This window comes from Macaca nemestrina, chromosome 4 (genome assembly GCF_043159975.1).
Source record: "Macaca nemestrina isolate mMacNem1 chromosome 4, mMacNem.hap1, whole genome shotgun sequence".
Lineage (NCBI taxonomy): Eukaryota > Metazoa > Chordata > Mammalia > Primates > Cercopithecidae > Macaca > Macaca nemestrina.
Genome location: NC_092128.1, coordinates 15,788,771 through 15,897,776, shown reverse-complemented (window position 1 = coordinate 15,897,776; position 109,006 = coordinate 15,788,771). Strand labels below are relative to the sequence as shown.

At 43.6% G+C, this 109,006-nt stretch overlaps 3 protein-coding genes across 7 annotated transcripts; 1 reads left to right on the top strand and 2 right to left on the bottom strand.

The window, feature by feature from the left end:
- Positions 1–13,630: 13,630 nt before the first annotated feature.
- Positions 13,631–48,185, bottom strand: LOC105471195 (transient receptor potential cation channel subfamily V member 5). Of its 5 annotated transcripts, XM_011723564.3 has the most exons (18): positions 47,774–48,185; positions 46,737–47,069; positions 46,424–46,642; positions 42,340–42,393; positions 39,334–39,431; positions 39,043–39,165; positions 38,411–38,548; positions 38,006–38,104; positions 37,675–37,850; positions 37,078–37,224; positions 34,530–34,742; positions 25,341–25,427; positions 25,166–25,242; positions 24,739–24,904; positions 24,496–24,562; positions 22,361–22,629; positions 19,045–19,151; positions 13,631–18,357 (listed from the first exon to the last, which is right to left on the bottom strand). In XM_011723564.3, exons 4-18 carry the CDS (start codon positions 42,354–42,356, stop codon positions 18,063–18,065), a joined length of 2,079 nt encoding a protein of 692 aa, XP_011721866.2. In that variant the 5' UTR covers positions 42,357–42,393; positions 46,424–46,642; positions 46,737–47,069; positions 47,774–48,185; the 3' UTR covers positions 13,631–18,062. The 5 variants fall into 5 exon arrangements, with proteins under 5 accessions (XP_011721866.2, XP_070950430.1, XP_011721867.2 ...); XM_071094329.1 differs by having other exon boundaries at positions 39,043–39,661; XM_011723565.3 differs by lacking the exon at positions 46,424–46,642.
- On the top strand, positions 47,951–49,277 carry LLCFC1 (LLLL and CFNLAS motif containing 1). Its single transcript, XM_011723569.2, has 2 exons — positions 47,951–48,221; positions 48,757–49,277. The coding sequence occupies exons 1-2, from the start codon at positions 48,089–48,091 to the stop codon at positions 48,990–48,992; spliced, it is 369 nt and encodes a 122-aa protein (XP_011721871.2). The 5' UTR covers positions 47,951–48,088; the 3' UTR covers positions 48,993–49,277.
- Positions 49,278–49,521: 244 nt separating this feature from the next.
- LOC105471194 (Kell metallo-endopeptidase (Kell blood group)) lies at positions 49,522–92,481 on the bottom strand. The gene is made up of 20 exons (XM_071094121.1): positions 91,965–92,481; positions 70,718–70,954; positions 70,310–70,422; positions 69,867–70,008; positions 69,438–69,614; positions 66,821–66,945; positions 66,346–66,492; positions 62,993–63,055; positions 62,712–62,900; positions 62,336–62,484; positions 61,048–61,177; positions 54,620–54,730; positions 53,049–53,147; positions 52,717–52,794; positions 52,179–52,279; positions 51,882–51,992; positions 51,672–51,739; positions 51,288–51,457; positions 50,846–50,941; positions 49,522–49,817 (listed from the first exon to the last, which is right to left on the bottom strand). The coding sequence occupies exons 1-20, from the start codon at positions 92,479–92,481 to the stop codon at positions 49,656–49,658; spliced, it is 2,985 nt and encodes a 994-aa protein (XP_070950222.1). The 3' UTR covers positions 49,522–49,655.
- Between the last annotated feature and the right edge of the window lie 16,525 nt (positions 92,482–109,006).

Here is a 109,006-nt window from a genome sequence, read left to right as displayed (position 1 = left end):
TACTGCCTTACTGTCACTGTGCAAGAGTATCTCTGCTCCCTTGGTCTTAGTCTCTGTGGTGAGGGGTGTGTATGTGTGTGTGTAGTGTGTGCGCACATGCATTGCATGTGTGTGGTATTTTGGGGGTGTACTGGTGTATTTGTATAGTGTGTGGTATTTTGGGGGTGTACTGGTGTATTTGTATAGTGTGTGTGGTATATGGGTTGTGGTATGTCAAGTGTCAGTGTGTGGTGGGGGAGGTTGGTATGTGTGGGGTGTGAGGTGTGTGTGCACGTGTTCATTGCAAGATATGTATGTGTTGTGTGGTGTCTGTGTGTGTGACATCTGTGTAGGTGTGTTGTTTGTGATGTGTGTTGTATATGTGGTTTATGTGTTTGTGTGTTGTGTGTGGTATGTGTGTCGCATTTGTGTAGGTAATGTGTAGGTGTGTGTTGTGTGGTGTGCATGTGTGTGTACTTTATATGTAGTATGTGCATGTGTTGTGTGTGTTGTGTGGTGTGCATGTGTACTTTATATGTAGTGTGTGCATGTGTTGTGTGTGTTGTGTGGCATCAATGTCTGTGTGGTTTATGTGTAGTGTGGGGATGTCTGTGCTGTGTTGTGTGTATGGTATGTAGTGTGCACTTACGTATGTGGTTTATGTATAGTGTGGGCATGTGTGGGGTGTGGTGTGCGTGTGTGTGTATCTATAACTGAGTGGTCTCTCTGCAGAACGCTAGATTTGTTCTATCCTCTGTCTCATGAGGTCTGCCGGCTGCCCACTGCCCCTGGCCTCTTGGAGGGCGTGTCCTTGCTCTCTGCTCATGAGGGATGGAACCAGCAAGAGGCAGTGAGGTCAAAAGCGTTGCTTACTCACTCAGATTGGAGTTTGTTCCAGTCACTGGGTTCACCAGCTGTGTGCCAACTCATAAAGCCTGCAAAGGAGCCCATGACAGTGAGTGCATACACACACACACCTGCAGACACACACACATGCAGATGTATACACCACATATACACACATCAACATACACACATACACCCCATTCCACACACACACACCTCACACCACACGTCACACAGCCCACACACACCACACCCACCCACATGCAGCACAGACACAGGCAGCACAAACCACCCATACCTCACATATACACCACATACTTACCACACACACACACACACCACCACCACCACCACCACACATATGCACAGCAGACACCACACAACCCCCACAGGTACCACAAACATGCAGCACACACCTACCACATACACACCACATACCACACATGCCACACACCACATACACACCACACACACATGCATCACACACCACACACACATCGCATACACACTGCATACCACACACACCTGCACACATACACACCACACACATCGCACACACACCACATACCACACACATCATGCACACATACACACCACACACATCGCACACACACCACATACCACACACATCATGCACACATACACAGTACACACACTACACACACCCCCCCACACACCCCTACACCTCCCACCCCAGGGATGGGGGTGTGGTACGCTGCTGCAGTGCCTGACTGGAGGTGTCTGACTCTCACGCTGGCTCTGTGGTTCCCTGGGAAGAACTTTGTTCTGAAACCCTCCAATGTCCTTTTGTACTCAAACATCCAGTGCATCTGAAGAAATATGCTTCGCCCACAGTTCCAAGTGCACACGAAGTCACTTCAACTTTTATAGGTCAAGAGGCCTAATTTATTGCAGAACTGCCATGCACCTTTCCCTAGAAAGTGACTTTAGTCCCAGATCCCTTTTCTCATCCCAGTCACTCATTTTAGCTCCATCCCTGGGGCTTCAAACCCTCATTTCCTACCTCCCAGTCCTTGGCCCCATGGAGCCTCCACACCCAAGGAACTTCACACTCCATACGCTTCCTTGGCAAGATCTGAGGGCAAGATCCAAGAGGAGGGTGGTTGAAGGGCAGAGTTGGAGATGAAAATAGGGCACAGGGAGGCAGAGGCGATGAGCAGCCACACCAGGCAGCCAGCTTCACCATCTAGATATGCATGTGCACGTTATTTGACATAAATTTACGCGTGGCATATTTTGTGTCAGAATGAATCAATACATGACAGTGACGTTCAAGAGCAATTGTGTGTGTGCACGCAGGTGTCTGTTTTCCAGCATCCTCCCAGCAGTCTATAGATTTCAAGATCCACAGGCATTCAGTCCTCCTGGACCCCTACCCCTGTGTAGAATGCACCCAAAGCGCATACGTGGACATCTGGATGGCCACCCTCCTCTCTTGTCCATTTCTCCCCGCTGTCTGTCAGTTCTCACCCCTCTCTTCTCCCACTCACCTCCTCAGCGGAAGGTGGGTCCAACCTTGGGAGGGCTCATGTAGTTTATAGCCCCTCCATCACCCTCTCAATGAGTTTGAGTCCCCCAGCCAGAAGATGTCAGGGGAGGGGCTGAGTGCGGATCTGGGGAGAATGGGCACTGACCCTCTTGGGTTTGTGAGAGGAGGCCTGAAGCTTTGGAGGAAGCCCACATGCCCCACCTGTCCCATCCAGCCGCAGCTAGAGTCCCCCTGCCCCCTGCATGGGTCCCTTGACATCTGGTACCTGCGGGAGGATGCCAAGCTCCTCAGTCTTGCCCTGGGCCCAGCCTCTGGTCCTTCTGGTCATGTTTCCCCCAAGCCTCTTTTTTCTGCCCCTCATCTTTGTCTCTCTTCCTCACCAGACCCCAAGGTCCCCCCTGTGAAAACTGGACCCCAATCCTCCTCACTCTACCATACCTGGCCCCATCTGTTCTCTTGCAGGCACAAAAGACAACCAAGAAGAGAGGCTGCAGACCCTCGGGAAGCTTTACAAGTATGCTAAGTGTGCCTTGCAGCATATAGGCTTTCTGGGAGAGGTAAAATGGAGAGAGTAATCAATCTGTAATCAAGGCAGCTGCATTCTAACCCGAACTGACCAGAAATCACTCGGTGTCCTTGGCCAAGTCACTTACATTTTCATTTCCTGATCTGCAAAAATAAGGACTCCAGATGTTGAGTGCCCCTGTTCCCTTTTCCATTCTCTGCTCTCCCAGGCAGCCCCCTCTCAGCTTCCAGCTATAGGCAGGATGGAGCTCAAAGCTTCATTGTGTCAGAAAGGGCTCATCTCTCAGGTTAAGCCTGGCTGTCTTTGTCTCTGAGTTACACAGGGAGGAGAGAGCAGGCTGCAGGCAGAACATGAAGACACAAAGCCTCTGGCCCTCCTCTGACCCTCCTCTGACAGGATTCTGTGGTCCAAGTAGCTCTGGCTGAAGACAGGGTGAAGCTTCTGAACCATGGTGATTTTCAGAGCTCTGGAAAGCCACAGATGTGGAGGGGACAAGGTGCGTGGTCCCTCTGACAAGGCGGGAGTGGGCTGGCTCCCCACTCCAGGGCAGTGTCCCCAGACTCTGGACTGTAGGTCACCAACTGTTTTTACTCCATGAGAACCTGGCTGTTCCTTCTTAGCCAGAGAGTGGGGAAGGAAGGGTATGTGGGGCCACTAAACCCAGAGTAAACAGCATTATTTGGGGCTCAGAAGACAGGAACAAGCCTTTATCCCAAAGCCCATCATGGCTGTTAAAAGTTCAAACCCAAAGCAAAGTTCTTTTCCAGAAGCATGCAGTCTGCTCACCATAGCCTTTTGGGCAGCAACCCTGCAGGGGTGGCATTTGGTTGCCAATCTTCCCCTGGTTTGTCCCCACCTGCACTTCTTATTCTTCTCTCTTCAACCAACAAATCAGTGAAAGGGCAGCCAGTGATAAGAACTCTTTTGAATTCTGTTTAAGGTAAGCACTCACCCAAACACCCCACCACCTCCTTAAAAAAAAAAAAAGAGCAAAATGCCAGACTTCTTTAAGAGTGGGGGATTGTTTAACATGTACAGACATGCCCAAACCAAACCATGGGAGGGGGACCACACTGGAAGCAAGCTGCTGCTTCTGGAAGGTCTGGGTCTGAGGGGTCCAGGACAGAGAGACCCAGGATCAGGAAAGGAGCAGAACTGAGGGAGAGGAAGTCCCCTGGAGGTGGAGTAGGGACATACCCAAGAACCAAGGGGCTAGGAGGCACCAGCGAGTCAGGGTCCAGACCTTTCCCCAACTTTTCCCACAACTGGAGCTTTGCCCCTGGATAGAACTGCAGTAGGGAGAAGGTGGTGGCCCAGCCTCCCCCTGGACCACAAGGTAGTGCTAAACTGAGGCACCAGGGACCGGTGGCAGATACCTGAGCTGGGAGGCTGAGAGGAAGATGGAGTGGCAGGAGCTGAGGGGGCCAGGAGGTGGTGTCCCAGCTGGGTATAGGGAGGGATGGAAGCCAAACAGAGCACTCTCCAGATGGCTATTGGGCAATCCTGGACCTAGCTGGGCACCAGAAGTGTGAGGTCTCTAGTCAGTCACTACAGTAACAGGAACTAGAAAATTAAAAAAAAAAAAAAAAGAAAGACTTTAGCTATTCTGCAACTCCTCACCTCCCTGGCCCCCATCACAGATGATTCTTGGAGCATGTGGCATGGTTCCCTCCTGTGTGTAGTGCCCTGTGCACGTGGGAGTGTGGATGCTGGACTGTGCAACTTGGCTTTGGTTAAGCATGTGTGTGCTGGTACAAGCTTGGGGCAAGGCGGGAATGAGCCTTTGGTGGAGTATACAATGATCTTCCGATAGGAATCTGTTCACTCATCACCCCTGTCATCACAGAGCTATGTGCTGTACCCCGGGAGCAGTTCTCCTGCCCGGGGCTCCCACTTGCCCTCCTTTATCTTCTCCTCCTCCTTCTCATTGCTTTGCCGAGGTTCCTAACTACAAGAGCTGACTTTGGAGTGTCTGAGGGACCCCGAGTCTTCAAGCTGCGGGAAGTCCGGGAACTGTTTTGCAGGCAGTACTGGGCCTAAAATTCTTGCACGCAGACCAGAGTGCAGAAGGAAACTATCGGCACAGAGCTGCCTATCCGAGTCAACACTGAAGGTGCTGGTGGGTGAATCTGTGACTGCAGTTGTGTGCCCAGCATGGAGGGTGGCTGCTGCAATGTACTAAACACCTGTCAAAGGTACGCAGGTGCTTGTGAGCTGAGTGATTCAGAGGTGTCTCTTAGTTCCATTATCTGTGTTCACCCTTGCTAGAGACTTTGTGAAGAGGGTCGTGCCCCACCCACCTGGATCTGGATTTGTCCATCTGTCCATACAACGAGGGAGCCCTTGTGGAGATAGATCTCTCCAGGAGTCCAGAAATCCTGGGTCATTGTCCTGCTCCATTCTGGTGAGACCTGTGACTTCAATCAGACAATCTCTCTGAGAATCAGCTTCCTTGTCTGTAAATAGGGACGCTTAATACTGCTCTGTTTACTTTATGGGGTTGTTTTTAGGATTAAAGAAGATAAAGACTGTGAAAAGACTTTATACACCATAAAGTGTCATATGAATGCAAGTCACTTGTTTTATCGTTTTGCTTTGGGGGGAGTATTTGAAATCCAACCCATCTAGGAAACAGCTTTCTGGTAGAGACTTTAGAACTGTCTTATCTCAGGGGCTCTGAATCGTGAGGTAGAAGCACAAGGTCTTGGAGCCAGATAAATTTGGGTTCAAACTCAGACTTTACTAATTACTGGTTGAATGATATTAGGCAAATTAGCACACCCCTCTCAGTCTCGGTTTCCTTGTCTACAAAATGAGCACAGTAATAGTCACTTGACCTTAGGCAAGTAACTCACCCTCTCTGGGCCTTAGTTGCTTGTCTGTAAAATAAGGATGACAACAGCTAACTTGTAGGCTCCTGAGAATTAGATGAGAAAGAAGGGTGTGGGAGGCAGCTGGCCCGTGCCAAATATACTGTTCTTATTCGCTCAGTCTTCTCTTCTGTGGCTGTTATTCTGCCTTGGAGCCCTTTCAGTGATAGACCACATTACCCTCTGGTGAGAAAATCCACTCTCTCCCTCCAGAAGACTAGAGTAGATCCAGCCTCAGGCTGTTACCACCCACACAGGGTGGGTTTCTGTATCATCCCTTCCATAGACCTCACCCCCTGTTCCCCCAAAGAGACTGTTTACATCTAAGTTCCTTCTTCACTGTTGACTTGAGTAGTGAGGAAATAGGGGTTCTGGCATTTCCCCTACACCAGGCTCTCTAACCAGGCCAATCCTGCCCCAGTTCAGGAAGATGCCCCAGATGATCTGTTCATAAACTCCAGCTCATCCTCTGAAGCCCAACTTGAATGTCAAACTCTCTCTTTTCTTCCCTAGGCACCCAACTCTACCCAGTCAGGACCAGTCCCTGCCTCCTCTGTGCCCCCACCTCTCTTCCCTCCTGCCCTGCATGGAAAGGATCTTACTGCACTAACAGTGTGCCTTTGCTTGCCTATTTTTCCCACTTGCAGAGTCTCAAAGGAAGAGGCTAAATCACATCACATTCTTCTTTTTCCGCATTGGAGTGCCTGGCATAGAGTTTATGATGAACTACGTTTTATGAGGAATGAGCTGTGCCTGGGAAATTGCAAGCTATTTAATAGGTATATTTTCTTTCCTAGGCCCCAAGGGTAAAGGTGGCCCAGTATACAAGAGAGGGGCTCAGAAGGTGGTGAAGAACAAGGAAAGGTGGCAAGGAGGTGTGTATGTGTGCCTGGTGGGGGTGGGGAGGAGGGTTTTCAATCCCCAGCCCACACACAGAGAAATGGCCATCTGCTCTTGAAAGATTAATCGGCCTGGAGAAGGTGGGAAGGGAGCAGCAGCTAGGATGGAAGAAAGGACACGGTGTGTGTAGCAAAGACACCTGTGTCCCCAGCCATTCCCACCCTCCGGCCCTAAGCTTCCCCATCAGGGCTGGCCTGGGACCCAGAGGGAAGGAGTGATCACTGACCTGAGACCTGGGGGGTTGGCACAGAGGCCATGGAACCTGGGATTGCCTCCTTCTTGCCCCTCAGGTTCACCAAGTTCACCCATGGAGGGAGGGAGAGAGAAGGGGGAGATAGAGATTTCTGCCTGGGTAAAGAAAGAACAAGTTGCTTGGACAACATGGCTAAATCCCATCTCTGCCAAAAAACAAACAACAAACAAACAAAAAACTAGCCAGGCATGGTGGTGTACCTGTAGTCTCAGCTATTTGGGAGACTGAGGACTGAGTTGAGATTGCAGTGAGCCATGATCACACCACTGCACTCCAGCCTGAGCGACAGAGTGAGACCCTATCCCCCACAAAAAAGAACAAGTTGTTGCAACCCTCCCTTTGCAGCTGCCCTCTCTGGATGTGGTTTATTCAGGGAGAAGAGAGAGACTACGGGATGAGGGGCTGGAGTCTGAGAGTTCCTGAAGAAGGAAAGAGCCATCACTGGGGGGTTACCCTCTCTGACCCATGGGCATGACAGATGCTCTAAGGACCTGGCCAGTGTCACCTTCATGGAGCCATGGCCTTTTATTTCTACACCTCTTTCCCTTATCTCCTTATTTCTGAGTTGGAAGACAGTATCCAGAGAGGGCTGAGAAAAAGCAGAGGGAGCAAGAGCACAAGAGAAGGGATCCAGGGCAGCTCAAGGTATCGCAATCACTCCTTACAGCAGTAAAAGTTTAGGAACGTATGTGCTTTCCCATGCTTGGTGCCATTTTCTTGTCATAATCATGTCAAGTACACAAGTAGGAAATGATCATCATCACTGACTGAAGTACAGGTTTCCTCAGCTAATACCATGGCAGAGCCGGGGAGTACAACTGGGTTTTCACATGCACACGTCATCCGTCAAGGGCCCCGGTTCTCGAGGGAGCTCTGCTCATGGGGATGAGAAAAGAGGCAGCAGCTGAGGTGGCCTTGGGTTAACCCAGCACCTAAGACAGTACCGACCAAAGAAGGCCCTCCTGGTGGTGGCTGGGGCACAGAGGTAGTGATGATGTGTCTTGGAGGCATGTTGTAACCCTCAGTGGGCACCATAGTTTGGTCAGGAAGAAGAAAAAAAGCAGCTCAAGTAAAAGGGCCAAAGAGAGAAAGCTTTGTTGATAAGAGAATGGCCTTTAAGAATCATGAAGGAGGCCGGGCGCGGTGGTGGCTCACGCCTGTAATCCCAGCACTTTGAGAGGCTGAGGCAGGCGATCACAAGGTGAAGAGATAGAGACCATCCTGGCCAACATGGTGAAACCCAGTCTCTGCTAAAAAATTACAAAAATTGGGTGGCGTGGTGGCACGTGTCTGTAGTCCTAGCTACTTAGGAGGCTGAGGCAGATGAATCGCTTGAACTCGGGAGGCAGAGGTTGCAGTGAGCCGAGATCGCGCCACTGTACTCCAGCCTGGCAACACAGTGAGACTCTGTCTCAAAAAAAAAAAAAAAAAAAAAAAAGGAATCATGAAAGAGAAGCTCTTCCGCACAGGTAAGTGCAGGAAGCGCTGCACAGGTAAGTGTGGAGGCACACACTCAGGCTTGCCAGGCTGCAGCTGGCTTGCACAAGCCCTTACCCCCTCAGGCTCAATTGATCGTAATTGCCGCCTCCTCAAACCCAGGGATAACAAAGAGGCGCAAGCAAAATGAAGAAGGTGTGTCCAGTCCTTCCCCAGGTGGCTCCAACCTGGCTGCCATCGCAGGGCAGAGAAAGGGGGGCCACACTTCACCAACCTCTCCCTGTCTGCATGACATCACTCAGCATTACCCGGTTAAAGTATTTCTCACCATGCCCATTTCTCATCTTTTCCTCATTAATCTTTAAGAAACAAGTGAGCTTGGCTCAGGGAGGTAAATGATCCTTGACCCCACGTCAAGGCATTCATTCAGCTTTTCCTGGAGTGATCTCAGCTGTGCCGAGCAGCCTTCTGGATGCCATTCTTGGCCCCTCTCTCTCTCCAATGTCTCTTCTCTGCCCTGCCATGCAATGCTATCCTGCTTTTAAGGACCTGCTAAGACAGCCCTACCTTGGATACGCTCTCCCTCCTCCTTTTCTTCCCCTCCCTCAGCTCTGCCCAGACCTTATCTTGCATTTCTTCAGATGCAACACAGGGGGAGGAATGCTGACCTTTGGTCCCCCTTCCTGAGGTTGTCAGCAGAGCCATTCCTCAGGCACAACTCAGCTGTTCTCACCAGAACCCAGCACCTTGTCGATAACATACTTTGCAAATGTCTGAGGCAGGGAGGCATTTTAAAAGTCCAGTGATGCCTGTGAAAACAACATTTTCTTTTTCTTTTTTTTTTTGAAACAGAGTTTTGCTCTTGTTGTGCAGGCTGGAGTGAAATAGCACAATCTCGGCTCACTGCAACCTCTACTTCCAGGGTTCAAGCAATTCTCCTGCCTCAGCCTCCAGAGTAGCTGGGATTGCAGGCACGTGCCACTGCACCTGGCTAGTTTTTGTATTTTTAGTAGAGATGGGGTTTCTCCATGTTGGTCAGGCTGGGCTTGAACTCCCGACCTCAGGTGATCTGCCCACCTTGGCCTTCCAAAGTGCTGGGATTACAGGCATGAGCCACCGCACCCGGCTGAGAACAACATTTTCTCATTGTTTTCTAGCCTCTGGCCTATGAGACATACAGAAGCATGAATTTTTTTTTTTTTTTTTGATCTATATTCTGAAATAATCAGGGACGGGGGAGACAGGAGGGAAAAATAGTAACCATTTGTGGGTACCTGAAGAATTCCTGAGGCAGAAAGAGCAGTAGCTATTTCTTCTACTCCCTGTCCCTGTCTCTGAAGCCCTGTAAAGAAGCCTTGCAGCTGCCTGGCAGGAAGAGACATTTGCCATCTTGTTTAGCACATGGGTCCCTTCCCGGATCTGCCCTGTAGTGAGCTGATGTCTGTGTGTGTGTTCTCTTCCCTTCTCACTCGGGCTCCTGAGGGCAGATGTGGAATCTCATAGATTATCTTAATGCCTCTTTCAGAGGGTACCACATACCAGACAGTAAGCACTATTCCAGAGCTTTGCTGAAGGACTTCTTGCCCCCTTTTCCTCTTCCTCCTCTTATGCTTCATCTTTTTCCCCTTCCTCCTTCTTCTCTTCTCTGTCAGTCCCGCTCCTGCCCCTTCTCCTCCATCACCCTTTTCCTCTTCCTCCTCCTTCTTCTCTCTCTCTTTCTCTCTCTCTCTCATACACACACACACACACACGTATATTTAGACTAAAAAAAGTTCCAGTAATCACATTTGCACTGGTTTTTATTCTTTCCAAAGTGTTCCACTCATATTATGTGCTCATCTTTAATTACAAAACCTCACTGAAAAGGCAGCTATTTTTTTTTACCACCTTTGAGAGGTAGGAAAAAAATGGAAATATGTTTGGCCAGTAAGAAAAGTCAGAATAAAAATAGGTCAATCATTCATAGGTTCAGTTAATAAATATTTATTTCACAATATATTGTACTAGGAATTGTGCCAAGTACTGAGAATACAAGGGTAAATAAGATGGACATCATCTTTACCTTTGTTGTGGAGCTAATAGTTATTTAAACAAAGAAGTGCAATGAAGTCCAGTGTGTGTAATAAAAAGAAAATAAAGGTGGTCTAGCAACATAAAGCAGGTAGTCTCTAACCTAGCCTAGGAGTCAGGGAGCTCCCTCTCTTGCCACACATGTGCACATACATACACCCTACATGTACAATCTTTAAGCTGAGACCAATAGGATGAATAAAATTTACAGCAATGAAAAAGGAAATGGAGGCAGAGGGGTAGAAAGGTCCAGAAATTATGAAGGCCAGGGGGAAGGAGAATATAGCACTACCCAGGAATAAAAATAATACATCATGGTGAAACCACATGCAGAATGAGACACTTTAAAATATCGTGACAAAAGCAACAACTCCTTTTCTAATCTACTATGCTATTATATGTTTTTATATTTTAAGAGAAACATATGCATACATATACTTGGAAATGCCTAGAGTATTTTTGGAAGGATAAATAACAAACTTTCATCAGTGAATGTCCCTGAGAATAACAAGCAAGAGGCTGAGACATAGATAAGAGAGCTTACTTTCCTAGATATCTTGTGTGCTCTTTGGGTTTTGTACCGTGTGATGTGTTATCTAATCAAAATTAGTTATTTTTCAAAGGAGAAATTTAGGGACTAGACTATCCACAAGATGTGAGATTGACTGGATTTGAGAGTTGAGATAGAGGTGTGGAGGATGGGACATCTAGAATCCTGGCTTAGGCAACTTTGTTGTGCTGCCACATAGTTGGTTGGGAACACTGGTGGAGGAGCAGGTTTGGTGAGGAAGAAAAGCTGTTCAGTTTGGGACATGTTGAGTTTGAGGTGTTTGTAAAACATCCAGGTAGAGTGCTCCAATCAATAGGCGTCCAAGCTGTTCATGCCTGGAGCTCCGGAGACAGATCTAAGGTGAAGATAAGGAGCTAGGGATTCTGAGCTTGTGCATGGTAATCTATTAAATTAGGCAGGACTACCCAGGTGGTGAGGAAAACAGCCTGTGAACCATTCTTTAAGGGATCAGTGGAGGACAAGCAGCCAGAGCAGCTGCGATATGTGGCACAAGATGTGTTGAGAAGTGGCGCATAGTTAACTGTAATCTGAATGCCACAGAGTGTTCAAGCAAAACTAAGACTGTTCAGTGGATTTAACTACAGGTATCAGTATCACGGAGAAGACAGGGTCAAATCACAGTGGGCTGAGGTATCAGTAGGAGGCCAGTAGACAATGGGGTTTACTCTTAAGAAGTTTGACCCTGAACAGGGAGTAAAAAAGATAAAGCAGTAGCTGAAAGGAGAGGTGGGGTTGAGGGAGGGAGTTTGCAGTTTCTTTGAAAATGCAAAAGAATAGAGCATGCTTATTTGCTGACAGGGCTACCAGGGAAGGAGAAGTTGAAGATACATACGTGAGAGGGGTCAGAGGAGACAGTGATGGACACGGGGTGTGAAAAGACAGAGTGAGGAATGGATCTAGAATACAGATGGGAGTTTAGCTTTGCACAGGAGCGGAAGTTGTAAACTGAGAAAAAGATGTCTGAGATAAGTCTCAATCAATTTAGAGGTTTATTTTGCAAGGTTGAGGACACACTCGGGAAAAGAGACATGGGCCACAGTAAGATCTGAGGCCGGCACTTTTTCCAAAGTGCATTTTGAAGGCTTCAGTATTTAAAGGAGTAAAAGTGGGCAGGAGGGGAAGGAGGAAAGTTAAAGAAAAGTAGGGGAGAGTAGACAAATCACACAAGTGGTTACATTCTTTTGAGGCTTTGATTAGTGCTCACTGAATCCACATGTTGCATGTGAGAAGCAGGGGGCAGAGGAACAGTCATTTATGTATTTGTGTCATGCTCAATAAATCTGCACTTTACATAAGACAAAGTAAATTAGAGGAAGAAGTCAAATATGCCTTCATCCCAGGGTAGGTGGAGGGACGATTTCTATTCCTCTCTTCTCCTGTACCTGTGAAGATAAACTGTTAATTTGTAATGTCAGGGTGAGGGAGGCCATCTGGGGAAATAATGTGGCCTTCTGTCTTGAGGCTATCTGTTTAGGAACAAAAAGACCGGCAGTTTCCAAACTTTTTAGAAGAAAGGTAACTTCCAAAAGTTTGACTCAGTTTCTAAACTTAACTTTTCCTTTTCACATAGGGAGTTTGAAGTCCCAAGATATTATTTTCCTTTCACATCCCCCCAACCCTGTTCTTCCAAGTCTTTCAGGGAAAGCATTATAGAAGAAAGTGAGTCTCTGATCTCAGGTTTGGTCTGATCCCTTGTCACTAGGACAGTTTATTTCTAGATGGTTAGGTCCCTCATTTTAGAAAGGATCATTCTTAGCAGGTTGTGAAGTCTCATGTTCCACAGAGAAAAATAGGGGAAAGAAGAGAGAAAGAAAACCAGTAAAAAAGGAGGAAAGATAATGACAACAAAAGGGGAAAGTAATCCTGGAAAACTGATTTAGGCTATATTACTCTGAAGTCCATGCATGAGTAGGCAGGCACAAAAGTGGTTTATATATATAAATAATTTGCTGTTACTTTTCCCAAAGTTTAAGTTTCTAGTTTCACTTGGCAGAACTTTCAGAAAAGCACAGTTTTAATTTTAATTTAATTTTAAATTAAAATTTCTAGTTTTAATTTCTAGATTCCACATGAGAAAAAAATGGAAACAAATGAAAGAAAAAGGGAAAAAAATGAACAGTTAATTTGGAGACTTGTAGCTAGGAAAGAACTTAGGATTCAGTTCAAATACATTTTAACAAAGAATAAAACTGAGAAACAATGATAAGATGGAGTCTAAGAATAGGTGTTTTATACTTTTTTTTAAAAAAAACATAATTTTTATCTCCTTAGTCCTCCATTTTTATCAAAGACATATCATAGTAGGACTAATTTATTTGTAAAAAAGCTTTAGTTGTATTGTACTTGGCCCGATTCTTTGTATAAAGTGCAGCAAGAATAATTATTTCCTTTTTTAATTGACTTTGCTGGAAACTTTTTTATTTAAGGAATCTCAGTTTAGACTTTTTAAAGGCCCCAAGCCCAGCCAAGAATTTATTTGTGCCTGCAGATATCTGTATGAATTGGGTGAATGCCTCTCTTCATAGTCCCAAGATAATCTGGGGTTCCTGAGCCTGCCAGAAAGTAACATTCTTTACTTATCACAGGTTGGGAACCCTGTAAAAGAATTGTGTAGGCAAGGTACAAGGCCAGTTTTTTTAAGGATCTTTTATTGATTCTATAAGTCAATGGCAATTCCTTAAAACAGTTTGTTTTGTTTATATCTTAAAATATTTCATTCTAGTCAAAGCTTTAGTAAAATAATAGTCTCCAATTGTGTCCTGTTACAAAAGAAAGCAGATTCTTATTGAACTCATACAAATAACTATATTGTTATAACTTAAGAATACTCAAAGACAGTTTTCAAATTCTGGAGAAATCAAGTAGAGAGAAAGAAATATGCTTTAAATTTTGCTCACAAGAGCATATTTTACTCAATTGTTAAAAGCTGTAAACAACCCCAAAAATGAAAAGAATCAGCAATGTTTCAGACAAAAAGTTCACACAAAAATTATTTTAGTCTTCTATTAAACCAGTTCATGCAATTAACCTCTGTTCTATTTGATACTGGGTCAACAATCCTCATGAATACATCAGATCTCCATGAGTGTCCTGGAAGATTTTTTTCCTCTATTTTAATGGCACAATCTCCAAAGCTGTCAGAAAACTGCATTGAAAAGTATCCATCTGATATGGTCTGGCTTTGTGTCCCCACCCAAATCTCATCTTGAATTGTAATCCCATAATCCCCACATGTGGTGGGAGGGACCCAGTGAAAGGTAATTGAATCATGGGGGGCAGTTCCCCCCATGTTGTTCTCATGCTAGTGAGTTCTCATGGGAACTCACTCATTCAGTGAGTTGCCCACTGTACTCCAGCATGGGCAGCAGATGGTTTTATAAGGGGCTACCCACATTGCTTGGCACTTATTCTCTCTCCTGGCACCCTGTGAAGAGGCAATTCTGCAGTGATTCTAAGTTTCCTGAGGCCTCCCCAGTCATGTGGAACTGTGAGTCAATTAAACTTTTCTTTATAATTTACCCAGTCTCAAGTATCTCTTCATAGCAGCATGGGAATGAACTAATACATCATCAGAGTCCTATAGCTGATTATAAACAACTTTTTGAAAAGGAACAAAGTAAAATAATAATTGTGAATCACAAAAGATATCCACGGTCAAAGATATAATTGACAAGGAAATCTGGTTATTTCTGTGGCACATAATAATTTAACATAATTATAATTATTACTGATGACATATACCAACTTGTATTAAAATTATAAGAATATTATACAATTTTGGAAAACATAACAATAGCACATTTATATAAATATATCTCAAAGAAAGTTACACACCATTTTATATTTGGAGATGCCTCCTGTATGATTTTAACATATCAAATAAGCCAAATATATCTCTCTTGGACCTTTAAAAGTCAGTTTGAGGTTAAAAGACTGCATTTAGAATTTAATCTTGAAAGTTAGTCAAACATTAAAAGTTTAAAGCACTTGATATCACAAAATGAGATTATAGGTCATTATAAAGTAGGTCATTTAGCTAAAGTGATAACTCACCAATTAAAAAAAAAAGCAGAAATCTTTACTCCTTGACAAAGAAGAGCTCAGTTTTCTGAAAAACAGGACCTAATAGAGACAGCATGAAGCCAACTGAATCTGTCTCTCTCCTTCTTTATTTTTTTTGGCAGTTTATTCAAAGGGCAAATGAAAATCTTTTACTATCTCTTAATATTATACAAAAATCTTATTTAAAAGAGAAAACCAAATTTTATTTTTGTATTACTGTATTATTAATTCTAAAGGTTTAATATTATAAGCAAATCAATCAAATTTTAATTAGTTTGACTGTAAAGTAAGATTTCCATGAGGCTTTTATAAACTTTACAAATTTGTGTTAAAGAACAGATCAATATTCAAAGAAAATCCTGTTATCCTCACACAGTGCTCAGATTCTGACCCTGCATCAATGTGCTATTTATATTAATGTTCAATTTGTATAAAATCTAAATAATCCCCTTAAAATTTTAGCCAAACTTGACCACACACAAAATTCCTTTTACAAGATCAACCTTCCAGAAACCTTCTACAACTTGCTTAAACCTTCAGTTTTGTCCTTTCTGTTAACTTGAAACAATCCTTAAAAATCCTCTAAACTAGAAAAAAACTTTATCTTAAAAAAGAACCACAATCCCGTGACTTATTTTAACATTTGTTCTCCAAAAAAAAAAAAAAAACCACATCCTACCTCTTTAATACACATTGTATGTACCTAGTAGTTTTAATTACATTCATTAATTCATAATGTTAACTCTTAGTAATTCTTATTTTAGTGAAAAACCTAGGCAGTAAGCAATTTTAATTACATACCAGGTACACAGGCCAGGACAAAGGACAATATCTGGGGGTAGGCCAAGGGCTCAAATCAAAAGACATGTAAGTTTATAGACAAGTTAAGCAAGTATTAAAAGGATTACAGGGGTAGTGCAGTGGCTCATGCCTGTAATCCCAGCAGTTTGGGAGGTCGAGGCAGATGGATTGCTTGAGACCAGGAGTTCAAGACTAGCCATGGGCAACATGGCAAAACCCCATCTCTAAAAAAATATACAAAAATTAGATGGGTGTGGTGGTGCACACCTGTAGTGCCACCTACTTGGGAGGCTAAGGGGGGGAAGATTACTTGAGCCCAGAAGGTCAAGGCTGCAGTGAGCAGTGATCACACCACTGTACTTCAGCACGGGCAACAGAGCAAGACCCTGTCTCAATAAAAAGGACTATGAAGCAGAGTTTTAAAGCACTTCCACTATGAAAAGAATAAAGAAGAATGATGTTGACTGAGCAGTTTTACACACCCTGCCACCACTGTGTCCCAGTGTGTGCGGGCATGTGTATACACATTGTGTGATCCCTTACTGTTGGGCACTCAGTCCTGAGCTGGTGTATCTGAATTAACTGTCTGTGGTTTCACAAATACCACTTACTTCTTTGTTATCCCAGACCACAGTTCTCTGAAAAGCTGACATGGCTTTTTGCTAAGGGGGATGATAGGGGCTGGGACTAGAAGTATAGTGCTGGAGACACAAGAGAGGCTGCCCATGAGCACCTATAATGGGTGCCCTGGACACATGATTCCTAATTTCCCTCCTGGAGAGGGATGACCCTTCCTCTATTGTTGCTGTTCCTTTCACAACTCAGTGTGGGGAAAAGGGGATGGGAATGGAGGATGGCTATGTCAGGAGACCAAGCAGGAGCTTGTTGCCTCCCGGCAGGAGGATGATTAACTGCTAGGGACAGAGCAGGAGGGTCCTGGAAAAGAAATGATTAGGCTATTCAAATATAGGCCTAATTTACCATACATACACCAGGATGCAAACACTTCAGACTGTGAGCCTCAAAGAGCAAAGATAAGACAATTCAACAACAACAAAAACCTAATTCGAAAATGGACAAATAAACCGAAAAGACATTTCTCCAAAGAAGATATATAAATGTCCAATAAATAGGTGCATAAAAACATGTTCAGTATCATTAGTCATTAGGGAAAGGCAAATCAAAACTACAATGTGAAACCACTTCACACCCATTAGAAGGGAATGTAAAATGGTGAAAGCTATTATGAAAACCAGTATGGCAGTTCCTTATAAAATTAAACATAAGAATTGTCTAGCAATTCCATTTTTAGGTGTATGCCCATAGTATTTGAAAGTAGAAACTTGAACAGATTTTTGTATACCATATTCATAGCAGCATTATTCACAACAGCCAAAAGGTAGAAAAACTCAAATGTCCATTGGTAGATGAATAAATAAATAAACTGTCGCAGATTTTGGACTAAGATTGCAGAATCCCACTTACATAAGATGCCTAGAATAGTTAATTCATAGAAAGAAAGCAGAATATTGGTTATCAGGGGCCGGGGCAGAGAGATAGCTGGAGAGTTATTGTTCAATGGGGATTAGAGTTGCAGTTCGGAATGATGAAAATGTTCCATAAATGAATAATGGTGATGGTTACGCAACAATGTGAATGTACTTAATGCCACTGAGTGGCACATCTAAAAATGGATAATATGGTAAATTTTATGTGACATGTATTGTGCCTCAATAAAAAATTAAAGAAGGCAAGAATAAGGAGACTATTTTATTGCAGTTGGGGTTTGGTTGCTAAGTGGGGAGAGAGACCTACAGGAGGTTGGGGAAAAAAGAAGGGCAACAACCTCTATGCCATGCCTGGCTCTTCCCACATAAGCCCTGGGAAGCCAGAAAAGCCTCACAGCTTACTACTTTCTAGGGTCTGCGTGGGGCAGAAGAGAAATGGTCCTGACATTAATCTAGCATCCCTACCTCATATCTTTAATTGCCAACCTCCTTTTTCCTGAGATGTGGGACTTCCAAGAACCCAGAAAATATGTGAGACAATAGATGACCATTGCCCATTGCCAAAATTCTGATGTGAAATGTGAGATATGGCCTTTTCGGGATTGTTCTGTCCCACCCTCCCATGAATAACAGGCACAGAAGTTAGACACTTGCATAGGCAGAGGTCTCCGTCTCTGTCCCCGTCCCCAGGCCAACCTGGAGTAAGGTCAAGAGTGACAGCGATGCTAATCAGAAATGGTAGACCTCCTCCCCATCCCCCTCACTAAGGTTCAGTCCAAGATCCAAGTGCCCCAGGGTGTTTTGACGAAGGATCTCCCAGCCTCGGTGACTGCTGCTCTGGGAGGTGGTCCGGGATAGGGAGGAATTTGGAAGAGCCAGGGAGGCTCTGGCTAGAGTCCCACTCTCAGCTCCAGAGGGCTGTTTCTCAGATGGATGCTCCTGGTCATCCTCCTTGTCTGAGTTCTTGAACGCTTCCACATAGCGAAGCACTCGCAGAGGATTCTGATCATTGTGGTTCTCAACCCTGATGAGGGGAAAGGGGAAAGGACTCAGTCCAGATGGGGAGAGATGGGCAGGGGACAAGTAGAGGCGAACATTTAGAAAGCAGGGTCAAGAGGGAAGGAGAAAGAAGGGAGCAGAGTTGAAACAGGAAGAGTATCTCGGATCAGGTGAAGGGAGGTCATTGGAGGGCAGGCTAACCTGGGATAGAGATAATCGAGGCTGAGCAATCAGGGCTTGCAGGGTGGTAGGACGCACACAGGGGTGTGTGTGTGTGTGTGTGTGTGTGTGTGTGTGTTACTAATACATGGGAATGTGAAAGAAAACAGAGCCAACTAATAGATAAGTGTGTCACGAGGATGATGAGATGCAATTCAGGAAGTAAATTTGAGGAGAGAGGAGGATCACGCCAGGAGATGAGGGCAGAATATGAAGGAGGAAGTTAGATCCAAGCCAAAAGTACACTGAAAATGAAGGTCAGCTCAGAACAAGGTGACAGCAAGTCTGGTAACCCATGCTGACGTCTGAGCATGGACACATGCACACAACCTTTTACACGTGGCTGCCCTGAGGTACACACAGCATTCTTCCTACCCCTCCACTTCAGCTCCAGCCCCCTCCCCTAATGCAGGCTCCAGGACACCTGTCGGTCACCCTTGCTTCTGTGGCCTTATACATATCTGCAGTTTTGCATGTGCACACAGTCACTCACCGCAGGAACCAGCGGTCCCCTAGCCCGTACTCGCACCCACAGATCCCGGAGCGAGGCCACAGGCAGCGAGGCAGCTTCCGTTCCAGCATCACTGTGGTGGCCACAACCTGGAAGGAGGCAAGAGGTACAGGAAAAACTCTGAAAGAGCCATGATGTTCAAAGAGGCACGGAGGCCACTGACAAAGGGAACCAAAGGCAACCAGTGAGATAGGACACTAGAGGTCAGTGGTGAGAACAGCCACCTATTCATCCCGCAGCCTGTGCCAGGCACCGTGAAACCAGTTTCACTCATCAAGAAATGAGAGAGGATTTTTTGTGAGTGTTTTGAATAAAATAGTGACCCTTACGTTCCTATTCAGACTCATGGAAAATGAGTCACTCCAAACTAATCTCAATTTGTTTCTCATATAAAAGCCATGGACCAATTATCTTGATTTAAATAAAATGATTAAATAGAATCTCTGTGATCTTGGGGATGAATTGATACTGTTACTGTTCAGGGAATTTTCAGCAAATTAAATATCCATATCTTAAGAAGGAAACGGGTTGATTAATGACTGCAAAGTTGGCAGGGAAATTTCTGGTAGCAAGTCCACCACACGTTCTGTCCTTTGCTCAGCTCTCATTAATTACTTAGATGAAACGTGGAAAACAAGCTTATCAAATATGCCTGTGACACAAAACTGGGAGGGATATGTAATAAGTGGGGCAACAGAAGCAATATAAAATGATATCACTAGGTTGGAATGCTGGTGTAAAATCATTAACAAGAAATTTAAGTAAAGCAAATCTAAGGTCCTACATTTACATTTAGGAAGCTTAGATAAGTGAGTCATAGAACAAAGATGTGGGTGTGCCAGCTGATCACAGGCTTAATAAGGGCCATTTGTATATTTACTAAACAACCTGACTCTGCTTTACATGCCCTTAGCATTACGTCCAAGTAAGGAAAGTCAAGGTCCCGCTTTGTACCGCATTGCTCCAATCATATTGGGGACTGTTCTAGTTTCAAAGGAACCATGATCTATTAGAGCATGAACAAAAGGGTCCAATCAGAATAGATCAGAACCAGGAAGGCTTCCTAATTGAAGGAGTGGCAATCTTCAAAATAGCAAATTATTCACCTCACGTTTTTCTACTCCCTGTCTTCCTCATTACTCCACACTTCTTTCAGTTTGTTAATTGCACCAAGTTCCCTCCTAGCCCAGGACTTCCAGTCATTCTGTGCTCTTACCCTGGATAGCTGTTCTTCTTCGCCTTGAAAGGAATGTTTATTGTTCTTCCTGAGCCATCATGCAGCCCCATCCTTCCTCAGGTAACAGCACCCAGTTTTCATTTAGGGAATTGCTCCCTCATCACTTTCAGTGCATTGGTTTGAGTGGACTGGGCTTCACACAGTTCCGCTTAATTAATTTATTTTCCCCCAAACCTCCCCTCCACCACCATCACCAACACCTCCACTATCTAGTCCTTGGTCTTTCCTTAGATTCAATGATGTGCCTATGACCCAAATGTGTTCCCATGAGATGGAACATGGAAGGAATTGGCAGAGGGAAAGATGTTCTTTTAAAGCCTACAGTTTTGCCTGGCACCAGGAGCCTCACAGAACACAACATGAGTGGGGCCCTTAGAGCTGCATATTGCAATGCAGGTCCTCATTCTTTTTGGAGTTTGGAGCGTCTAGAAGTGATCTCACAAACACGATGGGAGAGCTTGCCTTAGAAGAGAGGTCAAAAGAGAGTCAAACAGAGGAATGGATGTAATGTATAAGATGTGGATCTGCATTCTGGCCAGATAATTCTTTTTTTTTTTTTTTTTTTTTTTTTTTTGAGACAGAGTCTCGCTCTGTCACCCAGGCTGGAGTGCAGTGGCCGGATCTCAGCTCACTGCAAGCTCCGCCTCCTGGGTTCACGCCATTCTCCTGCCTCAGCCTCCCGAGTAGCTGGGACTACAGGCGCCCGCCACCTCGCCCGGCTAGTTTTTTGTATTTTTTAGTAGAGACGGGGTTTCACCGTGTTAACCAGGATGGTCTCGATCTCCCGACCTCGTGATCCGCCCGTCTCGGCCTCCCAAAGTGCTGGGATTACAGGCTTGAGCCACCGCGCCTGGCCCAGATAATTCTAAAGTTAGTTTAATTCTCTAAACTTCTCATTTACGAGGACTAACACATCCTCCTCCCCCTGTTTAAAAATCTAAAAGTCTGTTTGAGTTTGATTTTCTGTCCCTGTAGCCAAGAGTCCTAATTGCTACTAACCTTGACCTGCATCCTTTTCCCTCCTTCCTTTTAACTAGCTAGTTCTTGCTCACCTTTGGGTTCTCATCTTAAATGTTGCTCCCTCAGGAAAGCACGTCTTCACCTCCCAGTTCAATTCCTCTGTTGCATCCTCTTCCTAGCACCTTACATTCTCTATGGCACTTTCGCTGCTGTAATTTTACAGCTTTTTGTGAAGTCATTCACTTCATGCCTGTCTTTCCAACTAAACCGTCAGCTCCGTGAGGGCATAGATGGTATCTGTTGTGTTAATGCTCATGTCCCTAGCTCCTAGATGTTTGCCAACACGTAGCAGGGTCTAAATGATCATCATTAAATGAATGAAAAGTCTAAGGGAAAAATGATGGCTATATTCAAGTATTTGAATGGTGCTTATATGGAAGAATGTGTTCTGTGTTATATGAGAGGGAAAGACTGGGGCCAAAGAATGAAATTTTAAGAAGATAGATTTTAGCTCAATGCAACATGAATGTCTAATAACAAAATCTTTAAAAATATGGGAAAACTCCCTTCCTCCCAAACGCTACCTGAATTTAAAAGATAATAAAGTCCTAATTAGTATTAAAGAAGATATTGAATGACCTTCTGATCAATAAATGATTATTATGTTAAGTAGGAGGTCAATTTGAGGGCCAATGAGGGTCACTTCCAATTCTAATATTTGTCGGTCTATGATGATATAAAGAAAAGTTCATAGAGAAACAGGGATTTATAGAAGCAAATAGAAGATAAGGTCCAAACTGAAAACTGGAATATACCAGAACAAGGTCACTTCTAGTTCCTACTGGACTCCAGGATCACTCCTAGGTCTACTTTTCACCTGTAAGCAACAACCCCACTTCTTGCCACTATCCTCCATTTAATCCTCCTTCTGTCCCTTCCATTTATCCACATGTACCTCAGTTTTATGCAAACCTCTGTTAAGGTGACAGCCTCATTGAGTTTTTCTGTGACTTTTTTAAGAATGATTCACCATAACATTTTCCACTTTGATTTTTCTCTCCATCCCCTGCCTCTTAGCAAGACTAACACAAATAAACTTACCTGGGCCCTCCAGAGCTCATCCCGCTCCTGGGCCACCCGCCAGTGGGTGTCACCCATCATGGCGATGAACAGGTTGAGCATGAGCAGTGTGGCAATGATGGCGAAGGCGAAGTAGACAACGCTGAACATGAAGGGCAAGTCCACATCGTAGTTGGCAGGAGCATCAATAACAGTGAGAAAAAGCTCGAAGGTGCTGAACAGTGCCATGGGGTAGTCATAGAACTGCCCCAAACTGGTTGGGTCCTCTGTCTGGAAAATGATATAGAACGCTGCTCCGCCCAGGAAGAGACATGGAGATTGGATAATGGAGTTATCACAATAAGCATGGACATGGTTAGCACTTACTCTATCTCTGATATATATGTATATCTAAATACACTTGCACACTTGCACAGATAATTACATACTAATAAACGTAGTTTCCTGTGGAACTGTCTAACCCTAAGATGTCCTATGATTAAGTTCACCACTCTGGGTAATGGTCATGGTAATAGTCATTTAACAACAACAAAATTGTATGTGTGTGCAGTGTGTGTGTTTGTATGGATAATGGATAATAGGTCACCTAACTGGTTTTTACATTTTAGAAAACCAAATACTTAAAAGGCAAGTTATTATAAGAATGCATGGAATCTTCAACAATTTTTAAACAACAGAACACATGAACAGGCTAAAAGAAGAGCCCCTTTTTATCTTGATGGCCTCTAGATAACCCTCCATCACTCTGACATTCCCTGAGTGAACCTGAACCAACATAGGAAACGGATTTCTGCTCAGGGTGGAGCCTACTGGATAGCAGTGAGCGTAATGGAACTTCAGGACAGCACTAGACTGCTTGAAAGCCTCCTCTCTGCATAAGGAGCTGAAGCACAAGGTGATTCTGAGAGCAGAAACAAGGTCTATGATAAAGCATTGCCTCCTTATTTATTTAAGAGAAAAGCAAGTGCAATGACCAAGAAGTGATCATTTAGAGAGCTCTGGATAGAGGACATCTACAGAAAGCCACTCTGCGACCATCACCTCATTTTGTAATCTGTGTTATGTACAGATGTAGATGGCCAAGGAGTGGGAGGAAAGGGTACATAAGGGCGTGGGGTGGAAAACTCCAAACAGGCAGAAAGCCATCATTTTACTCTTTCACATTTCAGATTTTGGTGGGGGTTTTGTTGTTGTTGTTGTTGTTGTTGTTGTTTTGTTGTTGGTGGTGGTGGTCTGTTGTTTTGTGGGAATCCCCATTGAACGGGAAATTCCTAAGGATAGCAATGGAGTCCTCTGCACTGAGTCATTGCTTTTTAGAGATGGGAGGGACTCTTAAAGCTCATCTAGTGACTCTTCTTGTCTAATAGATGATCAGTTGCAGACACTGAGGACTGAATTTGAGCTACTGGCCTTTTGCTTTCAGACCTGGGCCTTCCTCTTTCTGCCCCTCCCTAAGGACTCTCTTCTGTTCCTCCACCCACCCTCTCCTTCCCTCTGGCTCTCCACCTGCCTGTGTTTTCCTGCTGTGCTGTTCCTTTCTTTTGCTCCCTGGCACTTTCACTGGCTGTTCCTTGACTGGGTGCCTGTGTGTCCCTGTTCTCACAGTCTCTCTTCACAACTCTTCTTTTTTGTTTTCTCTGTCATTCTTCAAACTGTCCAACTGTTTTTCTGCATCTCCTGTTTCTAATTCTTTCATATTTTTTCTCAAGTTTAAATGACTACATATAGAAAAAAAGCAAGTTATATGTTGTTGAGTGCTTTATGTTTCCTCTTCTGAATTGTAAACATGGGAGAGTTAAGCATGGCACTATCTCTGTTTGTTCACATGGTTTTCTGAGATCCATGACTGGCCAGTCTTTCCTGTTTAATGCCCTATTCTCACCAAAAGTCTTTTTCTGTCTCTCCTTTAAAGATCTTGCAAGGCAGTTAGTGAACATGAATGTTATTGGCCCTGAACACATGACTTTACCTTCCTAGGCCAACCTGAGTGGCCCCTGGTCTATAAATATGGGTGTGCTTTTAGACTCACCTTCCAACAGGAAAAAAAAAAAAAAAAAGCAAAATGAAGTGCAAATGAGAACTGAGAGCAAGAATGAGAGTGAACTTTCTGGAGAACTGGATCTGCTGCTCTAGTAGAAGAGGGAATGGTGCCTTACCAGAGGCAAATCCCAAGATAACCACAGCCATCAGCCAGCAGAAACGCATTAGGTCTCCAAAAATCATCTGCAGGAAACAGAGAAGGGAGAAAGGGTGGGATGATTCCTTTTCCACTGCCTCTGAGGAGCTAACGCTAACAGATCAGGAGGCTCCCATAGTTCCACCAGCCCCACTCTACCTCCATCCCTCTGTCTGGGAAGGTCTTGTGCCTGAGGCAGAGGAAGCTTTGGGAAAGCACTGACCTTCTGGATCATGATGGTGAAGGGACCCAGCATCTGGAATCCTCGAGCAAAATACATGACACTGCACCAGCCCAGCACCAGGGCAAAGGACATGGGCACCACCTCCCCATTGGTGTTGGTGAGCCGCATCGCCATGGTCACCAGCACCAGGGAGGCATAGGTGATGCTGGGGGGAGCAGACAGCAGGGAGTGAGAGACAAGCTGGAGCTATTCTAGGTCCCTACAGCACAGTGGTGACTGGGGTGGTACCCACACACTCAGGCTTCGTCTTTACACCTAAAACACACATACAGTTACACCTACAAGTCCACTGGAGAGAAGTCCTTGGAGTGAGAGTGACCCGAGGCCTAGATATCAGAGAGTGAACTGGAGACAGGAAAAGATTCTGGCAAGGAAAGGCAGGGGGCTGGAATGAGGGGATACTCACATGATGACATGGAATGGCCCCCCAAGAATTGTCTGTCCAAAATAGCGAGAGGCACCGACCCTGAAGATGTCTGGGATCTGGGGAAAGGACAGCAAAACAAAAAGACAATGTGGACTGCGGTTCAGTCTGGGCCTTAGATGGGATGGGCTTAGCTTGGACCCCACCTGCACCTCACCTCTAGGAGCAGGATGATCACAGCCCCAGTGACGCTCACCAGCTCCCCCACCAGCCTGATGATATCTTCATGTGTCTCATAGGCCTCCTATGTGAGGAAATTCAGAAGAAGTGCTTTCTGATGGGCAAAGAGTCAAATCCTTTTGTGGAAATGATTGAAAGCTGCTAAAGTCCATCCACAATAAAGGAAAGCTCCCCTTCCCACCAGCATCACCCCACCCCCATTGTACTTGCCATTGTGGGTAACTCTGTGACCAGGACAGGAGTCTATGTATCCAAGGTTTAATAGATGTCACATATGCTAATGTCTTGAGCTACCATCTAGCAAAACCGCCTTTTCTATAGATGCTTGTAAGCAGAAATTTATGATGTATATACTGAGCAGCTGAGAACATATTTCAGAGCATCAAGTGAGCCAACAGGAAGAGGTATTAGTGGCTTGGGATGGTTTCAGCTATGTGGAAAGTCCACCTTTTCCAAACTCATCATGGCTCCCAGTGGGAAGAATACACTGTAAACATATCACAGAATTCAGGTTCCCTCACGGGCCCAAAATCTACTACCTCTAGTGAGACCTTGAACCATTCATGGAAAAATCTCTGAACTTGAGGTTTCTCATCTGTAAAATGGAGGCTACAGTGCTTACTTCCCAGAGTCATTGTGAAGCTTACATTAATGATATATTTGCATGAACTTTATAAATCATAAAGCACTATAGATATATTCACTGTGGTTTTATTATGATTTGACATTACAGAAAAGAGCAGAAAAGGGGCTAGAGACACTATGAGGAAGGGTCCCTTCCTATCCTGAGCAGTAGTTGTAGAAGGTACAGTCCAAGGGTCAAGGTGGAATGAAGACCACTCTACTTCAATGCCTGCTACTTCATGGTGAAACTTATGCATTATCACAGATGTAGTGCTAGGATCCTACATTAATTATCCTTATCTTTTTGAAGTTATGAGCTCACTTGAAAACATAATAAAAACTGTATACCTTCTTTCTAGAAAACTGTGTTCACATATAGAGAATTCCCACATGATATTGCACAAATAATTTCAACACATGCAAGCAGCCTTTTGACTTTTGGGAGCTCTGTTGTCCAAGGTCACATCTCCTAATAGTGCACCCAAGAAAGGAGTTGAGAATCCCCTGGGGCCAGCAGGAAAGCTGATGATTTAAGCTGGGGAGAATGTGATCCCTTGTTAGCATAAGGAACAGCAATTATCCCTGCTCTGCTAATCAGCTGGAACCTGTAAGCATCTCTCCAGACGTTACTGCAGCAGCACACTCACCTGTCCAGTGAGAGGCAGCACTTTTGACATAGGGAACCAAGAGACACTAGGACAGAAGCTTCTGTCTGTGTGTGTGGAGATCTCTGTGGTCTAACAACCTGTGACCAGACATCAGTCAACACTTTTTTTTTTTTTTGGCTTAAAAAATTGTATGCTCTGTAAGCTTTTCTGACATGTCTCTCTCTTGAGAAACTAGTAAATTTTATTTTATCATATAATAGAAAATTTCTTTTTTTACTTGCTTCCAAAGAATTTCAGAGTTTTTGTTTTATTTTGTTTGTTTTGTTTTTGTCCTCCCGCTCTAGCAACTATCTTTGAATTCCTTCTCTTCTCTCCTGAAATTCAGTTCATGGACTGTGTTCTTTTTCTTTATTTTAATGTTTCTATAGCATCTGTCTTTTAGTGTAAAACATGCCTACTCCTTCACAGAGTCAGGTAGTGAGTAGGAGGATAAATAACAAATACATTACTTTAGAAACAAAATAACATTAAATATAGAAATAACTACATCTATGCCATATATGTGTCTGTAAAAAATTATTGTTATTTTAAAAATGTTGTGTCTTGCTTCAATATGTCTGAAAAAATGCTACCAATCTTTTCTTGCCTCAAGAAGAAAAGAACTACACGTAAGTTGGCGAGGAGAACTAGGAAGATCAGGGCGCCCCTAGAAGCCAGCCAGGAGTCACAGCAGCCATTCCTTCAGGAGATGAAAATGAAACCCTCTAATGCTGGGGAGAATTTTGGCCACCAAATTCTTCTGCTGGGGCTTCCTCTCACCAGTTCAACAGATTTCTTTACAAGTACACGTTCCCCTGCACAAATTCACTAGGGCGTAATGGAGGTGTTCAGAAACCCCAATTTTTTGCCTCTGCATTACCTGGGATCTGACTGACCTAGAGAAGCTGCCTCCAGCACTCTGTCCCTGGGGTCCTTATCCTTAAACCAGGCTGCAAAGTGCCACAGACTCCTGAGAGCCCCCTTCCTTGCTGTTCTCCAAGACCAGAATACAAACCCTTCTGTAGGGTTTTGTTTGCTTTGTTTTGTAAACTACTGTCTCTGGAAAACAAAAATAATATATGTGTGTAAAAGTTGCAGTAGAAATAATGATGATAGTGGGCTTTTAAAGCACTTTGATTTTCTTTAGATTTTCTGGGCAACTCCAGTGTTTCACACTGATATATAACGTTAGCTCTTGCTTTAAGATAGATACTCTTTGCAAAGGTAAGGAAGATTTCAGTATTTCAGAGATGGAAAGGGGCATGAAATTGAAGTGAAAATAGGCTTACCTTTTAATTAACCACCTTGCACCCCTAGAATTAAATCCTAAGCCCAAACTGGTAATGGATGTTTCTTTTAATTTTTAAAATTCTATTCTTTGGAAATTGCATTCAAGACTTTTTTTTTTTTCTAGATTGAGATGCTGATTCACAACTCTCTAGATTTAGGGTCCTTATGAAAACACTGTTTCCTGGTTATGTTTGGCAAAGTAAATTATCAGAGCACCCATTCTCCAGTCCTACTCGTTCAGTTCCCAGTTCTCTCTGACATGTTCTCCTTTTCCTTGGTTAACAGAACTACTGCCTTAGGGCAAACCTATGCCATCTACCATCTAGTTTACCCTACATCTATTTCCGCTTTTTCAAAGCACCCCCCACAATGCTTCTGAATTGATCTTTCTGAAACAGAGATATCATCCTGAGACTTCTCTGTTTAACATCATTGCTAGCTCCCCAATGCCTTCAGAATAGAAATGCAGGAGAAGTGGCAGTGGAGGGTGCTCTTTAATCTTTATCATCATAGAAATTCACTAGATAAGGTCTAGATTTGATTAGCAATTAGAGATAGAAGCATTTGATTCCAGGGATGCAGAGGTGATGCAGGAAGGAAGAGCTAAAAGAAAGAAAAACTGGTTGTCCTCCGTGAGTAAGACATGGGTGAGAAGGAGGGGTTGTCCAGGACGCAGTTGCTCTCTATCAGATCTGCCACTTGATTTGTAAGTCATGAGCACGATGTACATCATTTTCTTTTAATTAGGAAAGCTCAATGTGAGATAAGAATGTAAAAAATAAAACCAGAGTACCAAACGGGATGTACAAAATCCTCGCTACTATGGCCCCTGCCCTGTGTCCTCATACCCTGTGTGAGCTCCGGCCACATTGAGCTATTGGGGTTCTGGGTTGCTAAGTCGGGACTCTGCGCAGGCTGTGCCACTTTGTCAGAATGCCTTCCTCCACCATGTTGACCTGGCTCATCCTCACCGATGCCTCAAGACTCAGGTCAGGCCAACACTCCTCCTGGGCCTCCTTTCCTGCCCCTCCATGCCCAGGTCATGTGTCTCTCCTGGGACATGTGGAGCTGCTGCGTATTGACAGCCCTCTCTCATCACTCTGAAAGTGTCTGGGTACCCCATGTCTCACCAGTAGTCTTAGAGCTTCCTGAGGGCAGGGATGCCGCCCTCCTACTTTTTATCCACAAATGCACACAATGTGGTAGGCACTCAATTGGTAAGAAAGGAAAGAAGGAAGGAGAAAAAGGAGAGAGGAGACAGCAGGTGCAAGCTGAGCACTGCCTAAGAGATGCAGAAGGGTGGTAAGGAGGACAGGAAGCGGGGATGGAGAGACCTATCTGGAGGCCTAAGAGGAAAAGAATGATAACTAATTGTGATTTTCTGAAATTTTCAGATTCCTACATCAAGGTCACCTAAGCAGGCCTGGCTAACAATGCACAGAGAAAATACTCCAATCCACCCCTGTAAAAATAAATATCATCTAACAATGACTGGAATTTTTTACTCCACAACATGGCTTGCGATTTAAGGAGCTATCAACAACCAAATCCCCTATGCAGGCTGACATTTATACATCACTGAGAATTGTCCTAATGAGATTTGCTCTCACTTCCCAGCCAGCTGAGTTCATTGCCTTGAAGGGAATGCCCAGAAGGAGTGGGCACAGCAATGCCTGGGGCACTACTGGGTCGTAAGGGCCAGGGATGTACCATGAGGAAAGGATGGGGAACATAGACCACCCCAGTGGGAAGTGGGAAGGCCCCAGAACAAGTTGTCAAGCCCAGCTCTAGACCTTTTTCCTTCCCATGATCCCAGACTTGCGAAGGAATGAAGTTCTCAGAGAAAGCTCTGCTAGCTTTTATGAAGAGCTTCTCCAATTCCCTAACTGGACATGAGTTCCTAACCAGCCCATCAGAATCAAGTGGTAAATCTTTGTCACAACACACATGTCCAGGCCGACCCTGGGTTAATTTGGAGCAAGAACCTGGCATTTTCTTGAAAAGTTCTGTAGGTGTTTTGGACGTGTACCCCAAGTTGAGAACCACTGGGCCATAAAGAGAGAGAGCGATCTGGTTCCCATGTAAGTCAAACTGCCTTCCAAGGGTTAATTTCATGTCCCAGTCTCTGCATTTTCTCAGGGGGATTGGCTTGGGAGATTACCCCTTTCTTCTGAAGAGTCTTCACCCATTCCCACAGAGTTATGACTTGCCTTATATGCCAGTAGGTTAACCCCATCAAAAAATAGTGCCAATTATCAAAACTGGAGAAGAGCCAGTATCTCAGTATGTGGGGGTGGGAATCCTTCTATATCTGATCCCCTCCCACAGCACTTCTCAAGTGCCTCTAATCTTGACAGGGAAAGATGAGATGTGTAAATACAAGTGAGTGTGGCAAGCCCTGGCTAGCCAAGAGAGAAGACTGGGACCTAGCACATCACTCTGGAGGGAGAAATGGCCTTGTCTGGTGTGTAAATGTGAGGATTCTGAAAGGAAGCAGACCTGCAGCCCAATCCCAGTGCTGCCCTTGCTAGCTCAGTGTCTTTGCCAAAGTATTTAAACTCTCTTGACCTCAGATTCACCATCTTTAAAGTGGTGATGATTGTATTTACTTGTTAGGATTTCTACGAAGATTAAATGATAGAATAATGCTTTGTCACTCAAAATATGGTCCACAGAATCACAACACTGGCCTCCCCTGGCAGTTTACTGGAAATGCCAAGTCTCAGGTCCCACTCAGCCTTACTGTCAGAATCCACATTTTAATAAGGCCACTTTAATATGTGCTGGGATTACAGGTGTGAGCCACCATTATTTTTTGCTTGCTAAACTGTAATAGCCTCCTGACTGGTCTCCCTATGTCCCTCCTACCATCCCCTACATCTGTTATTCACCATGCAAGTAAGTTCCCCTGTTTAAAATCCTTCTGACTTCCCATTACCCTGGGGATAAAGTGTAAAATCCTCAGCATGGCCTTTAAGACTCTACATAAATTGGGAAGGATCTGTCTGGACAACCTCACCTGGAGGTACCCACCCCAGCTCCCTGTGCTCTGGTGAATCTTCTTTCAGTTCCTAGACTTTGGTGAGGTTATTCCTGCCTTGAGGCCTTTGAATATGCATTCTTTCTGTCTAGAACTCTCTTTTCACGTTGAATTCATACCTAGATCTCAGCTCAGTCATCTTTCTCAGAAGCAGTCTCTGGCCTCCCAGAGGGACCAGGTCCCTGCTATAAGTTGTTTTTTCCCACTCTGTGCTTTTCTCATTATAAGAAAAAAATAACATTGATGCCAACAGTCACAGATTATAATGAAGTATCTATTTGTATGATCATTTGATTAATATAAACCAGTCTGTAGACTCCAAGAAAGCAGAGATTATGTGTGTTTTGCTCAGACTATGGTTGTTGAATTTCCATCACCTGAAACAGTTGTTTGGCCTGCATGAAGCTCTCAATAATAGTTTATTTAATTAATGAATTAGCAAAATATTTCTGGGAAAGAGAAAAACAAAGGAGTGCTGAAGAGAATCTTTTTCAAAAGTCAAAAAAGGGATGTGACAAGAAATTTGAACCACCTACTGAACAGTACTCCAGGAATCTAAATGACCAGAGTGGTGGGCCTAGGACTGGAAAGGCAGAGCTGCACTGACCTCAAAGATGGAAGCCAGGGGTTCTCAACCCTGGTAGAACATTTGGCTCACTCAAAGAGTTTCTTAAAAATACTGAGGCCAGAGCCTCAGCTTCAGACATTCTAACTTATTAGGTCTAGGGTGTAGCCTAGTTATTGTACTAGCTTCCTAGGTTTCTAGCGTGCAGCCTGGGTTAAAAATCACAGATCTAGCACGAAGTAAGATTTTCCTAAGGTCAAACAACTATTAAATTTCAGAGTTAGGGCTAAAACCTGAGCTGCTGGACTCTTGGACTTTGAACATTTTACTCACCTGGAAATCTAAGAGAACTAGTACTATAGTTCATGCTGTTCTGTCTAAACCAAGTAGAAATATATGGAGATAGAAGTTAACTCAAATTAATAGAGTTCTGGGAAATCTCTAGTAAAGCAGGACTTTAACGGCTGAGCAACGAGGCACCTTAGAGTCATTAAGATGTCCCCCAAATTGGACAGAAATAAACTAACTCCAGCTTTACAAACATCAGCTTTTGTGTAGTTTTTGTTACCTTATACAGAGGAATTTGTTTTCTCTCATCTGTTCTGACATGGTGATGTTGCACTACTCTCATAAAATCCCAGATATTAAACTAGAAAGGATCTTAGGGGTCCTGGAGCCCAGTGATTTCCACAGATCCCAAGAGATCTGCAGAGGAAGTCCTGAAGTGACTGAGATCCCTGTGACCCCAGAGTTATTAATATAATTGGACAGTAAAGCATTCATTCATCTAAGAAAAAGCTCCACCAGCTAACGAATATGTCAACAACTGCATGCGTCAAATCAAGACACTGTATTTGTGCGTTTTCATTTTTTCTAAGACTTTCAAGTAAGAAAACAGCAGGAAAAAAAGGAATTTCCTATTATTTAACAAATCTGGTTCACTGTGAAAACAGAATCTTTCAAATCATGATGATAAGCTTTTAGAAGCTTCGGATCTAATCCAAATGGGCTTACTACTGAATAAGAAGAACATAGTCATCCCATAAATCAGGTCCAGGGCTCAAAGCATAGGGACTTTTCACTAGCGTTCTTTGTTATCTAACCCGTTCCAGCAGCATTCTCAATCCTCTTACCCACCCACTTCTCCACCAAGAAAAGAATATCTGAAAGTCCAAAGTCTTCTCTTTGAGCTGAAGTGGCTTTCACTGAAGCAGAAAGCAAAAGGGTAAAAATGCCAAGGTACACGAAGAAAGGCAGAAGAGAGAAAGAAAGAAGGATGGGTCAGATGTTCAGCTATAATTATGCTTCTGAGTCCTGAAGCAAAGGAGGCGATCTTTTAAATATAGAATATCTGGATCAAAGAAATGTGTTTGTACATAACAAGCCCCGTCCCAAAGAGATAGAGACACACAGGAAGGAGATTTTTGGTCATCAGTGGCTCAGCATTGCCCACCTTTTAACCCAGAGTCCTGTCTACATTCAAAATGCAGAAAATCTCCAAGTAAGTTTGAGACAAAGGAAGGTTGGAGAAGACACATCTGAGGATATAGAGCCAGGAGCACTGGAAAAGTCCAGCAATCCCCACCTTATTTGTGTTTTCTCAATTTCTAATTATTCCTCCCTCCACTTGCCATCTCCTAACTGTCCTTATTTCCCTCATGTCTCCATGCCAGGGACAACTTTTGTGCCTAGACTGAGATGTATGGAGCACAACTGCTTCCAGCATCTCTAACACATTCAGGCTTGTCTTCCCCAGGCAGCAAGCCCTACTTGGTGAGAGGCAGTGGATCTGGACACACAACACACTGCATATATATATAGAGAGAGCCTATATATATATATAGCCTGTATATATATATATATATATATACACACACACACACATATATATAGGCAATTCTAGAAACAGGAGAGATGGAGTGTCTCTGCCTGTCATGGGGCTCACTGGGGCTCTTTGCCCTGTTCTCTGTGCATACCGCTGTCTTTGGTCTAAACCAACTCAGGGTTTTTGCTTCTTGGCTATAGAAAGTTTATATTCTCTTTCCGACCCAAACTACCCTGCTTCCTAGTCCAGGCTGAGCTATACCTATGACTGCTCTCTCCTGCATTGAGATAAATCTCCAATTACTTAGCTCTCACTTGCTTTGCAAAATCTTTTTCCTGGTCTTTTGCTTTCTGCTACATACCTACATCACCTTCTGTGTATTTTCAGCTCACCAGGACAAAAATTTTAGTAATCCACAAAGAGTCAACCCCCCAAAGGTAGCTATATTTGTTCAATATGTATATTCAGAAGTGCTCATTAGAGTCTACCCTTTGTGTTGCACTAAAAGGAGGGTTTACTTTCTTCAACAGCAGATTTCTGTATTTACTCTGTACATCTAATAAGTCCTCTTCCTCACCCTAGTTTTCCCTTGGCCACCATAACACAGAATGGCAGGCCCACACAATAAATGGAGCCTCAGAGAGTCTTTACTTCAGCCTGATACCCAATCCAGACATCTTTCTGCAGAGTGTCTGAAAGGCAGTCAGACAGCTGACACATTATTCCCATGGGCCCACACAGACAGCACACAGAAGAGGATGCAGGCCAGCAGGGCTGTTTGTGTTGCCCCAACACAACAAAAATTGACTCAGAAATGGACTTGGAGCACAATTTTCCTCCTTGGAACAATAGAGTTTACCTTGAACATCCCACTACAAAACCCTGATCCTTTTTGTAAATTACCAAAAAAATTCACAAAAGCACAGGCTTACTCATGCCAAGCACGCTTTCAAAGTTTGTGTGAGAAAATCCACAGCTCCCTGGACAAATGCACTTGTGCTCATTAAACCCCATCTCTGGCCTCTTGGTCTCATGTCTAATTTCTACCTGGGTGTTTAGGAGCCTAAACCTGCTGGAACCCAGAAGGTGGCATTGTCCCTGAGCAACACGGCTTCGTTTCCAGGACCATCACCCCATGATGCAATTCCCTTTCATTCCCTTCCAAGGAGAATCACCTGTAGTAGTTTTTGCTGGAGGATGGTGATGTCTCGAGAATGAGTGCGGTTGCCACCACGAAACTTAAGGGGGCGGTAGACGCAGCACGTGGTGAAGCAGATCATGTAGAGCAGGTACAAGGCAGCCAGGATGCAGAAGTACGGCCGGCCATACTTGTTCCACTTGAAGCTCACCAGCTCCTTCACTGGGGTCTGTTCCAGAATTTGGCGAGCCTGGCATGGAAGTAGAGTGAAACTTGGGATGACCAACACAGAAGGATGTTGTTTATCCCACTGGGTACCAGAAGAGGCAGGGCAGCAACCATCATTCATTCAGCTCATCAGTCACTTCTTTGACCAACAACTAGTATATTTCTCGCATATGGCTGGGCCTTGTGCTAGTGATACAGGTAAACGATTATAGCAGTAACCACAAGGCACCATAGCACCAAAGCGGATTTAAAGGATGAGTAGTAGTTAGTTGAGTAAAGGGAGAGTTAGGAAAGATCATACCATAAGGTAGCAGCAGTTGCCAGGTCAGGAAAGTCCGAGAAACCATTGCCCATTTGCAGTTGAGATGTGGTTGGGGAGAGGGGAGAATCTATTGGGAGTGGTAGTCAGAAAGGAAGAAAAGGGCCAGATCATCATGCATTGTAAATGCCAAAGTAGGAAGTTTGTATTTTTGTTTTTTTCTAAATATAACAGAAAGCAACAGAGGAGTTCAAGCAGGGAAGTGGTCAGATTTGCTCTAGAAGTATTGTTGGGCTAGAAAGAAGCAATGGAGGTTACAGGCAGTAGGATGTGGCAGGGTGGGATGGTGCTCTGATATAAGCAGCCAGTGAGATGTTAAAGATACACAGGAGAGGGGATGATGGATGGGAGGAGGCATCTGAGAAATTAGAAAGAGGCAGATTCAAAGCGCAGTAGAGTGATTAGCCATTAACAGCATGAATACCTTTTCTATTGAAGCTGGAGGGGAGAAGAGAGACAGTGGGCAGTTCCCAGACATGCCTGGCAGTGTAGGGCAGGAAGCTGAAGGATCCCCAGTCAGAAAGCCTCTATTTTTGTCCTAAGGCAGGAGTCTAGGTCCCAAGGCAGTAGTCTAGGTCTTCTGAACTACAGCTGAAGGTAGTGAAGGATGTGAAAGGGGGCTAGAAAGGAAGATATACGGAGGAAAAAAGCAAGTGACCCAAGACATGTATGAAAACTGCTGGAGAATATTGAGAATAGCTTAAATCAGAGACCAAGGATGTGTGGTGGCGATATCCACACAGTGGGATTGTTCTTTCAATACCTAAGAAATCCTGCTCAAGGTGTGTCTGTTTCCAGGGATATTCTCTGAGGAAGATCTCACAAACTGGCCACTCAACTTTTCTTCTATTCATTAGTATTAATAATCATTCATGTTTTCTGGCTCTGTAAAGGTTCCTGGGAAATTCTCACATGGCAGATAAAAAGCAAAAACCATATCTTGGCACTCTCATGGAGTGTCCTGGAACCTGGAAGTATTTTCTCCTCTCTACTGTAGTCTTCAACAAATTTTCCTTTCCCTCACATCACTCAACCCAGCATTGTTGAATGGTCTACATGTTGCTCCCTCTTTAAAAAGTTCCTTTTTTCCTCATCTTCTTGGTGACTCCCAATTCTTCCTTGAAGATCCAGCCCCAGCATTTCCTCTGTGACATCTTCTCTGGTCTATCCAAGCCAAATTAACTCTACCTCAATGTGGCTGTCTGCATGCATGGTACACACAACTATTATGGCATATGTCATACTCTGTTGCAATTATTCAGGGCAGGGACTGAGAATTGAGGAAGCTGATGAACAGGAACTGTGTTGTATTTATTTCTGTATTGTTTGTTTCTTGTGTAGTGCCTGACACACAGCAGGTGTTCAATATGCTTGCATGAGTCCATTCTCACATTACTATAAAGAACTACCTGGCACTGGGTAATTTATAAATAAAAAAGGTTTAATTGGCTCATGGTTCTGCAGGCTGTACAGGTTCTGGAGAGGCCTGAGGAAATGTACAATCAGGGAAAAAGGCCAAGGATAAAGCAGGCACATCCTACATGGCCGAGGCAGGAGGAAGAGAGAGCAGGTGGAGTGCCATGGGCTTTTAAACAACCAGATCTTGTGAAAACTCACTATCACGAGAGCATCAAGAGGGAAGTCTGCCCCCAAGATCCAATCACCTCCCACCAGGCCCCTTCTCCAACACTGCGGATCACAATTCGACATGAAATTTTTGCATTTGGACACAAATGCAAACCATATCAATGCTGAACCAATGAATGAATATGAGGAAACAACTCTTATTTGGAGTTTCTCATCTGAAATGTTAGAATGAGAAAGGTAGGTAGAAGGGACTAGAGCTAAGCAGAGAGACAGGGGATTCAGGAGAGGAGTGTGCATTGGACTTTTCCCCAGGTCCCAGGAGACTATTCTCATCTCCACCTATTATAAGGCTGGGAAGTGCCTTGGGCCCAGGATCTTAGTAAGTGGACAGAATCTGCACAAACACTAAATTCCCTCACATGACAGCCCTGATCCTCCTTGGCATCCATACCTCTCGTTTATCAGAGGAGACCACAAGCTCTAGGAAGGACAGTTCCTCTCCCCAGGAGTCGATCTCTGTGAGGTCGTAGAGAATGGAGGTCAGGGGTCCATATGTCCACTGGATGTGCCTCCGCTTCTGCATCAGGTGCTGGAACATCTGTGAGACCACCAGGATGAGTGAGGGGGCCAACGTGTGAGAAGGTGGTCAAGGGGAACAACTCCATTGCATGGAGCCAGTTGCCCACCCCTTGAGACAGACAGTGGGAATCAACAAACCTCTGCATCTACAAGCTTCCCCTTTTTTGTCATCTTTCCTGCTCCAAAACCCCAGAAAGCTCAGAAAGAAGAAAATAGGCAAAGGAAGCTAGAGCTTTGGGTTACCATAGCACATGCGTTAACGTGAGGTTCTCAAATCCTCTTGAGCCAAGGAACATGAGGCTGAAGATTTCAGTGATGGAATAGGAAGCAAGGGACCACCATCCCTTTGAGGAGTTTGGGGAAAAGAGATTTTAGAGAAAGGTGGATCCTTCACCTCTATTTTTCCCAGGGCCGGAGGTAGGTTGAGGGTCATTAGAAAGACACCTCAGGGATGGGGAGTGTCTCTCACCACAGTGTTACCCTCCACTGCAGCCAGCTTGAAGGGGGTGAGACCCTGGTGATTGGGCACGAGGTCCAGGGGCTGCATGTGGTCCCCATGTCCATCGTAGGACAGCAGCAGGTTGTACATCTGGCAGGCAAAGGTTTTGTTGGGCTGGAGGATGAGGATGTGTAACACTGTGTTTCCTGGGGAGGACACAGGGTATCATGTGGCCACTGGCCTAAAGTCCCTGATGTCCCCATCCCCACCCTGGGGTCTTCCTGAAGGTCCCAGTCCCTCTCTTCACCCAGCCCCTCGCTCCCTGCAGCATCTCAGCTCCCCTCCCCATCCCAGCTCTTACCCAGGGAGTCCTGGGCCCGGATGTCGGCTCCATGCTCAATGAGGAGCCGCACGATCTCCTCGTTGTTCACACAGGCAGCAAAGGACAAAGGGTGCTCCCCTGTGGACACAGAGAGATCCATGGCAGGAGAGTGCAGGATGGCAGGGTGGGGTGGGCAGTCTCCCCCAAGTAATGACCTCCTCCTCATCCCCCACATCTCAGCTCTAGGCTGAGGGACACTCCTCCAGCAGAACCAGAGGAAGGATGGTTGGGGGAATTGGCTTCTGGCTTAATTAAGCCCTAGAAGGGCTGCCCATCCCAGCTGCCCAACAGTTGGAGCTGAAGGCAGGAACCTCCTGTCCTGGCCTCCCTCTGCCTTGCCCGCCTCTCCAGCCAACCATCCTCCAAGCCCAACCCTGCTCTCACCAAAATAGATGAGGTTGCGGGGACTATGGCAGAAGGCAGTGCCTGTGGCTCTGGCAGAGACACTGGCCCTGCGGGTGAGCAGGGCTCGCACCAGGTTCACGTTCTGGTTCACAACAGCGATGTGCAGTGCAGTCTGACCTGGCCCAGAAACAGCCATCATCAGGGGTCTGCCTGTGTCCCCAGTTCTCTCAGGGACACAGCATCCCCCACCATCCCTCTCAGGACATTCCTGATAGATCTTTGCATAGACTTGTGCCCTGGGCTTGGCAGGGTGGCCTGGAACTGAGAGCAATTTGTCCTTCAGGCTGCCCTGCTCACTGACCTACCCCTCAGTTATTGGGAGCCAGTAGGGGATTGCTATGAATACAATCGTTCTCGTGTTGCTATGAGAGAAAGAAATTGAGATAGGTCCTACAGGGACTGTGGGAGGATTGAAAGGAAATGCTAAAGGAAGCCACAGATTGGTAAAAGCCAAGACCAGGACCTTTGCATTTCTCCCAACTCAACTGAGCCTGTTCTCCTGACCCTCTATCTCCCCACCCCAACCCATCCTTCAGAAGCCAATTTTAAGAGACAACAGTACACCCTCCATCTCAAAGCTTCTGCCTTGAATTACTGTGTAGCCTCCTTACCTGCAAAAGCCTCACATGTGGTGGGCTCAAAGACCAACTCTGGGGCAGCCTCCATCAGCACCAAGGCCGCCTCCAAGTTGTCATAGAGGGCTGCTATGTGCAGTGCCGTCTCCCCCAGGGCTCCTGGAGTGGAGTAAGACAGAAATGTTAGACACTTTTCAGATTCCCTTGAGGAAGGGGCCTCAGGCTCCAGAGACACCCTCCAAGGCCCCATTTCACAAAGTCGAAGTCTTGGGGAGGAGGGGTAGGTGCTTCTGCTCCCACCTCCATCCCATTAAATCCAGATCCCACCTCTTTGTCGAACGTCACAGGTGCGGTCCAGTAGAAGTTGCCTAAGAACAGACAGGTCATTTTCCTTGGCTGCTCGAAGCAGTGGAGACTCTAGAATCCTGGGGAAAGGTGAACGTGAGTTTGGAAGAGACAGTCAGAGCAGAATGAGGCCAAGGGCAAAGGGGATCTGAGACATTCTTTAAGACCAATGTGACTCACACAGTGTGCAGTGACAAATTGGAAAGAAGTGCCTACTGGACTCGAATGACCGAGGCTGGACTTGGGCAAGGGTCAGCCCCAGGGCCTTCCTTGCAATTCACTTCATGGTGATTCTCCTGTGAGGATGGCCCTTGAAGGGGAAGAATTAATAGGAAGACAACCTGTGGTCTGGAAAGAGTGGTGTGAGAGTCTCTGAGAAGAGGACCCTAGGCTTGGCTGAACTCATCTAACCAGAGAAACTGTCTCAGATCCTGGATAGTTGGAGAGCGGGACAGAGGGCACTTCCATCTGTGGTCCCCCTGCTCCTGGGCCTGCTGAGCCTACTGTCTTTAACCAAGGGGAGTCTGGGAGACCAAAACAGAGCGGGAGGAGGGACGGACCGACTGCTAGATCTTTCTTAGGCATTTTGAAATTTGTGAAATGTGTGAGGCACTAAAGTTCTGACTACTCCCTCGGGGTTTTTTTTTTTTCGTTTTTTTTGTTTTGTTTTGTTTTGTTTTGTTTTGTTTTGTTTTGTTTTTTTGAGGCAGAGTCTTGCTCTGTTGCCCAGGCTGGAGTGCAGTGGTACGATCTCAGCTCACTGCAGCCTCTGTCTCCCAGGTTCAAGCAATTCTCGTGCCTCAGTCTCTCGAGTAGCTGGGATTACAGGCACGCACCACCACGCCCAGCTAATTTGTTGTATTTTTAGTAGAGACAGGGTTTTGCCATGTTGACCAGGCTGATCTCGAACTCCCGGGCTCAGGCAATCCGCCCGTCTCGGCCTCACAAAGTGCTGAGATTACACTGCGCCCAGCCTCCTCCGGTTATTTAGATACAGATCCCTGCAGGGGGTGGAGAGTTGTGGGGTGAGTTACAGGGTATCTGTTTCTCCTGTGTGATACCCTTAGATGCAAGGGTCTAAACAGCTTGTTTATTTGGGTGTGTCTCAAGGCAAAACAGGTTGAGATATTCATTCTCCAGGACCTCTGTTAATCTTTGTTTCTACCATACCCAGATTTGAATCTAACAAGAGATAAAGCTGAAGCCTCTCCGACTAGACATATGTATATTGGCCCCAAAGGCAAGCACAGGGTGTGGGGGGAAGAACAGAAAGGACAGGCCGATGAGTGGCTCCTCTGAGGTCCCCACCTCCAAATCCTTCTGTTTCAATAGCCCCAGGAGCCAGAGAGAAAAAGTGTTTTTATTTTATTTATTTATTTATTTTTGAGACAGAGTCTCACTCTATTGCCCAGACTGGAGTGCAGTGGTGTGATCTCAACTCACTGCAACCTCCGCCTCCCAGGTTCAAGCGATTCTCCTGCCTCAGCCTCCCAAGTAGCTGGAACTACAGATTCCCACTACCATGCCTGACTAATTTTTTATTTTTGGTAGAGAGGGGGTTTCACCATGTTGGCCAGGCTAGTCTCGAACTCCTGACCTCAGGTGATCCACCCACCTCAGCCTCCCAAAGTGCTGGGATTACAGGTGTGAGCCACCACACCCAGCCAAAGTGTTTTCATTTAAAGAAGAAGCTTTTAATCTAAAGTTGGGGCCTGGGTTTACCTGTTAGAGCAGTGCTCCTAGGAAGGGCCATTGTGAGGAGTCAGTTCCCTGCCCCTTCTCACCCAGGGAATCAGTCCCAGGGAGCCCAGTGTCCCTGACCAGCCCAGAGTGGTCAGGGCTGAGCTTGCAAACTGACCCCCATCCTGAGGTCACTGCACAAAGAAAGTCCTTGCCTCCCTGGCCCTCTAGCCCCACTGCCCCTCTGCAGAGAGTCCAGATTTGGGCTGGAGTCTCACTTTCTCAGAGACCCCGGGGTCCCACTCTAAAGCAGGAAGGTGAAAATTCCACTGCAGGTATGGGATGGGGAGGTGAGGAAGCAGAGGGCTTGCCGGTATGAGGGCTCAGAGGGACTTGGGACCAGGCCCAATGTAAACCTGCAAATGCAGGACCCCTTGTTCAAAATTATTAAGAATCTGAAGACGAGGACAGCAGGGCATTGAACCAAGCACAGGAATCTTCTGGAGTACAGGGGAGACCTTTGTGACTGCTAATGTCTGCTCACCAACCTCACCCCTCAGGCAGCTCTTGGGCGGGAGGCAAGCCCCAAAACACTTGGAGGCGGAGGCTGCCCATAGGATTCGTCCCTGCCCCAGCTGCTCTTCCTGGGACTGGACCTCAGGGCTAAGCCATGAAATGATTTACCTGCAGGTGTGCTAGCCCTGCCCGAACTGAGAGCTCTCCGGGAGCAGGCACAAGTCTCATTCAATCTTTGTGTCATTGGGACCTAGCACCCCTCTGCACACAGTAGACTCAATAAAAGGCAGATGGACTGAACTCAGAACCCTCCAGTGTCACCTGGGCTGCCCTCCTCAGCTGGTCAGCACCAGTGTTACCCCAAACAAAGCTCTCCTCCCCTTTCCCACACAATCCACTTTCATTCAAACCAATGGTGTTTCCTCATCGTGCTTCCACCACCCACAGGAGTGCATCCCTTCTCCAGCAGCCTGCTTCTGCCTGCCCTCCCCATCCCACACACCCTGGCTTCTTCCCTCTGGTGCTTTTTGGTCCTCTCACTCCCCCTCGGCTGTCATTCTGCCTCTGTCCTTAGGTCTACCCTCAAGATTTCCCTGGGTGGCCCAAAGTCACGTCCTCCACCACCACTAAAAGGGGCCAGCTGGGATTCCGTCATTGGGTGGCCTGGAAGGAAAGGGTGTGTCCGAGTGGCTGGCACTGAATTCTGGGGTGCTCTATTCGGGAAGCCGGCCCAGGTGGGTCAGAAGGACTGATGACCACGGCGGTAGGGCCACGAATCCTTCTGGGACCTACCTCTTCTGCTGCAGCATATGAAGCTTGTCCAGGTGCTGGTCCCAGTCTTGTTCTCTGACAAGAAAGGAGGGCAGAAGTTTCTGGAGTTGGCTCCTAGGCCCTTCTGCCTTAGATAGAAAACCCCCCATGCTTCTCCTTGCAGGCGCTGGCAGATTATAGAAATGTGGTGAAAGAAACAGGTCAAGGATGACAGCAGCTGAGCAAGAGATGGGGTCTGTTTGAGGCTGGTATTCTGAGTTTATCTCCTGTATGACTTGTGTATGCAGCATGCAGCTTGTGGGTGTGTGTGTGCATGCAGTATGTGGGTTGTGAGGTGTGCGTGTATGCACAGTGTGTGGCTATGGTGTGTGTGTGTGTGTGTGTGTGCATGCAGTGTGTGGTTGTGAGGTGGTGTGTCTGCATGCAGTGTGTGGTTGTGAGGTGGTGTGTGTGCATGCAGGTGCGCTGAGGGGACTGAGCGCCCTGCCTGGGGAGAAGTGCTTTTCCTGGAGGGGGAGGAGCTCTTTGCAGAGCTGAGCCCCAGGGCCACAGAACCACCTTGGAAAAGAAAAGGAGGAGGGGAAAGAAGGTTCCTAACTGTGGGCTGGGATGGTTGAGACCCAGAGAAGCTGAGGGGTAGGGCAGAGGAATTCGGAAAAGAAAAGGGATGGAAGGTGGGTCCACAAACAAGGTGCAAGGTGTGTGGTTAGTTGGATGAAGGAGAGGAGGAAGTAAAGACCTCCAGCTCAAGAGTCAGGCAGAGCCTGGTACAAATCCTGCCTCTTATCCCTTACAGTTAGTGAGACTTTGCAGTCTCAGTTCCTAACCTGTGGAATTGGGGTAACAGCTATGCTGCCTCACAGGAGCATCGGTAAAGCACGTGTCACAAGTACTCAATCACTGCTGATCCTCCTTCCACAAGTGGGCTCAAGAGACCCCCCGGGCTTCTTCTCAGAGCTTCCCATTTATGTGTCTTGTCATCTCTGTCCTCAACCCTGCATCTCAAAGGAGGGTTTCTGTCCCCTACTTCCCAGGCCAACCCCTCTCTGTTAGAATTCCTCATGACCGTGACCAGTCAGCTTCCCGGAGCATCACCGAGCAGGCTCTCTTGTCCCTGGGGAGGCAGGCCAGAGGAGCCCCCAGGGGCCCTGAGTTACTATGGAGGTTGAACAGCAGAAACTGGGCAAAGGTAGATTACAAAGAAATCATGATTCCACGTTTGGGACTCTTTCCAGGAATGAAACACCAGGAGGAATGAGTAATGTTGAGTAATTTTATATATTTTATATTATATTTTATATATTAAGTAGTTTCCCTTATCCACAGTTTCACTCTCTTACAGTTCAGTTACCTAAGGTCAGCCACAGTTGGAAAATAGGTGGGTACAGTACTATAACATATTTTGAGAGAGAGAGAGAGCATTCACATAACTATATTATTATAATTTTCTATTTTGTTTTATTGTTGTTAAACTCTTTTTTTTTTTTGAGACAGAGTTTCACTTTTGTCTCCCAGGCTGGAGAGTAATGGTGTGATCTCGGCTCACTGAAACCTCCACCTTCCAGGTTCAAGCTATTCTCCTTCTGCAGTCTCCCTAGTAGCTGAGATTACAGGTGCCCACCATCACGCCCGGCTAATTTTTTTATTTTTAGTAGAGACAGGGTTTCACCATGTTGGCCAGGCTGGTCTCAAACTCCTGATCTCAGGTGATCTGCTTGCCTCAGCCTCCTGAAGTGCTGGGATTACAGGTGTGAGCCACTGTGCCTGGCCTAAACTCTTAACTGTGCCTAATTTATAAATTAAATTTCATCATATGTAGGTATGTATGTATATATATAGGATAAAAGATAGTATACACAGGGTTTGGTGCTATCTAAGGTTCCTGGCATCCACTGGGGCATCTTGGAATGTATCCCCTGAGGTTAAGAGGGGACTTCTGTATATGATAGCTTGTATTTATCTTCTCATTGTTTTCAAAGAGGTACATCAGTATTATTGAATTGCATGCACTCAATAGATGTATCAGGTAAATGAGAACAAGGAAGAATTCTCTGTGTGAGAATCCTTGGGTGTGTTGGCCCCAAGCCCCATGGCTAGTGGCGAGACTGGAACTGGCCATGAACTTGAGATCTCAGCTCCAAACCACTCTCCAGAACTTGTTCCTTCTTGGGAATCTTTTGGCTATAAAGATGTGAGAGACCAGTGTGAGGATACGCTGGGACCCTCCCTCTGGGGGTCTTGAAGAGTGGGGACTGCCCCCTTCTTTTGTTGTAAGAAAGAGAGATCTGCTCCCGAGATTGAGGGATGGACCAAATAACCTTTAGAGAAGGACAAGAATTGAAAGGAAAATAAATAGGGAAACTAAGAGGAGCTAATATTCATTGATGTTTCCAAAGGGGGAACATTTTGATCTTTTTCTTATTAAAAGCCAGAAGGAAAAGTTAAAAAAAAAAAAAAGATACAGTGGAATTATGTTCTCACTGGGAGTGGGGAGGGCTCAATTTGTGGGACATTTTTCTGCCTCGCTGGGGGTGACGCCCTTGTGGAGTGACTTCCAGTCTAAGGAGATGGAGGGAGCGATAAGGGTGAGGTGGGGGTTGTAGATGCCTTGATAAGCAAGGCAGGCCAGGAAAGGAGCACCTGCCAAGGAAACTACAACCCATAAAGCTGGTCCTGGAGCAGGGGGGTTGGGACGTGGGGGGCCGGCAGGGGAGGAGGCTGGCCCAGTCTGAGCTGCACAGAGCAGGCGTGCAGGGACTTGCCGCCAAGGGCATTGTCCAGGGGTCTGGGGAAGAGAAAGGGGAGGCCCAGTGCTCAGGCCTCCCCTTCCCACCGCCATCCCTGGGCCTTCTCCCTCTCACTTGCCCTTCTCTGCCTACCTTGTCCTCCCCAGTGGGAAGGGCATGGACAAGTAGCCTGGGTGAGAACCACGGTGTCCCCCGCAGTCCCAGCTGGTAGACCAGAGATTTGGAATCTCTCCTGTTCTCTCCTGGCCTTCTCTCCCTACTGTTTCTTCCTCTTGTGATATTCAACATTACCATTCTATTTTTCCTTTTCTCTCCTTTCTTTTCATGCCTTTCTCAGCTTTCTGCAAGTGAGGACGCCTGCAAACTCTCCCCTTCAGAGAACAGCTTCCCTGCCGCTGATGCACGGTCAGTAATGCCTCCAGGCACCCGGGAGAACTGGGTTGGGGGCATCAAACTACACTGTCAGGTCCCAGAACCCTTCACACCAAAGCAGCCTGACCTCTTATTCTAACATAGTAAGGAGGAGGAGGAAACATAATTCCTAGATTTCCATTTTTAAGAATTACACTCCCACCCCATGTGGCCACAGCCATCTAGGAAAAGGATTCAGGGCCAGGTGCGGTGGCTCATGCCTGTCATCTCAGCACTTTGGGAGGCCGAGGTGGGCACATCACGAGGTCAGGAGTTAGAGACCAGCCTGGCCAACATGGTGAAACCCCGTCTCTACTAAATTAAAAAGAAAAAAAAATTAGCTGGACAAGGTGGCAGCCACCTGTAATCCCAGCTACTCGGGAGGCTGAGACAGGAGAATCACTTGAACCCAGGAGGCGGAGGTTGTGGGTGAGCCGAGATCGTGCCATTGCACTCCAGTCTGTGCAGCAAGAGCGAGACTCCATCTCAAAAACAACAAAGTGATTATCACTGGATGGTGGAATCATTAGCCTTTTGGGGGTTTTGTATTTTTCTGTATTTTATACTTTTGTAATAAGAAAAAGTATTTAAGGGATTCCCTGTTTTCTGCAAGAATTTATCTCTTTCAACACTGGGTGCGGGGGTGGTGACAGGCTGGTGGTGGTGGTAAGGAAATGGAAGTAATGGAAACAACTCAGTTATTTCCACTCAAGCCTGCCCGGGAGGCAATTCTCACCCCAGCCACCCCACCCATTCATTCCCACAGAGCGGGAGATGGCTTCTCTTTTTGCCAGGAAACCAAGAGGCTCCTCCCCCAAAAATAGCCAGGAGGGAGGAGATTAGTGATGGTTTTTTCCATTCAAGCATCATTCTTTGGATCTCAGGTCAATGGGTTCAAGGTAGGGGTGAGCAAGGTCACCTGCCTACTTGAATCTTTCCTTACTCACCTTCAAGTGACCTCCTGTACCACGCCCCAGTCCCTCGTCATCTGGCTTGGACCATCAGGAAGTGTAAAAGATGGTGCTGCCGTACGCGAGAGAGCATCCATGTGGGCATGTCTGCTGACATAAGTAACCTCTGTGGGAAAGCATCTCCTTGTGTGTTTCTCTGTCTGCAGTTCGCTCTTGCGGAAAGGGTGCCTGTCTCCGCAGTGTCCTTGGACCTGCCTGTGGTGTTTCATTCAGGTCTGGTATGCATGGATGAGCAGGAGCAGTGTGAACTGGTTATGAGAGTTCAGGAGTGACTAAAGTCTCCTCTTACCTGTCTTAGCAGCCATCCTGCATCTCATGGCCCACGTCTCTGTTGCTGGTTTTTGAAAAAAGGTCTTCATTCTGTCTCCCTAACTCACAACCCTCCAACCATCTCTGCCCAAGAAGCAGTTGGGGGTGATTACCCACAGCCAGTTGCTGCCAACAGATCTGTGCTCGCCAGGCTCATGGGCAGGAGGCACATCCGGGTACTGAGGCACGATTCTTCCAGATCTGTTATTTGGGATCCTAGACTCCCTGCCACACTGCGGCTTCTCTGCAGACTCTAACTCCTTCCGCCAGCAATAAGGTTGGAGATGAGTCTCTAACAACCTTTTCTTTCTGTCTAAGAGTACAGAAAGGTGTAAAATGAAAGAAGAGGCTGTTTCAGCCTGGTGGTACAAGAGGGCAAAGGCTAGAAAAGGGGGAAAACCAGGGGAGGGTGAAGAGAGGGTGTGAATGGGTTCTACTGGCTGCAAGGCACCCTGCTCTGTCTCTCTCTCTCTCTCTGATCACTCTGTCTTCATCTGTCTCTCTGTCTGTACGTCTCTATCTCTCTCTGTCTCTACCCCTCAGTTTCTGCCTGTCTCTGTGTCTTTCTCTTTTTCTATGTCTCTGTCTCTTCCTGTCTATGCCTGTCTCTGTTTCCCTGTCTCTGTCTTTTATACACACACAGAGCATGTGCCCTTGCCCATCCTTGCCCTGTGCTCCTCCCATCTTTATTTTCTGGCAGACCCATGCTTCATGTAGAGCAGCATGTTCATGCCCACGACTTGAGAATCCTGGCTGGCACGCCTGTTCTGGGCCTCATCCTATGCAAACCACTCTGTTACAGAAAGGCCACACGGAATAGTGGGAAGATATCATATTTAAAAGTAAAAGTTAATCAAGAGTCCTTTTCTGCCCCTTAATATTTGGGTGATTTTGAGTGACAGAGTCATTTTTTCTTTGAGCCTCAGTTTCCTCATGCATATAATGGATATGAGAACACTATGATTTTGCAGTCCTGGTTGCTACGTGGATCTAATGGTGTAATGGATGTGAATGTACCTTGCAAACTCTTAAGTCATTTATGTTACTAAATACAGGATGACCCACTGTGTTCATCTTGGAAGCCTCTGCCATGCCTTTGGCTGTGCTCTATTCTCGTGCCTCGCCATGGAATGCTCTAGTGAGCTGGAATGAAGGTCAGGCCCATGGCTGTGATGTCACAGAACATGTGAAGTCAGAGGTCCTATGGAAGGGAAGGGGAAAAAATGCCTCTGGAAAGGGGTAAGGGCCAGGACAGGAATGGGGCAGGAGGTGCAGGGATCCTGCTGGTCACTGGGAGCAGGGGGCGGCTGAAGGCAGTGAGTGGGCAGATTCATGCCTCCCCTGGCCTCCCAGCTCTGCAGGGCAGCGTTCCTGGTTCCCATCTTGCTGCTGCTGCAGGTGAAGCCTCTGAATGGGAGCTCAGGCCCCAAAGATGGGAGCCAGACAGAGAAAACGCCCTCTGCAGGTAGGTGGAAAAAAAGATAGGAGAGTCTGGAAGCTCAGGGTCAGGTCTGTGTGAAGCCGGGCCCCAGGTCACTGATGAAGCTAGGGTGAGACCTGACATAGGTCTGGTTTATTGGGGGTAACTCCAGCTGCTGATGGTTGTCGTGTGACATAATAGTGTCAAGGAACACCATGGGCCAGCGGAGCTTGCATGCAACTTCTGTGTGAGTAAGCATGATGCATTTGCCTGGCTTCAAGGTGGCCCCTGACTCCCCTAGTGCTGAAACCCTAGAGGAGGCAGCTAGCCTTAGCAATGGTGTGTGTGTGTGTGTGTGTGTGTGTGTGTGTGTGTGTGTGTGTGTGTTTGAGTTGTGGCTGTGGTTGAACACAGAGCAGAAAAAACCTCTAGAAATAGCATCCCCTCTCTGGTCAAGGCCAAGGATATGGGCAATTGGGACTGCAGCCCTAGGCTTCAACGTGTTTTTCCTATTCTAACTTCTCCTTTCTGGTTCAGGCCAGGGTCAGGGCTCAGTTCTCATCCTTTTCCCCTGTTCCAGACCAGAATCAAGAACAGTTCGAAGAGCACTTTGTGGCCTCCTCAGTGGGTGAGATGTGGCAGGTGGTGGACATGGCCCAGCAAGAAGAAGACAAGTCGTCCAAGACGTCATCTATTCACAAGCCCTCTTTCCACCTCGGTTTCTGCTTTAGTTTGGCCAGTGTCATGATTTTCTTAGGAGGGCCATTGAGGCCGACATTCCTAAATATCCATCTCTACTTCATGCTCACTTACTGACCCTCCCTCCCTTATGGGCTTCAGGTCACAACTCCCAAAGAAGATGCAGGCGTGGCTCTCTGCCTCTGATTACCATCACTGTACCTCAGGGTTCAGCATCAGAGTTACCAATTGCCATCAGTGCTGACTGACTGCCTCTCCGGGTTCGGAGTTTCATCTCCCAGGGCCAGAGACAGCAGACTCACATCCTTCTCTCCCACACCTCTCCTGGTTTTGTTCAGGACAGCAGATTAGAGGCAGGAGGCAATGACAATAAAATAACAATAAAATTCTGAGAACAATTGGGAGCAGCTTTCCGATACTTAATCCAAGCCCTTCTCGTCTTTAGCTAGACTGCTTTATTGTCCAATCTTTGGTCCACTGGGTGGTCTTCAAACCCACCAGGTCACCAATTGTTGATTTTTTCCTTTTCTTGTGTCCATGAAATATTTTTGGCATTTCTCCCTCTTATCTTTTCTGACTTCAGGTATTTTTCTCCCCTATAGTTAATGACTTCTAGGCATAGAACATAGCAGGAACAAATCATTAAGAGACAAGCAGAAGCCAAGTGCCGGCTTTTATTTTTGGAACAGAAGTGGAAAGGAAATCTTGCTCTGATTCCATGGATGTGACCAGGGAGGTGTTGGTCGATATTTCTGTGCTGTGGCATCTTCGGTAACCAAGTTACCAGAGCTGGCAGCGGCTGGAGGGGCTCAAGAGGGTACCACGTGCACAGCGGAAGTATCTGGCAAAGGCTGGGGTGCTGCTGAGGGGCCCGTGGACTCGGAGGTGTGGAGGGCTGTGAGTGTCGTAAGATTCCTGGGGGCTGGGCTCCCTACACATCACCTGAGCAGGAAGAGAGGTCATTGAAGGAGGAGGGTCCACAAGACAAGGCTGACCTAGTGACAAGGGGTGATCAGGGACAGCAGACAAAGAGGGGAACAGGGGATCAAGTGCTCCAAGGGCCACATGGAGCATTTGAAATGTATAGTTCACTTAATCTGGTGATAGTAGTCCAGGAGGAGGGCCTGGGCTGTATAATGATACCATTTATCAGTGACCGAGAGGTGGGGTCTAGCACAGGAGCTCTGGGGTGAAGTCTAATCTAAGTGTGTTGAAGACCTGACACCTGAGTCTGTTGAGGGAACAGAGGGTGCTTAAGGAGGTGATGTCAAGTGGCCGCCATACCTAAGGTCAGGCGTCTGAAGAGGAATGTGGCATACAGTCAGCCTGTCACAGGCTTTTTATTTTTATTTATTTTTTTTTTTTTGAGACTGAGTCTTGCTCTATCGCCCCGCCTGGAGTGCAGTGGCAGGATCTTGGCTCACTGCAACCTCCGCCTCCCAGGTTCAAGCGATTCTCGTACTTCAGTCTCCCGAGTAGCTGGGATTACAGGTGCCCGCCACCACGCCCAGCTAAGTTTTGTATTTTTTGTAGAGACGGGGTTTCACCATGTTGGCCAGGCTGGTCTTGAAATGCTGATCTCAAGTGATCCACCCGCCTCGGCCTCCCAAAGTGCCAGGATTACAGGCATGAGCCACTGCGCCCAGCCACAGGCTTATTTTTAAGGCATCTGCATTTTGGGGGTATGAGAGGAGAAAAAAGTTGGTCTCCTCTCCTGGAGGAACCTGGGAGTAGAGTTTTTTCTACCTTTGGAGTTGTAGGGGTGCTGAATTAGGTAGAAGAAACGGTAGTCATCTGAGGGGTGATTCCAAGGGGTAGGGAGGGATGAGAAAAGATGACAGTGAGGACATCTGCAGCAGAGGGTTTGGGGTATTTGGCGGAGTGTCCAAGGAGGGGAGTTCCATGAGCTTCAGTAATAAGGCGTTCAAACTGACATAAAGCAAGCTGTGGCAGGAGGTGGCTGTACCTACCTGGGCATAGCTTCGAAAGAAGATCTGCTGGGGGCTGAAGTCCAGGCGGGGCAGGACGGTCTCCCCACGGTGCCATAACAGCCTCTTGCTGTATGCCTGGGTAGGGGTGGGTGGAGAAGGGCCCTCAGGCTCTAGACCTGTGGCCATTTGTAAGTCCCTCCACACAGTACCCAAAACCCATGGCCCTTGCTCACTGGCTCTGCACTGACAAGTTGATCTGAGCCAGAAGAAAGAGTAATTCCCAGAAGACCTATAGATGTCCTAAAAACAGAAGATCTCTGGGGTAGGAGGGGGATCCCCAGGTTGCCGTCTGTTCAGGGGGGATGTGAAGGGCAGAAATCCATGCAACTGTACCTGCGTCAGGAAGGGTGGCAGGAAAACTTGAGCACATGTTTTCTAGTCTGCCAGTGCACATAAATTGTGGCCCTTGACACTTGCATACCTGCAGCGCAATGGCTAGCCCCCCCACGTCTGCAGCGTTCTCCAAGAATGTGAGGGAGTCATTGAAGGAGGTTCCGCTGGGTAATGGAAAGGCAGCATAATGGCGTTTCAGGCACAGGAGAGCTTCCTGGAGGGCATGGGTGTCACAGGCTGGGCACCCGCCAGGCAGCACTATTGAAAACAGGGCAAGAGAACATAGGGTTGGTGCTGCCGAGGTGAAGATGTGGGTGGTACCACAAACTGACCCAGCTCCCAGGAGCATGGCAAAGTTCCCAGGACTGCCCCACCTCAAACCTTAAATAACCTCCCTTTCCCCTCTAGGCCCCCCTGTGGCCTTCCCTCAGGTTCCCTATAATCCCACCTCCCAGTGGCCCCTGTTACCCACAGAGCTGGTAGAAGATGTGCAACAGCTCGTGGGCCATGATGCTGCCAGCAGCGCCAAAGTTCACAGCTCTAGGGAGACAAGGGCTTGTTTGACCCCCAGAATCTTTTGGCATTTTTGACCCCAATTCTCCAACTGTAAGTCCCATTCATTATAACACCTGTCGGCCCCTCTTGGGAAACTCCCTACCTACCCTCAGAGAGTAACCCATACCTGGGGTAGCCAGGGTGGAAGAACGGGGGTTGGAGGAGTCCAGCTGGAAAGACTACCACATGGTCAGATATTGAATAGTAAGCATTGACCTCCCAAGGGGACACCTTCCACCTGTGGGAAGAGCACAAGTGAACTCCAGCCCCCACCACATATTGCCCTGCCACCCTGAGACCTACGCAGTCCCTCCCAACTGCCGTTACTATTCAGGCTGCCTGCCCTGAGCCCTGGCTTCCTTTCCTACGAATCGTGGATGGATCTCTCCAGGATGGAGTGCCTGTGCCTCCCCTGCACTCATACCTGTGTTGGGGGCAAGGCTGCAAGAAGCTCTGGACAATTCTAGCTTGGAGGGACCGGACACAGCTCAGGACAGACTGCAGGAAGTTTGGTCCAAGTTGTATCTGGGGAAGAGGCAGGAGGTGACTCGGGCACACAGAGACTTCTACAGATGCATGCTGACATACACCAATGGGACCACTTGACCCAAAACAGGCAAGCCCTGACACACAGGCATCCAGGGATTAGGAGACAGCAACCCGGTGGCATCACCACACAACACACAGGGGCTTTACACAGATCAGCACACAGATGAACACGCCCAGACAAGTCACAGGATGCATGCATGTGTGTGGGGACATGCATTGGGACCTGAAAAGATTCTATTCTTCTGCCAGCAAGACCCAGTGTGGATATTCCCCCATCGACCCCAGCCAGCACCAGGGCAAGGACAGGGCTGAGTCACCCAGGGAAAACTGAGTGTCCAACAAAGACTCAGGATGGTCAGAGAAGTGAGGAGAAGTCAAGGACTGAGAAGGAGCTGGAAAACACAGGGACCCACATCTCTGTATTCTTGTCGGGCCAGCTCTGGCTTCAGGGCCCATTCTGAAGCCCCCATCTCCACCTGCAGTTGAGCAACCTGGAGAGAGACACAGAGGGGGTAGGAACACTCTTCGAGTCTACCAGAGGGAATTTCTCCCACTCGTTGCTCTGTCCCATTGTTGCCTCCCAAGCCTCTCACATTGTTGCCAGTGTGTGTATGCAGCCCAGTGGCTTCCCTACTTAGCTTGTGCCTAGGGGGCCTTTGGCACTTGTTTCCAGTCCCCATCTCGCTTGGTCCAATACTCCATTCCCCGCACAGGCTCCCATACCAGCCAGGATGCCTGATCTGACCTTGTCCTGGGCCATGTTCTGGGTCTCCTCATTCATCCAAGGAAGCTTTCTGAGGCGAGTGATGAGGGCATCCCGGATCGCAGTGAATAATTCCATGGCCTGTGGGAGTGAGGTCCGGGGACAGGGGGACAGGATCAGAAGAGGCCTCAGCCTGGAAAAGACCCTTGGAAAAGACCTTGGCCCCAAGGAGCTGCCTGTGCTGCAGCTGTTGCTTGAGCAGCAGCTCAACTAAAGCAACTAAAGGATCTGTGGAGAAAGGAAGCAGTGCCAAGCCCACAAAGGGAAGGTGGGGCCTGGCCATCTGTGAGGGCCATCAGGGAGATATAGTTCCTTTCCATGGGATATAGTAGCCTCATGCGGGAGAAAGACAGTGTCCTTACTCCCGGGGGCAGGAACACCTCCCAGCAAGCAGAGGGAGGAGAGGGCTGTCGTTCTCTCCTCTGGCTCCGGGCCCTTGTCTTCACACCATCTTTTTTAGTGTCCACTCCCTCTCCTCATCCTCCTGAGCTCTTCAGCTCAGTCCCCCATGTCTCCCCGGCTTCACAACCTGAGTGTGTACTCACTGCTTCCCCAGCCACCTGCCACCTCATGTAAATCCTTTCTTGGAGGGAAATGAAAGGCAATATCAAGAGGCTGGGCTCTGGCATCAGAATGCCTGAGTTCAAACCCTGTCTCTGCTTTTCGGTAACTGTGTGACCTTGGGCAAGTCACTTAACCTCTCTTTGCTTCAGTTCCCTCTTGCATAAAATCAGGATAATAACAGGAACTAAATGACGTAGTTCATGCAAAGCACTTGAAGGAGTCCCAGGCATGTGGTAGGTACTCAGAAAGTACTCAGTGTTGATTTATTTGACTTATTTGCCCTCTGCAAGATTATGTCATCCGTTCTGACGTCACGTCATGTGTTGTTAAAAAAATCTTAGATAACAGGGAGGAGCCTTAGAGATGATAGTGTTCAATTTTCCTTTTTTTAGTTGTTGTTGTTGTTTTGTCTTTGTTTTTGTTTTTGAGATGAAGTTTCACTCTTGTCGCCCAGGCTGGAGTACAATGGCATGATCTCTGCTCACCGCAACCTCCGCCTCCCGGGTTCAAGCAATTGTCCTGCCTCAGCCTCCCGAGTAGCTGGGATTACAGGCATGCACCACCACACCCAGCTAATTTTGTATTTTTAGTAGAGATGGGGTTCTCCATGTTGGTCAGGCTGGTCTCAAACTCCTGACCTCAGGTGGTCCGCCCGCTTCGGCCTCCCAAAGTGCTCGGATTATAGGCATGAGCCACCGTGCCTGGCTCGATTTTCTCATTTGATGGTTGAAGAAACACAAGACCAGGAAAGTTGGGTGATTTGTCCAAGTGAGAGCATGTCATGGAGACTCTGTGGCCTAAAGCTGAACTGTTTCCACCCCAGGGATGGAGAAGGCCTTTGGGTTCCATCTCTCAGTGGCCCTTCTCTCTGACTGCCTGATTCCCCAATCACACATACCACTGAGAAAGTCAAAGTTAATAGAATGAGGGAAGGCTGGGTTGGGTGGGAAGGGGTGGAGGGATGTGGGCTGGGAAGAGCTCTCACATACAGCACTTCGGGTGCTCGGGTCAAAGGCCTCACGAACAAACAAAGCCGCCAGCGTGGGCTCGAAGAACGTGCCTGTCTTCTCCACGCACTTCATCCATCGCGGGCGGGCGGGCTATGGAGACAAAGCTGGAATGAGTGGCTCCTGTTCAGGGCTCTTTCCTCATCTGTCTCCCCAGTCTTCACTAGATCTTCATTCCCAGAGGGTGCTCTTTTGACGGGACTTTCTGGGATTCATCTCAGTTTACTACCCCTTAGGGTGACGCACATCACCACTCAGTACAAAATAAGCACATCTTCCTCAGAGCTGGTCTCATGAGCCTGGCTGAGCAAATCCTTCATGTTATTGCCTATTGAATTTGACAGCAAGGCCTCTAGGAGGCATCATTCTGGGGGACCAAGAGGCTCCTGGGAAGAAGATGAGAACCCAAACCTCATACCTCGGCAATCTGATGTTCCCCCTGTTCCCCCCCACCCCTCCCAACCACTCTACTCCAGGGTCCCAGCAATGATTCCCATCCTCCATGCTTCTTTGCTCAAAACGGAGATTGCAGATGGAAAGTCTGTTCTACCACCATCACCCTTATCCTCTCTCCAGGTGGGCATGGTGTATTATACTGTAGCATCTTATAAAGAAGAAAATTATCAGAGTAGAACTGGGTTTTAGATGCCATATTGTTTGCTAGGAAAAGAGGACACAAGACAAGACTCATTGTATAAATTCATAGAGCTGGAAGACTTCCAGCCAAGTCAGAGAGGAGAGAATAGAACGGGAAGGTGGAGGGCTTTCACTGCAGAGGCAGGAGGCCATGGACAAACACCCAAGAGGGCAGTGCCAGCTGAGGACCTCGAGAATGAGAAACATAAGAGACAGACGCTGAGAAGGTCTTGGCGGTAGGCTTGAATGGCTTTGAAAACTTGACCAAGGTGTAAACCCAGAGATGACACAGGGTAAATGGAGACACAAACTCAAGGAACCCAGGGGCAGGAGGAGGTAGCTGGCTTGAGGGAAAGCTGAGCTGGAACTGATAAATACCAGCTAATATGCTAATTTGGGTTAGGCAGGATGAAGCCTCAAAACTTTATTCCTGTGATTTTTTTACTTCCCAAAGACCTGTCCACAGGGAAGGTAGGAAGGGTGCCACTAATACTCTCTCTGCAGGAGCTAGGCTGGTCCTGGGAACGGAGGCGGTTTATGTGCATCCCACTAGAGGAAACAGACCAAAGAGGCCAGTCTGGTAGTCACTGAAGAAGAAACTTCTGAACCCACCAGTTAAAGAGGTTATCATTTTGGAGGTTGCTGCAGGCCTGGCTGCCCACATCTGTGTTCTGTTGCACCTTGAGGTCTGCTAACCTTGTCTATTTTTATTTTTATTTTTATTTCTATTTTGTGACAGAGTCTCACTCTGTGACCCAGGCTGGAGAACAGTGGTGCGATCTCGGCTCACTGCAATCTTCACCTCCCGGGTTCAAGTGAGTCTTCTGTTCAGTCTCCCAAGTAGCTGGGATTACAGGTGGCTACCACCAGAGATGGAGTTTTGCCATGTTGGCCAGGCTGGTCTCAAACTCCTGGGCTCAAGTGATCCACCTGCCTTGGCCTCCCAAAGTGCTGGGATTACAGGCATGAGCCGCCGCACCTGGCCAACCTTGTCTCTGATAAAGAGAAGAGGCTCAGATTCTTCTCATGCTGCATGAGTTGGAGCTCTGAAACAACAGGAACTAAAAGGAAATCCGGGTCTGAAAGCAATTATAGGGCCAAGTTGAGAATCTGCCAGCCACATTCTGCTGGACAAGCTTGGCTCCAGGAATACCTCTTATCAGACAGTTGCTACACCTGGAGCAGCAACCAGCATCAAAAGAGAGCTCACTTGAGCTTGGAAGTGTGGATCTGCCTATCCTGCTCACCCTCCTGTTCTTGATTTGTTTCCTGATGCCCTTTGCTGGAGCCTGATCATTTCTCCAACATGCTTTGCCATGGGACCTGACTGCTGGAGAGTACAATCGCCACTGCAGACTACTGCTACAGCTGTCTCTCAAGATGTGGAATGGTAGTGTATACCACACTGACTGCAAAGGGAGAGTTACAGAGAGAGAGAGAAGGAGAGAAATAGAATTAGAGAAAAAAAAGTCTCCAAAATATAAACAATAGAAAAAATATTTCAAACCCAAGATAAAGAAACTCAGTGGACTAATTTTAGGGCACCAAAAAAAAAAAAAAAAAAAAAAAGTTGCACATGTAACCTCAGAACCACAAATAGTATTTGAGAAATGATAGAAATCAGGACAAATTCTACAAGTCCGGAGGGAAGCAAAAATTTGACCAATCTTCTATAGGATGAAAGGAAATTTTAGGGATTACAGGCCAACCAGGAAACTTTAACGTTAATTTCTAAGCAAAATTGTAGAACGAATCGTTAGACAGTTTTTGAACACTTGGAAAATAATGTGTAACTACTAAGGACTATGATAGGATCACTGAAGAAAAATGATGTCAAAATAATAAAAATTCCTCTGGCTAAAAGTCTTGTGTAACTAAGGCATATGAAAGACCAGAACCCCCAAACTCCAATAGGGGCCATGTGGAGGCATAACAGAGAACAGCAGGGCAACATCAGAGCCACAGGGCATGGTGGGGCTACAGAGAACGCACCCAGCCCCCAGCTGCGCCATGTAGCGACAGTCAGTTGTCGCCACAGGAGAAGGCTAGTCCAGTGTTTCCCAAGCTTCACAGACGTGCGCGCGCGCACACACACACACACACACACACACACACACACAGAGCGTGGAAACCTGGCGCGGGCGCACACACACACACACAGGGTGGAAAACTGAATGCTGGCATGCCATATCCTAATTTTTGAATATTGGTGATTAATTCAATGTTTGCAAAAGATTCTACAGGCTAACAAAACCCATCTATAGACGAAATACATCCTCAAGCACCACGACCATCCTACCACTGAATAGAGTATTAGCACTTACTAAGTTTGAGTTATTAACTTAAACCCCTGTGATTCAGTGACACCAGTTGTCAAAATGAAAACAACATCTAGTCTACCTTCCTCACAGGTTTGGGGATCAGGTGAAATAATACCTTTCAAGTACCCTAAGGCACTACCCCACTCTGTTGGCATTATCTTGATTTAGCCATTCTTGGAAAATACAGATTGAGTCCTAGTGAATTAGAGAAACTGATGTTGAATGACAGTGCAATTACAGTGGAGTCTCATCTGGCCAAATCATAAGTAAACATCAATGGTGAATGATATCAAGTTAACTTGACCTCCCCTGACATTCCTACTAAGAATCCTAACTACCACTCACTTAGCATTTCCTTTCCTCATTTCCTGTTTTGCTTTCCTTCATAACACAACCTAACATATTTTATTATTTTATTAGTTTGTTTATTGCCTTTCTTCCTTCACCAGGATATACAGCTGAAGGCAAGGTTATTTATTTGTCTGTTTTGTTCATTGCTGCATTCCAAGTGCCTGGAGAAGTACCTGAAGTACACTAGGTTCTCAACAAATGTTTGTTACAAAAACGAATGCATAAATCCATAGCTAGGTCTTCAATAACCTGACCAATGCCCTTCTCCCTTCAGGATCTTAACAGTAGTCTGGATGAAGATACACTGAATAAAACTGCAAATGATCCAAAGCTGGAAGACCTGAATAAATTGAGATGTTGGGCTGAATATAAATCATTCACATTTAATCATCACAAATGTGAAGTTCTGCTTTTACTTCTCAAAACCCACCTTCCTAAATTTCACAAAAGAAAACCTGACTTAACAGCCATTTTCATTGACTATAACTCTATTCAAAACTAATCATCCAAAGATGGTCCAATAATGAGATTTAGAAATCTTCTGTATAAGGGCACTATAGAGTATAATTCATTCAAAAGAATATGATCAGAAGTCGGTAATTAATGGCCACTGAATTGAACCAAACATTTTGATCATATCAAGGCCAAACTCTAGGTCATGTCTTTGATTCCATTCTTCCTCTCACATCACTCATCATCAGGACATCCCATTGCTAACCTTAAAATATGTTCTTTTAAAATACAAATGAGATAAATCCCTCTGCATGTCTCTATTTCATAGAGAGAGAAGCAAAAGTCCTTCAGTGACCTACCAGACCTTGTATGGTTCTCTCCTTCCTGCTCTGATTCCCTCCCCACTATTGTCCTAATCACTCTGATCCAGGTGCCCTGGCTTCCTTGCTGATTCTCAAACACCCGGAGCATGCTCCACGGGCATCAGTGGACACAGCCTGCCATGCAAGCCTAGTCTTCCCCTCTCAGCCAGAGCCACCAGGAGGATCCTTCACTCTGCACCAAGTTTTAGCCAGCCTGCCTCCTGCCCTATCCCAATGAGATGATACCCCTTTCTTCACCAGAAAACTTCTTCCTCTCTCTAAACTTTTTGTCGGTTCCACCTCCTGCACAGAGATCCCACTGATCCTTCAAATGCTCCCTGATCTCTCCCTCTCGGGAACTCCAAAAATATCTGCTGTCTAAATCAGGATCCCCATATCTGCTGTCTAAATTAGGATCCCCTGCGAACACAGCCATACCTATCCATTTACTTAGTGTATAGCTGTTTTTGCACTGCAGGGACAGAGTTGAGCAGTTGTAACACCAACCATTTATGGATCACAAAGTCAGTATTTACTATCTTGCCCTTTATAAAAAAGTTTTCTAACCTTTGTTTGTAGCACCTACTTATTTCTCAATCCTGTACAGTGTGTGGTTAAAAACATGACTTTATGAGCCAAAACATCTGTTTTGGAGTCTGTTCATTTACTTGTGAGCTGTGTGGTCTTGGGAAAGTTTCTTGACCTTTCTAAGCCTATTTTTGCATCTGAGAAACAGGGATTGTAAACCTCCAAGTGTTTCTGGAAGATTTAAACGAAATAACCTGTCCTAAGTGCTAACAGACAATGACTACTCCATGTATATCAGCTATTATCATTAAGTGTCATCTTTTATACTATTGTCGCAGAAAGGGGAAGTGGCTTCCCCAAGGTCACACAACTATTTGTTGGCAGAGATTAATTCAACTTTTAAGCCCAAGGACAATTACGTGTCCTAATAGAAAAGATAATGGCTTCAGGACATCTAAGCCTTCTGTATTCTTTAAGCCTGAGCCTCAACATTAGCACTCTTACAACCTCCAAGAAGTGCCATGAGGCTATGGTGCTGGCGTTTATAGGTAGCTGTTTGTTGCCAGGATTTTGTAGCAATCCCAATTAAGATAACTTGGGGCTCTGGTCTGCTTCACCTGAATCAAGAGAAAAGCTGGGCAGAAGCTTCTTGGCGACTCTCCAACCCAAGTGATGCTCCTCAGGAAGACTGCTTTTTAAGCACAATGAGCAAACAACACAGACCCTGGAGCCAGACTGCCAGGGTTCAAATCCTCACTTCACTAACTTACTGTCATACCTGAGCAACTTCCTTAACTTTCGTGCCTCTGTTTCCTCATCTTTAAAACAGGAACAAAATGGCACCCATGGTACCTCATGGAATTGTAAAGATTAAATCAGCTAATAGATCTAAAGGTTTTCAAAGAGTGTCTAGCGCATCATTAGCTCTTGATAAGCAATAACTACATTCCAGTCCCAGTGAATGCCTTTTCCTTCTCTGAATTCCACAGCAATTTTAGGTTGCCAAAGCAGAGAGTTTCTCCAAGGCAGGGAAATGGCCCACAAATTACTAAGAAAAAAAAATCCAGTGATTTTTAAGACTAACCTGAAGCCTTCACTGAGGTTGGGACATATCCAATGTACTAAACTCTTCTGCTCGCTTTTGGATATATCCAACTTGGGATTTCAAGATTCTCAGCAAAGGAGCATCTCTGTGTCTTATGTAATAAGTAGACTCTGGTGAGTGAAGTGCATTTTCTACCCAGGCCCCTCCTCAGCTATATCCACATCTGTGCCACAAAGCCTACATGTGGCCCAATGGATCCCACTGGATATCAGAGATAAACTCTTTGTGAAGCATGTTTGAACATAAAATCAACTAGATATTAAGGAAGGCCACTGCTTAACATCTCTCTCTCTCATCCTAATAAATTGTAAGCTCTAAGTCCAAGTTATCCTGAGCAAATAGTATAAGCGTAATGACAAAGAAAGGGCAGTCCTTGACAATTTCAGAGTTTTATATTTGAGCTCAAACACCCAGCAAGAAGCCAGAGAAGTAGTCAGGCTGGGAGATGTGTGCCTGAAGGTCTGGCACATGGTATCTTGGTTTTCAAGTTAAACTTTGTCTGTCCAACTTGCCTGCTTCTGTGGAAAGCCAAGACATGGAGGGGCATCTACCATCGTGGCCCCCTCCCTGAGAGACAGATGCCAACATTTACCCCTCAAAAGAGTAGATACTCCTTTCGAGTATCTGGGCAAATACGCCCGCTCCTCTCCTCACCATGGGTGGTTGCTCTGTCAGTTCCCGCAGTTTCTGGCTGAGCTTTCTGCGTGCCTTCTGGAATTGACTGTCTAGGGCTGGAGAAAGGGTCCCCACCAGCCCTAAGATCATGTGGCTCTGCAGAAAGTCCCTATGGAGACAAAAGAGACCCACACATATACCCCAGGAATCTGGGGATGCCTCAAAAAGAGCCTCCTCTTATATAAGTCACCTTGATCCTCCTGAAGGCAGCCCCTTCTCCTCTGTATTAATAACTGTTTTAACATTGCACCCAAGTCAAAAAGAGCTTTTCGTGGTGTAGGTTGGGTGGGATCTAGCTCCTTAGTAAAAAAACTAGATGAAGAAGCAGCCTTCAAAGTCACAGGGAAAGAAAGTTCTGGGCTAGATGGAGTCTGGACTCATGTCATGAAACAGATTCTACTTCCACAGTCAAGGTATCTCAGGTTGTCCTCAGATGTATCTCACAAGCAGAAGTAAGCTGGTCTCTGTGACTCCTCTCTGCTCCACCGGCAATGCTCCTGCCAGAACTGCATTGCACCCTTATGTAAGCCTCCTCACTCCCATGTGAACGGGCAGCTACCTCCCTCAAAAAGGATTTCTAGATGCTGCTACCACCATGAAGAAGGCCCTTAGGCCCAAGCCCTTGGAAGAAATCCACTGCTTTCAGGTGGTAGCCACCCAGGGATCAGAGGAGGCAGAGACCCTAACAAAGAGCCACTCTCTCATGTCCACAACCCCAACACCCCCTTGATTTCCTGATACTAGCAGAAATGCTCTTAGACATTGTTTCCCATAAGAGCTCCAGAATCCTCACACCACACCTGAGGAATGGGCCCTCCTCTTGTTTTCTTCCCCTAAGCACCCCCAGCCTTCACCATCTTCATCTCCTCATCTCATGTGCCTCCTCCTCCAGCCCACAGTCCTCAGCTGCTAAAAAGACATACATGCACTCAACTGTCCTCTGTGTCTGGGTCTTCCAGCATCTTCTACAGCTCAGAGGCTCTTGACTGGCTGGTGTTCTACTCTCAGCAGACCTTGTGTCTTGGCTGACCCTCCATTCTTCATGTCGTGTGTATCCTCCCTTACTCGTGCTCCCAAGACACATCCCTCCATCCTCTCTGTGCCACCCACCCTACGCTTCTCTGCCCCCACAGGTAGCAAGTTCCTCTTATCTTCCTGGGAGGCCCTTACCAGCCTGCCTTCCCCAAGGTTTCCTCTGCCCCCAAGATCTATGGTACACAGGCTCTCCTCCGTTTCCATGATCTCCCCAATCCCACCTGGGGCAAACCTCTGCTTTAGCAGCATCTCCTCCACCAGTTGTGACATGTTTTTCAAATATTCCACATCATGGACCACGAGGGACTGAGAGGGGCTCAGGGACATCGGTGTGAATGTTGCTTGCAAGCAGGACAACCAGTCGATGGCAGGGGCAATTTCCTTAGAGGAGGGACACAAAGCTGAGGGGGAGAAGGAAAAGAGAAGGAAGGGGAAAGGGCTTCCCCTTGGGTGTGAGAAAAAGAAGAAAAGAGGCTAATTGGAGGAGGAGATGGAGCCAGAGACAGAATGAAAAGGAATTAAGGGCACTAGGAGGAAGAAGGAAATGAGGTAATGTTTGGGAGGAAGGTTCCCATGCCCACAGTCTTCTGGCCCCCAGTTCCAGGCACCTTGAGCTGGTCGATAGTGACCATCTGGAAGAGCTTGCCCTGTGCCCGCCGCTGCTCCAGGGGCCTCAGAAACTGGAACAGCCGTGAAGTGATGATGAGGGACCTGAAAGCGTGTTCTTGCACCTTGTTTGGGTCTCCTCCCAGCAAGGTTCCCAGCTGATTTAAGTAAGTCAGGTATTCCCGAAAGATCTGGAGGAAGGAAATGTCAGTCACAGGTGCCAGAGGTGCCCACCTTTCTCCTGGCCTCAGAGGGCAGGGCCTTTGTCCATGTGCCATCTTACCTGGGCATAGGTCTTCTGTTCCTGATCTTGCTTGAGGGGAACATCAAATTCTGGCTGGTCTATCTGGACACAAGAGAGACTGGAGAGAAGCAGGGAGCATGGCAGATGGAGAGGGCAGGCGTGGGGAGGTGGGGAATATACCATGGGAGATGGCCTTGGGAGATGGACCTAAAGACTGGACAGAAGAGAAGCAAGAGTACAAAGAAAGGAAGGGATTAGGGGTTGAGGGGCATGAGAAGAGTCCAGATGTGAGAATGGGAAGAGATGGTGAGTATTACAACCAATGTGGGTGTGCCAAGTAAGGCAGAAGCATAATAATCAGCATCCTAAAAGGAGCTATTCTTTGTCTCAGGAACAACGCCAGGGTGAGTGAAGTGAGGAACTTGTCCCAGGTACAAAATCTAAGACACACCAAAAACTCAGTAATCAAACTGCAACCTAACTTAAGAGTATATTCTTGCAATAGGTAGCTCCGTCTCAGCCAGCCATAGCAGTTGATCTTCACGCAACCATAGGCTGTCAAGTGATCAGCCCATGTCCATTAAAGACAATTGCTAAGCTGTAACCAATCAAGTTGTTTCTGGGTGTCACTTCCTCTTTCTGTAAATACTGCCTGCCTACATTGTTGGGTGGAGCTCTCTGAACCTCTACTCCTTCAGGATGCTGCCCAATTCACAAATCAGTCTTTGCTCAAATAAACTCTTTTTTAAAAAAAACTCAGTAATCAAGATGAATACTTAATTAACATTTTAAAAAATCAAAATTACTACCAAAAATGTATGATAAATAAAATCTCAAAACTTTGCTTATCATGGACTTTTTTCTCCCAAAAAACATACTTTTAGTCAATTTTGAAAAGAATCATGTTGTGTTCAAGAAAAGTCCTCAGTGTATTTTTGATTCATTTTGAAAAGAAAAATCATTAGTATTTTCAAAATGATTCACATAGAATTTTTTCCATTTTGGGGAAAAAAGCATAATCTTTTGTCAAAAAATTCATAATGAAGAAAAGTTTGATATTTTGGTTCATCATGTATTGTTGCATTGATTTTGATTTTTTTAGGAATGTGTATTAAAATACTATTTATCATGATACTGAGTTTTAGGGACCTTCTTAAATTAGCACCCCAGGTAAGCACCATGTATATTTCACCTTAGTCTGGCCCTGATGAATCCTTGATTCTATTCTGAAGATCTTTGCTTCTACCCTTTCCCTTTTCTTCTCCAATTTCAATATCCCACTCTTATCTTGAGCCATATACTTTTCCTTCTGTCTTGAAAAAAACTTTCACTTGACCCTTTTGCTACATTGTATGTCCACAGTTCAAGGAACAAAAAAGCATCTATGCCCACTGTTTCCACTTTCTTACCTTCCTCCTAAGCTCTGTACAGTCTGTGTCCACTGCCATAACTGTTTGGAAAGTATCTTTAGGTATCCAAGGGTGTCTTCTCATTCCTTGTTCTCTGAGCTGACCCCTCCTTCCTGAAGCTCCTTTTCTTTCCTTTGTGGCCCACCATACTGGTCTAGCTCCCATCTCTCCAACTGTACTCACTCTTCCCTGGCTCCCTTCTGCCCTCAGTCTTTGAAGTTCTCCTTCTGTAGTCCATCTTTCCTACCTGCTTTTAACCCAAGAGACTATCTAGGCTCACACTGATGATAACCACCCTTCTCCCATTCACACTAAATCAAAACAATGGGATCATTGTGTAATCCCCCACTTTCTTTATTTATATCCAATCAGTCACCAAATCCTCTAGAAACAGCATGGACTATCATCACTTTGGTGAAGTTGCCTAAATCCTTGTGCCTGGCTCTTCCTTTCCGTTTCTACCTCTATCTCAGGGCCTCAAAAAATGCTCATTTAGTTTCCTCGACACTCCCAGACTGACATTCAAAACTGCTGACTATGCACAACCAGCAAAATATTTGCTGTATGCACAATTGTCCTAACAGTTGGATGGCCTCAGTAGCTCTTTTTTTTTTTTTTTTCTATTATGTCAAATGTTTCACCTCTGCCTGACTTCTTAGAAATAATCAGGCTCAACCTTATGTCTTCAGTCTCACTTTTATCTCCCACTGCACCCCACTCTGCCTCCCAAATCCTCAGTTAATAGACCAGCGTCCTCACTGACCCCATGGAGGAATCACATCATTCCAGGTCCTCCCCCTGGCTCAGGATTTCCAACACCCCATAGCTTCACCTCCACTTGTGTGAATTAACCATGTTTCAAGGCTTGCTTAGTTCGCTTTCTCTCATTCTCTCCTCTCTGGGCCTCTTCTTAACCAGATCTTTACTGGCCCCCAAAGACTACATCAGTTAAACTCCTGAGCACACTGTTTAGAACTGAATTTTAGAACACCTCATAATGATAATCAATTCTTTTGTACTTATCCTCTAGTAATTTTGTGGCTCTTTTGACAGTAGGGTCCAAATATGCAGATAGCATTACATTAACCACAATAGTGACAGCTCCAGTGTTTTTATTTAGTTACTCACTCAACATATACCTGACAAAAGCCTCTAGCTGCCTGGCCCTGTGCTAGGTCCTAAGGAACAAAGGCAAATAAAGCATGGTCCTTTTCTAAGGAGGCTCACAATGTTCAACACAGAGTGATAAATGCTGAGAGCATGAGGAAATGAGAAAAGCGAGAGAAAGGCTTCATCTAACTCATAACCAGGGTGTCGGTGAAGACTTCCTGGAAGAGATAATAAAGCCAACATTTGAAAAACATGTAAGTTTTCCAGGTTCAGTGTGGGGGATGGTTGCAGGCACAGGGAGCAGCATAGGCAAAGAACTAAGAAATATTCCTGGAAGTAGCAGTGAGTCAGCATGGCTTGGGGGTAAGAGAGAGAAGGAATGTACAGGAGATAAGGCTGGAGAAGTGTGTAAGGGTCAGATCACAAGGTGCTTGCAAAGCTTTACTAAAGATTAGGGACTAGATTCTGATGACCTGGCAAGCCACTGGGTCATTGACAAGCATTTAAATACAGACAGTAGTATAGTTAGCCCTTGGTTTAGAAAAGTTCCCTCTAGTAAAAATAAAGAGTAAATAAAATGAGAGCAATCCTAGAGATAGGAGGACTAGTTAAGGGGCTCTGAGATTAATCCAGATTTACAGTAAGAAAGACCAGGCCTACTTCTGTCTTCCCAGCACTGGCTCTGCTGCTCCATTTCCCACCCCCAGCTAATGTCCCTGACTTTCATATCAATAATTTTCCCTTAAGGTTGGGTTGTTTCCTATATCACACAGGTGTCCTCTCTTCCCAACCTGCAACCTTCCTCTAAGGGATGATTGACTAGAGATGGAGTCAGGCCAGGTCCAACTGTATCTTTGCCAGTGCATCCCTCACCTGGATGACTGGTGTGTGTGGCGAGGCAGGATGAGGTCCCAGGTAGGCTCTGAAGAAAGGGAAATGGCCATATTGACTCATGAGAAGTCTCAGCGTTCGGTTAAAGTTTAAGGAAGTCCAGTTACCAGAGATGCGCCAGCCTCCAAGCTTTAAAGGAGAGAGAAAGGGCTGAGCATAGGATCTGTGGAGCCCATCCCTCATTGTCTTGGTCGTCTCTTACACAGCTGCTACTGCCTGACCTCTGCCCTGGGCGCCTTGATTCCTCTAGGGCGCCACATCTGTCCTTTTTTATCTGCCTTCTCCCAAGGTCCTGATATTTCCACAGGGCATAACCATTTCCATCTCCATCTCTCTCCTAGAACTTGGGGGGCCCTAGGAAGAAGATCCACCCCCTAGGAAAAAAATGGCAGCCCTAAGCATGCATTGGTCCCATATGTTATGTGTCCAGAAAAGTTAGTATCCCAGCTTTTCTCACCTCCTCAATAACTTGTCTGAGGGGACCAGTCCCTGCAGCTTCAATGGCACGTGTATCCATGCAGGAGTTGTAGAACTGGAAGGCTTTCTCCTCCCCAGAGCCTGAGTACCAGGAATTCCGGGCCTCTAGAAAGGAAGCATGGGAGTGAGGACTAAACTCTGATTTTATTTTTATCTTGCCCAAATTCCTATCAAAGGGGTCTGGGGAGTCATGCCCTATATCATAAGTTCTCATCAGATGGGTTTTATTTAACCCCATGTAACATGATTTACTTTCCAACCTGATTCTGGCATAACATTATGAGACAAAGAAGAAAATAAAAATATTTTACCCCCAAACATGATTCTTTGCCATATTTTAAAATGACCCTACAAAGCTGTTCTTTGTGGAGGAAAATTTGCATCTATAAAGAATCTCTATTAGCTATTAACATATCTGTGTTAACATAGCTAGATCTTTTGATTAACTAAGATCTAAACAGGAAACACTTGTCACCTATTGTCTCTAAGGGCAGCCACTATAAGACTTCAAAAGAACTTTGGTCTCCACAATCTTTATCTTACCCTGAACATTTCCTTTCTATCTATCCCAGATCTTTAGACAAACTCAACCATCAACCCGGAAATGTTTAAATTCACCCATAGCCTGTAAGCCACCCCTGCCCCTTTGAGTTGTTCCACCTTTCTGGACCAAACCAATGTATTTCTTAAATGTATTTGATTGATGTCTCGTGCTAAAATGTATAAAACCAAGCTGTGCCCCGGCCACCTTGGGCACATGTTCTCAGGATCTCCTGAGGGCTGTATCACAGGCCATTTTCACTCATATTTGGCTCAAAATAAATCTTTTCAAATATTTTACAGAGTTTGACTCTTTGTGTCGGCAGGAGAATTAAAGGAGTGGCAACTGGTGTAGAGGCAAAGAGGGAGGGTGGGAGACAGAGAGCTTACAGGAAAGAAAGACTCCCACAGAAGATGGAAGGAGGGGGAGGAATAGAGAGGAAAATAAGAAGGATGAGAGCACTGCCCAATTTGGGATAGACCAACTTGATGAAATGATGAAAGCAGGGAAAGAGAATGAGGAGAAGAAGACAATATGGAAAATAAAAGAAATGTGGGAAAGAAATCAAGAAGGAAAAGACAGGGACGAAAAGAGACAGGTAGCAATAAGTGGGATATGGGCAAAGGATAAAAGAGAGAAATGAAAGACAGGAAAGAAAGAAATGACTGAAGAAATCAGACAAATTCAGGGAACTAGAAAACTTTAAGGAATTGGAGAGAAGAAAACTCATAAGTAAAGGTTTAGCAAAGAGAAGAAACAGGAGAGGACTCTCCTAGTCCAGACTTCTCATCCATTGATCCCAGGAAACAAACAAACACACTACAATAATCAAATGCAAGTCTCTCCGAATCATCCACCCTCTAATATCTAACACTCTTTCCACCCTCAGTCCCCCTGAAATCTATTCATCCCACTGTAGGCAATAGAATTTATCCTGAGCATATTTTTTCTTTTTATCTCTGAGCCTTCCCTGAAAGTATCCATCTACCCAAAGAGAGTCCACCTCCCACTCTTTCCCCATCAAAAAAGGGGGGCAGAGGGGGGCATTATTTTTCCCAGATTCTAATTGATAGTGTCAACACATTCTTTAGGTTCCCTTGCACTGGAAACGCATGCCTATCTTATATGTTCTTATTCCCAAATCCTCATCACCATCCACCAACTTCCTGGGACGCACTTCCAACCTCCTACACAGTTACAGTGTATCATTCTGGTTTTCCTCTCAGTCCTAGCAGTTTTCCTCTCCAGCCCCCATCTGCAGGAACTTTACTTCCACTGCCAATTAACTCAGCTCTCCTATTCTTCCAACACATCCTTTGTACTTACCCACTTTTTCTCTTATGCACAGTGATGAAGCCCTCTCTCACTTCCCACCCCACTCTCCTACCCCTTTCATTCCACCATCATCCATCATCTTCAGTCATCCATCTCTATCATCCCACTTGTTCCAGATCAACTTGCTTGCCATGGTCCAAGGTTTCAAAGGAGAAGCAAGAAGCAAGAGATCATTTTGAGAGAGGGGAGCTTTGGCATGGTGAGAGGGAGAGGATAACGTTGAAAAGGAGGCATTGGGAGACTAGAGGTTTTGGAGGTTAGAGAATGAGAGTGACAGACAAAAGAATTGAAATGCAGGAGGTGCTGAGGAGATGCTTGTGGAGGAAGACACCATGCATAGGATAGAAACTGAACATTTGGAGGAAGCAACAAAGATGGAGCTTGCTAAAAGGGACAAGTTGGAGAGAATGGAGTAATTATGGATACATGGAGAAGCAAAGAAGATGGAAATCAGATAAAGAAAAAAATGCAGAGAGGGACCAAGAGAAATGGAAGAAGGGTACCCAAGGTAAGGCAACAGGAAACAGTGAGAGAGGAGCAAATCCAGGCAGCTCCCGCCGTCCTACCTCTTTTACTCCCCCATCATCTCCAATCATCCATCCATATAATCCCACCTGGGATGGCACAAACCAGTTGTTCCACAACTACATAGGGTTTGGAGTAGTCATGGTCATTCTAGGCACCCACTTGCACAGAGCATCTTCTACCCTGCTTTCCTTACCCAGTATTCTCCGAAGTCGGTTTTTGTTCTTTGTGGCAAGCTCCTGAAAAGAATTATAGGTCCCTTTGACCCTTCCACAGGCAAAGCCAAAGAAGTCGGTGCAGGGGGCCACACTTGTGTTCCCAGAGGCCAGGTAATGATCCCGGAGATCCAAACACACAGATGTCTCACAGGGGCCTGTGGGGAAAAGCTCAGAGCTGGGAAAGAAGAGGCAAAAAGACCAGGGCTCTCCCAAGGGGCTAGGCAAAGAACATCAGGTGAGTAACTAAGCGGGGAGCTGATGAAAAAGAAATGGTTAGGACGCAGAGAGGAAGAACAATGGGGACCCCAAGGGTCAGGGAGCACAGAAGCCCCAGGAGCAGGGACTGGGCCCAGGTGCCAGGGCTGGGTGAGGGCTGACTGGGTTAGGGTGTCTGGGATCTTGCTTACGAGGGCCACAGTTCTGGAAGATGTAGAACAAAAGCACAGAAAAACAAAGGAGCAGGCCCAAAACCTGGATAGCTGTCAGCAGCCGCCTGGCCACTGCCCATGGCCTGCTCCCTTCCACGGGCAGCCTCTCCTCTGGAGTGCTCTGTGGGAGGAACCAAGAGGTGAAAGATAAAAGGTGGAGGGGATTGAGAGACAGGGATGGGAAGAGGAGGAGGAGAGGGGAGAGAGAATGCATCTGTTAGTGTTATAGTCACTTTATACAGAAATAATTATCCCAACTCTTCCTAAACCCAGTCCTACTTTAACTCCTGGAAGATGAGAAAACATGTCAACTGTTTTGGGTGAGGATGAAGCAGGCAGTTAGGGGATGAATGTTTGTGGGATTTTAGAGCCCAGAGTGACAACATCAGTGTATTCCAGCCCTAGGAGAGAAGGCCACTTACCTCTTGGCTCCAGAGAGTCCCCATTCCACCTGCCTGGCTGGGTTCCCTCGGCTCTTCCTCACTTTGGTCCCCACTTTCCTGAAGTGAGTGGAGGGAGAAGGAGGAGAGAGAAGCTGGTGCAGGAAACGGTGCATTGAAGAGAGTTTTCTCAGGCCATTTTGTTACCCTTGCTGCCCGCCCTGCCACCACACACATATTTTTATCTCAGGGCAGTCTTCCCAGATGGGCTTCAGAATGAACCTGTCCCCTGAATGTGCCACTTCTCACTCCCTCTCCCATTACCTCCCTCTCTCTCCCCCTTTCTACTCTGTAAGCCTCAGGTTCCCTCCCCTGCAGTGGGGGCAGGACATTTGCACACAGTCACCCTCACACCCCACCCAAGGCCTCTGACTCCAAAAGGGGACTTACCGTCTGTCTCTCCTCTGTGGCTCCAGAATCGTTCCTGGTTCCACTCTAGGTGCTGATTTGGAGGACTGGGGTCCAGGAAACGGTCCCCCTTCTGCCCCCACCCCCGTTCCTTGATCTTGGAGAAGGGACACTTCTGCTGCTCTTTCCCCCTTGTCCCCAGACACACAGGACTGGCCTCTGGGTGGAGCCTGCTTATCAGTAGGGGGCACCCAGGTTTCTCCTCCCCCTTTATCTCAGCTTCTCAGGGGAGAAGAGGGAGGGAGTCCTCACTCCCCCAGCAATCTTGCCCTTGGTCTGCTCCTCTTGTCTCGCACTGTGACTCTGCCCGTGAAGTTCCTTTATTTCTAAAATATTCTTCCTTCTCTCCTTTCTTCTCTATTAAAAAATATGAGGCACAGTAAAATTTTAAAGAGTTTATTTAAGTAAGAAGCAATTCATGAATTGGGGAGCACCAGACTGACAAAAGTTTAATGTTGCGATGACAAAGTGTCAGAGGCAAGCATTTACTGGGAAGTTACAGAAGCAAAATAAAACATTATTTGACTGGTTTGCAGTTACATAATTGCCTTTTTAAAGTAACTTTTTGGAAAGTCCCTAGTCACATAATCATATGTTAGTTGACTACTTATCATCGGCTGGGGTTAAATTGTTATTTCTGTCATAAGCATTTATCGGAAATTGACCCAAGTTAAGTTTCACTTATGTTTGTAGTTTTAGCAAGAACATGGCTATTTTTAAGGTCTTCGGCTTTGTCTGCCTGGGAATTTTTCAGGCCCAGTCTCCATTTTAGTTTTGTTTTCACACCTCTCTGATTGGCTTTTCTGGGATTCATCAATTCCCAGGTCAAATGCCACCTTTCCCAGGAGACCTCCCAGCTCCATGCCCGTTCACACTGTTCCCAAGCAGGCTTAATTGTTTCTTTCGGTGTTTCATAGCTCTGCTGGCTGCTGGCAGAGGCATGCATTCAAAAGATCACCCAGCTAGGAGACCCTAATCTGCTAATTATTAGCTCTGTGACAATAAGCAAGCCACTTAAACTCTGGGGCAGGTAAGCAAGTTTTGTCATCTGGAAAATGAAGGTAATACTTGCCCATGCCTACCTCATAGGATCTCATGCCTTCAACAAAAGAACAAGGCTTTACTGAGTCCCTCTTTCTTTCATTCTGCTTTCTGTTACACTGGTAGCTTGCCTCTTCATCTCCTTATTGATTGAAAACTATGTCATGGCAGGTACAGTGTCTGGTTTTCATTCCTGCCCATCCAAGATGCTTTCTAAATATTCAAGGAAATGAATTACATTCCAAGTTAGAAATCCTCTTTCTCACATCATATTAAGCCCTTACCTGTGGTCTCAGTGAGGCAAGCACATTTTTTGGGGAAAGTGTTTCACCCTCTGTCCCTTGTTTCCCCATTCCAGGAAAAAAAAAATGTAATTTATTAGGATAGTCTTGCAAATGATTCCCTGGCGATATTTTCAGATTCCATCAGCACTGTGCCAGGGCCATGGTGCACTTGCTGGGATGAGGGTGGGTGTGGAGAAGTGGAGTAAAGCCATTGTGCCCCCTGGAGCCAGCTGGTGGGGAATCATGAAAGTCATAAAGAAAAGTCAGAACTTCATACATTAGAAAAGAAAGCATTGGGGAAAATAAGGCTTTTGAGGAAAGGTGTGGCAAGACACAATAATATCTAAGAAACGCTGGTGTGATACTGGGGATCTGGACGGATTGGATAAAGACAAGAGACAGAGTGGTTAGTTTGGTGTTGCAGGAGTGATGAAGGCAGCGGGATGGCAGAGGGGAGGGAAGTGCGTAGAAAGAAAAACTGTATGGAATAAAGTCATGGTAATGGGTTGAATGGAGGAGGGGTTTATAATAGAGCCACAGAGGAGCTCCAAGTTCCATTTCTGCATGACTAGGGGAATAGTGATGCCAGCGAACAATGGAATTTTGGTTGAGGCAGGGAGTAGGAATCAGCATGAGGGGAAGATGCTGACTCAGGATTCTAGAGGTGTTTGGTCTGTGTGGGTACATCCTGATGGGTGCCTCGTCTTCAAACTTCCCTTCCACAGAAAGTCCAATACTCTCCCCATGGGCTTTTAGCTTCCTTCACACATATTCCCTTCCTCACTCCTTTTCTATCAATCAAATCCCCTGAGCTGATGTTTCCCTGGGAAAATGATAACGGAGACCACTTAGATTAGATAAGAGAAAGTTGAAGAAAGAGTGTGCTCTGTGACATTCCCCTATGGACAGCCACCACAGCGTAGACTTAGGTTCTCTCCCTGTCAGAGAAGCTGAGCCAGCCACAGGGATAGGGCAGCACAGCTGCCGGGTCCACCGTTCCTACTCAGCTGCCTCCTGAAAGCCAAGCAACCTCCGTCCTGGGAGCTGTCTCAGGAGCATGACTTCCTCTTATTACCCGTATCCTACTCCATGGTGAGTCATCACCAGCACAGCCATACCCAGTCATGGCCATGCAACAGCCTTCACTCAGATCTAAACACAGAGAAGAGGTGTGTTAACAACTGTGGCACATGGACCACATTTATCTTTGCAGATGCTGCCTCCTGCTTGCCTTAATTGTCCTGTCCATTTATTCTAATTCCAGGAGCTTTTGTTTGATGTCATAATAGTATCAAAATAAAATATTGGTAATAATAAAAATAACCACTTTTTATGGAGCACCTCCTTTGTGCTAGGAATGTGCTAAATGTTTTGCTTGTATGTTTTCCTTCAGTCTTCACAGCAACTTTGTGAGGGAGATAACAGCTATTATTTTCCCCATTTTATAGATGAGCAGTCAGAGTGATATGAAAGTACAGTGAACTTACTCAAAGTTACAAAATTAATAATTGTCAGAACCGAGAACTGAACCAAAACCTTAACCATTGAGCCTCTCAGTCACTAAGTTTCTGTTTTTTGGAAGTGTCTTCATAGTAAACATCTTCCTTCATCTAAACTCTTCTTTTTAAAGAGTTTATTTATTTTTCTTATCTTCTTTATTTTTCACTGCTTGGCCTTGTGAGGTGACAGTTTTGGGGGCTGGTATTCTCAGACTCTCCAACATTCAGTTTCATCATCTGAAGATCATGGCCTTTGCCACAATATTCTATCCATAATCAGCTGCCATCCACAGTGGATATGGTATCAAAATCAAGGACAGGACATTAATATATCTATTGTGACACTCTCAAGTGTGCACATGAGTGGCAATTTGCTTCTAAGATCACTTGATTGCAGTGATAGCAACTAAGAAGTTACCCCCTAAAGAACAATAAACCCAGTTCTGAGTGAACCGAAGTAAGCCTTGATGTCACAAGCAATGTTATGGACTTTGCCCAGAAGATGATGGAGAAACAGACCATGGGGGGCAGGCTTTGGGGTGTTCTGATTGCTCTTTCAAAGGAAGCAACACTTGAGAATTGGGGAGCTCCTTTGGGGAAGAGTAACTTCTAAGTTCAGTATACCACAAATTGGCTTTTGAAATAATTTAAGTGATAAGTAGATGCACCTCTTTCAATAGGTGTGTGTATATATATATAGACTGAGTCTTGCCCTGTCACCATGCTGCAGTGCAGTGCCGTGATCTTGGCTCACTGCAACCTCCGCCTCCTGGGTTCAAGCGATTCTCCTGCCTCAGCCTCCCGAGTAGCTGGGACTACAGGCCCATGCCACCACGTCCAGCTAATTTTTGTATTTTTAGTAGAGACGGGGTTTCACCATATTGGCTAGGATGGTCTCAATCTCTTGACCTTCTGATACACCCACCTCAGCCTCCCAAAGTGCTGGGATTACAGGCGTGAGCCACCGCACCCAGCCCAATATTCTAATTTTTATATACATTTTTTCTTTCATAGATATATGACTCTAAGAAGACTAAAATACATAGCCTCTGTTTAATTATTAAATCAACTAAAATATATTAAACAATCAATAGCTGTATTGGTACTCGAGTATGTCGAAAACGAAGAAAACGCTCAGAAGACTGGAGTTTTACTTATATACGGGTAGAAACAGCTCAAAAGGAGAACCTTTGTCCTTTTTTCTTTTCTTTTTGGTACTTTCTACATGCCACCACATTTTTCTTCCCAATCTAACAGGTGTTGAAGGTAGTACTCTGAACACAGAGACTCTAGTAAGTTGTGTCAATTCAACGTACGTTTCCTCAAGAAAATTTACATAATCTCTTGCTAAAACCAAGGTCTTAGTCAACTAGTACCATAATAATGCTTTGTTACAAACCACCCAAAACTCAATGGTTAGAGGAACAAGCATTTATTCTTATGTTTAAATGTCTCACTTGGAACAATGAGAAACAAAAGAGTGGGACAAGGTGTGTGGTCTCCCTCTTAGCAAAGGTACCAGTTACTTATTACTCCATAATAAACAACCCCTTATTCGGTGCCTTAAAAAAAAATTATTGGCTCTCCATTCTATGGATTGGCAAATTAGGAACAGCTGAAGTATCCTCTGAGTTCATTTGCGTGTTTGGTTTCACATAGCAGGCCAGTTCAGGGCTACCTAGTCCAGGATGGTCTCACTCACATGGTTCTTGGTTGGCTGTGGCTGTTGGCCAAGGTGCCTCAGAGCTCTTCCCATGAGGCCCCTCTAGCAGGTTAGCTTGGGCTAGTTCCTGTGGCAACTAGATTCTAAGAGAGCAAGAGTAAATGCTGCAAGGCTCTGGAGACCTAGGCTTGGAAGTTATACAGTATCACTTCTGTCATATTCTGTTTGTCAATGCAAGTCCCAAGGCCGGTTGAGATTAAAATAAACTCCACCACTTGAGGGAAGGATTTGCAAATAATTTGCAGTCATGTTTAATATGCCACAGGAGGAAGACAGTTTTCCTGTGAAGCAACCTATCATGAAGAGATCACTGGACCAGGAGTTGGAAAACCCGGTTTTCAGTCCCTACATCAGTTTTAAAGTAGCTGGGTAATTTTTACCTAATTTTTTTCACCTCAATAAAATCTAGCACTGAAAACCTATGTTTCTAGGTTTCAAGTTTGGTCTCTATTTCTTTTGAGGGGGCTTTAAGGACCCAAATCTTCTAAAGTCTCTTAAGTTTAAGGTCAAAGCATTAGATCAATGTATGGTAACTGATTCTCTCCCCCTTAAAGATTACCATAGATGAAAGAAGGAACTATCTAAACCCACTAACCTAGTCCTGAAAGTGCTGGCCAAGGAGATGTCATATAGCAGTTACTGGGACTCTTCCTTAGGAGACACTTGGTATTTTTCCATTGCCTTGCATGATTTGTTGTTGCTGTTGTTTTGTCTGTCTTTTCTTCTATTCTGCTGCCTAGAAGGAAAATGTTTCCTTCTAGGAAGATAAGGATGACAGGAATGAGGTTCACACTTGAGGGAACTATTGAGCTCTTGAGCTAAAAGGAACCCAGCATCTGGGTGCTGTGAACGTCATGGAGAAAAGTGGCCATATCGGCTCTAGACTGCATCTCTACAAACTTTTACATGTGAGAAAATTACTGTTTTCTTTAGGCTACTGTAGTTTCTTTCTATTACCGAAGACTAACTTTAATCCTACTAATAGATAAATATTAATACCTAAGATAATTGAGGTTTGACAATGTCTACCTACTCGTTGTTTTTAGACACAGATGACCATGTTGTGAACTGCACAACTTTCAGGATTGACAATTACATGAACTAAAATGTGAATGGTTTTCTACAGGGTTGAGTCACATGACAACCTTGTACCTAACAACTAGTATGATGTGGAAAGAGGAAGTTGGTCTCATACTAATGTGTTGCTCCTATACTTCCTGTTGGTTCACTCAGAGACTTCAGTATTCTTGCTCAAGTTGTTCGACTTGTGTTTTTTCTTTTTTCTTTCTTTTTTTTTTTTATACACAGGGTCTTGTTCTGTCACCCAGGCTGGAGTGCAGTGTTGCAATCTTGACTCACTGCAGCCTCAACCTCCCAGCTGTACAGGTTTGAATTGTACACTTTTTTTTTGAGATGGGGTCTCACTCTGTCACTCAGGCTACAGTGCAATGGCATGATCACAGCTCACTGCATCCTCTCCTGGGCTCAAGCAATCCTTCAACTTGAGCCCCACCAAGCAGCTGAGACTACAGGCACACACCACCATACCTGGCTAAATTTTTGTTTACTTTGTAGAGATGAGGTCTCACTATGTTGCCCAGGCTGATCTTGAACTCCCAGGCTCAAGTGATCCACCTACCTCGGCTTCCCAAAGTGCTGAGATTACAGGTATAAGCCCCTGCACCTGGCCACTTTTAGAAGTCTATAACAGTTGGAATCCTCCCAAGAAAACAGAAACAGCTCTAGGTATTTCAGAGAAAACTTAATACATCTAACTAGATATGTAGGTAATAGAAAAATTGAGAAGTTAAATGGGTGGGGGAGGGAAAATGAGGCAGTCCTAAAATTATCAACAGAAGAAAACTACTACAAATCTTTAGTTTAGAGGAACAAAGAGGAGAAGGGGTGTTACCAGAGCCCAGGAGCTATACCACCTACAGAAGATGGACCATTCTGGACCTTCTCAGTAAGCTGGGATCTTAGAAGAAAGAACTATTTGGTGGGAGATGGAGCCACTGTGGACATATGCCTGCCCGTGGAGGTGCCCCCTGAAGCAGAGAGAGAAAAGGAGAAATATCCTGGTTTCATCTCTACTTCCTCCCTCTTCCTCTTGGCTGAATCTTTGCAGAAGTCAGGAAGAAAAAAGCCTTGGGAAACATAGTTCCTCGTGATACAGAGCAGAACAGAGGAAGCCAGGAAACTGACCTGCAAACAGGCAAGTGACTGGCACAGAGTATTTGTAGGAGTATTTGATTCATGCATAAAGGCACTGGGAACACGCAGTACTGCTTCATAGCCCAAGTTACCATGGGTGGCTCAAAGCTGAGCAGAAAACGCTTCTTTTATGCAGAACTCCTCAGTATCTTGAAAATTAGATGTTTTTATTATCTGGAAACAGCATCCTTGAAATAGACATTGCTATTCTTATGATAGTCTGCAACAGCAGTAATAAAGGTAAGCCTCCTTCAAATACCTCTGCAGATAACAAACATTAACTCAGAGAAATAAGGAAAAAGAAAAAAACACAGTGGATGCTGCATAGTAACCACAGCTGAAGGTTTAGGGCTAAGCATAGTGGGGTATCTAATCCCAGCTTGGATCTTAGCTATTGTGTGTTCAGAAAGCTGACTGTATGATTTAATTCCTGTGAAAACCTAACCCTCAGGGAATTCCAAAAACACTTGAAGTGAACTTTTTGAGAGAGGCAAGAACAGGATATTTGGGTTGCTGATGTTCATACGACATCACGTATATCCCCAGATGAATGGATCAGGCATCATTTGAATTCTATGAATATTTACTTCCAGAGTGTAATCTGTATTAATAAGCAAGCATGGTCTATGGTTTTTCTTTTTTAAAATGTCATTTTTATAGCCTGGGCAACATCTCTATGAAAAATTTAAAAAATTAGTCCTAGTTACTCAGAAGGCTGAGGCTGAGGTGGAAGGATGACTTGAGCACAAGAGTTCAAGGCTGTAGTGACTTTCAAGGCGGTGACTTTGTGACTTGCAGAATGAGATGACTTCCCCTGGGTTTTCATTTAGCCTCATATATCCCAGTCATGGAGCTGAAGAATTCAGAAACTCAGAAATGAAATAGACGCAGACAATAAGAGCCCCAAGGGAAGCCTGCTCTCTCCAGCGAAAGAAGCAGGAAAAGGGCAGCCTACCAAGACAGAAAACTTGTAATAGTCACTCTACTCTACTCAAGCCAATTATCACAGAAAAAATGGTGGCTCCTCTCCCATCCATGCCAGCAAAGGCTGATGGGAAAGCCTAGATTTCCACCTTTGAAAGGCATAGTGAGTCATGCAAACAACCTGCCACCACACACACACACACACACACACACACACACACACACACACACGCACGCACGTGGTATCAGAGAAGACCAAGTAAGGAGCCAGAAATTTCATCCTCACTGGACAATAAAGAGGCCCCCATCCCCTCCTGTCAGAGGTGCTGGTGGAGGGAGAGTCACAACTTTCACCATCAGTCAGTAGTAAGAAGAGCAAACCACCCCCCAGCCATAGTGTTATTGGAGGCCATGTGGGGAGTCACTCCTATCCCTCCAGACAGAAAGTCCTACCCCTTCACACAGAAAGGTATCAATAGACACCAAATGAGGGCTTGAAATCCTAACTTTGCCCAACAATAATGAAGAGTCCTAAACTGGGTTGTCAACAGAGGTCAATTGAGGAATCCCAAATTTCTACTCTCACCAAAAGGGTGCTCCCTACTGCCACCACTCTGCTGGAGAAGTGCCTGGAAAAGTCAGCTAAAATAGAAGGTTTAAATAAGATCTAGGTCCTCGTAACATAGTACAAAGATGCCCAGGTTTCCATGAAAATCACTCATTATACCAACAACCCTAGAGATCTGAAAGTGAAAGAAAAAGAAAAAGATAATCAATAGATATTAGCATAGAGGCCGGGTACGGTGGCTCACACCTGTAATCCCAGCACTTTGGGATGCCCAGGCAGGTGAATCAGCTAAGGTCAGGAGTTTGAGACCAGCCTGGCCAACACGGTGAAACCCTGTCTCTACTACAAATACAAAAATTAGCCAGATTTGGTGGTGTGCACCTGTAATCCTGGCTACTCAGGAGGTGGAGGCAGGAGAATTGCTTGAACCTGGGAGGTAGAGGTTGCAGTGAGCCAAAATCACACCATTGCACTCCAGCCTGAGCAATAAGAGAGAAACTCCATCTCAAAAAAAAAAAAAAAAAAAAAAAAAAAGATACTGGCATAGAGTTGATAGAAATATTAGAATTATCTGATAATGATTTTAAAGCAATCATAATACAATTGGTTAAATGAGCTGAAACAAATTTAAAAAAAAAAAGGAGTTTCAGCTAAGACACAGAAGATGTAAAGAAGAGCCAAACAGAAATTTTGGAACTCAAAAATGCAAAATTAGAACCCCAAAATAAATAAATAACCCAAAGTTAAAACTCAGTGGATGGACTCAACAGGGAATGGACTCAACAGGGAACAGATGGGGAAAAAAAGCAATGTACTAGAAGATAAAACAACATAAATTGCCCATTCTGAACAACAGAGAGAAAATGGACTGGGAAAAATTTGAACAGAGCCTCAGAGATCTGTGAGACTATAATAAAAGATCTAGACCAGGCATGGTGGCTCACACCTGTAATCCCAGCACTTTGGGAGGCCGAAGTGGGTGAATCACGAGGTCAGGAGATCGAGACCATCCTGGCCAACGTGGTGAAACTCCCGTCTCTACTAAAATACAAAAAAATTAGCCAGGCATGGTGGCGCACACCTGTAGTACCAGCTACTCGGAAGGCTGAGGCAGGGGAATCACTTGAACCCGGGAAGAAGAGGTTGCAGTGAGCCAAGATTGCGCCACTGCACTCCAGCCTGGCGACAGAGTGAGACTCTGTCTCAAAAAACAAAAAATAAAAAAAAGATCTAACGTACATTTCATCAGAAAAAGCAGGGCTAAAAATGTACTCAAATAAACGATAACTGAAAACTTCCCAAATTTGGCAAGAGACAAACACCTACAGATTCAAGAAGCTGAGCAAATCCCAAACAAGATCAACCCAAAAAAATCCACACTGAGACGCATCATTGTTAAACTTCTGAAAACTAGACACACAGAAAGATATTAAAAGCATCAAGAAAAAATAAAGTCTATGTCGGAAAAACAATTCAAAGGACAGTGGATTTCTCATCAGAAACCATGGAGGCCAAAAGGAAGTGACATAATGTTTTCCATGTGCTGAGAAAAGAGGACTGCCAGCCCAGAATCCTATACTTAGAAAAAATATATTTCAGGAACGAAGAGGAAGTCAAGACATCTCAGACAAAGGAAAACTAAGAGAGGTTACCATTAGCAGAACCATCCTAAATGAATGACTGAAGAAAGTTCTCTAAACAGGAAGGAAATTACAAAAGAAAGAAGGAAACTTGGGACCGGGTGCAGGGCTCACGCCTCTAATGCCAGCACTCTGAGAGGCAGAGATGGGCAGATCACCTGAGGTCAGGAGTTCGAGACCACCCTGGCCAACATGGTGAAATTCCATCTCTACTAAAAATACAAAAATTAGCCAGGTGTGGTGTTGCATACCTGTAATCCCAGCTACTTGGGAGGCTGAGGCAGGAGATCTCTTGAACCCGGGAGGCAGAGATTGCAGTGAGCCGAGATCGCATCATTGCACCCCAGCCTGGGCAAAAAGAGCGAAACTCTGTCTTAAGAAAAAAAAAAAGGAAACTTGGAACATCAGAAAAAAACATAGCAAACCAGTATATAGGTAAATAAAATAGACCTTCCTTTTTGTGGAGACTTTGAAATTGTGTGTTTCATGATTGAAGTAAAAATTATAATGTATCTGATATAAATGTAGAGAAAGACCATTACATTAGAACTATGGGAGAAAATAAGATGACTATGATTAATTATGTACATGTAACATAATACTAAAGCAACCACTAAATTTATCAGAGCAAGGGCCATGCATGGCGCTCACACCTATAATCCCAGCACTTTGAGAGGCCGAGGTGGGTGGATTACTTGAGGTCAGGAGTTCGAGACCATCCTGGCCAACATGGTGAAACCCTATCTCTACTAAAAATACCAAATTAGCCAGGCGTGGTGGCGTGTGCCTGTAATTCCAGCTGCTTGGAAGGCTGAGGCAGGAGAATCGCTTGAACCCGGGAGGCAGAGGTTGCAGTGAGCTGAGATCATGCCACTACACTCCAGCCTGGGAGACACAGCAAGACTCTGTGTCAAAAAAAAATACATATGTATGTATATGTGTATATATATATGCAAGAAATACACCCAAAAAGATTATAAATAAATCAAAATAGTTTGAAAAATGTTCAAGTAACCCACAGAAAGCCATGCAAAAATACAAAAATAAAAGAGAGACTAAACATAAAACAAAAAATTACACTCAATCTTAGCTAAAAGGCCAAGAAGCGGTAAAACAAAAAATTAAATAAATGTTACACTTTAATGCACCAATAATTACATCAAATGTAAGTAGTCTGCTGAACCAAGTTAAAGACAGAGACTGGCAGAGTAGGTTACAAACATCTCCCCCTTATATGCTTGCTGCAAAGAATTCACTTAAAATACAATGATATAGACAGCTTAAAAGTAAAATACTGGAAAATGGTATATCATGCAAACATTAATCAAAAGAAAGGAGGGGACTGGGCACAGTAGTTCATTCCTGTAATCCCAGCACTTTGGGAGGCTGAGGCGGGTGGATCACGAGGTCAGGAGATGGAGACCATCCTGGCTAACACGGTGAAACCCTGTCTCTACTAAAAATACAAATAAAATTAGCCAGGTGTGGTGGCGGGCGCCTATAGTCCCAGCTGCTTGGGAGGCTGAGGCAGGAGAATGGCGTGAACCCAGGAGGCAGAGCTTGCAGTGAGCTGAGATCGTGCCACTGCACTCCAGCCTGGGTGACAGTGCAAGACTCCGTCTCAAAAAAAAAAAAAGGAGGAGTAGTTTTATTAATACCATATGTAATAGACTTCACAGCAAAGAAAATCATCAGAGACAGAGATATTATATAAGATTAATCCACCAAAAAGACATAGCAGTCCTAAAATTATGTGCACCAAACAACAGAACTGAAAAATATGTGAAACAAAAACTGATAGAATGGGAAGAGAAATAGATAAAGTCACACTTATAGTTGGAGATTTTAACACCCCTTCTCAACAAATTATAAACTATGTAGACAAAAAATCCTCAAGGATATAAAAGAAGTCAATGTTCTAATTAACACGTATAGCACGCTGCACCTAACAGCAGAATAGACATTCTCTTCAAGCCTACAAAACATGTACCAAAGTAGATGATATCCTTTTGTAAAACTCAAAAATTTTAAGAGAATTGAAATCATACAGACTGTGTTCTCCAGTCAGTGGAAATCAAAGACCAGAAAGATAACAGGAAAGTTTCTGAACACTTGTAAATTAGGCAACGTACCTCTTAATCTGTAGGTCAAAAAGGAAGTCTCGAGGGATTTTTTTAATACAGTGAATTAAATGAAAATGAAAACACAATGCATCAAAATTTGTGCCACACAGAAGGATTGAGAGGGAAACTTACAGTGCCAAATGCACACATTAGAAAAGAAGAATAGTGTCAGATCAACAATGTAAGTTCCCACTTTAAGAACCGAGTCAGAGGCTGGGCACAGTGCTCACACCTGTAATCCCAGTACTTTGTGGGGCTGAGGTGGGCAGATCACTTGAGGTCAGGAGTTTGAGATCAGCCTGGCCAACATGCTGAAACCTTGTCTCTACAAAATATAGAAAAACTAGTTGGGTGAGATGGCACGGCTGCCTGTAGTCCAAGCTACTTGGGAGGCTGAGGCAGGAGAATCACTTGAACCCAGGAGGTGGAGGTTCCCATGAGCTGCGCTCCAGCCTGGGCCACAGAGTAAGGCTCTGTCTCAAAGAAAAAAAAAAAAAAAAGAACTGAACTCAGCCAAAAAGGAATCAAATAAACCCAAAGCAATCAGAAAGAAGAAAATAATAAATATGAGAACAGAAATCAATACAATTAAAAAACAGAAGAGAAAACTAATGAAAAAGAGCTGGATCTTTAAAAAAATAATGATTAAAACTGACAAATCTCTGGCAAGTCTGACAAAAAGAGAGAGTGAGAAAGAGAAGACACAAATCACCACATCATCAATATCAGAAATGAAGCAGGGGATAACACTACAGTCCCTGCAAACATCAAAATTTCATGAACAACTCTACATGCATAATTTGACAACCTCAATAAAAATCAATTGATTTATTAAAAAAATACAAACTCTTACAATGGATTTAAGATAAAGTAGAGAATTTGAATAGCCTTAAAAGGAAATTTAACTTGTAATTGAGAACTCCCAAATGAGATATTGCCAGCCTCTAGTGATTTTATGGGGAAAACTAATAAACATTTACAGAAGAATTAACACCAATTCTACATACAATCTCTTCCAGAAAATATGAGAGGAAGAAATACTTTCCAATTCATTTTATGAAGCCACTTTCACCCTAATGCCAAAACCAGACCAAACACACACACACACACACACACACAAACCCTGCAGACCAATAATCCTCACATAGATTAAAATTTCTTAATAAAATATTATAAAATAGAATTCAGTAATATGTAAATATTATTCTCCACGGCCAAGTAGAATTTATTCTAGGGATGCAACATAGGTTTAACATTTGAAAATTAATCAATGTAATCCACCAGATTAATGGGGTAAAGAAGAAAAATCATATAATCGTATCAGTTAATTCAGAAAAAAAAATTAGACAAAATTCAACACCTATTCATGATAACAACTCTCAGAAAAATAGGACTAGATTTGACACAGTGCATCTACAAAAATCCTATAGCTGGCTAGGCGCAGTGGCTCATGCCTGTAATCCCAGCACTTTGGGAGGCCGAGGCAGGTGGATCACCTGAAGTCAGGAGTTTGAGACCAGCCTGACCAATATGGTGAAACTCCATCTGAACTAAAAATACAAAAATTAGCCTGGTGTGGTGGCATGTGCCTGTAGTCCCAGCTACTCAAGAGGATGAGACAGGAGAACTGATTGAACCCAGGAGGTGGAGATTGCAGTCAGCCAATATCGCACCACTGCACTCCAGCCTGGGCTCCGTTTCAAAAAAAAAAAAAAAAAAAAATCCTATAGCTAACATGATGTGTGATAAGAAACTGAATGTTTTCCCCATAAGATCAGGAACAAGGTAAGCATGCCTAATCCACTCCAATCACTCTTATTCAATGTAGTGCTAGAAGCTATAATAACTACAACAAAGAAATAAAAAGAAATAGAGGCAATACAGATAAGAAAAAAAAAGAATTAAAATGGTTTCTATTTGAAGATAACATGATTGCCTACATAGAAAATTCCAAAGAATATACAAAAAATTTTTAAAACGCAAATGTGAGTTCATTAAGGTCACAGCATACAAGATAAACATAACAAAAACAGTTGTGTTTTTATTTGCTGGCCATGAACACATAGACACTCAAATGAAAAATACAATGATGTTTATAGTCACTCAAAAAATACTTAGCAAACAAAACGTGTAATAGTCAAGGTTCTTCAAAGAAGTAGACCCAACAGGATATGTATATATAGTCATGCATTGCCTAACAATGGGGATATGCTGAGAAACGTGACTATGCAATCTCATCATGAGAACATCATAGAATGCATTTACACAAACCTAGATATTATAGCCTACTATACACGTAGGCTATGTGGTATAGTGTATTGCGCCTCGGTTATAAACCTGTACAGCATGTTACTATACTGAATGGTGCAGGCAATTGTAACACAATGGTAAGTATATGTGCATCTAAACACATCCATGGAAAAGGATTTTTTCAGCTCCCTTATAATCTTAGGAGACCACTGTTGTATATGTGGTCTGTCATTGACCAAAACGTCATTGTATGGTGCGTGACTGTACATGTACGTAAGATTTTTTGTTGGTATAGACAAAGTTATTCTATGATTTATATGAAAAGGAAAAGGAAAAAGAATATATAAAGCAATTTTGTAAAATAAGAATGAAGTAGGAGAAATCCATTTACCTGGTATCAGGAGTGATGACATAGTTACAGTAATTAACAATGGTGGTGCTGGAGAGACATAGAGATCAATGAAACAGAACAGAAGAGAGAACCCATAAATAGGCCCACATAAACATATCAAGCTGATTTTTGATGAAGTGCAAAAGCAATTCATTGGAAGAAATCCTTTTCAACAAATGTTGCTAAAACAACTGGACATTATAGGCAAATAAATAAGCCTTGACCTCAACCTCCCATCTTATACAGAAAATAACCCCAAATAGATGATGGACTTAAGTATAAAACATAAAAATATAAAATTGACAGGAAAAAGCATAGGAGAAAATCTTTGCAACATAGGGCTAGACAAAGATTTCTGAGACTTGACACCAAAAGCACAATCCACAAAAAGAAGCATAAGTAGGACTGTGTCAAAATTATCAATTTTGCTCTGCAATCAACCATAATAAGAGGATTAAAAGATAGGCTAGAGACTGGGAAAAAAATACTTGCAATTACGTATCTGACAAAAGACTCGTATCTAGAATATATAAAAACATTCCACAACTCAACATTAAAAAAACAAAAAATTCAATTTGAAATGGGCAATAGACATGAAGAGATATTTCATCAAAGATAATATAAAAAATGGCAAATAAGCACATTGAAAAATGTTTAAAATTATTAACCATCAGGAAAATGTACTTTAAATGGCAGTGAGATATCACCGCATATCTATCAGAATGGCTAAAACAAATTATGACAACCAAATACTAGAGAGTATGTGGAAAAACTGGATCACTCATACATTGGTGGAACTGTAAGTAAAATCATATAGTTTTGTAGAGACATAAAATGTTATGTTCACATAAACTCTGTATGCAAATGTTTATGGTAACTTTATTCATAATAAACAATCTGGTCACATTCTGATGTCCTTCAATGAGTGAATGGTTAAACAAACTGTAGTAATTTATACCATGGAATATTACTCAGCAGTAAAAAGGAGTAAACTTTTTTAAACTTTTAAGTTCAGGAGTACATGTGCAGGTTTGTTATATAGGTAAATTGGTGTCATAAAGGTGTATTCTCAAATTATTTCATCACTGAGGTATTAAACCTAGTACCCATTCGTTATTTTTCCAAATCCTCTCCTTTCTCCCACCCTCTACTCTCTGATAGGCCCCAGTGTGTGTCGTTCTATGTGTCCATGTGTTCTCATCACTTAGCTCCCACTTATAAGTGAGAATGTGCATTATTTGATTTTCTGTTCCTGCATTAGTTTACTAAGGATAATAGCCACCAGCTCCATACATGTTCCTGCAAAGGACATGGATGGTATCATTCTTTTTCATGTCTGCATAGTATTCCATGGTGTATATGTATCATATTTTCTTTATCCAGTCTATCATTGATTGGCATTTAGTTTGATTCCATGACTTTGCTATTGTGCATAGTGTTGCAATGAACATATGTGTGCATGTGTCTTTAAAATAGAATGATTTATATTCCTTTGGGTATATACTCAGGAATGGGATTGCCAAGTTGAATGGTATTTCTGTTCTTAGGTCTTTAAGGAATTACCACACTGTCTTCCACAGTGGATGAACTAATTTACGCTCCCACCAACAATGTATAAGCATTCCTTTTTCTCTGCAACCTTGCCAGCCTCTGTAATTTTTTGTCTTTTTAATAATAGCCATTCTAATTGATGTGAGATGGTATCTCATCGTGGTTTTAATTTGCATTTCTCTAACTATCAGTGATATTCAGCTTTTTGTCATTTGATTCTTGGCCACATGTATGTCTTCTTTTGAAAAATATCTGTTCATGTCCTTTGCCCACTTTTTTTAATGGACCTTTTTTTTTTGTAAATTTGTTTACAAGTTCCTATAGATGCTGGATATTAGACCTTTGTCAGACGCATAGTTTGCAAAAACTTTCTGCCATTCCGTGGATTCTCTGTTCACTCTGCTGATAGTTTCCTTTGCTGTGTAGAAGCTTTTTAGTTTAATTAGATCCCGTTTGTCAATTTTTACTTCTGTTGCAATTGCTTTTGGTGTCTTTGACATGAAATCATTGCTCATTTATATCTCCTGAATGGTATTGTCTAGGTTGCCTTCCAGGGTTTTTATAGTTTTGGCTTTCACATTTATGTCTTTTATCTATCTTGAGTTAATTTTGTATATGGCATAAGGAACTGGTTCAGTTTCAATCTTCTGCATATTGCTAGCCAGTTATCTCAGCACCATTTATTGAATAGGGAATCCTTTTCCTATTGCTTGTTATGGTCAGATTTATTGACGATCAGATGGCTGTAGGTGTGCAGTCTTACTTCTGGCCTCTCCTGTTCCATTGGTCTGTGTGTCTGTTTTTGTGCCAGTGCCATGCTGTTCTGGTTACTGTAGCCCTGTAGTATAGTTTGAAGTCAGGTAGCGTGATGCCTCCAGCTTTGTTCTTTTTGCTTAGCATTGCCTTGGCTATTCAGCTCTTTTTCGGATCCATATGAATTTTAAAATAGTTTTTCCAGTTTTGTGAAGAATCTCAATGGTAGTTTAATAGGAATAGCACTGAATCTATAAATTGTTTTGGGCAGTGTGGCCATTTTCATGATACCGCTTATTCCTATCCATGAGCATGGAATGATTTTTCATTTGTTAGTGTCATCTCTGGCTTCTTTGAGCAGTGTTTTGTAGTTCTCCTTGTACAGACCTTTCATTTCCCTGGTTAGCTGTATTCCTACATATTTTATTCTTTTTGTGATAGTTGTAAATGGGATTGTGTTCCTGATTTGGCTCTCAGATTGACTGTTATTGGTGGAAAAGAATGTTAGTGGCTTTTGCACATTGATTTAGGATCCTGAGCCTTTGCTGAAATTGTTTATCAGCTTAAAAAGTTTTTGGACTGAGACTATAGACTTTTCTAGATATAGGATCATGTCATCAACAAATAGAGATAGTTCGACCTCCTGTCTTCCTATTTGGATGCCCTTCACTTCTTTCTCTCACCTGATTGTCCTGGTCAGGACATCCAATACTATGTTGAATAAGAGTGGTGAGAGAGGACATCCTTTTCTTGTGGTGATTTTCAAAGGGACTGCTTCCAGTTTTTGCCCATTCAGTATGATGTTGGCTGTGTGTTTCCCATAGATGGCTTTTATTATTTCGAAGTATGTTCCTTCAATGTCTATTTTATTGAGAGTTTCTAACATGAAGGGATGTTGAATTGTATCAAAAGACTTTTCTGCCTCTATTGAGATAATCATGTGTTTTTTGGTCTTTAGTTCTGTTTATGTGATGAATCACATTTATTGATTTGCATATGTTTAACCAATCTTGTATCCCAGGGATAAAGCCTACTTGATCATGGTGAATAAGCTTTTCAATGTGCTGCTGGGTTTGGTTTGCTAGTATTTTGTTGAGGATTTTTGCACTGATGTTCATCAAGAATATTGGCCTGAAATTTTCTTTTCTGTTGTTGTGCCTCTTCCAGGTTTTGGTATCAGGATGATGCTAGCCTTGTAGATGAGTTAGGGAGGAGTCCTTTCTCCTCAATTTTTTGAAATAGTTCCAACAAGAATGGTACCAGCTCTCTTTTGTATATCTGGTAAAATTCAGCCGTAAATCTGTCTGGTCCTGGGCTTGTTTTTTTGTTTGTTTGTTTGTTTGTTTTGTTTTAGTAGGCTATTTATTACTGACTCAATTTCAGAGCTCATCATTGGTCTGTTCAGGGATTCTATTTCTTCTTGGTTCAGTCTTGCGGGGATGTATGTCTCCAGGAATTTATCCATTTCTTCTAGATGTTCTAGTTTATTTGCATAGCAGTGTTCATAATATTTTCTGATGGTGTTTGTATTTCCGTGGGGTCAGTGTAATATCCCCTTTGTCATTTCTATTTGTGTTTATTTGAATCTTCTCTTTTTTCTTCCTTATTAGTCTAGCTAGTGGTATATCTATTTTATTATTTTTTTCAAAAAAAAAAAAAAAAACTGCTCCTGGTCAGTCTCCTTCAGTTCAGCTCTAATTTTGGTTATTTCTTGTCTTCTGGTTGCTTTGAGATTTGTTTGCTCTTGGTTCTCTAGCATTTTTAGTTGTGATGTTAGGTTGTTAACTTGAAATCTTTCTAACTTTTTGATGTGGGCATTTAATGCTATAAATTTCCTTCTTAACACTTCCTTAGCTGTGTTTCAGAGATTCTGATATGTTGTATCTTTGTTCTCATTACTTTCAGAGAACTTCCTGATTTCTGTCATAATTTCATTATTTACCCAAAAGTCATTCAGAAGCAAGTTATTCAATTTCCATGTAATTTTATGGTTTTGAAGGAATTTCTTAGTCTTGATTTCTAATTTGATTGCACTGTGGTCTAAGAAATTGTTTTTTATGAATTCAGTTATTTTGTATTTGCTGAGGAGTGTTTTACTTCTGATTAGGTGATCAATTTTACAGTATGTGCCGTGTGACGATGAGAAGAATATATATCCTGTTGCTTTTGGATGGAGTTCTGTAGATACCTATCAGGTCCATTTGATCCAGTGCTGCATTCAGGCCCTGAATATCTTTGTTAATTTTCTGTCTCTGATCTGTCTAGTATTGTCAATATGTTAGACAATGGGGTGATAAAATCTCCCTCTATTATTGTGTGAGTATAAGTCTCTCTTTGTAGGTCTCTAAGAACTTGCTTTATGAATCTGGGTGCTCCTGTATTGGGTGCATATATATTTAAGATAGATAGTTTTTCCTGTTAACTTGAACCCTTTACCATTACATAATGTCTTTCTTTGTCTTTTTTGTCTTTGTTGGTTTAAAGTCTGTTTTGTCAGAAATAAGGATTGCAATCCCTGTTTTCTTCTGCTTTCCATTATCTTGGTAGACTTTTCTCCTTCCCTTAATTTTGAGCCTATGTATGTCACTGCATGTGAAATGGGTCTCTTGAAGACAGCGTACCAATGGGCCATAGTTCTTTTATCCAGCTTCCCACTCTGTGTCTTTTAATTAGGGTATTTAGCCCATTTACTTTTAAGGTTAGTATTGATATATATGAATTTGATTCTTTCATCATGATGTTAGCTGGTTATTTTGCAGACTTGTTAATGTGTTTGCTTTATAGTGTCACTAGTCTGTGTACTTCAGTGTGTTTTTGTAGTGGCTGGCAACAGTCTTTCCTTTCCATGTTTAGTGCTTCCTTCAGGAGCTCTTGTAAGGCACATCTGTTGGTAACAAATTCCCTCAGCATTTGCTTGTCTGAAAAGGATCTTATTTCTCTGCTTATGAAGCTTAGTTTAGCCAGATATGAAATTCTGGTTTGGAATTTCTTGCCCCCAATCTCCTCTGGCTTGTAGAGTTTCTGCTGAGAGGTCCACTGTTTTGTTTTGTTTTTGAGATGGAGTCTTGCTCTGTCACCCAGGCTGCAGTGCAGTGGTGCAATCTCAGCTCACTGGAGCCTCTGCCCCCCAGGCTCCAGGGATCCTTCTGCCTCAGCCTCCTGGGTAGCTAGGATTATAGGTGCACACCACCATGCCCAGCTAAATTTTATATTTTTAGTAGAGATTTGGCAATGTTGGCAAGGCTGGTCTTGAACTCCTGACCTCAGGTAATCCACCTGCCTTGGCCTCCCAAAGTGCTGGGATTACAGGCATGAGCCACTGCACCCAGTCGAGAGGTCCACTGTTAGTCTGATGGGATTCACTTTGTAGGCGACCTGACCTTTCTCTCTAGCTGCCTTTAACGTTTTAACCTTGGAGAATCTGATGATTATGTGTCTTGGGAATGTTCTTCTTCTGTAGTATCTTACTGGAGTTATCTGCATTTCCTGAATTTGAATGTTGGCCTCTCTGGCTAGGTTGGAGAGGTTCTCATGGATTATATTCTGAAATAAGTTGTCTAAGTTGGTTCCATTCTTCCCAATATCTTTCAGGGACAATAATGAGTTAAAGACTCAGTCTCTTTACGTAATCTCATATTTCTCAGAGGTTTCGTTCATCCCTTTTCATTCTTTTTTCTCCATTTTTGTCTGACTATCTTATTTCAGAAAGCCAATCTTCAAGCTCTGAAATTCTTTCTTCCACATGGTCTACTCTGCTACTAATACTTGTGATTACATTATGAAATTCTCAGAGTGTGTTTTTCAGCTCTATCAGCTTAGTTATAATCTTTTCTATACTGGCTATTTTGTCTGTCAGCTCCTGCATTGCTTTATCATGATTTTCAGCTTCCTTGCATTGGGTTTCAACAAACTCCTGTATCTCAATGATCTTCGTTTCTATCCATATTCTGAATTCTATTTCTGTCATTTCATCCATGGCAGCCCAGTTCAGAACGCTTGCTGGAGAGGTGATGTGGATATTTGGAGGAAAGAAGGGACTGCAGTTTTTCTTTTCTTTTTATTCAAGTTTTGAGGGTTCTTGCATTAGTATTTTTCTCATCTTTGTGGGCTTATCTACCTTCAATCTTTGAGGTTGTTGACCTTTGGATTTTTTTTTAAAACCTATTTGATGACCTTGAGGGTTTGTTTGTAGTATAAGGTGGGTTCAGTCAACTGGCTTCATTTCTGAAGGATTTTAGTAGGCCAATGCTTAGCTCCAACTCCTGTACTGTGTTCTCTAACTGGAGGACTTGCATTAGGCCCCGGTTTTGTTCTCTCGCTCCTTGAGTCATGGAATACAATGTGCTGGTGGTGGGGGTAGTGTGGTGAGGTGCAGCAGCTGTGGCAGACTGCTAGTGGGTGCCAAGTGAATGCCTCCTTGCAGGCGATCACCACAGTGACACAGGCAATGCAGCTGGGGTGGAGGACAGTGGGGTGAGGGGCCCTGCTGGAGACTGTGTGTATGGTTGCACTGGAGGTAGTGTTGGGTCTGGTGTGGGCTGCTGGCTGGTGCAGGGTGCCTTCTCTATGACCCACAAGCAGAAGTGATTGTTCAGGGTGGAGGAGGATCTGCTGTTCTCTGCACAGTGTTAGTTCAGGGCCAGGCACTGGCAGGGATGGGGCTTCTGACTCTGTGCCCACCAAGGTTCCATCTGCAAAGGCAGCCTGCAAAGGGAAGTGGAGCAGACTGCACTCCCCTCCACTGACAGGGAAAAGAAAGCAAACCCCTCCCACTCGTGTTGGCATGTGCCAGCAAAGAGATGTGGGGAGGTGCTATGTGCCTGGAGGAATCTACAGTATGGGGAGGGAATGGGTAGGCTGGTGTGTGGCCATGGAGCAACCCAACTGGAGCTGTCCACTGATCAGGCACAGTCCACCAGCACAGAAGCTATGGTCGTGGGCCCCCAGGGCACTGGAGACTGCCCTGCAAGCAGGTGTGGCCTGGCTAGGGCCCTAGGAGAGGCCAGCAGACCAACGGGTGTTCAGGTCAGACCAACCTGGTCTGATGGGCAAGACCACCCTGAAAGATCAGGTGTGACAGTTCCCCTAGGGTTAAAGTCCCCTATGGGAGCAAGTCAGGCCTGGGGGATGGCCATCCCTGGAGGTGCTCCACTGCAGACACTCCCACATCAAACCCTCAGGCTCCATGTCAGCTGGCTTGCTGCCTCTACTGCTTCTCTAAGCAGTGCTCCCTGCCAACTTGAGTGTCCATGGTGGTTGAGGAGTCTCCTCCTGCCAGGTTCCAGAGGCCTGTGGTGAAAGCAGGTTGCCAGAGGCCCTGCCACTATATTTGCCAAAAGTTGATCTACACTATGTACTCTTTCTCCCATTTTTTACTTGGCAACTGAAGTCTGATGAAGATGCATCTCATTAGCAAAGCCCTGGTCAAAGCCTGTGCCTGACTGCAAGGGAGTCTGGGAGAGCATGGTCTGATTTCTATCTTGGAGAAGAGGGATTTATAATATGGGAAATTCTCCAAACATAGAGAGACGTTCAAAAGATACTTTTCAGTTACAAACACAACAAATGTCCACTACAGATAGAATACCACGTTTTGTAACTAAGAGACTAAATTTGCTTTTTAAAGATCTAAAGAAAATTTTCAACTCCTGCTAGATAGAGTAGGTAGGAGGGAGAAGGGAGTATGTTTCTTTAATAAATTACCCACTTTCTCCTTCAGTTCTTGGTGTTCTCTATTTCTTGATTCAATATTAATATATTGTATTTTTATGGAAACACATACATTTCACTTATCTTTCCAATTTTATTAGCATATAACTGTGCCTAACCCTTCTTAGTTTTAACATTGTTCTCCATTGCTATATATCCTATTTCTAATTTTATTTTGTATTTCCTTTTTATTACAAAATACATGTTTATTATAGCAACATTGAAAATCATAAAAGCACACAGAAGAAAAAAATCATTTTTATTTTAGTAAAAGTAGCTGTAATACACCTAGTAATAGATGTAATAAACACCCCATTATCCATTCCACCCATACCCCATTGTAAAACAGACATGAGGTTTCGATGGGATTCAGTCTACCATTATATCCGGGATGGATCATATTTGACCTGAGCAAACCAGAGTGATTTTATTCCCCTGCCCAATGTGATTAGTTCAGGTAGAGTTATAGTTAAACCCTTCAGTGTCTGGCACTCCTTATCACGGTGATCGGTTCAGGAGTGGGCACATGACCTATGTTGGTCTAGTTTTAAAGAAGCCCAAGACATATGTTTCTTAGGATAAGACCACCATCCAGGCCTGACTAGCACAAGGGAGAAAGCATTTAGCTCCAGAGCTGCTTGAAACCTATCTATCTGGAAATGCATCTTATACTCAGGAGATGGAGTTAAAAATAAAAATAAAAAATTGTCTTAGTCCATGTTGTGTTGCTGTAACAGAATGTCTGAGACTGGGTAATTTATAAAGAAAAGAGGTTTATTTTGCTCATGGTTCTGCAGGCTGGAAAGTTCAAGGGGCATGGCACTGGTATCCGCTCTGCTTTCGGCGAGGTCTTCATGCTGCCTCACAACATGGTGGAAAATCAAAAGGGAAGCAAATGTGTGCAAAGAGGCAAAATCAAGGAGAGCCCTGTCTTTACAATAACCAATTCTCAGGGAACTAATCAATTCTCAAAAAAACGAGTCCAGGCTCAGAATTAATCAATTCTCAAAAAGACTCACTCACTACAGTGAGAACAGCACCAAGTAATTAACGAGGCATCCATTCCCATGACCCACACCCTTCTCATTAGGCTCCACCTCCCAACACCACTACATTGGGGATCAGATTTCTGCATGAGTTTTGGTAGAGACAAACCATATTGAAGCCGTAGGCTGAAACTATGTTTTCATCCCATTATTAGACTCTCTAGCATCATAATCTCAGAGGTCTAGACCCAGATTGTTGCTTTTACTTCTTAGTTGAACAAGATAAGATTTATACAGATTTATCATTTGACAAAGCAAAATGTGTATTTTGGCTCTAAACCTACTCTAGATCTACTTGTGTGGCTGTCTTGGTAAGGGGTCTCTATGATAATTCTCTTTTGGGGACCTGGAGTCTCCCTAGCAAATCCTATTTTGAAATAAAATTTTCTTACTTTGCTTTCCAGATTGTCCTCCAAATTTTCTAAAGCCTGTGGTCCATAAATATAGAACTGGCGGATGTAACTTGATTTTATTACAGCAGTCTGGGTTTTGGTGCCAATGCTATGTTGAAATGTAAGAGTGTTATTGGATTTGTACTATCTATATTTAAAAGACTAGTGGGTTACTTGAGCCTGGAATACCTAACAACTTCTGAGAAGGGTCAGAACCACACTCTGTTCACTCAAAAAAGAGATGACCCAGAAGCTGGCTGGCTGTGAATGTCTAAAGCTACATGACATGCACCCTGTTCTGGCTTCTACTGTGGAACCTACAGAAACCCACTTAAAACTGTTGTTCCTCCATGACTAAACCTGAGGACAGCCAGTTGCCTTTTGGGCCTCCAGACTGACATGAGGAGCCCCCTCTTCCCCTGCCCCGCCACAACTTCTCTCTCAATATTTCCAAACACACTGTGCCTGGGGTAGTGAGAAGCCCTACAGTAATACTGTATACTTTAGTTTGAGATCCTCTTCTGTGAGCAGTGGTGGGTCAAAGCTAGCATGCTTCCTTCATACCTAGAGATTTACTCACTTAGGGATTGTTGGGTCAAACAGTAGTTCTATTTTTAGTTCTCTGAAAAATTTCCATACTGTTCCCAATGGAGGTTGTACTTGTTTACATTCCCAACAACAGTATATGTTTCCTTTTATCTGTATTTTTGCCAACATCTGTTGTCTTTTGACTTTTTATTAATAGCCATTCTGACTGGTATAAGATGGTGTCTCATTGTGGTTCTAAGTTGCATTTCTCTGATGATTAGTGGTGTTAAGCTTTTTTTCCTGTGTTGGTTGGCTGCTTTTATGTCTTCTTGAGAAACGTCTGTTCTTATCCTTTGCCCTCTTTTTAACAGGTTTTTCTTTCCAATTGAGTTACTTGAGTTTTTTGTAGATTCCGTTTACTCTGTTGATTATTTCTTTTGCTGTGCAGAATCCTTTTAGTTTAGTTGAAGCTAATTTGTCTATTTTTTATTTTGATGCATTTGCTTTTGGGGTTTTTTATCATAAATTCTTTGCCTAGGCCAATGTCTAGAAGAATTTTTCCTAGATTTCCTTCTAGTTTTATAGCTTCAAGTCTTACATTTAAGTCTTTAATCCACCTTGAATTAACTTTGGTATGTGGCAAGAGATAGGGGTTCAGTTTCATTCTTCTGCATATGGCTCCCCAGTTTTCACAGCACCATTTATTGAATAGGGTACCCAGGAAAGGAGATTAATTTAAAGAACATTAGGATTTTTTTTTTCTCTCTCTCTCTAGGTGTGTATATTGATTATTTATTTATTTATTTATTTATTTATTTATTTAGAGATGGAGTCTTCCTCTGTCACCCAGGCTGGAGTGCAGCAGAGCGATCTCTGCTCACTGCAACCTCTGCCTCCCAGGTTCAAGTGATTCTCCTGCCTTAGCCTCTCAAGTAACTGGGATTACAGGCATGCACCACCATGCCCAGCTAATTTTTGTATTTTTAAAATAGACAGGCTTCACCATGTTGGCCAGGTTGGTCTCAAACTCCAACCTCAAGTGGTCCACCCAACTCAGCCTCCCAAAGTGCTGGGATTTCAGACGTGAGCCACCATGCCCAGCCTGATGTTTTCAAATTGGATATGTCATATTGTGGTATCCACACAAATATATTTATGCACTAGAATTATTCTATATTTTAAAAATTACATTTTTATCACAGGTTTATCAATTTTCTTCCTCTCATCAAATAACTGGCTTTTAATTTTGTATATAATTATGCCACTTATCTTCCAAGTTATTAATTGATGCTTTTATATTGCTTCCCTATTTTGCTTTAAATTAATACTTTATTCTGTTCCAGAATTCTACAGTATAATCATTTTTCTGTGAATATTTCTTTTTCATTTCTTCTTATTAAAGACCTTTAAGTGAGTACATTTTCTTCTAAACACTGTTTTGGCCTACATCCCAATACATTTTAATATGCAGAGCTGTGTTTATTATTACTTTAAAATAGATTTTTATTGCATTCTTAATTTGTTTCCTAAGCCAATTTTTACTTATAAAAAAGTATTTTTAATATTAAAAAATTAAACAATTTGTCAATATTCTCATTATTTACTTCTTTTTAAAATATGGTTAAAGCATGTATTGGGCAGAATTTCTGCCATTAAGAGGTTGGTGGTTAATATTTGTAAATATATCCTTATGGCTTATTTAAGATGTTTTTGGTAACAGCTATACACCGATATAGTTTTAATTTTCTCATCCAAGTTTACAATTTATTGAAGTTGCCTGAGTAACTGGATTGTCCAAGTATTCAATATTTTCATTAATTAGTTTTATCATCTTGATATTTTCAGTCCCTGCCTTACCCACTCCTAAGAATCACCATTCTTTTTTCAGGTAATCCTGACCAAGAAGAATTACATCCAAGGTATTACTACTGCCCATACAAGAAGTCTGTGATGAGTCCTCTTTTTCCTAAGAGGTTATTTGTGATGACTGGGTGAGCTTCCAGAGTTATTGTTTTCTAACCATGACCTCTGTATCGACTGATGCAATAGAAATTCAGCCCCCATTTCTGGTTGCAAAAACTCTAGGACTGGATATCAGCTCCACCTTGACCACTGTTGTTCCCTGGGGAGCTTGATTTTGCTCCCTAAACCCTCAGTAGCTGGGTGAAGAGAGGAGTCAACCACAATTATGCATTCCCATTTACTTCCCAGTGCTGATGCATCCTGCATTGGAGACCTACTACTACTTGGGATCTTCTCAAAACATTGAATTCTGCCAAAAGAAATCTTTGCCACTAGTATCTACCCCTCTTAGAAAGTCATTTTTCTGCCACACGTGAAATATTGAGGTTCTAGTATGCCTGCTGCTTGAACTTGCTAACTTCAATGATGTGCAATTCAGATCTTTCTCCACAAATGCATTATTTTGTTATTCTTCTTGTGTTTTCCCATGTTCTCAGAGAAGCGGATGTCAAAACCAGATTAACCATGCAGGTGCCTATTAGGGGGAAATGTCTGTGAAGGAATATGGAGAAGGAACCAGAGCACACTGGGAAGAGTCATCAAGCCACAAAGCAAGTCTGACCTGGAGTGAAGGATGCAGAGAGACAAGGTGAGTGGAAACTTTCTACATTGTCTAAGAAGGTTGGGAAAACCAACGGGGAGTCCCCAATCGAAAGTTGCAGTCAGAGATAATCCTAGTCTCCAGGAGTAGGTTGTGCCTTAAATCCCATGAGAGCAGTATGTAGGTGGCATAGCCTCCCATAGAGATGGATTCCAAAGCTGGCAGCTGGAACTCTCCTCAATTAGCTCCATATACTTGGAGGTTTGCAAAGAGAATTTTGATGGCTGCCACATTCTCCTCCATGTTAAACAATTGTGCATTAATGTTTTAATGATACACTGTTTAATTGAATGTAAAGGTGTTAAGTGTTCTTTTCTATTGTGCCTTTTCATTACATTACATAGTTACCACTATGCTTAATAATTTATGTATTGATTTCTACTTTTTTTTTTTGAGACAGAGTCTCACTCTGTCACCCAGGCTGGAGTGCAGTGATGCAATCTTGGCTCACTGTAACTTCCACCTCCTGGGTTCAAACAATTCTTTAGTAGAGACGGGGTTTCACCATGTTGGCCAGGCTGGTCTCAAACTCCTGGTCTTAACTGATCTGCCCACCTTGGCCTCCCACAGTGCTAGGATTACAGGCCTAAGCCACTATGCCACGCTATGATTTCTACTATTTTGAATATTATTTATACTTTCCCTGTAATTTAGAAATGTCATAGCTCATCTTCAATTTTTGAAATTGTATAAATTGACTTTATTTTTCAATACAGAATGATAGTTTTCTGAGAGATGGGTTTTGTTTTTGTTTTTGCTTTCCAAAATAGTAATTATGGTTGAAATCCACTCAACGAAATTGTTTTGCCGCCTGCCTATACTTCTTATCCTGCTCTGCTTTAACATTTATGCCTTTTTATATGTAGACAATATTTACATGTTCTTCTAAAATGAGTTGAAGATAGCTTTATTTAATTCAATTCTACAAAGTTAACTAATACAAAGATTTTTTGCTTCTAGTTCCAAAATGACAATATAGAAGCAAGATGGTTTCACTTTCCCCCCAAAAAACTGAAAACAATTATATAGTGCCGAGATTTTCACCAGCAGCCACCCAGAAGTCAAATACGAGAATGAAATAGTTTCCAAGGCCACAAAGAAGTAAAGAAAACTAAGCAGATGGTAAGAGAATTGGACTTACACATCTGCAAAGCTCCTCCCCCACCATTCTGTCCAGCATCAAATACATGGAAAATCGCCCCCAACACAACCTACACTTGAAAAATATGATTGAGGGGGTTAACCAGCTTCCCCATCATCTTGGGTGCTCTGGCAGGAGACTTTTTCTTGCCTTAACCCATAGAAAGCATCATGATGGCCTAAAGGGAGAAATATCCCTAGGGAGAGGCAGAGACAGGTGTGTAGGAAGGACTAACATCCACAGCTATGGAAATTGATCTATTACTTAGCCAAAGAAGACACCAAATCAGAGCGGTTGTTCAGCAGCATCATGCTTTAGAAGGTACATTCCACAGGTCTCCTGGGCACAAAGCCCTAGCCAGCCTTGATACCACCTAGATAATCCCTTTGGAATCTCCCATATTCAGGATAGGCAGTGCTCTGATCATTTACTACAGCTGAGGTGAACCTGGCCCCATCTTGAGCCAAAAACAGGGCAGCAACCTAGCAGTAAAGATTCACTAAGCACGTATGTCCAGTAAAAACCAAAACAAGCTGGACAGAGAAGATTGAAAAGAACAATCCTTCATTACAAAGACACAGACACATACCCACAAGAAACAACTGCAAACATGACCTTCCCAAAAGGATAAAGCAAAAATACAGTGACTGACCCTAATGAGATGGCAATATGTGAGCTCTCTGACTAAGAATTCAAAGTTGCAGTTTTGGGTAGTGAAATAATCTGTACACCAACCCCCTGCAACGTGCAATTTACTCATGTAGCAAACCTGCACATGTACCCCCTGAACCTAAAATAAAATTTGGAAGGAAAATAAATAAATAATAAAACTTAAATCTCACTTTAAAAAGATGTTTTGATCAAAACAATTTCAATTGTTTAACATAAAGACTAAAATAATCACCTGTAATGATGAGCTAGAGATGTTATTCAGTACAAAGATGTTGTTATTAATGAGGAGGAATGTTATAGCACGTATCTGAGTTGGCATGGCTATTCATTGCAAAGATAAAGGAGCATGTAGAAGTATTCTTGGAACCAACCCCAATGCCCATCAGTGATAGAGTGGATAAAGAAAATGTGGCACATATACACCATGGAATACTATGCAGTCATAAAAAAGAATGAGTTCATGTCCTTTGTAGGGACATAGATGAAGTTGGAAGCCATCATTCTTGGTAAACTAACACAGGAACAGAAAACCAAACACCACATGTTCTCACTCATAAGTGGGAGCTGAACAATGAGAGCACATGGACACAGGGAGGGGAACATCACACACTGGAGCCTGTCGGGGGTGAGGGGTAAGGGGAGGGAGAGCATTAGGACAAATATCTAATGCATGTGTGGCTTAAAAACTAGATGATGGTTTGATAGGTGCAGCAAAGCACCATGGCACATATTGTATACCTATGTAACAAACCTGCATGTTCTGGACATGTATCCCAGAACTTAAAGTAAAATTTTAAAAGGAAGTATTCTAGGAGAGAATGTAAATAAAAATTTAAAATTAGACAGCAACCTAGCAGTAAAGATTCAGTAAGCAAATGTATCCATTAGAAACCAAAACAAGCCGGACAGAGAAGATTGGAATAAATAATCCTCCCATGCAAAAACTAGGAAATATTTCCACAAGAAACAACTGCAGACAGAGAACCATGGCCTCTCCGAAAGGACAAAGCAAAAATTCAGTGACTAACCCTAAGGAGATCAGATTAACAGAATCAAGAACAAAAAACCATATAATTATTTCAATAGATGCTGAAAAAGTATTTTATAAAATTCAACATCCCTTCATGATAGAATTTCTCATAAAAAATATATAGAAGGAACATATTTCAAAGCAATAAAGGCCATATATAACGAACTCACAGCTAACATCATATTGAACAGCTTAAAAATTGAAGGTCTCTCCTCTAAGGACTGGAACAAGGTAAGGATGCACACTCTCACCACTGTTATTCAATATAATACTAGAAGTCATGGCCAGAGCAATTAGGCAATATAAAGAAATAAAGGGCATCCAGATTGGAAAGAAAGAAGTCAAATTAGCCTTATTTGCAAATGACATGTTCTTATACCTAGAAAAACCTAGACTGCACCCCTCAAAAAAACAAAACAAAACAAAACTGTTAGAGCTGATAAATGAGTTCAATACAGTTGCAGGATACAAAAATCAACATACAAAATTTAGCAGCATTTATATGCACCAATGTCAAACAATCTGAAAAAATAATCAAGAAAGCGATCCCACTTACAATAGCTGCAAAAAATATAAAATACATAAGAATCAATCTGACTAAAGACATGAAAGATCTATACAAGGAAAACTGCAAAACTCTGATGAAAGAAAGTGAAGAGGACATGAAAAATGGAAAGATATTTCATGTTCATAAATTGGAAAAAATAATAATGTTAAAATGACAATATACCAAAAGCATCTTACAGATTCAATGCAATCTCTATCAAAATGTCAGTGATATTCTTCACAAAAATAGAAAAAAAATCCTAAATGTATAAGCAACCACAAAATATCGCAAAAGCCAGCTCAATCTTGAGCAAAAAGTACAAAGTAGGGGACGTCACACCACCTGACTTCAATATTTACTACAAAGCTATAGTCATCGACACAGCATGGTACTGGCATCAAAGCAGACAATGGAACATACTAGAGAACTGAGATATAAACCCATGCATTTACAGCCAACTCATCTTTGACAGACGCCAAGAACATACAATGGGGAAAGGATAATCTTTTCAATACATGGTACTGGGATATGCAGAGGAATGAAATTAGACCCTTATCCCCCATCACATATACAAATCAAATCAAAATTGATTAAAAACTTAAATCTAAGACCTGAAACTATGAAACTGCTGGAAGAAAACTTTGGGGAAACATTCCAGCACATTGATCTGGTGAAAATTTTGTCTGAGATCTCAAAATCACAGACAACCAAAGCAAAAATATGATGAGATTACAGCAAGCTAAAAACCTTCTGCACAGCAAAGGAAACAGTCAACAAAGTGAGAAGACAACTCTCATAATGGGATAAAATATTTGCAAAGTATCCACCTGACAAGTGATTATTAACAGCCAGAATACATAAGGTGCTCGAAGAACTCAATAGCAAAGTAAACAAACAAAAATAATTCAGTTTTAAAATGGTCAAAAGATCTTTACAGACATTTCTCAAAAGAAGGCATACAAATGATCAACAGGTATTTGAAAACAATGTTCAACATCCCTAATCATCTGAGAAATGCAAATCAAAACCACAATGAGATATCATCTCATCCCATTTAAAATGACTTGTATCAGGCCGGGCGCGGTGGCTCAAGCCTGTAATCCCAGCACTTTGGGAGGCCGAGGCGGGCAGATCACAAGGTCAGGAGATCGAGACCATCCTGGCTAACCCAGTGAAACCCCGTCTCTACTAAAAAATACAAAAAAAAAACTAGCCGGGCGAGGTGGCGGGCGCCTGTAGTCCCAGCTGCTCGGGAGGCTGAGGCAGGAGAATGGCGTGAACCCGGGAGGCGGAGCTTGCAGTGAGCTGAGATCCGGCCACTGCACTCCAGCCCGGGCGACAGAGCGAGACTCCGTCTCGAAAAAAAAAAAAAAAAAAAAAAAAATGACTTGTATCAAAAAGATAGGCAAAGCAGATGCTGGTGAGGATGTCTAGACAGGGGAGTCCTCACACACTGCTGGGGGCAATGTAAATTATTACAGCCCCTATAATAGCATGGAGGTTCCTCACAAAACTAAAGATAGAACTGCCATGCCATCCAGCAGTTTTACTACTGGGCACACATCCAAAACAAAGGAAAGCAATATATTAAACAGAGTGTAGAGTCTCTGCACTCTCATGTTTAACGCAGCACTATTCAAAATAGCCAAAATGTGGAATCAACCTAAGTACCCATCAACAGATGAATGGATAAAAAAGAAAAAGCTACATATACACAATGAAATATTATTCAGCCATAAAAAGAGTAAAATCTTGTCATTTGCAGCAACATGGGTGGAACTAGATACCATTATGTTCAGTGAAATGAGCCATGCACAGAGAGATACATATTGCATGATCTCACTTATATAAGCTAAAAAAGTAAATCTCATGAAGACAGAGAATAAAATTGTGGTTACCCAGAAGCCAGGAAGGGTAAGAGGGAGGGAGGAATAAAGGGGAAAATAATAATATAAATGTGTTTATTATTATGGTACATTTAAAATGGTAAAGACGGTAAATTTTATACATGTATTTTACCTCAATTTTTTTAAAGTGTAAACAAAATTTCTATTTCTAAACTGGAAATAGAAATGTTGGATTTCTTTCTTTAATGTGAAGTTTTGTACTAGTGGTTTTATGTTCAAATGTTTGTCTCCATTCTCTTTTTTTAATCTCATCTAGGGTTTTAAATCCAGTATTATATTAGTCATGACATCAATCCATTAGCTGTCAGGGTTCTCAATGATAGCTTTCAACATGATTTTCCCACTCAGTAAGTTTCTTAGAAAAATAACTTTAAATGTTATTCAGAGATAATAAATGTGGTCAGCAAATCTCTCTCTGGCCTTTGAATCTGTAATTTTTCTACATTTTGTTTTGTTCCCAAATAAATGATCACCTAATCAGAAAAAATGGTCTTTGGGGGAGTAGGTTTTCTTCAATAACTTACCAATATTGTCCTCTTCAAGGATTTTATTATATAGGTTCTAAAAGTTGTAGTCATCCTAGGCTAGGCACAGTGGCTCATGCCTGTAATCCCAACACTTTGGGAGGCTGAGGTGGGTGGATCATTTAAGGTCAGGAGTTTGAGACCAGCCTGGCCAACATGGTGAAATCCCATCTTTACTAAAAAAAAAATACAAGAATTAGCTGGGTGTGGTGGCAGCCACCGGTAGTCCCAACTACTCGGGAGGCTGAGGCGGGAGGCTGAGGCAGGAGGCTGAGGCGGGAGACTCGCTTGAACCCAGTAGGCAGAGGTTGCAACGAGCCAAGATCGTGCCACTGCACTCCAGTCTGGGCAACAAGAGCAAAACTCTGTCTCAAAAAGAAAGAAAAAAAAAAAAAGAATAAAAGTTGTAGTCTGCAATATTTTGAATATTATCAGTTTATTTTTAGATTCATGTATCATCATTACATTGCCATTGAAATGAAAGGTGGAAGCAAGTAACTGCGTGGGCTTGCTCACCAGTTTTTCTTTTTTTTTCTATTATTGGTCAGTATGTTTCTGGATGTGAACGACTGATACCCAACCCGAACTAATGTAGTCAAAAAGAGAATATTTTTTCCTATGTAACCACAAGAAAGGAAGAGGAGCAGTGGTATAGCTGGACTATTTTGCCCTCCACCCTTTATCATAGCTTCTTTCTAATACTGGCTCCATTATCTCTTCTGCAACCTGGTTTCCTCCACGTGGGTGCTCTAGGAATGCACCTTTGAGTCCCAATGTCGGCAAAGCAATGACACTCCTTCCCCTCCAAGTCCAGTTTGGCATATGCTGAGGGAGAGCTATGATTGGTCTTGCTCGAGTCAGGTAGACACCAACACCATCTCTTATCACTGGGGGGGTGGTGAAGTGTTGTCTAAATGGTTGGCTCAGTTTGAGTTATGTGTGCACCTCAGGCCTATCATTATTTGTGGTCAGGTGCATAGACTGGGAAGGAAAATCACGTGTTCTTAAGCCAAATGTTTGCAAAGGTGAAGGAAGCATTTCCCAAGGGAAAAAGTTGCTTCCTCAGAGAAAGGAGGAAGGCATTCTAGGCAGACAAAACAATTCCTACTCATTATAATAACTTTTACTCATTTGACACCACCTATTCAGAAATTCTCTTTGTATCTAAGACAGATTATTATACACCATTCTTAAGTTTTGTCATTTTTAATGTTTTATTTTAATCCAATTATAGTTTGGGTTTGATTTCCTGGTCTATCCCATCAATTAACTTTTCAAGGTTAACAACAATAATCTTCTTTATAGACATTTTTAAAATAACTTTACAAAATCAAGAACTACAGCTATGCATAAAGTAATGTGAACATTTCTGGCCCGTTGTCCATGTACCCTAAATCTCCAGCCAAGTGACATAACAGGTCGGTGGGTATCTTTCTAACCCTTTTCCTAATCATATCCTAAAACACACACACAAACAGAGAAATGTTTTAAAACAAAATATATGATACCTTGTATGGTATTCTATAGCTCTTTTTACTTATTTTAAAGTAGTCAATTTTATATATCAATATACATAGTATTCCCCACTTCTATTTAATGGTTGCATAGTAAGTATTCCATTTAATAAATATAACAGAATTTATTTAATCACTTCCCTTTCCTTAGACACTTAAGCTGCTTCCAGTTGCATTCTTTTATTTTATTTTTATTTTTTTGAGACAAAGTCTTACTTTGTTCCTCAGGCTGGAGTGCAGTGGTGTGATCACACTTCACTGAAACCTTGACCTCCCAGGGTCGATCCTCCCACCTCAGCCTCCTGAGTAGCTGGGACACCAAGCCCAGCCAATTTTTAAAATTATTTGTAGAGATGGGGGGGTCTTCCTATGTTTCCCAGGCTGGTTTTAAACTCCCGAGCATAAGCATTCCTTCTGCCTCGGCCTCCCAAAGTGCTGGAATTATAGGCGTGAGCCACTGCACCCAGCCAAACTGAATTATTTTAAAGCAAAAGATATACATGTTTCCAACAAGGGATATATATGTTTCCAACAAGGGTATATGTGTCCTTTTGTACATATCTCCGCACTCTCGTGTAAGTACATTTAGAAAAACAATTCCAAGAAATGGATAGCTGGGTCAAAGAGTATGCCAGCAATAGTACTAATTACTCTGTTATAGTTAATCATTATGTTACTATCTCTTTTATTCTAACCTGTCCTAGACTAATGACTGCTACAATTCCTCTCATTTATTTGCTAAAACATATTACCCATTCTTTATATTTTCACTGTGATTGTTGGAGTCATTCCATTGCAGAAAAGTTAGAAGTTTCTCCTGACTTCTTATGCACTATAAAGTTGTTTTCTTGTGCAAGAATAATTTTCCTGACTCCCTTTTTGCATATCTACTGCTAATTTTTGATACTGATGTTTTCATTTGTGTTCAATAGAAAAAGAAATCTCTGACCAATTACTCTGGCATTTGGTGACATCTTCAGTTAAGCATTTAAAAATATACTCCAAAACACCACCAACCGGAAATGTGTTATTCCATTTTCCAGAGACCCTAAGTTTTAGACTTAATCATCAAAAGTTTTTATATTGTATTTAAATGTTAGGTATGAAAATCAGTCTTAACAGAGTCTATTGAGCATATCTGAATGTCTTCTTGGTTTCTCAAGACCATCATTAGACGCCCCTGTCATATACACATGATCTCGGAGAAGGTTCGCTCCTGCACTAAATGAACAAAAATGTCTTAAGTCCTTGGGTCAGCTTTGTAGAGTTGGTTTTAAATTTCTCCCAACATGCCTCTTGACTGAGAGCTAACACACCGCTTGTTGTTTTCAACAGACCCTGCCTTTTCTTATCTCCTTTCTATGAGTAAATCATTTTATCAAGCTTATTTCCAATGAATAAATAAACAGATAAAAGGGACTCTAACAGACTTCCTGTGAGTAAAGTGACTAAGCTTTATGTAGTTCATGGACTTTGCCACATTTATTTTGCCTGCTTGCTGGTTTATTTTGCTGTTTTCTGATGCCTAGCTATGTTCTAGAAAGACTACATAGTTGAGTTTTGGATTAATAAGACATACGTGTTAATTATAACACCTAGAGAATCAGGATCATAGAGTACCTCAAATACAGACGTTTTTAAAAGTGCCAGAATATCAAAAGAAGATATAACTATACTCAAATATTAAAGCATCAAAGCATAATATACTCGCGTGGTTCAAAATTTTAAAGGATACTTTGAAACACTTTTCTACCTGATCCTCCTCCCTCAAGGCAACCAATGTTATCACTTTCTTCTATGTCTTTACAGAGGTAATTTTAAGCATATACGTCTGCATAAGTAAATGCATACAAGCACATTTTCTTTTTGTACAAATGGTAGTATATTGAACATATGTCCTATGCAGTACAGATCACTGTATATTTATACATAAGACATTCTTGGTTCTTGTTTCCTTTTTTAATAACTCCAGATTATTCCACCAAATGGAATACATACATTATTTCTCTGTACCGGAATATCTAAATGACAATTTCTAGAAGAGGAACTGCTAGACCAAAGCGTAAAAGCATTTGTCGCTTTAATATATATTACATAACTGCCCTTCATGCAGGTGATTACATTTTACACTACCTATTTTCACGCAGTGTATTATAAAACTTTTTGACATTTGCCAGTTTAATAAGTGAAAATAGTATCTTAATATGGTTTTAATTTTTATTGTTCTCTTTATGGATGAAGATGAAAATATTCTCATATGTGCTTATCTTTTGCCCATTTTTCTGCTGAGAAGTTATATTTTTTCTTATAGGAGCTTTTTACACATGACACAAATTAACCTTTTGTGATATGAGTTGAAAATACTTTCTGATGTTTTCGTGTGTCTATTTACCTTGGGGTAGTATTAACCAAAGCAAATTTTTAAAAAATTCTTAATAAAGTCAGGTTTGTCAATCTTCTATGACATCTGTGTTTTATGTCATCCTAAGAAAGGTCTTACCCATTTTTATAAACATTCTTTTATTTCTTATGTTAAATCTATGGTTTTTTTTTTTTTACATTTAAATATTTGACCCATTTTAAACAGCTTGGTATGACATAGGCAGTAATGGAATTAACTTTTGTTTTTTAGGTAGCTGCCTAGTTTGACCATTTATTAAATAATTCATTTTTTCCCAATGATAGTACTGAGTGTTTAAATTATAGCTATATAATCTCTTTTACAGATATAGTTATTCCTCATTATGCCTCCATTTCAGAATGTTTCTGAAAATTTTTTGCTCGTTTATTTTTCCATAATGAAAAATATAATCTGAGCTTGGCATAATGGCTTATGTGTGTAATCCCAGCTATTCAGGGGGCTGAGGTGGGAGGATCACTTGAGTCCAGCAGTTCAAGTCTGCAGTGAGCTATGATCATGCCACTACACTCTAGCCTGGGTGATAGAGCAAGACTCTGTCTCTAAAAATATAAATGAGTGAAATAATGAATGAATGAATTAATAAAGTATAATCTGCTTGTCTAGCTTTAAAAAATACTATTGAATTTTTAATTGTGATTGTAACATTTTTATGGATACACTTAGGGGAGAATTGATATCTTTATATTGTTTACTCCACCTTTCCATCTGTTCAAATCTACTTTTGTGTCTTTCAGGAGCATTTTTTTTAAGTGTCAATCTCGTTTAAATGCAAATCGTTACTTGTCAAGCTTATTCTTAATAATGTTATATTTGTTTTTGCTTTTGTAAATGAGGTTCTTTTCTTCCACTACATTGTCTAACTTAATATGTTTTATATGTGAAGTTTTTTGACTCTCAATATAAATTTTGTGCCCAGCCACATGGGTTTTTTACTTTATTTTGTTGAGATTTCCAGATAAACAAATTATTTAAAATTCATGTTAATCTTATTTACTCCTCCTTTTTAACATCTTGCCCCTGCATTTTTTTCTCTTGTCTAATTGCATAGGCTAACATGCCAGAAATTTTAATTAGTTTACATAGAGATGCAGTACATAAATTTAAGTTGAAGATCTGTCATTCCATAAGACACACAGATTATGTGTGTTATTATTTATTTTGGATTGATCTGTCCTCTCACCAGGAGCTCAGGCAGCTGTTAAACTCTGGAAAGAGGGCCTAAAAAAGATAGGGGTATGGATAATGGAAGCCTTGC

What these genes read in the sequence shown, in the direction of transcription:
- LOC105471195 (XM_011723562.2), bottom strand. Translation starts at nt 42,608, where the DNA reads ATGCTGCATACACAAGTCATACAGGAGATAAACTCAGAATACCAGCCT. An exon ending in TGATCATCCTGCTCCTAGAG is followed by an intron (nt 25,243 to 25,340) that starts GTGAGGTGCAGG and finishes TCCTTTCCCCAG; the next exon opens with ATCCCAGACATCTTCAGGGT. An exon ending in TCACCATCATGATCCAGAAG is followed by an intron (nt 24,563 to 24,738) that starts GTCAGTGCTTTC and finishes TGTTTCCTGCAG; the next exon opens with ATGATTTTTGGAGACCTAAT.
- LLCFC1 (XM_011723569.2), top strand. Translation starts at nt 48,089, where the DNA reads ATGCCTCCCCTGGCCTCCCAGCTCTGCAGGGCAGCGTTCCTGGTTCCC. An exon ending in AGAGAAAACGCCCTCTGCAG is followed by an intron (nt 48,222 to 48,756) that starts GTAGGTGGAAAA and finishes CCCCTGTTCCAG; the next exon opens with ACCAGAATCAAGAACAGTTC.
- LOC105471194 (XM_071094121.1), bottom strand. Translation starts at nt 92,481, where the DNA reads ATGCCAACACGAGTGGGAGGGGTTTGCTTTCTTTTCCCTGTCAGTGGA. An exon ending in GAGATGCTGCTAAAGCAGAG is followed by an intron (nt 61,178 to 62,335) that starts GTTTGCCCCAGG and finishes TTGTCTCCATAG; the next exon opens with GGACTTTCTGCAGAGCCACA. An exon ending in GCACATCTTCTACCAGCTCT is followed by an intron (nt 51,458 to 51,671) that starts GTGGGTAACAGG and finishes TGTTTTCAATAG; the next exon opens with TGCTGCCTGGCGGGTGCCCA.